General features: G+C 39.2%; 1 protein-coding gene and 1 long non-coding RNA gene across 4 annotated transcripts; one reads left to right on the forward strand and one right to left on the reverse strand.

The window, feature by feature from the left end:
* Positions 1–43,463: 43,463 nt before the first annotated feature.
* LOC113945602 lies at positions 43,464–46,414 on the reverse strand. Its single transcript, XR_003527135.1, has 3 exons — positions 46,164–46,414; positions 45,156–45,405; positions 43,464–43,695 (listed from the first exon to the last, which is right to left on the reverse strand). It is a non-coding gene; the product is annotated as an uncharacterized LOC113945602 (long non-coding RNA).
* A 1,287-nt stretch (positions 46,415–47,701) lies between these two features.
* Positions 47,702–114,191, forward strand: ORC5 (origin recognition complex subunit 5). Of its 3 annotated transcripts, none has more exons than XM_027639905.1 (15): positions 47,702–47,760; positions 50,921–51,105; positions 52,537–52,629; positions 56,028–56,225; positions 59,645–59,719; positions 62,037–62,148; positions 62,512–62,642; positions 64,388–64,436; positions 64,983–65,073; positions 67,265–67,317; positions 69,467–69,579; positions 72,833–72,880; positions 76,288–76,398; positions 109,982–110,094; positions 113,638–114,191. In XM_027639905.1, the coding sequence occupies exons 2-15, from the start codon at positions 50,995–50,997 to the stop codon at positions 113,681–113,683; spliced, it is 1,344 nt and encodes a 447-aa protein (XP_027495706.1). In that variant the 5' UTR covers positions 47,702–47,760; positions 50,921–50,994; the 3' UTR covers positions 113,684–114,191. The 3 variants fall into 3 exon arrangements, with proteins under 3 accessions (XP_027495706.1, XP_027495707.1, XP_027495708.1); XM_027639906.1 differs by lacking the exon at positions 47,702–47,760 and adding an exon at positions 47,872–48,091; XM_027639907.1 differs by lacking the exon at positions 47,702–47,760 and adding an exon at positions 49,023–49,060.
* The last annotated feature ends 24,730 nt before the right edge of the window (positions 114,192–138,921 follow it).

A 138,921-nucleotide genomic window follows, 5' to 3' on the forward strand; every position in this document is an offset into this window, starting at 1 on the left:
TGAAAATGTCGGAAGTCATCATCTGGGGAAAACCACAAATTAATACAACTGGTAAAAATAACAGTCTCCATAACAGAGGAGAAAACTGTGGAGAGCAGCGTATTAGAAGAAAGGCACTTATTTATACCAAATAGAGTTGTGAGAATAATTGATTTTTCTGTTTGGTGGCCAAACTGAAAATAAATTAGGGAAAACTAATACCCAGTCAGATACATTACTCGCTTTTCACACATTTTTACCATTTATTAACACTAAACATAGATCAATTTTTGAATGAAAAAGTATTAGATAACAAAACCAAGACCATTTAATTTTGAGAATATTGCAACAGAGCACTTCTGGTTTGTTTTTTTTCCCATGATACTATTACTCAAAATGAATTTCTCAACACGTGAATTGATTTTTGATTCATAACGTGTCTTTTTGAGAAATTACTACAATAGACTCATTTGCAAAACACAGGTTGTAACGATTCACCCAGAATGCCCTGCCTCCACACCAAAAACTTGGTCTTTATGATATGTGTTTAGGAAAACATCTCGCAGTTTGGAAGCTCCCCTTATCAAACTACAAATCCCATTTGGTCTTATGAAAGACCTGTAGAAGTCATCATGGGTTGGAGCCCCCTCATGACAACACTGCCTTGGTCCTTGCCAGACACCAGAAGGTGGGAGGAAGTGGTCAAGGGCCATCAGCATCATGCAGCTCTTCCCTGCTGTACCATGAAGATTTTTAGCACATGGCCAAGGAGGATGCCTCTTTGCAGAAGCCCGTGGTGGGCAGAGGCCAGAGATGATGCTGGCTTTCAGGCCCAAGCACCTCTGTCCCTCCCTTGCCACAGGAAATGCCATCCCCAAGGAGATGTAAAAGATTGGTGTACCTTGGCTGGGGAGACCCAGAAGAGAAAGGCTGCCTTCAGGCTTTGGCTGTGTCAAATGTTACAGCTCATAAATGAAAACAATTCTGAGTAAAAAAATAATGTGGTTGTTTCCTTTGTAGTGCTCCTTACTGTGCCTGCCCTGAGGGCCCCTAGAGCTAAGGACAGTAACTTGACAGAAGGTAAATGTGGGTCTTGAAATCAAGATGCTACATTGGAATGTTAGGTCTGTTTTGCAGATTTACTTGTCCAGAAAACTGTCTTGGGACAGCCTGTGACAAGACCGCAAAGAAGATTTAGAATATCATAGAATGGTAACTATCTGTCTACATTCAGCTCCCAGGTATTAGATTTTGTTGTACCTTTGTCTAATAAATGTGAGAGCTGCAATGTATCAGATGATATCTTCTCACGTAAAGACCTTGATCAAGTTACTTCTTGCTCTTTGAAAAAGATAAGCTGCCAGAGATGCCAAAGATACAGATCACTGTAATATGCACTTCCCAGATGTTGGATTACTCGCCTGTCTCACTTTTGAACCTTTGCCAATTTATAAATAGTACTTTGACTTTTGAAGTGGAAGAAACATCTAGGCTGGCTCACAGCATCATTAACTAGGAAATACAGAATGAATGACAAAAAGTGTGAAGCATCTGGCCTGGGACCAACTGAGCTTTTTGGTAACGTGGTGGATGCTCCAGGACCTGCTCAGGCCCAGGACTCCATTTCAGCAAGGCTAAAATGTTCTTCCTTCCCAGTCCAGCCCTGCAGCAGGAGTCTGATCATCAGTGCCTTTGTTCCACTGATTGACCTATCATGACCTATGAATATTTTCAGTCCTGTTTATCCTAATGCATTGCCCCAGTGTTCACAGGCACAACTGCAATCTCTGTACACAGATAGGTTAACCTTGGTCTGACTCTGTTAAAACAAGTCATGTAAAACCTCACCTCTGTCAAAAGCAGCCACAATCTTGTCATTGGCTGCAATAGGGTTGGTTTGTTTGTTATTGGTTTTGTTGGTTCCTCCTCCCCCACCAATATGTACTCAGTTTATAGAGCAGTCCAGAAATCTCATCATGATTTACTATTCTGCTACTGTGTGAATTCTTGCAGACTTTATTAAAAAAAAAAAAAAAGAAGACCCATACTGAGCCAAGCATTATCACTGCAGAACTTTTCAGAGATACCTTCTGTTAAATATTCTGCTTAAGAAATATCCCATAAAACATAACCGTTAATTTTTAATCCACTTAGTACTTACAATATTGATATTGGACAGTGTTAATTTTTAAATCAAAACATCACACAATAGGAGGTCAAATGCTGTCGGGAATTCTCACTCTGACACACTAATCTGACAAAACCCCATTTCCCATTCCTTTGCTAGGAATCACTGTAACATTGACTGACCCACAATTTGCTGGCCATCCATTTAGCATGATTAAAAAATGTCACAGCAGTTTTAAACAGCATTTCCACTTTTCCAGGGTCTATAAAGTTTGCAGTGTTTGCTGCTTTAAGTATGTGCTCAGTAATCTCAAGAATGTTGGGAAAGCTTTGCAACAAGTATAATTAAATCCCAACTACTCTATAAAAGAGACAGACTTAGAATTAAAGTTCTCACTACAAAATCACTGCCAATTATTTGTAGACAGCCTCTTTTGTACAGAACTCGCTTCGATTTTTGTCTCCTTCAGTCTGCTCCCAGGAATGCTGGATGCATGACAAGGAAAGAGGAACTGTGAAGTCCCACAGTAGGATCTCCTTCTGACTTTACTACATTCTCTGCTTATGCTTTGTGTTGCACAGTTGTGGATGCAGAGTGCAATCCACCACCACCAAGGTCAATGTTGGTGATGGGATTGATTTTTATGCCCAGGGGTAAAAAAAGTGAAAATGTTGAAATCACAGAATAGTTCAGTTCATAAATGCTGATATGACCTTTTTGAACTGCCTCATTTGCACAAAATGAATTAAGAAAAATAGTAAACATGTAGTATAAACATCTAAGTATATCAGCAGCAAAGATAATTGTAAGGAATTAAGCATAAGGAAGATTTCTTCTCAGCCTTGAATTTTTATGATTTTTTCTTTCAAATGTAATTGAAATTGATGACATCTTTCAACACATTTCAGCATAACTGCATTTGTAGAGAAAACAGCTTCTAACTTTTTATTCTTTTTCTGTAGGTCTCAGTCTGAGGAGACTGGAATGTTTGCTAAAGAGGATGAGTTATGAGATAGACCAAATTCCTCTCTCTCAGCAATTGTAAATTCAAAATTAAGGGGCTTTAATCGAGGAAGTGCAGAAAAAACCAGAAGAAATAACAACACTTTATTAAAAGATATATGTATGTTGGCAAAAAAACAGTAACAGAGCACAAAAAAAACCTAGACAGTAGTCCTAGAAAAAAAGTCTGAATGAATACTTCTCTGTCCTTTAGCGCAGTCCTAATCGTGGCCTGCAGGGGGCTCTGTTGGGCTCTGGCGGTCACCACACGGGGAGAGGGGTCTGGGGGTTGGTCTCGGGTCGAGGGAGGAGCCGAAAAGAAGATGAGGGACCCTTCCCCCAACGGAAGGAAGGGGTAAGGAAAGCAGTTCACCCCCCAATAGGACACACTGTGGTTCTCAGTTGATGGCGCCCCAAAAAGCTCCTCCTCTTCTCCCAGCGAGCACAGAGACTCTCCGATGAAGGCACAGCAGGTCCGGGCTGGAGACAGTAGACAACTCGCGGGCAAGTTGAGGTCAGCAGTCAGGGCTGACCAGGACAGGAAGCCAGACCAACAGGCTTCCAGGCCTTCTCTCCAAATGCCCCGAACACAGTCCCTGTCTCCGTCCTCGAAAGAGAACCCAGCAGTCTGAATCTCTCCCCTCCGAACAGAGCCAGCCCCCGCCCCTCCCAAAACTCCTCCCCTCTCCCCCAACTCCTCCTCTCTCCCCTCAGCCTCTCTGATGGCCCATTAGCCAGGAATTTGGCCAGATCTTTTGTAAAGCTAGTTGGCTCCCTTCCCCCCACTCACTCCGTTTTTCTTAGAGTGGAGCAGGGGAAGAAAAATTCTCCTGAATTTCTAACCTATAACACTGTACGTTCTACAAAATTGTAAACATATTATGTTGTTGTTAAAAGGAAGAGACATGTCACTGTCTGGTTTCCAATGTTCTCTGCAGAAGTTTAAATCCAACCATTTGCCCACTTCTCCTGTAGGAGTTTTAAAAAGGTTGTTTACTAACCTGTCAGCTACAAATCCTTTGCAAACCACATAAGCTACATAAAATATTGAATAAGGTGTGCCTTCCTTTCTCATGAGACATTTATGAATAATTAATTTTGCTTAAATTGGATGAAGACGTCTATCTAACGCATCCTGGCACCCCTGAGTTGGTTCAAAGGGCAGCAATGCTGAGCGCTGCCATGCTCTCAGCCCTGGCCCCACCTTGGGGGCTGATGACCTGCCTGGCAGCAGCAGTTCACCCTCCAGAGCTGCCAGACAGACAGACTCTCAGACCTGCCACAAAGATGCAGCCACCTTCATAAGCAGCTATAGATGTTTTTTTGCCCTAGGTAACACCTGGTCCCTTCTGTTTGGCAAACCTGACCCAGGTGACAGCCTCACTGGGCTGCTGGTCCCTTTTCTGTGTTCAGTGGTGTGCACTGTAGGGGAGCCAGACCTTGACCTGCTACTTTGGGGGTTGATTTTGTTTGTTTGTTTGCTTGCTTGCTTTTTTGAGGTTTTTTTTATTGTTTGTTATGGTTTTGTTTCTTATTTGGGAGGGTGGTAGGTTGGTTTGTTGGTTTTTTTAGGTTGATATCCTTCCCAGTACATTTGCTTTTCCTTATTCTAGGGTATTTTCATTCTTCTACAGGGCTGTGCTTTCTATATCCTTTTCCTGCTAGAAAACTTCCTCCCAGCCATCTGGGTGCTCAGTAAAATCATTTCCTGAAGAGTGGGTGTCCTCACCTCAGGACACAGTTGGTCTCAAATGCGCACCTTGGTGGCTTTTGATGCATAGTGGCACATCCTATGCTGCCTCTGTGGCAGCTAGTGTGACAGTGGCACCATCCTGGGAAAGAGCAGCTGGGAAGCTGGGGGAGGACAGGGAGGCTGGAGGCTCCTCATAATAAGCAGAACCTGAGCTATCCCTTAGGTCTGCAGGAGAAGGAGTAAGCTGTGCCTCTGAACCTGCCACCACTCAGTAATTACATATCACATTTTCTTTGCCACCTGGAGAACTGGCTGATTCCCTTCTCACTCTCACACATTTCTCTGCTGGTTCTCGAATTGCTGCATGCTGGAGAATCCATACTTGCTGCTGCCTGCCTGGGGTGAATGAAGCACAATCCTGAGATGGTTTTCTCAGTAGTCCTGCAGCAGAGCAGCCACCACGTTCCAAGCAGAGCCACACATAGAGCCACAGGCTTTTCCAGCTTGCAGACCCATAAGCATTTCCCAAGGAAGGTACAGAGCTGGTGTAGCAAGTTTTGGTAGACCAACAATAGACTCACTTTTCTCTGTCACTGAGGCAGACACCTCAGAAGCAGTTCATGGTCTGGTGGTTATCAGCAGACCACTGTCCAACCTGATCAGGTTGTGACTTACCTAGCATTTACCTTTCAGGAGAAAGCAGAAATCCTGAACCTCCACTGGTGGGTCCCAAAAACATCCTGCTTATGCATCCTAAGACACAGCTGCTACATCAAATGCGGGCCATTTGTCTTACCCAAAAGCCCAAATGTGGCATGTGGGTGGCTCATGACTGCAGAGGTCTGTGGCTCCAGGACCGAGCAGCTCACATGCTGTCAGCTCCAGGACCATGACACAGGCATATAGACTTAATGCTGATCACAGAAATTGCATTTAGGAGCAAGCTGAGTTGCCTTTCTACATAAATGAATCCTTGAATCCAAGAAAATTTATATGAGCAAAAACTTTTCTTCCCACACTTGGGAGCTTTTTTTAATCTGTTGGGGTTTTTTTTTGTTTGTTTTTTTTTTTTTGTGGTTTTTTTCTATTGTCCAGAGGAGAAGAGCAAGGAAGATCACACAGAAATCTGTCTGCAGAGAGATTGCCTTTGAGTCTTTTTGTCAACTGCATCTTTTACATGGACAGTGTATGGCATTATCTGGCCCTCAAGCAGAGGTTTAAATGCTTCCTACAGTAATTCAGTGGATAGATGGTCTTTTCTCAGTGTGAAGTATGTCCCTGTTCCTGGAATGATATGATGTTTAAGTATTTCATCTTGTCTGAAAAGGTTACTGAACCTCTTCTAGTTACTCCTTACTTTTGTTTTGTGCAGTGTGACTCCTGAAACAAAATTGTTACATATTTTTTATCTTATTTTTAATACATAACTATTTTTAATACATAACTATATCAAAGCAAAGTAAAACCCTAACAACTTCTCCTTTGTAAGAGTCCAAAAGAAGCAAAAATCCCTGCTGCAACTGTTCAGAGATAGACAAGTAATCAAAAAAAAAGAGACTGTTCTTAGTTCCTACCTATCACATGAAAGCAAAACATAATAATATTTGCTAGTCAGAAGTAATTTAAGTACACAGCAAGTCTACACTGAAAAAGCCTTTTTTTCCTAAGAAGCTGCTCATTTCTTTTTCTGTTTGGAAAGAAGACAATACCAGTGACTTGGACATTAGAGTAGGTTCTCAATGCTACTCTGGTACGACTCCAGCACAGTCACAGTGACTGCCCTGAACTTTGAAGCGTTATGAAACTCATCTGTAAGTTTTAAGACTCATTGATACAAAAGCAGAGAGCAGCTCCCAGGCAGGAGATTAGCTCATCCTCTGCAGCCATCTTAAATCTGCATCCCTGGGCGAATTTTCTCTGCTTTCCAGAACCCTCATGCATGGGAAATTAAAGTACCTCTGTTTCAGTGGCTGTCTAGATGCCTCCCTGAAACTTCTGCAAACATTATCTGTCTGTGAGGGGGCAGATAAACTGAGATGATTGTGGGGTGGTTATCATCTCCCAGAAGTTGTAGTCCCCCAGGACAGGGGGACAGGAGCTGCCATCCACTAGTAGAACGACTTCTCCTTGCTGAAGGACTTGCACATTCACTCTTAGTGCCTGCTTTTCATAATCTTTGCACATTACTGTATCACTGAACAGGCTTTGTTTAGTCCAATAATTATAAGTCTCATAAATACTACTGAAAGTAAAAAGAGACACCTTTTCACAGGCTGGGTCAGTCTCTAAACATTCCACTTTTTTTCATGACAAATATACACACAAGGATTAGCATTTTAATTTTGCAACTAAACCATCTGAGCATTTGATTTCTTATCTATTCTTGTTACATGCCTTAGCACCAGAGAGAAAAAATAAATGTGTGGTATCTCTTTTCCATGGATGCCATAAAATTTCATATCTGATCTCACAAATAAGAAATAGTATCATCCCAAGGTAAAACTGAATAAAAACCTTGAGGGCACTAAAATATGAAAGATGAAGGGTAATGTCATCCCATTTGATTTGTAGGACTAGCAGCATTAACTGCATTATGCCAACAAAAGAAACAGGAATCCTCCATAAAGCCATTATCCTAGGATCACTTCCAGAGATCTTTGAAAGCCCCACTCAGAGAATTATACACTCTAATAATGTAGTAGTTGGATATACTTGAGACAGACAAAGCATTAAGTCCAGATAACAATTTCTTATGGGAGCCGGAAAAACCTTCAACACACATCTGTAAAATAAAAAAGAGAACTTGTACTTGTATCTTTGCTTTTAAAGGAATATTAATGCTATTTACACAATATTACTTATTTAATTTAGTACTACATTTGATTTTACAAACTGAAGTTATAAATAATCTACATCACATATGAGTTATGGGAAACATCTCTATAAATGGGATTTGGGGATGCACACGCAGAAGAAAAACAAGTGAGAGTATTTGGCAGTCATTACACACTGCTATGTGTAATGCAGATTCCTCAGTCAATGAAGGATAAGTGGTTCACATAAAGATCAGAACAGCAGTGAAAGTAGAAGACATGCTTTAGCCTGGAAGGCCCCAACATCCCAAATCTATGTGATTAGCAATGATGAAGCTACAGAAGGACTTGATCAATCCACACTTATATTCACAAGAGAAACTTGGTAATAGATGTCTTCTTACCATTAGACAAACGGAAATGATGATTCACTGGCAAGAAATTGAACTCAAATTAATTCCAGCTACAGATGGGCTAAAGCAGTGGCAGGATTTGAGAGTTGCTGTTGTGATTCCTGCAAGCAGGAACCCTACAGGTAATGAATAGAGGTCTTTCTAGACAAATGTTTTCTCAAATGCAGTTCATTTAAAGAGATCTGGCTTGAACTATGCGGGTCAGGTAACTCTCATCCTGTTTCATGGTGGCTTGGAATTCACATATTCTTGCCCAAAGAATTAAGCCACTTTCAAAGACATTTTAATTTGCAGTGCCCACTTTATATGGGGTTGAACATTTGAAATTATATTGTTATATTTATGCGTATTAAATAATCTACAGGACCACAGTGTCGTGGCTTGCCCTCATATGCCTCATTGGTATCACCCTGCCAGTGGCACTTCTCTCCTTGTAGCACATGCTGCTTGAGGTTCCCAAACCCACACTTTCCAGATGGTGAGCAAAACATCCCATTTTCTGAATTTCCAGACCTGCTCCTCTTCAGTGAGTGCCTGCAAGCTACACTCGCCCTCGATTCATCGCCTCTGAAGCAACATGTGCACAGCTTTGCCAGGTTCATCTCAACTTCAGAAGCTCAGCAAATTTACTTATGAAACAAGCTATGAGGAAAAGAGAAGGTTAAATTCCTGATTACAAATCAAGTTCTGAGAGGGAAACAATAAACAACAAAAGCAACTTCCAGTGTACTTGTCATTGTGAGATTTCTCTGGGGCATAGAAGCTGAGGAAACAAATCAGCAGTGCTCTGCTCCATCAGTGTTATCTTAAGGAATCAGCATCTCTCTTGCATTTCTGTCCCCCCTCTGACAGTGACAGTTGTTGGGTTGCCTCTTGAGTGCAAATGAAGTACCAAATAATTTCCTGGGGACTTCAGTTCCCCTTCCTCCTTATCTTCTAATTTAGGGGAACTTAACCGTGTCACAGCTTTGATTAGCTCTTCTTTGTGAGAATGCAAACGTTGTCAGGCTCGTCTGGGACCAGGATGTGCTCTCTCTGTAGAGCCTCTATGCAACATTGACTTCTTATCTGTGCTTTACCCTCTCAGGCGGTTGAATGTGCAATGGATATATTTTCCTTTCTTTTAAAAGATCTTATAAATCACAGCTTATATAAAAAAATATTAATTGTGCAATGCCCTGGATGGGCTGGCAGGATATGATGCTTCACTGGCTTTTTGAAAAAATAACACCTAACATACCCATTGTAGTGGTAACCAAGTTCCAAGTTGCCATTTGCAACACCTTCTCCCCATCTCTCTGCCCTTCTTTGGCACTGTTCACTATTTTTAGAGTGTTTTACCACTGTAGGTGATCTCTGCAAAGTATCTCCACATGGTGCTAGGGCAGGCTTTGGTACATATCCCAAAGCTCTATTCAGGCCTCAGCTCAGTTGTCCATACCTGGCTGTTGTGGACTTTTTAAAATCACCTAGAGAATACGGTTACACCTCCCACTGCCATCTCAGAAGGGTCTCCCAAGAGTCTTGCCTATGTTTGCCCCCATGTTTCTGATACCATAGGATATTTTACAACCTATTTGTAGGAAACCAAATATAGACCCCTTAATGCTTATTGCTGCAAAACAAAACAAAGTAGATATGTCTTTCTGAAGATACATGGAAATCAAAGCACCTTTCTAAAGAAACTGAGGCTGACTAACATCAGCCTCCCAGAAACTTTATTGCTGTAGACTTGTATTCTGAACACATGTTATGAGTACTTTCAGTGACTTCTATACGTGAGCAGACAAGTGTTCATCTTGTAAGAAAAAGTATTTTTCCTATTCAGTAGGGTTTTTAAATTCAGTCAGAATGGTCAGCTTGTTCACTGGAACTGCCTCCACAGAAGCAGTAGTGAGGATGAGCAGCTGTGTTAGACAATGAATCTGAGCTTGAACATCAGTTGTTTCCAAAATTCCAACTTATTTCTGTTTACTGTGGGCCTGTAGTCTTTCAAAACAGAAAAAAAGTTACATTCTGATCCTGAACTTTTATTTACTGCTTCACCAGTGTTTCAGCTGGAGTAGCTCTGAGTCAGTTTTAAGGGCCCTGATTCAACAATTTTACATCAAAATAATCAAAAGACGTATTTTAAAACAAGGGCTTGATCTTAACAGCACCTAACTGCTTTACACCTTGAAGACAGTATAAAGTCGCCACCAATTCAGTCTTGGTAGGAGAAATCATTGGTAGTGTATAGGCACAAAGTGGGCTTTTGTGTTATCCCCCTCCTCTGGCACCATTTAGACCATGGCTATGAAACACCAATCCCCATGATTCTGTTGAATCCATTGATTTAAGTAACTGTAGCTGTGGGGATCAAATGGTGCCCGTACTCATTTCAGGCAGTTTTTAGGCTGCTCTGAGTTGTGCTAGGGGATGATACTATTACTTCTGGAGGTGACTTTATCTAACATCTGCTTAAACATGTGCTGTCACTGCCCACTTTAGTACTTAAGAGCTGAAGCCAAGTCCTCAGTCTACAAAGCGAGAGATGGTAAAGCTAGAAGCAGAGCAAACAATGAGGAATAATGCAATCTGCTTCCAGAGGACATGGATCATTAGGTGGATTAGACCAGCAGACGATAATGGAAGTTCAGTGTAGAATTCTGTAAAATAATTAGTCCCAGATCACGGAAACAGCCCAAGAAATAGGTGCTAAATGGAACAATCAAATAATACCAGGAGTTTGTATGAAAACAATAATTGGACTTTTCATGCCAACAAATGCCTCAGAAAGAAAAATACACCTAATGTTGTATCGACAAAAGACAAACTACAAAAAAAAAAGCAATTTTTTTTGTAGGAGACACTTGTCAAGCACTATTTCAAATACTGAGCACTACATCCGTCCCTGCACACATCAGTAGGTTGTTATTACCTTGGAGCAGGTACAGGCCAGGTCAACAAAGATTGCACTAGCTCTGCAAAATAGGCTATAAAGAAAAGTTAAAGGAGCTGTGTTTCTTTTTATTAAAGAGTCTTCCAGGGGACAGAGTGGAAGTTTTTCCAAGTTAAGAACTAGATCAATAAAGTCAGTGTAGATAGTGTTTCAAACCATTATGGGGTTAAGACTGTTTTTCAGTAGGAATGAAAAGGTAATGTACAAAATGAGTTATAGGAGAGGCTTGTTGGTTCTGAATTTTGACATCACCACATCCAAACAAAACAGAATTAATTGCCTGGTTTTGTAAATACTAGTTTATGAAAAAGCAACCAAGACTGGACATTTTTCTTCTCAATGTATGTGAAAGTCCACCTGACAGTTAATGCTTTTGTTAACTTATATTGCACTATTTTTACCCTGATGAATCTGAACTCCATAGGTTTGGAGTAGACCCCAGGGTCAGAATTACTGGGATCCTATCCCTGGCTTGCCCAGACTGATTGACCTTGTAACACTGAATATGAAGCAACTCAACTTCTTTGGCTGCTGATTCTGGTTTGCAAAGTGCTCCATGATAACTAAAGAAAATGCACCAAAAGAATGTAATGGTTAAGGTTTTTTTGCATTGTTTCTCTTACTAGTGAAAGACTAGTGAGCAGCTACCTAGTTTCACTGTTAAATCCTTGAACATTCCCATGTACTTTTCATAGGTACTTGTTTCTGCCTGTAATAAAGGAAACCATTCAAATTATATTCCCACTACTTTCAACATCTTTACTGAATATCACCTCAAGAAGGCTAAATCACCCAGAGTTCATAGCTGATGACATTTTCCCAAGCCAAAGAGTAACACCTGTGACTTACTTTTTAATAAGGAAACATAACACTTTAATGGTTTTTTTTCTTATTTTACCATTGGTTGAAATAGGACTGGCCCATGATATCTTTACACCCTATCAGCACTCCATGGGTGCATACCAGCACCTCCCCAAGTATTGCCACAGAACAATTACCTTTTTTTTTTTGCCTGTTAAAATTTGCATTCTGAAGCTTCAGATCTCCTGCCTCCTCTATATCACTGGAGATTGGATGCATTAATAAGTGATGGCCTATATATAAATCATTTCACTGTCAAGTTCCTAATCCAAACCCTAACTAGTGTTGAATATGGCCTGTGCAAGTATGGTCAGGAGGACAAGGGCTGTATGAGACCAAGAGCCATTGAAGATTTGGGACCCAGGTTAATAAAACTAGAAGCAGTGCTTGATATGATCTGGTCTAGAACTGATTCTGTTTTGAATAGTACCAGTAAGAGAATCAGATGCCTAGAAAAAAATATATGGGATGTACCTTGTGCTCATCTGACGCTCAGCGGATGTATAAAGAAAAGTGTCTTGTGTGCTGAAAGGATAGAATAATGCTGTGTCAGTGGAAATCTGGGCAGAGGATGTGCTTAATAAAGTAGACCCTTTGCAGCTTCACAGCAATGACCCAGAGCATCCTGGAGCATGAATTCATGCCTGGCAGAGGTACACTGCAACTGTAGGCAGCTATGAACAAGCAGTGATGGAAAGGGAAAGTTTCTTGCAAATTACTCTCCACTGATCATGATCTTGTCCTCATTTTGCAAAACTGGACTCCTGTTAAGGTTGTTGGAAGCTTTGCAGTGCCATTCAGGCAAGATACTTTTCAAAATATTCGTAGTTGAAACAAGAGCCAGGTAATGATGAAAAGGGCACAGCCAGATTTTTGATCCCATGGGCTGAGCTGCTGTGGCTCTGCCTTGATTAAAAATATCATGATGTAATTTATTCAAGAGGATACAGATTGACAGGAACAGGATTTAATTAAACTAAGTTTAAATCCGTTTTGTATTTCCAACTCACACCTACGTAGCACAAAACCGAGTCAGGAAGAAAAGGACACTGCTCAAGAATGGTAGACACATTCACCCCAGTAATATTTCAAGAGAGTTCCCTCCTTTCCCCTCTGTTTTGCACTTATTTCTCATAACATCCATTTCTTGGAAACCAGGTTATGTGCATAAGTGGATCTTCAAGGTTGCTTCTTCTCTCTCCAATTGTTGTTTGTCTGTCTCAATTTGCAGGTTAATGTAAAGTAGGCTTACTTACTTTGTTCTTTAAGTAGTTTTTTTCCATCCTCAATTCCTTTTGGAATTAACTTTGAAGTTATGGAAAATAATTTAATAAAAGCAGTATTACCAAAAATTAAATTAAGAACTTGAGGTCTGTTGAGAGGAAAATCCTTTCCATTTCTGCAGCATTTTTAATACTATCTGCACACCCTCAGTCGTGTTATTTGCAGCAGGCTTATCGCTGAGGACTGGGGAGGTTTAAGTAAAGAAACAACCTGCTTAAAGAAATAAATCACTTTACCCACACTTCTTATAAAAAATTGTGAAATCTTGTGGTAGCAGAGTTAGAATTTCTCCTGTTGAGTTTTTGCTTCTGTTGTGGGTTCCATGACAGTGAGATTTCATCCTTTAAGACTTTTATGCGATTTTGTTTTGCATAAGCATATTTCACTTTATATTTTGTGAACCAAATTCAGGCTTGGTGAGCTATATGTTGTTTCTTCTGAAGTAGCTGGGCTATTAACTCTCATGGAAATGAGTAGTAAAACTAGATTTTTGCCTTTATCTCTCTGAATGTGATCTCTGCATTGAAGAAAATAAATAATGAAGTACAGGCTCAAATAATAATGAAATCACGTGAGCAGTTAAAATTCTTTGAGTTATTCCTTGGACATTAAAAAGGTTCTAAACTCTGATTTTGGTGGTTCAGGTTTTCACAGGGTTTTGCATCAATCTCATTACTGAAGCTTTCTGCACTTGCAGCAGAATTTGTATCTTAAAGGTTCTGAACAGAAATGCAGATACCAATTTTTCCAGGTACTTGCAAGTATGGTCTTATGATCCCCAAAAGTCACCTTTTGTTACCTTTTGTACAGAGGATTTAACAAGAAAAATATCCTCTAGCAATAAAGCATCTCCTGTATTTCATGTAGATTTAGAAAAGCTAATAATTAAAAGAAAAATGTGTTTAATAATGTTACAGGCTGTAACCTTCAGAATTGTCCCTTCTGAAGAATTTCTCTCACTGCTTCAGTCCTGCTCCAGGTTAGGAAGGCTCCTTAAAACCAGTTACAGTTCCCAGAGGTGAGCAGCCCCCAGCACAGCCACAGTGTGCTCATCTGCAGCCTCCAGCAGCTGCCTGGGCTGTTCACCCAGGAACCCATGGCCATCTACTGATACATCCTCTCCTCTGCTTCTCGGCCTGAAGGACTGAGTGCCCCACAAAGAAAAGGGAATGAGGTGGGGGGGGAAGAGAGTCATCTCCTGAGTACCCAGATCCTCAAGTCTACACAGATGATCCCACATCTTTTGGGTGTGGTGGCATGATCCCCACATACTGTTTTCATGTTGATCAAAGTCTGCAGTGCTGATGGATAGATCTCCCCCTTGTAACTTCCAGAATTCTGCAGTGCTCCCAAAATGTTTTACTGGAGAAAGTGGAAGGAAATAAAGAACTATAGAAATAGTATTTCTAATAGTATTTAGCATAATTAAGTAATACAAGTAATCATTCTTGTTCAGATTGAATACAACCCAAACATTTTAATTCACCTGAAGATACTGAAATTTCTTTTCGTCCCAGAGCTCATAGTTTTCCTCCCTCAAAGCCCAGTCTGACTTTGGTGTACTACAGCCTCTGTAAAGCCAGACTGGGAAGGAATAAAAGTTGAAGGAATCTTCCAATTGGCCATGCATCATAATTACTTTTTGTACTGCCATCTTCTGTAATTAATACAAACTGCAAATGAAGTTGTGCACAATTCCTACTGTGAGAGAGGAGAGCAGCAACTGATGTAATGCCTCCTGGAAGGATTACATTATGAGCAACCGATGTGAAAAGATGTCATAAATAATTTGTTTTTCGAGAAATAAAATGCTGTAGGATTCAGAGTAAAAATTTTTGTAGGTTTGGCTATTAACTATCTTCATACTCTCCTGCATTCTTATGTAACTGCCCTTTGAAAATGTCTTTTTACACGTTTTGAGGACATCACCATAAAAGCAGAGTTTCTTTGGGTTGAGACATAGAGAGCAGAGGGGTTAGAGGTATGAGTGTGCCCTTGCTGTTTTTCTGATTCCTGAGGAAAAGGCAAGAGCACTACCCTTAGGCACTTCTTCTCTAACAATACCAAGCTGTCTGTTGTGTTTCACTGAGGAATAATTGCTTTGGGATGTTTCAAAACTAGTTTTTAAGTGAAGGATGCAAAATCGCTTCCTTCCAGAGGTGCAATGAATCTAGCTGACACTTTAATATGTGTATTAAAAGGCACGTGAGGCAGATGAAGCAGTAATAAATATCCATGCAGAGAGAGATCATGCATATCTGTGGGATGCTATCCAGTTAAAAGCATCTTTGAAAAATAAGTGAAGATTCATAGGTTTCTCCAAAGTTTTATTTTTGATTTATTATTGAGACATTTTTGAAAATTATTATATTTGATAAAGTGTCACAAACTGAAGGGAAATACATACAAACCAATTTTATTTCTAACTTTAATCTCCAAATGTCTGGAAAAGTGCTTGGAGAAACATTTTATCCTGTCTGCCTTTCAGCAAAGTGTAATCTGTTTTAGGTTTGAGGAGTTTTGACCTAGTGCTGGTGCCTTCTCCATACCCCTTTCCTCAAGCAAATGAATTACTTTCCCCTGTGGGTAGAAAACAGTAAAAAGAGCAGAGGTTCAATTTATTTTTATAAGGCATTGTACATACGAAAGCTTAGGAAGCACAATAATTGTATCAAGGGAAAACGTTGTAAAGTGTAGCAGTATAAAATCAGAGGAGATATGGGGCCATAAACTAGGGAATGCTTTGGTAGGAGTAAAGGCACAGCGTGGGGCACAGCCTGTGAGGCTGTAAGCTAAACAGACTGGAGCAATCCAGAGCTGTAATTTTGAAAGGGATGATGTGTTAATAGGGGAGATGTATAATAGCATAAAAAACAATCCTGTTTTTAGCTGGTGTGACAGCAGCAGTGAACCCTGTAATGGGAAAGAAGATCCTGGGTTATGGCTGAGGCTGGTCTGAGGTCTGAGAGCCATGGCGTGGAGATCTGTGGGAGTGACTACAGCAATGTGCACAGATACCACCATTAACCCCATTAAGGGACTTAGGGATGATCAGGGTGATTTTGTAGCTGGTAGGAAGCCAACAGAGGTCTTTCAAGCGAGGAATATAGACCTGAAACTATATTGTTAGGTCTTGCAATAGTCCAGGCAGAAGGAAAAAGCATGTGCATGTGCACAACCGGGGACAGACAGAAGTGGTTTATTAGGAGGTAGGTTAATGGGGAATCATGCAAAATGCAGCAACTAGGAGGGTAGAGACCATTTTCCAGGTGAGGGTGACTCCAGAATGGTAGGTTTTTCTTAAGATGGGGGAAGAAATTATTTGGAAAGGTGATGGATAAGGGTGTGATGGTGGGGATTTCTCTTGCCAAATGTAACGTTCCTTTCTGAGTGCTGAACTCAGGGAGATGAACCCATCGTAGCTCACAGTGAGCTTAGTGTGGGAGAGGGAACAGACTTATCTGAATAAGATTTCAAATTGGCTAGTGTCAGCAAGTGATAATGAGAAGTGGAGGTGATAGTAGATATCATGATAAGCAATCTGTCCAGATAGGAGATGAGGAAAAGACATTAGGACAAAGACTAAATTTTCTGATTTACTTCAGCCACTTTTTACCATGCTAATGCAAATGAAATGGAGAATTAAACCCCCACTGTATGAAGTAGTCATTCTCAGAGAAGACCAAAATTTCCTGAGGGACAAAAGCAGATCTGAATATGGAAGTAGATTCATCAGTATGGACTTCAGAATAATAGGAAACCAACCATATTACTGTACAAATGAAGACAAATGGTGCACTTCTGTCTGGAGCATTGCACAGTGCCAGGAAGGCCTGTTAGCTGGTGGAAATGTCCTTTGACTTGCCTGAGAAAAGTCTCACAGTGAAGTTCTTGTACCCAGAAGAGGATGTGTTGGGATGTGGTGCTACATCAAGAATCTGGAAGGATGTAAGAAGACTTCCTCTGTTGTCCTGTAGGTGCAGGATAATTTAGTTAGGATGTGGTGTTAACTCACTAGTCTCGTGGCTTGCTTGGACAGTGTGTTTTCACAGACCACTTTGTGGTGCTCTGCTGTATTTGACAGCAGCTAAAAATAGGTAAAAGCAGGTAAACTGGTCCCTCATTCCTTGATACAGGGGAGACCGGGTATGCAGGCAAACTAAGTGGCAACATGCTTCTGCAGATAAAGCTTATGTTGCTGCTGCAATTCCTCTATCAGCTGATAGCACCTGCTTCCACAGCAGACCTCCCAGTGCCAGAAATCTTTGGTAGCATTCATTGAGCTTACTCACCCAGTTAAGCTTTTCCATCCTCTGCTGGTTGAACAATTTTGCTTACCTTTGGCAGTTCCATTCCTTCTTTTGCTTTGGAGAAGACTGCAAGCAGCCAAACCAAAAAGCGATTCCAACAGCGAAACAAGTGATCATAAGCTATATTTGAGCTACAGATGGCAGACTTAGGTACTCCACACTACAGCTATAACTGCAGCAAGAAGCTGCCAATACTTTATGAAGTTGGTACCCACTGCAAACTGGGGAGATCTGGTGATGTGCTCTGCTTCTGTGGACCCTAATTTTTATTCTACATTCACATGGCCCTGCATACACAATGTGCACATTTGTCAAGTTCCATGGCAATTTCAAAATCAGATTTTCTTCTCAATTAAGGAGGCATATGTGCACTACCTTAAGTGAGTGAAAACTGGCAGGAATTCAAAGATACTGTCACTTTTCCCTGGAGATTCTCTTTAAATGTTTGTCTTGGTGATCCAGGCTGTAGCAGCTGTTATCCAGGGAAGGGGCACTCCAGATGGATTACCTCTGCAGACATCAGCAGTACAATTGGATTAGGTAAGCTGTCGGCATATCTGCTCATTTTACTAAACAGCTCCTAGAATTAAAGGACCCAGACATGTCCTAAAATGTTTTTCCTCACCATTAGACTCTGGTGCTGACTTGTGTTTCCAGGTGGAGAGGGCAGTGCCACCTGCAGCCCCCAGTGTGGAGGTCAGCAGAGGTGCACAGAGCAGGGAGGACTCATCTGGCACAATTCCTGACGTTCAAAACCAATATGCATAGAGTCTAGATCAAGAATGGCATCCAAAATATTTAACATCCCCTTTCACAAGGTGGGTGAATAACCTTCCTGTAAACAATTAACTGAGGATGTTTTATTTAAGACAAACAGGCCATTACTTCTTGTGCTTCTCTTCTGTAGCTTTTCTCTTTCTTTCATAGTGTTTCTAAAAATGCTTAGGTAACAGAAAATCTACAGCTCTCCTTTAACAGAAAGTACATCTCTAACACAGGTGGTACTCCTGGTTACTGGATTGATTTTTTTTCCCCACAAACCCTTCTTTCCCCCTGCTTCCCTTTTTTTTTGTGTCAGACTTACTGTAAGCTTTAGTGCTTTCTCTCTTTCTTGGGAACATATCTTTCTTCCTCCAGAAGGAAGATGTATCAGGGTGTCTAATTTATCTTTTATTCTACTAAACACTCTACCCACCTTTGCTACTCCCTTTTTCTCTTCCTAACCTCTATTTCTCTGTTAATTCTTCCTTCAACAGCTGATTTCAACTCTCTTTCAAACTAGCAAACAGACTTCTGTTTTTAATTCCTTACTGTCTAATCTCTTCTCCTTTATCCTCTTTCCTCTGTCCTTCATCAATGTCTAATGTCCTTCATTAGACATTAGGAGGAGATCTAGAAACATGGGGAAGACCATTATGTCCTTTTAAAGTGCAAAGTAGTGTCCATATAATAATATTGAGGAGAACCACTGCATAGTATGAGATAATCATGGTGCTGGGAGCAAAGAGACATGAAAAAAGTAATCAACTACATTGATGACTTTGTAACATTAGTAATAAAATTGGATGTTAAATGTTGGAAGACAATGTGCAGATTTAGTCTCAGTATACATGGATTAATCCACTTACATCCAGACAGAGTGTGTCTGGCAGTTGGATATTAACTGTGTTCAGCAGGAATATTTGCATCAAGCAAGCAGACAACAAGAGGTGTTGGCATCCTCTCAGAACTACTTCCCGGATTGGTAAGAAGCCCATACAGATCTGGGAAAGGACTTTCTCCAGACCGACATTATCAGAGTGATTGAGCCAGAATGGGGAGAGATCACGAAAGATCTTTGCCCAGGGACAAAAGTAGGCAGGAAGTTAGTGGAAGAGGGTAAAGGTGGAATCTGCAAGGAAGTGCATGTGATGCTTGAACTGGGATGAGTTTTCATGAATGGTGCAGAGGAGATGGAAGATGAGTCCACATCTTATCACACGTCCTACTGAAATTATCACATATGTTTATGATATTTTTTCTGGACCATAAATATAAAATCAATCAGACTGAGATGCCAGTATGGTAAATGCATACAGTCTTAAAACCAAATATAAAATTGGACTAAACTTTGCACTGAAAGGAATGGTAATGGCCATATGAGACAGCAAGTTGTGACAGCAGTAGGATTACTTGATGGATTCATGGCTATTTTTAATAGCCTTAGAAAAAGAACAGTATCGCATATATGGCAGAAAAATACCACAAATGCTTGGCAAAGGACAGATCCATGGTATTTTTAGAGACAAAATTATTTTGCCAGCTGCATTTGGCATTAAAAAGGGCAATGGTAGCTGGACATCATCATTTTATGGTTCTTTCTCAAAAGAAAATGGAAGTAATTGAAATCCAAGCTTCTATCTGGAAACCTGAGGTTCTACCTTATAACTTCAAGAGAGGAGGAACATAAAATAAATTTTACAAAGCCAATTAATAAAATAATACTTAGTCAAAACTCCACCTAAGTGGGTTGCATTTTGTCTGTGAGCAGCCTCCTTGTGTCTCCTCTCACACAGCTCAAGGATACTTCTTCCTTACCCACTCATGGTGACAGCAGTGACTTTCTGACCCTCTGAGACTTCAAACCAGCAGATATAGTGCTTCTCAGACTACTAAATGAAAGACCACCAAACTGAAAAGAATCCACAGACCGCCCTGTAGTATTGCTGCAATTGTAAACATTTCCAATCAAATGAAAACAATTTGCATTTTGAATGCCCAATCATTGCTTTTCTTCTAAGCCATTCTGTTCGCTTCCTTGCATGTACACCAATTTTGTTCTGGAGAGGTGGTTTTTGTAAGTCCACCTTCTGTTTTGACAAACAGATAAAGAAAAGTACACTGTGCTGCAAATAAAATTTTTCTTGGGCTGATGGTTTCAATGCCCCTGCAATCAGGAAGGGGCATGTGCCTGTTGAATAGGAGCTCAAGTTGTGTCCTAAGCTCTACTTTAGAGAGACAAATGAAAGAGTCAAGATTCAGGTTTTTGTTCATGGTCTGAAGTCAGTAGTCAAAACTCAAGAAATCAAGAAATAAGCCTCGGAAGCCATGAAAATTTTAAAAGACGAGTGTTTGGTTGGCTTTTTAATTATAATTTAGACATACATACTCTATGTGAAGCAACCAGATTTTCCCAGTCTCCTGAAATTATGCAGAAAGATAAACTGACCTTTTGCTGATGCAGAAATTCCTGTCATTACACACACTGGCCTTATCTTTCACTTTGGTATCAAACTCCTGTTTTCACCAGAAGTCTGCCAGTTTACCATCAGCCTACCAGTTTACGGGTACTCAGCATTTCAGGCAACCAACCACCTTGAAATCCTGGATGAGTAATTTGTGGAAGCCATCCCTGAGCCATTCTTCTGGCTGTGGGCACCAAACAGCTTCCTTAGCAGCTCTCACTGCCAGGTCCTCTCACAGAAAGCGGGCATTTTAGGCACACAAGGGACTTTTCCTCCAATACACAGTAAATGCTTGTGAGAGGGTTTGCAATTACTGTTTTACAACTAAACTGGTTCCAACTCCCGCTAAAATCCATTGCATGCAATAGGAATTACAAGAATCATTGTGTTGTTCTTAGAATATAATAAATAATTATCCTTGACTGTCATTCTTCTGGGGTTGTGCACTATCTGCACCATTGAACAAGTTTGGTGTAACAATTCAATGTCTGCACAGTACATTTTGTATGTGCATACATTTTCAGGTATTTCTGCTTACGTAAAGAATAGAAAATCAAAGTAGCACTTAATCCATCTCTATATTAGCTCCCACCAACTAATTCCATGTTTTCCGCCATTTTTGTTTTATTTTGTGCAACAGCCTGCACCATCTAGTTGCCGCTGATTTTGTGGGCTGTTGATGCCACAGATACTGTCAGTGCTGTGATGGATGTGAGCTATCTGTAGGCAAAGTGCGAGCATTGATTTGTGTGCAGATTAATGAGCTGTGCAGGGGGGCAGTTGCTGGCAGTGTGTCTGTACATGGTGGAGAGACCTTCCTGCGACAGCTTTCACACTGCACAGCAGTGCAGATCCCACCCAGAGAAAACTCCTGGGCAGACCTGATTGCTGTCTTCTACCCCACGGTTAGTGGGGCAGTTCTTCTTCTTTTTTCCTCTTTGCCTCTTCATATGACCCACATTTGAGGTGAAAACAGCTAACGAATCTGCTACATCACATCAAGGTCCCAACATACAAAGTCTGAATACAAGGTCAAGTCGGTATGCACACACAAAAAACCCAAGCTCTCCTATCCTTTCTGGACATACTCCTACTCAGGCTTTCCACCTCTCCTATCTTGAAATGCAGGGGTTTTATGTAGGTTTTTACTTGCCAAGCTCTTCTATATTACTTTCAGGTTGACCTAGCCAATCCCTAATCAAAGGGCTCCCTTCAGCAGCCAAAGATGAAATTATGCCCTGCAAGGACACCCTCTCTACAGTGAGGCTCTTATGGAGATGCATTTGCATTGTAGGTGTTCGTTAAGGACCATCAGATCTAGTGCACTCCAACATTCCATAATAAGTCCTTCTGGCAACAGTCCCCCTTTGTTTGCAGAGCGCTACAGAGCAACATTCTTCTGTTGAAAGCCTTAGTGGGTTCTGGAATAGGGGCAATTGCTTAATCATTCTCTTATGATGGGCTTAGGAGGGGTTGATTCTCATGGGCTGGGCTGTCTGAGTTCCTGTGATCACTGTCCCACGTTTATGTGTATTTGGGATAATCAGATATCTCAGTGGTGCTACCTGGGACTCATTGCCTAACAAAACCCCAGGCTTCCTCACCATCCTGAAAACACTAAACTGTTAGCTCTCCTTCTAGCCCAGTGCTGAAGAAAGCCAGCTTCACTAGCAGAAGTACGCTGATGTAAGGAAGGAAGTGGTCTAACCTCAGATCTTGGACCTCTAGATAGCATGTATATTACCAATACAGCCTGTAGCTGTTCTTCTCCCCGTGTTTTGAAAATATCTTAGCAGGTCTTATGGTCTTGTATATCTCTCTATTCCCTAATGCCAAGCTGCTCCATGGTAAGACAACCTCTCTTGAGAGGTTTCTGAGAAACGCTTTAGTGTGGAAGTAAGTGTTGCATGTACAAGAGATCCCTGAAGCTGTAAGACCAGAGTTTTGGTCAATATTAAGAAGTTTGCAAAGTTATATAGTAATGGAGTTAGCTAAGAAGAGAGGTTACCATACCCAGGCAGAACAGCCAGGCAATGCATCAAGAAAGGACTGTACTGGCCATCTCAGAACACAGCAGAAGTTAGGTCTGAGTTCCTGCTTGCAAGCAGAACATCTCAAGACCAGCTTAACAAAACCCCATTAGAGGCCTCCAAGAGCAACAGAAAACCCTGCCTGTCTGTACACGCTGTGTGTTGGAAATTGAACTGTCAGCCGCTCACAGAGACACTCTCTCAAAAGGTCTTTTCATCACCAACTGACTGATGGTCTTGCCTTCAGAAAGACTGCAGAAAACCTTTCCTTTAAACCCAAAGGAGCGTGCTTGGCTTTTACTGGTCCAGGAAATCATGTTTATTTCCTGGAACGCTGTTGTATGTAATGGCCAGAATTTACTGTTTTCACTGACTTTTCCTTGTTGTTCTTTGCTTTAGGTACAGTCAGCTGGACTCACATAGTTGTACATGTACAACATGAACATATCGGCAAATGACCCTACAGTTCTTTTAGTCAATAGAAATCTAGTCAATAAAGTCAATATCATGATTAGTTTCATCCTAAAGTAAAAGCTTACTTCTTATCAGACTAATTAGCCCCCTGCATTAATTAGTTGCCACTGACTACACTGACTAGACCATCATTGACTCTAGTGGGACCGTAGACAATTTGCAACAAGTGAACACGTATGAATCCCATTGAGATTTCCCTATTTTCATCATAGTTTTTTACTGTTGACAGTAGGGAACCTCTATTTCACTTGCTTGCAATGCACACTGTCTCTTATCTTTCCTTGACTTTCAAATCATCTTCACAGCACTTTGGCCTCCTGCCTGCAGGACTGGGCTGTCTTGGACTTGGTGAAGGTAGACCTCATTGTCTTGTCCATTGTGGCAGGACAATACAAGGTCCGTTGCAGTTTTTGAATTATGTCTTCTTTCTGTTCTTTTCCTCAGCCCCAGCTGACCTTCATGCTTCCTTTTCGTTCCTCACACTCCAGTCTTGACCCTACCTTAGCTCTGGAAGTAATTTCTGACCCAGCTGCATCTCTCAGTGTGCATGCACGTCAATGTCCATATGCATATCTGTTTTCCTCAAACAGCACAGGGTATTACTGTAAATCCTGACTGTGTTTCCTTGCATCTATTTTACCACGTTGATGTTATATGTGGGGTTCAACACTTCAACTTCAGTGGGGCCACAACTGCAGCTGAGAAACACATGCAGTGCAGCAGCCTCACACCTTGTGTGCTTCACTCCTGAGGCTGAGGGGACTATGAGGGAGATTTCAGTCCATACCATCAGTTCCCAGTCAGTGATCTGTGGACAGCAAGATCATCCAAGGAAATCTGTCTTATTTGCTGTGTTGAAAACCAAGGATTTGTCTATCTGGATTTTTGAGTTAATACAACAGCTTATGTTCCACTATTTGTGAACTGTTACTTTACTTGTATGGTATTGGCAAATAGAGACCCATCTTTTTAGCTGCCATGTAGAACAAGAAGGAATCAGGCAGGAAGTTCATTTTTCTCTCCTGACCCTTCATACTTGTTTCTGTTGACCCATCTTTCTCTGCTTTCCAGCAGTAATTCTTTGTCTTCTGACCATGTTTGATCATTCTTTTTTCAATACAGTTTCCCGTTTGATTTTCTTTTACAAAAACATGTGTATCCTGACATCGTAGATAACTACCACAGTCCCAGCTGTCTGAGCACTTATTTTTTTTTGTCTCTGAACTTGTGAACCATATTAAAAATTCAGGATTTATTGCAGTTGTTTCAAGAATTCCTGACAGACACATGAGGATGATTTCAGAAGAGATGACTCCTCTGTAGTCAGCCTGTCCTGTGTTCCCGTTGGCACTCCTAGGCTTGAGAATATTAAAAGTGAAAGAAAAATGGCTCACAGTTAAAGCAGATTAATGAGACTGCATGTCTTTTTTCAATACATGGAAACCACATGCAATTGAATACCAGTACCTTCTCATTAGTGCTAAGCAAATCTATTTTGGGATTATTCCTTTTGGAGGACCTATGTGAATTCCTCCTGTAACACTACAAACAGCCTCCAAAATACTAAATCACTTTGGATTGCCTCTGAAGAGTGTGGCACTGGGGCGTGTGCCTGAATCAAGGGGTGCACTCTGTGTGTGACTGTTGTATTGCAGCTGCCGCCTCAGCTGGGGAAGGTGACTGACACTTCACTAAACAACTCTCATGTAGGTGATCCTTCAGCAGGTAAGGGAGGATCATTTTCTCTCCTCTGTTGGCCTGGTCCCATGGGACACTGTTTCCCCCAGTCTCATAGAGAGGATCAAGGGTGCATCTCAGGGTGAAAGAAGCAGCATTCCATTCCCAAACTGTGTTCCCCTTTTTCCAGATGATCAGTGAGAAGGTATGAGAGCTCAAGTCTAACCAGAGCACTGACAAAGCCCATGTAAGCACCCAGGAGATGTGTTCAGGAGATTTTAGATGCTGGCTTGAGGTCTTGGGCTGGTTCTTTGATAGATCCGCCTGCAAGAGCTCTGAGCACATGAGTTCCAGATGTTATCATGGCTAGGCTTCGCGAACGAAGATTTGGGGGTCCCATATGTAGTCAGTCAATAACATACCTAATGTGCCAGTGTGCATGTGCTTGCACTGCCTTGTGATAATTTGCCGAGATTAGGGCTCTTCTCAGAGAATGATCACATGTTTTTAGGGCAATTCCAAATGAATAGTTCTGTGCCTTATCTCTAACAGTGCTGACTGAGGAACGAGCTCTTTTCTTTAAGTGTTTTCTAATGATGAGTCTAAATTAGTTCTCTCTGAGCCCTCTGTGGCTGTCACAGGACTGACAGCTGGCTGCAAGACTGGATCAAGCTTGATTTGGTTGAGGGGAGAGGGAAGGAGAAGTTGAACTGCACAGTTACGCTGCGTTGCGTGATACCTTACCTGACTGTGCTCTATTAATGGGTATGCCATCAACTGCACAGTCCCCTTTATCCCTGCTAGCTCAGAGTTAATGTGAACATTTATGTGCCATATAATCCCCCCAGTAACTGCAGCAGAGGCATTCCCTGGTCTGACTGTGCCAAGGAGATGATATTCAAATACAGGGTTAGGTGGGATCTCTCTGGTAGGAGAATTGCCAAGGGAATGCTCTTCAGTTTTGTCAACAAAAAAATTGGAGTTTACTGAAATGAATTTATTTCATCAGATTTGAAACTGTCACAAATAACCATTTGATCAGAAAAATCATCATCAATCAGAACTATGTCTAATTTCTGCATATGGTTTGTGTTAAGTGCTTGAAAAATGATTGCTTTTCAGCTGGAAATTAATTTGAGGCATGTGATAGATTTGAAATGTTGATTACTGCAAAGGTAGCAGGTGCTGCCTCTTTGCCCTTGCTGTACACTGCTTTCATAACTGCAATGGTTCAGGCTTTCTACAGACCAAATTAACACTGTCTTACCTCCCAGAGGCAGGATTTTCCGAAGAAGGAAGTGTGGAGAGCTGTGTTGCTCGTGGTGGGGGTGGACAAAGGCACTTGTGGCAGGTGGGAGTACAGGCAGTGCTGGGCAGATCTGGCTCTATTTCTTACACAAGAGAAGAAGGTATTTTAAACTCTCCTTCATCATTGCCCTGTCCCACTCCATGTTCACTATTGTAACTGCTGACAGGTAAATGGAGGAAAATAGTGATGAGTTTGAGTTTTCACTTTCTGGCTATATTGGCATCATCAGTACTATCAGTTAAACCTGTTTTGTCTGATGATTTCAGCTGCAGAGGCTTTAACAGTTTCTATTTAGATTTACCTTTAATGGGTATCTTGTCTGACAGGGGTTCTGGTAGCTGTGTATGACACGTTTGAGCTTTCTGTGTTAAAAAATATCAAAGAGAGAAAAGAAACAAACAGCAGGGACACAAACCCAGGACAGGGTAAAGAAGACAGCAGCAACTGTATTAGGCCAAGCTGTAAGGAGACATAAGAGGAGTTAGTCCCTGAACACTGCAATCACTGTGGAGTTGACTAAGGTTCATGCAGGAGACATTTGCTGAATGTGACTGCCATCCTGGGATTCACCTCATCTTGCACTTTTAAATCCATCTCCCAGAGTTAAGCTTCAGCACTGTCAGACTGATCAACAGATATGTGTGCATTGTATTACCAGGCTCTCTTTGTGCTGCCTCTGAAATAATAGCAGGCCGTGTCCCTTCCTGAGAGGAGAGGATTTTGAATTGGCTTGATTTCTCAGGGATGGATTATTGCAATTCTTTGTTTGCAGGAGTTACCAACTGTGTTATCTCTCAAATGCAGCTGATACAGGATGCAGCAGCTCACAGTCTTTTGGGTACTCAGTTGTTTCAACATAATATTCCAATTTTAAAATCTCTGTGCTGGCTTCTGGTGAAATTTTGTGACAGGATCAAAGTCCTGCTACTAGTATAGGGTATGTCAGATGTTACACCCCTTCCCTTTGCTCTCTGGTAGCATGTTCCTCACTGCTCAGCAAGATCATAATTATTATTGTAAAGGCATGCAGACGGAGAGAGCATCTGCTTTGTGAAGGGTGTCTGGTCAAGGACCTTCCTAACGCAAAAGGGGATAATAAGAAAAGGAGAAAATCACAAACAAGAGGGCACAAAGACCCAAACCTAAAAAACAACCAATACATGAGGTAGTGATAGGAGTCAGTCACATTGATTGATAAGGATATATGGATACAAAAAGTTTAATTTTGGTAAGATTATCTGATCTGATAAGGAAAAGGGGGAAGCCATAAACCAAACAGACAGAGACTCAAACCTGGCAGACAACTGCAGTGGAGAAAAAGACGAGAAACCAATCTTGATGTGAGCAGCCAGCAAGGCAGCCTGCTTAGAAAGGGAAAACTGTTAAACAGAAGAAATTGTCTGCTAAATATCTCTGACAGAGAAAGGTCTGCCAACCTGGAGCTGCGATTCTGGGAACCAGAAACAGCCTTGAAAAGTGCTGCTGGCCTCTTGGAAGTGCAGCCAGGTTACCTACAAACTGGGGGCATGGGAAGGAGCCAGTCGATCCGGTCATTTCAGACTCATGGTCCCTCCTCCCATCTGTGTGAGGCACTTATGCTCCCTGCATGTCACATCCATTTCTTGTGTTTGGTACTGATCCGACATCGAAAACCGCAACAGCATAAGTACTGTGGGGGTATTCATCCATCATTATCCCAAAACACTTCAGGACATCTCAGCTTGTTCTAACTTTCTGTCTTTCCTCCACTTTTTTTGTTTTGTTACTCTTCTGACACTTTAATGATATCAAAAGTTATCAAAAGGTAGCTCTGAAAGACACATTTAAAAGGGAAAGGTCAAAATTACTCTCCTGTCTTCCCTATCTCTATCAGTAATTAATTCAGCTTTTACAGTGTGCTGCCTGGTTTTGGCACAGCTCCTTCATCTGTGTCCATGGTACCCAATGTTTATGAGCAATGACACGGGCCTGTGACATTTAACTGCTGAAATCAGCCCAAATTCTGCATTCAGCCAAGTGCAGCAGAGGCTGAGACCCCATGGAAAGCTCAGAATGATGTGCTCAGAGCAGTTGTTCAGACTTTGCCATGCGTGAAATACCCTTTTATCAAAGAGACCTCCAGTGCCCTCCCCAAATCCTACCAAAATACCCGCAAATATTGAAGCAAATGGCAGGTGACCTCTGCACTCTGCAGAAACGATCCCCCCTCACCTTCAGTACCACATAGCTGATGACATGGGAGCTGAGCCTTTTCTTTCTAATCTGCATAATTTTTTCCTAAATTACTTCCTTCTCTTTGTGGGGGCAAGTATGAAAGTAATTTTGCACATTTGCAAATATTTCTAAGCAACATGGGGCTAATGCTCCTCAAAGTGTTGAGGCCTGCAAGCTTGAGCTGTCATTACCAGAGAAATAGCAAGAAAAGCTACACTAGGACTGTGTCTGAACACATGGGCACAGTGTCTTGCTAATGAACAAGCTATTTAATATTTAGAAAGATGTTGCCCTTCTGAGCACTTAGTTCTTCAGATTGCTATAGAAACACAATTTAACTTTTCAGAGCCCTGGTCTGAAAGAGGAAAGAGGGAAGGGGAAAGACATTGAAGTATAGGAAGGAAGAAAGAGATGAATGCTGCATATTGCCTTAAAAACTGGTCTACATATTTATTTCATTTCAGTTATCTTAAGATGATTCTTAATGCGCAGCAAGTTACTATCTCCAAGTCCTAGAGAGACAGTTACTCACTTTTTAGTTGCAGTTGTCTGAAATAGATTGACTTTGAATGATTATTTATTATATTTCAAAGTTATGTGGCTTTATATCCTATCCAGAACAGAAACCAGTATTCTACATTTGAATACGTATTGCTTCTATAAGAGATAGTAAGATTAGAAGCAGAAAGGTACAAACTTATGTCAATAGCCTGAGACAGAAGAGTAGGCACTGCCTTTGTTGCTTTGTTTGTTCGTTTTTCAACTGCCTGCTAAAAACTAGAAATTTGGTGTTGTATTCCTAAAGCCTACAATCCAGCCCTGCACAGCTGAGCATGGCAAGCCCTCTTCCCCCCATCTCCCACAAAGCTATTCGGGCTCTCCAGTCCCATTGTCAATATCAGTCAGTTCTTTCCAGAACCCCCCTACTAATTTGTGTTACTAAAGAAGTGAACTTTATTATTCCCTGTGAATTATAGAGCATGGACCAGGGCTGGATGCCTTGCAAGAAGATAGATTTTTTTGTGAAATAAGTTTTTGTGAAACTAAGTCCAATGCCAGTAAACTTCTATGGGTCAGTTCTAGAGAAGACCAGACCCATCAGCCACCTCCCCTCCATACTCTGGATTATCTCTCTCTTTTCCCTTGCATTCTCAAGTATTTTAAATTAATTTGGATTTTTTTTTTTTTTTAAATCTTTCTCTAAGTAGCTTGACACACTTTCCAGCTAACCTCTTTCTGTTCTCTGCTGGTGCTTTCCCATGTCTTGTTTTCTCCCATTAGGAGGTAAGAAGGAATTAAAAAGGAAGACTTAGAATTGTTTTCATTCAACTTTTAGCTGTATATTTATGCTTTTGCTAGATAAAATGATTTAGCTCAGAAATTAGTGTTCTACTTTACATTTAGGGGACATGCACTGTACCGTGTGATCACATATGCCTTGGAGATGATTTGCCAAATAAATTTAGATGACATAATTGCAAACACACACTGTTACCCAATCCAGCCACCACTATAACTTTATTCATTATTCTTTATTTAAGTCTCACTTTATGGACATATATGTCATTATCTCTGTATATAATGGCTGAAGGGAATCTAGAATTGATGCCCCAGAGCAGTAACTGCCCTTGGTCAGGTAGAGAAATCAGAACAAAGATCAGAGAGCAATGAGAAGCCACAGTGCCCTCTAAACTAAACTCGTATCTATGTATTATGTCTTGCCAAAACTTAGGCACAGCAGTATCATCCTCTTCATGCACAGATTGTTTTCAAAATTGTCAGGGAAATAGTGATTCTGGTAGAATAGGCACCCACACATCCAGAATATGCATCAATAGTAGGTTTCTAGTGATAAAACTTCATCAGTTTAAAAGAAAATCACACTGGTCCAGACCGAAGTCTTTTTGACGTAATTGCTTTGGAAACTGAAAGCAATGAAAGACAAACTACATCCTAAATATTTTCTGACAGAAAAGATTTCTAATCATTCAGGAGAAGAGACAGGCATCATGATCTCAGATTATGCAGTTTCCGAGTAATCACAACAACCCACCAGGGAAGAGAAGTCATTTTCCTGAGAAAGGCACCTGAACATCTTTTCATCATTTAGCTTGTACCACTACATTTCCAGATTCATCTGGTGGAGAATGCTAATGAACTCCCTGGACTACCTGTACCCTACAACCCTGACAACAGTTGGGTTTTTTTTAGTACTAAGTAATGTCGTATTTATCAATAATTTCCATAGGATCACCCTAAAGAAGTCATAGTTTAACTGCTAGAGCTGTTATAAGGTTCTGGATGCAAAAATTTCTGTTCCAATCTCCCTAAAATGTAAAATGACCATGCAGATAGTGAGATCTGGAAGCACAGACAACTCTTTGTGTGCTCTTGTGCAGGCAGAGGCAAACATATTTCTGCTCTGAGCCCAGAGCCAGCCCTGTGCTCTGCTAGCATGGCACTGAACCAGAGAAGGTGCAACTCTCTCAGCAGGATGTGTGAGGGCAGGTGACCCTTATCTTACCTGTAGCTGTGCAGCTTCTTCTTGGACATAGATCAGCACAGCCTGAAAAATTCTCACTCTATCTAAGTGGCAAAATCTCTGAGGGGCAGATGAGAAACAGACCGATTTCCTGACCTGTGATCCATACTCCAACTGACAAACCACACTGCCTCTTCTATGAGGACTTTGGTCATGCTGTGAAAAATCATAAAAATATCTGGGTTTTATTGTATTGGTTGTAGAAGGACAGTTCACTTTAACACTTGGGGACATTATCGGTAGGCAACCTGAGTATGGAGAAATGTGTTATTATTTAAATATTTCCAAGACACCTGGACTCAGATGATGAGAAAAATTCTGAGAAGAAAATCAAGTTACAATTTATAGCAATTCCACATCAGAGAATGTGAGGAGAGATAATATTTCTTACTATTAGAGACAAGGCCCACGGGAAGGTTACCTCTCCATTTCACTGCCTGATGGAGGCAAAAATAGAGAGAAAATCTTTCAGGCCAAAAACCCTTTGGGTAGGATGAAAAGCCTAAGAGTAGGATGCTAGTCTAATAAGATGTTACCACTTCATCAAAGGCCCACTTTGCTTATATTCTTAAATCATCACAGATGTGACTCCTATTTAAACAACCCTTTTCTTGAACGTTTTACATCAAAGTCTATTGAATGCAAGCAAGGCTTTCTTAAGCCTCAGACAATGTAGTCTCAGCTTCCCAGCAGTCTCAAAAACAAGTAGATTCATTCAGTATCAGGTCTTTGCACTGAAGAAAGATTGAACAGCCTTTTTTTTTATTCTACAGACAAAAAACCACAGCAAATGCTACTTCTTAAGAATCCAGTCTGGATTATAGGGAAACTCTCATATTCTGGCCTATGAGCAAAAAAAAAAAAAAAGAAAAAAAGGCCCAAAGAGTCCTACTTCTTTGACATCAGTAATCTGAAGATGGTCTTCCCTCCCTGGCTGCTGGCTGTGCTCTGTGAGTGCAAACCAGAGCTCTGCATCAATCGGACACAGCAAGAGACGTGCAAACTGGGGGGTGAGGACATTTACTAGACTGAAAGTTCAGTTAAATGAAGCAAAACTGCGGTAGTACTGAGTTTCTTGCATGTTCTTCAGTGGAAAATTAAGGTGAGGCTCAAAACATCCAATTCCAGCATTTGTGGATCAACAGCTGTAGGTTAAAATGCTATTGCACTGCTGCAGAAACGAACCAGTCTGCTGCAGCACAAGTGCCAGCCTGTACAACTAGGATGACCTTTTTCAGCTTTTTGTGTATATCTTAAGACTTCACCAGTCAAAATGCCTTTCTGATATGGGGAAATTCGGAAATTCCTTTGCAGATAGGATTGCAGCTACTTCCCTGCCAAAAAAAATCTCCAAAACACATTAATATAAAAAATAAGACAATGACCAAGTCCCACAGAAATGTTCAAAATGTTTCATGGATATATAGTAAACAATGAATACTTCCTCACAGTTGTAACATGTGTTACCGCTTTTAATTACCATTACATGGTAATTAAAATGGTAATGTGCTGCAGCACTGATCAAAAGCCTCCTCATTAATAACATCTAATGGACTACTCTTGTGCAGGTTTAGGAACATGTAGGCATGTACTCAGTGGGTCTGCTGTATCCCTGATGTATCAGAAATATGGTGCACAGAAATATCTAAGACCTAACTGAACTCTCCCATCTCACATCATGTAGTTGCACCACCCACCCTACAGCTGGATCACAGCTCTGTTGCTCATGATCAGTGCTATCTGTGCTCAAGTAAGAATGTAAAGTGCAGATGCATGGCCAAAACATGATACAAAATGTCTGGGGCAGACGCAAAATACCCCAGAACTCGCTGGGCTTCCTATCATGTCTTCTCCTCAAAACTCTTCTTAAAATCAAGCTTCAGTACACCCTTTTGGAATATAGGGACCACCAGCCTTCAAGCTGATCTAGTGCCCCGTCAGTGGCCAATCCATCTAAAAACACTGCCTTCCTGGCCTCATAGTGCAGGAAAGCAACAAGAAATACTATACTGAATGAGGTCCTGAGTGATCAGTTACTCAAATCCTGATAAAGGATGGACAATTCATGTGCACTTCATCTGCTCATTGTAAACACAGAGAAAAGTTGGGTTGGCTCCCCTTAACATTTTTAGTTGAAGCTCCAGAGCTGCAGTGGCACTGATATGGGGAAACTTGGAAATTTCTTTGATTCCAAAATTCAATTTAGAGAAACTTCATTAGGGTTTTTATATTTAACTGACAATAGACTGAAAGTGAGATGATGTTTATTGTTACAGAAACCAAAGTATCAGGAGTTAAGAGAATGGGAAGGCAGACTCAAGTAAGGGCTAATTCCTTGTGCTCAGACAAACATTACACATAGTACAGAACTAAGAAGAAATACAAAAAGCATACAGGCAGAAAGCATTCTGCTATCTTCCCTGCTACTAGTGGGGAACTTGAATTGCTTAAAAGTCGGTTGATGTTTTCTGAAGGTTTCTTCGGATTTTTTACACTTTTTAAAATCTAAGTGTATTGGGGCCCCTCCAGCAGTGTTGAAACAAAAACCTTGTAGCATGGATTCTGTAAATTTAAGCACAGAGATTGGATTAAGGAGGACTTAAAATGATCATTAAAATGTACTTATTATACTCAGCTGTTTCAGTCTCTGTTCATGCTCTTTGTGTTCTTTGCTCTGTGGTGCTAACAATATATTCAGAAGACCAGGTTACTGCTGATTTGTGGTTGTTGCAGAGATCAGTGAATTAAACACTGCTGAGCATAGTGGGGGTTTTGTGAGGATTCTTTTTGCTAAGAATAGAGTGAAAAGTGGTCACATTTTTTTTTACAGAGATGATCTGGATAAGACGGTCTCTGTAAAAAATTGCTGAAGATATACCTTATCCCTGTGGTGACAAGAGAGCATATCTGCTGTCAGGTTCACTTCCTTTTTTTGGACACTCAGAGAGAGCTTCCTGCAATTGCAGAGACACGTGGGTGAAGATAGTTTCATTTTGGCTAAGTTGCCATAGGGATTCTGCAGCTGGAGCTGCAGGAGAGCAAGTTGTCACTTGCCATTAGCTTTATTTTGATCCTGCAGGCCAGTATGCATCTTAGATACTGCCTGGTTAACTCCTCTGCTGCTGATGTGGGGAGAACAGCTGGAATACAGGCAGTCAGTTCCTGCCACTGTTGGAGCTCACCTGGTCATTTGTGCCTTACTGAAGACTCAAAGAAAGAAATGATAAAGCTGTAATAAGCATTAGTCACTCAGTTACTTGAAATTAGGAGTCTCTTGCAGCTGGGCTATGGCATCCCATTGCAGGACCCACTTTCATTTAAGGCCATGCAGTGCACTGGAGGAGCATGTTCTTAGCAAAGAGACCAAGGGATGATTAATGTACTGTACTTTCTGTCCACAGCTTGTAAGGGATGCTAGTATCTCTTTACATTATTCTAATAACTGCCCATTCTTAAGCTAGACTTGAAAAATTTTTCTTCCAGGTATGCTCCAAGGTATGTTTCCCTTTCCCATGACTGGTGAGAAGTATGGAGAAGTATGTCTACATAATCTAGGACACAGGCATATGAGCTGCTGAAAGAAACAGCTGCTGAAATTAAATTAGAATAGTTGGGCTTGCCTTTTGCCTTACTCATTTCAGTCCATTTCAATAATGTCTGACACTCAGTGCTTTGTGTGTTTCTCCAGAGACTAGAATGGCCATAACATAGACCACAAAAGCTGGAACTAAAGAATTGCCTGTGTGACAGAGAAATCCCAAAGAAGATGGATAATGTTGCAAGTATTTTGTCATCAAACTAATGCTTTATTAATTACTCTGCTTGGATGGACTTGGTGACCAGTCCAAGTCTATGTGGATAGACGAGTAAACCCAGGGAATGGTGTTAATTTTAGCATGTAGTGCACTGTTTTGAGTGATATAAACAACACTATTATTCGAGGCCCTTCCTATAGTAACACTAAACTGCTCTCTTGTGAAATAGTCCCCTCTTCTTCTGAGCCACTGTAAAAGGAGATAGAACAAGTGTAAGGCAGAAGCCCTGAGCAGATTCCAGCCTAAACAGAGGAGATGGGGAATCCAATCCAGGTCTTCGGCTGCCTGGAAGGAGAGGTCGCACTGACTGTTTTCAGACTCTTGCAGAATACATACTAAAACCACAAAGAGGGTAGTAATTTCTTTTTAAAGACAGTTTTAACACTTAATGGAAACAGTATGAATATTGAATTCTGGTGAACTCAATGATTCAGAAAGACAGAGTGAAGCAGCCCCTGTTTGTCTGTCTGCCCTAGGACAGACTGCCCCCCACACCCTCCATTTCAATTCTAATGAAGACTTGCATTTGCAAGGATGCTGGGTGGGAGTTCATATTTAAGGCTCCTATTTTTTCCATCAGTAAGGTGCTGTATGAGCTTCTTTCAGAGCCCTTGCCTTTGCAGGAATGGCTGATGTTAGTTCCAGCCTGAGAGATACAGGAGAAAATGTGAGCATTAGTCTTTCTACATCTATCTACACATACTTCATGCTGGCTTCCTTCACATGAGGTTTAGCAACTGATACTGTACATTAAAAAATCAGATGGTTTTCCCTGAGGCTATCACATCCAGTAATTAAATCAAACACGCACAAGAGTTATACAGGGAGTCTGACAATGCATTTAAAACCACTGTACTTCAAATACAGGCTGATGCACATCAGTTCAGGATGATAATATTTTTTTCCTGTAGAACTTTGTTCCAGGTATCCTGGTGGCATTTAAGCATATGTTTTACATTAAGTATGTTGGGTTCTGCTACAGGCCACCTGACCAGGAAGACACACTCACCCCCGACCAGGAACACCAAGTGGATGAGGCCCTCCGTACACAGACAGGAACAGCCTCACATCCACAAGTCCTTGTCCTCGTGGAGGACTTCAACGGCCCCAATAGCTGTTGGAGGGACAAAACAGCAGGGCTGTGCTCATTTGCTAGGCTGTAGCCAGCATTACTAGGATGAAGCTCTAGCATAAGGAGAAAGGAACAAGAAGGAGCTTTCACATGCCCTGAACAAGGTGAGCAGCATTCAAAGTGGAGGCAGATTTTTACCTTCTGTGCCCAGCTAGACCTCAGGTCAGGAGCAGGGCTCTGGTCATCACTAAGTGGTGTGGCAAGTGGCCTCCTGTCCTGTCTGGGTTTGTTAATGGAGACTACAGTGCAAGCCACAGAACAACCAATAGTTGGTAAGTGGTCTATCAAGAACCTGACTGCAATGTAAATGATACAATAAAAACACTGGAGAGGTTCTTTCCTCACCCCCCATAAATACAACTCAAGTGAAATATTATAGTTTTAAAAGCTGACTTGCAAATACCTTTCTGCTTCAATATAATGCTTTAGAAGTGAAACATATCTTTGGGGTAACAGTGGGAGCTCCCAAACAAATTTAATACCAAAGCAATATATCTGAATTTTGTGTTAGAGATACAGTAGAAAGCAGAAGTGCTTTCTTGAATGGAAATCTAGTTATGTGATAAAATTCAGTCTTATTCAGAAGAATACTCTAACAAAGCTGAGCAAAGTTCCTTCACATTTTCTGAGACGGTTACAGGTTCCTTGTGTTAGCAGTTAGACTAGATGGCAACACTACCCCACACAGCCTGGAAGTTATGAATTTTTCTTAGGTAAATAGTATGTGCTCGTTTCCAAAAAGCTCTTAGGCCTCTGAGGTTACTGAGGAAGGCACCAAACCGAAACCAACAGTCTCCATCACAGGAGAATGGGAAAACAGGTTACTGACATGAGAAAATTTCATTTTCCTTTTCTGTGACTGGAGTTTCCTTATGGTTCTGTGTAATGCTTGTCTGTGGGTGTTAGAATGAAGCTTAGCTGGGGGTGTGGCACAGGGATGTTTGGATGCACTTTAAACCTGTTTTGAATGATGCCGTTTCTATTCTCCACCGACACATCTTTGGCAGCTTGTAGACACTGCCAAGCTCTGCAAAGCACTGAAGTAGGGGTCAGTAGAAGGGGACTTACCTTTACTCTAAACATATAGATTCCCTAATTATTTCTGCTTGCTTCCTCATGGCTTCCTCAGTGCTTGTGGAGTTTCAGAATAGAGCCACTACTAAGAAATCAACTCCACTTGAATCAGCTGCTGGCTACCAATTTCACTCCTAGCTTATGACAAAATATGTTAATGTATATTTTGGCTAGCAGAAGCAGGCATGAAGCAGAGTATATTTTTCTTTTTAACCTCTTCCTATCTTCTTGGAATACGCAGCCATGCAAAATCCTGATTCAAGGATTGAATCCAGATGTTCCAAGCAGGCTTTCTTGCAGCATGTGTTCATCCTCCATCAATAACTTCGCATGCAGAGCGTGGGATCATCCCAGCAATATGTACCAAGTTTTCTTAATTCTTGAGTTATCTCTTACTGCCATGGAGTCAAGTGTGTTCTTTTAAGCCAGTGCTGCTCATGCAGTGACTGTGAAGGACAGAAGGTGGCTCAGGATCCCTCATGGAGTAGCCCATGGTGCCAGGAGTCTAAGCAGCTTCATTTTCACCACTGCAACACCAGTCCAGCTCCAAACAATGCTGAAGCACAAGCAGAAATTTCCTTTACTCTAACAGCATCATGTTCTCAGGCAGGAAGTCAGTGCCTTCTGCATTATTCTGTGAACATGTGACAATCCATCAGGACATACAGGACATCTGCAGCACTGAGCATTTCTTCCATGCCTGGACTCAAGAATCACTGATGCTGTTGGGTTTTATCTGCTATGGCAGTCTCAGTAACAATGACAATTTGAAAATGAACAACATTGACATATCAATTTCTGCATTAGGCTAGGTTGGAGTAGGGGTCATTCTCTTTTGAGCCATAGCTGTATTTTAATCATGACACTTTCAAAATCATGACTTGATTCATAAATAATTGATGTGGCTGTTACACCATTTGGCCTTTGATCTTTTCAGAATGAAACATAATTCAACATATGCAGTGTCTTGAGACATGTAAACAACTAAAACTGAGGTACCAGTGAATATATATTGACAGAAATGTGGAGTTTGGCAGTATCACTAGTTTCATGGAGAAAACAGTTACTGTAATCTGAGAGTTCGAAATCATTAGTTGAAATGTCCTCAAATGAAAGCTCTTTTTGCTCATAGTTGTGAGAATTCTCTTGATAGAGCATCAGCAGAACTTTTTTCTTTTAAATCTTCTCATCTTTACTACTGAATACAGATTTGGCTCCGACCTCTATTCTAGCTCAGCAACACTAAGTCAGTCCTCTTTTGTACGAAAGTAAAAATCACAGCCTCTCTCTCACATCAGTCCTCTGAGTCATGCTGAGCTAAAAGGGTCTAATCCAGAGTTCTTAGCCTGCCTGAACACTCTTCCTTGACTTCCTGTGGGCAACATTTCCATCCTCCTGGTCACTTGTAATCCAAGGACCGTCATGAAACTCTTTGTTCTGAAATGATGTCTCATTCAGCACAGGACTTTTGCATCTATAACCCATCACCACACAACATCTCACTCTAACAGGAAATGTTGCCTGCATCTCTGATCAGCTCATGGTCTCAATCGACATTGTCCTTCCAATCAACACCACCTGCACTTAAAAACATTCTTATACATCTTCTTAAATACCAGCAGAGCTCTCTCTTTCCAGTTCCTTCCTCAACACTGCCTTTGTTATGATATATACGAAGGAAAAGAAAAAAACCAATAATTAGATTTCTGCTATATTATGATTATGGTTTATTCTGGTGATCAACCTGATCTGTCTCCAGTCTATGTGTTTCTAGTTTTTTGAACTGCAATCTCATACATACATATCAGAACAGAATATATAGGTCATAACTGTGAAATATGCGATCATACCTTGGAATAAAATAATATTATACAAAGATCCTGGGGGATGATGGAGGAGAGTCATCAAAACAGTAGTCCCAGTAGTTGGGCAAAGTCTGTTTTACATCAAGGGGTGCTGACAGACTGAAATAACTTAGTAATTTTGACACAGGTGGACGAGCTACCTTCACTTAACCTGAAAAGGGCACAAATACTTGTCATCCAAATGGTCCAATAAATAGCCTGTTTATCACAAACTTCTCGCACAAAGAGGTAAACCAAGGGGCCAACAACTGCTGGACCTACAGATGGGGAATACAAAACAGAAGCTTGAGGGTGGAATATGATGCTCACTATGTGGTGTCAGTGAAATACTGCATGTGGTTTCAGGACTGATTTTTAAATATTCAGTTTTGACTATTAAAAGAATAACAAGCAAAAACACTGTTTGCATGTCACAAGCAGAGGGTATCACAGAATCACAGAATCAACTAGGTTGGAAAAGACCTCTGAGATCATTGAGTCCAACCTATAACAACACCATCTTGTGAACCAGACCATGGCACTAAGTGCCACATCCAGTCTTTTCTTAAACACCTCCAGGAATGGTGACTCGACCACCTCCCTGGACAGACCATTCCAATGCCCAATCACCCTTTCTGTGAAGGGCATGATCCCTTCATTGTCCTGTATGTGCTGTGCATGTGCATCATGATGATCTGTTCCATAACCTTAACAGGCACTAAGGTTAGGCTAACAGACCTGTAGTTCCCTGGATCCTCCTTCCACCCCTTCTTATGGATGGGTGTCACATTGGCCAACCTCCAGTCATCTGAGACCTTCCTGGTCAGCCAGGACCAATTATAAATGATGGAGAGTGGCTTAACAAGCTCTTCTGCCAACTCCCTCATCACCCTAGGATAGATCCCATCTGGTCCCATAGATTTGTGAGCATCTAGGTGGCTCAGCGGATCACTAACTGCTTTCTCCTGGGTTACAGGGGGCTTATTCTTCTCTCCATCCCTGTCTGCCAGCTCAGAAGGCCAGTTGTCCTGAGGATGACTCATCTTATTATTGAAAACTGATGCAAAGAATGCGTAAAGTACCTCAGCCTTTTCCTCATCTTTAGTAACTCCATTCCCCTCCACATCCAACAAAGAATGAAAGTTTTCCTTGCCCCTCCTTTTGCTATTAATGTATTTATAAAAACACCTTTTATTATCCTTTACAGAAGTGGCCAGAATAAATTCTAATTGAGCTTTCTCCTTTCTAATTTTGTTTCTGCATGACCTAACGACATCCTTAAACACTTCCTGAGTTGCCTGCTCATTTTTCCAAAGGTGAAAACCCCTCTTTTTTCCTCCTGAGTTCCTGCAAAAGCTCCCTGCCCAGCCATGCTGGTTGCCTTCCCTGCTGGCTCTTCTTTTGGCACATAGGGACAGCCTGCTCCTGTGCCTTCAAGATGTCCTTCTGGAATTATGTCAATCCTTCCTGGACCTCTTTGTTTTTAAGGGCTGTTTCCCAAGGTACTCTCCAAATCAGCATCTTGAGTAGGCTGCAGTCTGCCCTCCAAAAGTCCAGAGTAGAGGTTTTGTTGGTGCCTCTCCTTGTTTCAGCAAGTACTGAAAATTCTATCATTTCATGGCCACTCTACCCCAGATGGTCTGACTACCAGACCATACTAGTAAGTAAAGAGAAGAGAAAATATTTCTGAGTGCAGAAATTGTCAAAGGCAGCGCAGATTTTTCTATAGATAAAAGCTGAGTATAGGTTGGGTAGGTTAAGTGCTAGAATGCTTTGAGAAAAACTACAGTTGTTATAAATATTGACAAAGTAGCTGAAAGACACGAAGAAGAAAGAGGTCAGTCCTACGTGGTCATTTATTGCTACCCAAAAGGTACTGTAAGAAAAAATACTGTATCTACCAAGGTTTGTACAGCTTTTCTCTCCAAATCATCTATTTTTTACTGTAGTTGAAAGAAACCACAACACAGTGGTGATAAATGCAATGGAAGATATACCACCTAAAACTATCTTGCTTTCCTTTGCTTATTTAACAAACAGACACCTTTTCATTGATATAGTGAATTAGAAATGGGAGATTAATACATTATCACTGTTAGTCTTACTGGTTAATTGCTTTCATTTTACAAGTAAATTATTTCAGCTCAGTGCAAACAGCAAATCAATTTTTTTGCTACTGTCATTAGCACTAATCAATAATTAATTAGGAGCATTAAAAATTGTTAGTGTGAAATTTCTCTCCTCTGCACTTATCTAAATGCCAAATTTATTTTGCTGAGAGGTTGGCATAAGACTGGGACAGCTACATGGTCGTGGAAAATAAGCTGAAGGAAAAGTTCAAGCTGAGAAGTAGATAGGATTTCTTATTAATCTCAGTAAGTAGTCTATCTGATCAGGGCAAAATTTAGCTGCTTTTTTTACTTTTCTAGATTAAAAATTTGATATTAAAGTTTAGTCCACAAATGTGATGACTCAGTTGATGCTTTCCCTTGCAGACTCAATATTTCATTGATTTTCCTTTTAAATATTAAATTAATGTTCAGTTCTACACTGACAAAAAACTGTTGGGGTCTATCTCTCATAATTTACTGGAAGATAGCAAAAAATAAATCCCACAGGAATAATATTGCTGTGATTACAAAACAGCAACCCACTCAATCGCTTCCAAAATAATACCAAACTTACATGAAAGAAAATCACCTCTCAGTGAATGTTTCAGGAGTTATATGTTCAATTTAAGGAAAGCAAAACTCTCCCAACAGATTATGCTCCCTCAGAATGTGAGTCCTGCATCACAGACAATTTCATGAGAGATAAAAAAACACTTTAAAGTTTCTAGGATGTCATGTCCCAGCACAGGAGACTCTGTAAATGGGGTAAAGCTGTAAGCCAAGGCTGTCAGCAGGCTCTGTTCAGGGTACCTCAGGATATGGGCAAAGATAAATGCAGTGTGAGTTCCTTCTTGGCACTCCAGGGAGTTTAATATAAGTGAAAACAAGTTCAGGTTTACTTCAATTCACACTGGAATCTAGAAAGCTCTTGTATAAGCCTACCACTGAGGGAATGCAGTTACATAGAATTAATGATGGAATTATTGAAGGAGTTAAGGGGTGTAAGGACCAAAACTCAGCTGTCAGCAGGAAGGAGTTTGATGGGATTGAGCAGCAGGCCTTGGGCAATAGGGGCTGAGAGAAATCCCATCACCTGAGGACCGGACACTTCATCACAAGACCTATTAATATTTAGCTCTGTTGATTGTCCTCCAGACATGGAAAGATGTCTTTCAGCAGATATGGAAAGACTTTGTGATGATGTTATCAGACCATGTAGAAACCTCTTTGTTCTCTTACCCCCATGCGGTCCTAGCTAAGGGAAAATAGTAACCACTTCTGTAACTGTAGCAGAAAATTGTGTAATCCTCTAGTTAGCATAATCCATCCCCTAGTTAGCCTAACCTGTCCTCTTCGTTAACATGTCCTGCCCCCAAGAGCCTTATATTGTGAAGTGCGTATTCAGTAAAGATTCCAGTTTCTACCCCCGAATTGGGATCGATTAGTTATTGACCTCCTACAAAGGGGTCTCTAAAAAGTGCCTATGTACATGGCCCATGAGGGTACCCTGGTTAAAATCATGTCAATGTTGTGGAGCCCTTACCTCACCCCAGCACAGTTGCACTTATCTGGATTGGAGTAGTAAAGATCAGACGCCATGGGTTTGGTTCAGATGACCCAGGAGAAGTCTGGATTACAGATTTTGCATATTAGAAATGTATATATAGCAACATTAGTCATTAGCTACTCTCCCAACCTGGATCTGCATGTTTAGTTTAGGCTAATTTCTTCATCATTGAGGTGCCTTACCCTGCTGTCACTGCACTGAATAGCCACATCTTTTTCCATGGCACAGCTTAGAAGTGAGAGACTGGCAAGTCCTTTCTGAAGTAAAACACTTTTACCAAACATGTTTTGTAGAAGTGCCAGTGTCCTATTCTAATACTCTGCACTATCACAAGCATTAATGGGCAGAACAACTCCTCACTCATAAGCACATGCATACATGCTCACATACGTGTATATACTCATATGTTTATAGTATAGATACAGATAGCATAATAATTGCCTTTGATTAACACCTGAGACAGTGCTACATTGGGCTGCATGACAGGGAGAATTAAAATACTGGTCTACAACTGAAAATTAAGTTTTCACGGTTAAAAAGCGCATTGGCTGGCTGTAGGTCAATGCTTTGGCTCAGCACAGGACCCCATCAAACATCTTAAAAACTCTGCCTTTGTACATAACACATCACTCTGGCATTTTTCATGTTCCAGGAAACAGTGAAGTGAGCTAAGTTGCATCACAATGACTGGTTGCATCATCCCATTTTTATGGGTACATCAAGCATGCCACAAAACCTTCGCTTTTTACTGAATTCTGAAAGAGGAATGGTAAGTCACTAACAGGTTAGATGCAGTCTCAAAAACAGAAGTTCATTTTTTACAATGCAGACACAAATGCCAGTTAAAGAAATTCATTAAGTCCAAGCTCAGATGCCTAATCAATTCAATCTATGCTCGGGCATTTAAGGAAGTAAACCAAGAATTTCTGGATAGAACTAACTTCAGCTAGAAATGGCATCACTTTGGTATGACTTTCATAATCTGAATATATAATGATAAATAAAAGATTTTCGTTATGTATCTCTAGTGAAATTCATCTCCCTTGGCCTCCTGATTTAGAAAGAATATCAAGTAACTTATCAAAACTCAGCAGTTTTTTTTGCAAAAATGATACACCCTTTGTAAAATGTTCGCTGTGTGAATATATATGTTACTGCAATCTTCTACATATCTTCTTAGAGAAATAAGCATAGTAGTTAATATACTGATTTAACCGAGGATGTTGGTGGTAGGACATAATTTTCCCAGAAAAATAATCTGGAAAATAAACAGTGCCTAGAATTAATGGAAATGTAACTAAAAATTAAGATGTCTCCAGTATGAATTGACATTGTTTATTGGCAGCTTGAGGAAAGATATTTTCTATCCCTCACCTTTAACAGATTGCCTCCCTTGAGGCCTAAATTCTAAGTAAACTGTTCTGATACTGTGCAAGAGATTTGTCTGAGCAACCAGCTGAAATTCAGCAGTAATTGCCTATGGTGATATTTTTATCAAATCTCATTTGGAGATCTCAAACTCTGGATGGTTCATCATATATTTCTGTCTGCAAATTCTCTGCATTAGATACTATGGGAGTATTTAATCCATAGAAATACTGTTTTTCATATTAATGAGTTATAAATGAGAGCTTAATTACTACTAATTCCTTGAAAATCCACTGTTGGTGATTATAATCACTAACGATTAGATTGTTAAACATTCATCTTTGTCTATCTTTAGCAAACGTAATGAGAAGTTACAGATCAGATCCTCAGTTTCTGATTCTACTGTGAATTGCCAGTGGAAAAGAACATCTGCTGGCTGCAAGCAGTACCAGGTCACCCTTAGCACTGACACAGGGGCTGACTAGGAGACAGCAAAAGATGTGAAGGGAATATATTGCACTCCTGCAATCCACAGCCCACAGAATTGTCTCCAGGGACTAATTCTCCTCATGTAACTCAGAGTCCTTTCACCCAAATCTCCTATTACACAGCCAAACTACCCCAAACTTCCTTGTTTCGATAGCAGGAGAATGAGGAGGGAGGCTGATACCCTGAAGGCACCAAATAACTTTTTGCAGTTACAGCTGCAATGTGGGCTGGCACAGAGATTTATATACCCCTATATGACTTCAACTGACATTAAGTAATAATTGTTAGGCTTCTGATGGGCATTTAAAATGTGTTCAAACTGCTTCATCACCCATTTGACCACCTTTCTACAGCTGGTGCATAGAGCTACTTTCCCCAGAACATCCTGCAGCACAGAAGGTGTACTTCAGACAGAGCAAAGTTATCTAGTCCAGTATTCTTTTGCCCTTCAAATGTTCTTTTACTATTTATTTAATTATGCATTATTTTAACCAACAAACTTGCAAACCAATACCAATTGGAATGGCCAGTTTCCATCTGGATAAACATGAAGGAGTTTGCTGTTCCTCCTTATTGCATTATTGTACCTAAAATATTTATTTGCTCTGTTACAACACTGGTATTTAGTAAAACATCTTGGTGTCTATTCTTCAGCAAGGCTCAAATCCCATCCTTACTTAGGATGTGTCGGATAGCCATTAGCAGGTGAAGCTGAAACCATTTTAGAAGTTACTGCAGGTATCTTTCCTCTTTCATTATTTAGGGTTTGCGTATCTACCACTGTGTGCACAATAACCACTTGAGATCTTTCCATCCACTTGGAAGAAAAATCATCCCCTGTATATTTTAAATAATCCTTACCTGGGAATTTAAGTTAAAAGGATGACTTGTGTAAAGGTAGGTAATGACACTATCCTTTCCACTTGCTCTGCTGAAAGAGCTGTATCATCCAAGAAGGCTGGAAATACGGTGGCAGTCGTTTCTTAAATGTCCTCAGTGATGCTTTCAAGAGAACATCTTTCAAGAGCAATAATTTCTTCCTGCTCTTTGTCAGAGCCCTTTTCTGCACCTCTGTCAGCTGGAATTGACTTTTTGGAATAGGAAGAGACTGCTAAAAAATAGTACAGGTGCAGCCTCAATAGCATGCTGCACAATGGCATCACTGGTAAAATGTATCTTGAAAAGACTGAGAGAAATAAAAAAAATACTGCACATATTGCATATACATATTGTATATAGTTCTACATACATACAGAATCTGGATAAATACGTGCATGTTCTATCCATATATATATAGAACTACAAATACAAATTAAAGAACATAATCCTGTAATTCACTTAAACACATAAATTTAAGAAATGAGGAATCCCAGTGATTTGAATGAAATGACCATATATTTTATATTTAAGTTTGTTGCTGAACTGGAACTATGGATAAGAAAACTTATATGAAAATTATTCACTACCTGTACTGAAAATAAGTTTCATAGATAAAAAAGTATTAATACAAAATATCTGACCATAAACATAGTGAGAAAGGACTATCTCCTGCCCTGTTATATGCAGGTTTCAAACCTCATTTTATTATTTGCTTTCTTATTTTGAATATATTTGGTATCTGAGCAACTCACAGTCAGAATAAGATAAAAAGGCATGTGACAGCTTAATATAAATTAAGAAACAACTTAAAGCTCTGCATAAATGCATACTGAGTAACAATATCAATGAAAATTGTGGTCGATGAAAGATATAAACTAAAATTTATTACGCTACACATAACCAGCTACATATTTAGGCATGAATCCTATCTCTAGCAACTGCTACTAACCAGTTTTGGCCTCTTGAATGAAAATAAAAAGTCACACTTACTAAGTTTAAGCAGTTTTACTGGGAAGCAGAGACTTTCTGTAGGAATAGGCCTAAGTAACTGTCAGAACTGTTCAGCAGTCTTTTGTAATAGTTTTGCATTTGCAGATTTAAGAGTACAGAACTTTGGGTTACTTCAGGTCAGTTCTGTGAAAACATAGTTTTATAGTCCCACCATTTAAATCAATAATGATATTCTTAATAATTTTAGATTATTAAAGCTATACAGAAAAAATTTTTTCTTTTTTTTTTTAGTTTTACCTCATGATAATAATGGCGTCATTTTGGATTAATAAACAGAATTATTACTGGGTATTTTGTTTGAATTCCAGACTAGAAGCTAAACGAGACAGTGGTGATCCCACTCAGTTAATAAGCAGGCTTTTGGAAGCAAGGCTGCAGTTACTGAAGTAGCCTTCTTTTGGTTTGATTTCAGCTAGACTGGTTCCCTCAACAAGCTCTCTGTAACCACCCAAATCCCTGGGGCAGGCTGCCCTTGTGCACAAAAATCGGATTTGTTACCCAATGTGCAGCAAGCCAATAATTACACACTTGGGAGAGACACTGATTATTGATTTCAGAGTTACACAAAACCTGGGTGATTGGTGGAATTCCAGAAATCAAGCATCCCAACTATGAAAACTTTTTACTGTTTATACTTTATAGCAAACAAAGGAATTGTTTATTTGCTAAAGGTTACAGATTTCTCTTATTAATTAGCATTCTATCTTATACTGGTTAATGATTGTCTTGCTTCCAATGCTAATTAGTCCACATGCTGTGTCTTTCTTTTCTTTTGGGTCCGCGAGTTTCTTGGCTTGGTGGTCCGTCAGTCGGTGTTTGCGATCTGCCCTCGCTGGAATTACCTTTTACCCAGTTGGAGATGACTTCAGCACAGTTGCTGCATTGTCTTTATTAGTTTCTTCCTTATCTCAGAAGTTCTGCCAAATGTCCTTGCGGCCCACAAATTCTGCATTCTTTGTGCCCGCTACCAGTCGTCCATTCTTGTCCCGAAGCTTTGTTAACCTCCACCTCCGTCTGAGACCACTGAAACATGTCAAGGTCTAAACCTTAACAAGGGAATTCTACCCAGACATCCGGACATCACTTGTTAGCCGCTATCCGTTTCACGGATTAAATCTCCCTCCTAGGATTAAGCGAGAAAGTATATAACGATTAAAGAACATCCTTCCTCAAGAATATTTTACATATTCCACATTTTGCAACACCCTGACGGCTCTCCCGGTGCGATAAGAACCCGCCTCGACCCTGGAGCTCCCGGACGGGGTGGGGCAGTCCGGGAGCAGCGGACTCCCCTCACGGCTCTCACTGTAGGAGAAGACCCTGCCCCAGTCCTAGGGCTCCTAGACGACCCCCCTCCCGGAGCGGCGGACTCCCCTCACGGCTCTCCCTGCCGGATAAGACACGATATCCCGTGGGATGGCCCCGTAGGATAAGCAGCACACCCCCCTCACACCCGTCCCGCCCTCTCCGCCCTTTGCTGCACCGCCCCAGGCAGACCCGCGATCGCTGCGGCGCATGCGCGGGCCGGAGGGGGCGGTGCGCGCGGGCGGCGACGGCGGGAGCGTGTGAGGAGCCGGTGAGTGGAGCCGGGGCGGGCGGGCGGGAAGGAGAAGGAGCGGCCTTCCTCCTCCTGCTGCTGCTTTCCCCCTGGGAATCGGTGCGCGAGTGAGACCCGCCGCGGGCTGAACCGCCCCCTCGGCTGGGGGGACCGCCAGCCTCCCACACGCGCGGCGCAAGGAGCCCTTGAGCCGCGCTCCGTAATGGCCGGGGGTCGTCCTGCCCCCTCAGCCGGGGCACGGCTGTGCCGGAGGGGGGCCTTGTGGGGCCCTAGGGGACGTGGGGCCATGCTGATCTCTTTAAGGTCTTTCATCTTCCGTCCTAAAGCGCAGAAAGGCTGCCAAGCGCAGGTATTTTAGGACCAGTGAATTAAGAGGAGTCATCGTAAATTATGTAAACGAACCATTACGTAAAACAGCGCAAACATAACTTGTGCTCTTAGCATCCTTACTTGGTCTCAGCTGCAAACTAAGTGCCTTTTGCTCCTTGCTGGTCTTGGTGGAGTCACATGTACAACCTTCCCCGGGCAGAACACCCTCAATTCAAGCTTTGCCCGATGCTAGTCCTTGTGCTATCATTGCCAGTTAATCTAAATTAGTTGTTTTGTGAACGTGTTGCTCTAAACATAGTTTCCTTTGTGAGCTCTGGGATGGGATCCCGTTGAAGATTAAGACACAGATAGTCAGGAGCGACGTAGGTTTTCATCCAGTGGCTGAAATATGTTTAGTGTAGGTTGTCCTGTGCAGGGGTGTTTGAGAAACAACATTACTTTGATTTTCCATAATATGTGATTGACTTATAAATAAACTTATTTTTCAAGTTACTTCACACTTTTTTTTTTTTTTGATACCTAAGTGTAGTCCTTGTTAGGTGTGATGTGATTACTTACAAATAGGTATAATTTGAAGTACTGAATTTCATTACACGGGCATTACTTCTGTTATCAGAGATATTCTTGTTTCCTTTTCCTCATTAATGACACTTATTTTTCTGTTAATGATTCTACAGTCCCAACTTTTACTTAAGAAAACACTGAAGGCAAAATGTAAAAATAAAAGAAAAAATCTTTCCTCAAATGCATTTATGGAAATACTTAACAGAGATTGGCCCCAGAAGGAACTCTATTATTAAATACTTCCATAAATACATATGTCTTTATGAACCTTCTTGTATCCCAATAGCTCTCCTGTTGTTACAATCCACTATTTCTTTTTTCCTTCACAACAGTTTATTTTCCATTTCCCATGCTATTTCTGGTCTCCTGCTAACCTAATCTTTTTTCTGGTGTTGTACTTATACCCAGCATAACATATTTAGCTGTAAGTACTTATGTTTAGAAGTGTTTGGAGTGCTTTGTTTATTATCTTTGTCTTGGCAACATGCAGATATTCCTGTCAGCTGATGAAATACCTTTATTGCCTTACTGAAATTTCCAAACTTTCTGTTTGATTATCAAGTTATATTATGATTGACAAAGTCAGAATCCAGCTGTTGAGGTTACTGTTGAGGTTCTCTCTCTGCATGTTGTGTGTATCACTACAGATAAATGTACTGTCTTTCCAGCAGTTTTAGAAGTGCAGACAAAGTAGTGTCTTTGACTGAGGTGTTTTTCTATATTCAATCACTAAAGTCCAGCCTTCCCAGTGTTTCAGCAATCAAGACCTTTGTTTTTCATTGTCTAGATCTTGTCTAAAAGGTAGACTGTAATTAATGTTAGTCTTATGTAACTGGTTTGGGCTCCTACTTGTTTTAAGGAGTATTTCCAGTCTTTACCATCAGCTGGGTTTTCTTCATATTCCTCTGCTGCTTTTAAGCTGGGCAAATCAGCAAATTTGCAGATGACACTGAGCTGGGGGGTTGTGTTGATCTGCTGGAAGGCAGGAGGGCTCTGCAGAGGGACCTGGACAAGCTGGGAAGATGGTCTGATTCCAACGGGATGAGGTTCAACAAGGCCAAGTGCCGGGTCCTGCACTTTGGCCACAACAACCCCCTGCAGTGCTACAGGCTGGGGACAGAGTGGCTGGAGAGCAGCCAGGCAGAAAGGGACCTGGGAGTTTGGATCGACAGGAAGCTGAAGAGGAGGCAGCAGTGTGCCCAGGTGGCCAAGAAGGCCAATGGCATCCTGGCCTGGATCAGGAACAGTGTGGCCAACAGGTCCAGGAAAGTGATTCTTCCCCTGCACTCAGCACTGTGAGGCCACACCTCTTCCAGGCCCCTCAGTTCAGGAAGGATATTAAGGTGCTGGAGCAGGTCCAGAGAAGAGCAACGAGGCTGGTGAAGGGACTGAAGCACAAGTCCTATGAGGAGAGGCTGAGGGAGCTGGGATTGTTCATCCTGGAGAAGAGGAGGCTCAGGGGAGACCTCATCACTCTCTACAACTCCCTGAAAGGAGGTCGTAGCCAGGTGGGGGTTGGTCTCTTCTCCAAGGCAACCAGCAGTAGGACAAGAGGCCATGGTCTTAAGCTGTACCAGGGGAGGTTTAGGTTGAATATTAGGAAAGAATTTTTTACAGAGAGAGTAAGCAGACATTGGAATGAGTTGCCCAGGGAAGTGGTGGATTCATCTTCCCTGGAGGTTTTTAACATGAAACTGGATGTGGCACTTAGTGCCACGGTCTAGTAACCACGGCAGTGTTGGATCAGGGGTTGGACTTGATGATCTTGGAGATCTTTTCCAACCTGGTCGATTCTATGATTCTATTCTGAGTGTTCCTATTAGCAGCCAAAGAGCTATTATTTTGTCATCTTCATCTTTCCTTATGCCCTACCTCCTCCCTATTACTTGTAAATCCTAGTTTATTGCCTGTTCATGGAGGTGATGATCTGTGACTAATCTACTTTCCTCATTTTATTCCCTTGCTACTTTTAAATGCATATAAAATCAGAACTAAATATGTATTTCTCCAGTTAACTAAACTATGACAATTCCTTCTTATATTGATTTGGTCATATCCTGTATGCCTTTCCCTTTTTATTTGATTTTTTTTGATTCTGTCTGGTGTGAAAATGTCTGTGTAATGCCTTACACAGTTAAGTTCAATTTTTCTGAAGTCTTTTAAGTCTGTCATAATTATACCATTATCCTGAGCTAGTAGTGTGTTTAGATTATTTATCAATTCCTGTTCATTTTCTTTTTATGCATATGAAAGCAAATGATAATGAAAACTTTTTATTTTCCAGATCACTTTATTTCTTGTCTCTGAACCACAAAAGGGACCTGCATGTTCAGGTGACTTAGCTGCAGAAATATCAAAATGCCTAATCTTGAACACCCAGCATATCCAGCAGCTGCACTGCTTCACTTGGAAAGTTTGGTGCCTTGTCGAGAATCCCAGGTGTCCATGTTGCTGTCAATATTTGGAGAGGTAGTGTTTTTTGTACTGTATGTTTGACTAGAACAAAGACATTCTGCTGTTTCAGAGGGGAGAACAGAAATGTAGGGGCATTTTTGTGATGTCATTGTGAACATACTTTGGTTGTCTCTTCATTGTACTTTTATTTTTTGCTACTCATACTTAACATTGTTGTTTGGCAATTGGATTCTGGTCCTTTAGAAGGTTGAAAGCTGTTTTACAACTGGAAGGATCTAAAAAACCACACCTATTTGTGCCTTGCTCTCTCTAAAGCCTGATTTTGCCATGACTTTGTTCCATCTTTTCCAGTTAGTACCAGGGAGTCTCTTCTTGCCTAGTCTAAATTTTTTTTTTTTTTTACTGTCAGTGTAGAAATTCTGTTTGGTTTTGACCTGTTATTTTACTGTCTGAGTGCCTGAACTCTAAGTACATTAAGTTGGTCTGATTCTTAGTAGTTCTGCAGCTGGTCACAAGATTCAGAAATCACTGGCTTGTTAATTGATTCTGTTACTGCTTCACTAAGCTGTAGTAAAAATTAATGGGGATTTTTATCTGCAAACTTGAAAGCACTTGATATGTCTGTTTACATTCAGCTAACAAAATGGAAATTAATATCTGTTTCTGGTTCTGCCTTTAATTATGGATAATAATAATACCATCAAATTACAGCATTCAAGTTTTATATATATATATTACAAGCATAGTGGCAACAACTTTTCTTGAAAATAGATACTTAAATTCTTGATAAATATGCAGGTTAAAGTACCTGCATATATTGTGCAAGAGTGGCTTCATCTTGCATTAATTGAATATTATTGTTTTTCATAAAAGTATCCATTTTATTTTTGTATTCATTTTTAAGTCAGTATTTGAGATCCTTAGGAATGAGAAAAAGACAAAAATAAGTGCCTGTTCAGAATGAAACAAAAAGAACAATTATTTTCCTTGCATGTAAAAAAAAAAAATTACATGAAATATACAGCATCAGGACCATTAAATAACTAGATGTCTTATATCAAATATTGCCTCGTGAGAGAAGAGCCAGCTCCTTTACCACCTCCTCCACCATTTTTTTTCTTTTTGGTGCTAATGAAAAGAAAAGCAATTTGCATGAGTTAAGGTAATGTATGACTTGCAATTTGTACTTCCCAAGATTTCCTTTCAGTTGTGTAGTATGAGTTACTCTCTGTGTTTCTGTTGTTCATTACAGCAGTTTCACTGGCAGTTGTGTGATAGTTGATTTTTTTGAGTTATCCTCCCAGCATTTCAGTGAGGATGAAACATAAGACTTGATCTTTTGATTCCATAATAATTGCTGTATTTTATATTTAATGCCTTGGTTTAAAGGATAACTTTTCTTTTGGAGGGAAACTTCATTGATAAGTCTTTTATCTGTTGAATGAAAAAGAAGAATTGAAACAGTAACAATTTTTTTTCCCCTAGCGTCAGCAGTTTAGTTTTCCATCCATTTTTATCTATGGACATACATCTAGTGGCAAGACTTACGTGATGCAAACTCTTCTGAACACCTTACAGGTAAGAATGTTCACAATAGATATTGAATTTACTATTTATTTATAACAGATGATTTCTTGAAATGGCCTCTACTTTCTGAAAATGGCTTGTTTTCTCAGCTATTTCTGACTTCCTGATTCTTCTGCTCCACTTACTGTGTCATGAATGCATCACTCTTCTCACTAGTGCATTTAGGATAAAATGAAATTGGTGCTACTGAGATATAAATCATAATAACTTTTGTAAGAAAGTTTAAGAAATATAAAAAAACCAAATATTGTTCAGGTTGTTTGCATGACTTAGGCTGAAATAGCTCCAGTGACAAGTAAGTATTGATGGTTCCAGTTCAATCTGCAGTCACTTATACTACACCTTCTTTTGAATCTTCTTGTAGTATTCTCCTTTAAACTAATTTTATGTGTATACAAAAAAGAGTGAGAGAGTACTTGAAGAACAGTGAGAAGAATTAGCAGTAGAGGATTTTTTATTTGTTTTGTATTGGCAAACTCATTTTAATTAAATTCAGTTGGATGTGTACGATCCATTTAAATGTAAACCTCGGAGCTTAAGCTTAATGAAGTTGCTAAAAGCATTCAAAGCAAACATAGCAAGCTGTACATGTTCACTGAAAAAGAAAGTGAACCTGGAATGGTGAAAATCACTGTCTGAACACCACACAATTGCCATTGTTTCTGATATGGTTAGTTGGTTTTGCAGACTTGTGAATGTTGTATTCATTGCAGTAAATTTGGTTAGTTCTTGTAGAAGCAGGAAAATCTGAAACTTCAAAAAAGAAACAGTGCAGGAGTTCTAAAATGTTTAAGCAATGTTGCATAGGAACAATCTGTTTAATTCCTGAACAATAAATGACTATTCTTTTGCTTCAGCAAAGAATCAGCTCTAAATGGGAATAGTGTGCTGATAGCCCCTTTTATTATTATCTTTTCAGAACCTATTTGAAAATACAAATTTTGTGTACTTTACTTTATTCCAGATCCTTCAAAAACAGCTTGATATACATCATAAATTAAAACCCCTATGAAACAGGATGGCATTCACAGTTTTGAACGTAACAAAATCAATTCTCCAGGTGTGTTTGTGTTTACTAAGCTTGACATCACCAGGTCTTTTGCTGGCAGCATGGATCTTACTGTCCTATGTCAGTACTGTTGCTGCTTCCTCCGGGGTGAGCATTGCTTTCAGAAGTGCTGGGACTGTATGTTCTGTTTCAGCTTTGCCATCCAAGCCAAACTTCCTCTGGATTCTTGCCCTTAGGAAACAGTGTAGGAGTAAGTAAGATATAGGTCAAGGAGAACTCATAAAGCAGATGATGTTGAAGTATGTGAAGTGGAAATCACTGAGAATTCATTGTGCAGTTTTGAATTTGGAGCCTTATGTTCCTAGGAAGCTGGGACTATCAACTATCTTCCTCTCAGTTGTTAAGGAAGAAGGCTGCTTTAATGCTGGCCACTGGGGGATGAGTTATATCCTTGATCAATACTGGAGTTGTTGTGTGTTACTAACCTGAAGTAGAAAGTTTGTCATGAAAGGACTTATTTCAACTGCAAGGGCTGCAGACAGAGAAACCTACTCTTTTCTTTAAACACCATGTGAGAATCTGAACTACGTAGAAGTAGTGGGTCATTGTGGCTGAATGTATGTTTCTTGGAAAAATAGTTATCTTGAGGAATGATGTAGAGAGCCATGGCCATAAATCCACGTCAGTCCCTCTCTGGTCAGCGCTGGCTAAATACTTAAGCACTGGGTTCTTGCCACTTCAGTGGCCCTTCTTTTTCTGTTAGTGAATGTGTGTGTTCGTGCTAGTTTTGCCCTCTGTCGTAATGTTTCCCAAAACATGTTATAAAGTCCATCTAAGTTGAAGAATGTTATCACAGAAATTTCCATTTAAACCTGTTAGTGTTTTTGTCAGTCAAGAACTTCAGGGATTTTAAATCCAATGACAGGTGCCTACTTCATGCTTAAACCATGAATTTCCACTCGTGTGTTCTCATACCCCTGATACTTTTGGCTCATCTAGAGTGTGCTTATCTGCAGGACTGGATTTTATGCAAAAGCCCCCCTCATCAAAAATTCTGCAGAGGGAGAAGAGCAGAAGATGGGGGTTATTATCCTCTTCCATGCAGTATCCTTTCATGCAGTGCTCATAGCACTATGCTACCCACTTGCAGCATATCCAAAGATGTGGCCTGGCCCCGGCAAGCAGTAGGATTTAAGGAGCAACTCTCTCTACAGAACTTCCTTTTGCCAAGTATAGGTGTCTCCTATGTTATGTGGTGTTGTGAATCACATCTGAGACACTCAGCATTCCTTCTGCTATGGAGGTGCAGCACTTTGAATAGCTACTTTGGGACATGTAGCCCCTTTCTTTTAATGGTGTTCAAAGTCATAATAAAAAGCTTTTTATTGCATGCTGTGTGAGTGGATTGCCAGCATGTACCCACACTTCCCCACATCTGCTGAATCACATGCCATATATTGTATTTTACACAGAAAGACTGGATTGAAGTACTTGTGGTTGTTTTTTGGTTTTGGGTTTGTTTTTTTTTTGTTATAGACAAACACATTCCTGCATCCCAGCGACTAATGTTTTCCAGAGGTTTTAATGTTAAGTGTGAAAAAGACCATATGCCTTACCAGAGATTATGGAGCTATGCAGATAAACTATTTCTGAAAAACAGAGTTGCCAGAAAATTCTTTTTTTGCGTTATGTAGGTTTGAATACTGGTACTATTTTTTAGTTTGTAGTGTCTTCTATTTAAAGGCAAATGACAGTAGCTTTTCAATATTACTAAGTCAATACTTACAATGTATCTCCTACTCTGTTTTTTTCACATGCTCTTTGCTCTGCAAAGATCTGATTTTCTAAAAATGTTCTGCACAATCATGCTGAACATGAGTCTAATGTAGAAGCTCATAGTTTATATTTGTATGCATTGAATGCCAAAAACATTCAGAGTAATTCTAGGGAGTGTACTCCTAGATTACTCTCTTTGTAATATGTTTGAGACATCTGTGTTATCTAGACGTAATTTGTAGTGGACCATTTTACTGTAATGTGTTACAATTGTCTAAATTTCTTTGAACTAAATGCTATTTGGTTTTCTTTTTATGTGTTGCTCACAGTTTTTAAACATAGTTAAAAGATATAGGGTGTGTTTCAGTTTTTAAACATATTTAGAAGATACACTGTTCTATTTGAAGATACATCACATCTGTCTTCCCTTTGTGATAGGTAATATTTTGACTAGGTACATAATTGATTATGTCTTTTTTTACAAGTTTTTTTGGTTTACGCTTTATTTTCTGTTTCATTGATTGTATCATCTGGAAAAGTGATTCTGGAGTGTTTACAGTGAAAAAACCAAATAAAGTTGTATCCTTTTCTTTATCCTCCTCAGCTTCCTCATGTGTTTGTGAACTGTGTGGAATGCTTTACATCACGACTTCTTTTAGAAGAAATTCTCATCCAGTTGCAAAGCTGTTCTTCTGAAGCAGAGCCAGCCTCTCCTGTGCCTTGTGAGACTTTCAATGACTTCGTACGTCTGTTTAAACAGGCTCTTGTGAGTCGAGAGCTTCAAGATCAAACATTGTACATTGTAAGTAATTCAGTTTTGATGTCCAGTTTTGTTCCTGTTAAGAGGGAGTAAGTAATTGTTATTGATCATTTGTAAGTGAAATGTGTGCCTTATAGAACAGCTTTCACAAAATTTCTGCATAGACCTCATTCAGAATCTGTTGGTAGTGGTTGGACTCTTTCAGTTGGTTTACAGGCCTTAGGGGAGGTTCTTTGTTTTTCCTGCTTTCAGAATTTTTTATACACAATAACTCTGTAGCTTAACTAACAACATAAATTATACCTCACATTTAAATTGGGGATGTAATAGTGTTACAAAGTATTTAAATACAGAGAGCCTGAATTTGTTTTATTATTAGTAAGTCATGTATATCTGTTTCCTTGTGAAAACAGCTTCACAAATGAGAAAGCAAAGGTTGGGAATAGGGCAGAAGGGACTTATGGAGTATGCAAATGACAAGGCTTGGTTGGCTGGAATAGGTCCAAGTTAGAGCTTATATTAAGGAACTAAAATGTATAACTTCCTCTGTAAAAGTGCTTTTGAGATCTTACTTCTTTGACTACACTTGTGGCCCTCAGAGGCAAGAACTGTAGTTTTAAGGTTAAGATGGAAAAAAAGACTGCAATGAAAAAAAATGATGATATACTCAAAGGGAATAAACAGGCAGACTGTAGGAAAAATTATCAGATTTTAGATTGCAGGAATGATTGAATCAATGTAGTACTAGAAGTTAGGATTTGGTTTAAGTGGGTTTTTTTTAACTGTGATAATCTTAACTACATAAGGGAGTATAACAGCATTTATTGTGCCAGGAGGTGAACGTAGGAAAGACATTTCAGTCATACAAGAAGTCTGATGAAAGGACAATATGAAGGCCATAATATTAGTGATGTGTAAAGGAATGTATACATTGTGGACCTGCAGAAGATATGGACTGACATTTCAGGCCAGTTTTAAAAGAGGTGAAATTGATTATTTAAGAAAACATGAAAGTGGTTCAAGATAGAAAGCTTAATGACCCTGGTAATCACTCGCCATGTTTCTCACAGCAGTTGATGTGCCCATAATGCTTTGGGGTTTTTTTGCAGTCAGACAAGAAGTCCATAATTATACTGATCATGCTTCATTCTGTTTCACAGGTTACAGTTGAATAAGTTTCATTTCCATTTCAAAATACTTAACCACTGAGTGAAATAACGTCATATTCTGTTTAGTGGAAACAGTACTATCTCATAGTTTCCTACAGGTCACAAAGTTATTAAATTTGACATACTTCTTAGAAATTGAATGAGGGAAAAAATGTACCACCAACACTTAAAACAGATAAGTTATAAAAAGGCAATTTAATTTACCATCACAAAAGTGGTATTGACATTCTTCAGCAATTCCATAAGGACAAAATTTATCTTTATAATAACCTTTAGTGAGTTTCACAAAATACTTTTTATACTAAAATTTTACTTTCAAATTAGTATTTGGATTAAAAAAGTGTTCTACGTCAGTAAAGAATTCTTCATGTATACTGTATAAATTGGCATCACTCAAAATTAGAAAGTTCTTGAACAACTGGTTAAAGAAAACAAACCATTAAATAATTGTAAAGGTTCAGTTGTATCATGAAAATAGTTGTTGCATCAGAAGAATTAAGTATTAAATTAGTATTTCAGTTCCTTTCTGCATGGGAACAGACAGGAATGGGAGAAATCAATTCATGTTTATTAACCTACGTCATCTGGATTTATTGTAGAGTGTTTTAAACTGAGGCTGATGGAAGGACCAGCATGCTGGTAACATAAACTGACAATGCTAACTTACTCTAATTTCAGTTGTAAATATTGTACTATTTCAGCTCAATTAACTCAGAGTAAATTAAGATAAATGTTTACTTTCAAGCAAAGAATCCTTAATGTTTCTCTTAACCCAAGTATGGGTGCTGAATGCTTGTGATTACTTATGCAAAATGAATTTATTCATTTTAACTACCTGAAAAATTGGAGCAGATATAACTTGTAGTCATTCAGACATTTACAATATTTAGCACTTTACAGATGTAACAAACTACTGTTTTTAATGTAAATGAGCAGCCAGTTCTAAATGTATAGTTGTTTTAAAAAATTGAAGTGTGACAAGTCTGTATTGACACTAAAGCACAGACTCATAGGCCTGGGGGTAGACTGTTTCTGTGACCCATACTCCACAAGCCAGGGTCACAGTATATTTTCTGCTGTAGAAACTGGAGTTTGTTTCCCATTTAACTAGAAAGTATGATCTACTTAGGTCAAGACCTTAAAGCTTTGTGTTTGGTAACTGCATGTCACAGGGTCCAATAAGCAGTATTTTATTAGTAAAAATATGTAGCCTCTATTTGGTCAGTTGTGTAGTACAGTCTTCATTCCTGAAGTCATTTATTATATGAGCCAAATACAGATGTCAATATAAAGTCATATATTGTATTGTAGTTTTAAATAAATTCCCAGGAAGTGTGAGATATCATTGCAGAGATACTGCTCCTCCAGGTTGTATGGTGGGATTTTTAAATAATATTTTCATGAAATGCTTGGTTGTCCACATAAAATTCTTTTCCTTACTGTGGGCAACAGAATATGTAATAGGATAGAAAAATATAATTTTCTAGGGACCTAGAGTTTTTCTTTCAACAGCAGTAATTCAAAAGAAGTAATGAACTTCAGAAGTTAGATTTATAATGCAAGTAGTAAATAAACCACAGAAGATGTGTTTCTGTTCTCTTTTTTCATTCTTGTCAAGATTTTAAGTGTACTGAGAATACACATTTTTTTTGGCCAGAGGATAACCATGTATGTTTTCGTGCTTCTGTTTTTATTCTCCAGGCTCCAAAATGTTAATTTAGCTTCAAGTGTTTCCTGTTTAAGCTGTACATGTTACATATCTGCTGCTGCTATGTGAGGTTTGCATGCAGTAAATCCTCTAATTTTCTAGGCTGCAAACTATGACAAGAAAAGTTTCTCTCAAAATTCAGTTCAGTGAATTCCAGATGAGAGCTAATTTCTTCTAAAATATCAGCTCTTACTTGTTTGTGAAAAATAATTCTGTAGTGGGAAAAGATAACTCTCCTAGAGTGAGCTTGTAGTTACAGTGCTACAGTACTATGTGTAAGTTTGAAATAATAATAATAATTTTGGGCAAAAATTGAGCTTTCAATGGTTGATAATGATATCATGACTTTATCAGTGGTATTTCTGACTGGTATACTTAAGTATTAATTCTTACTGCCATAAGGCATGAGAATGTTGCTTTTCTGGGGATTGTATCTTTTTTTGGATGCAGAGCTGCTTGGGCTTCCTGGCAGCACATTTGAAGCAATAATCTCTCCAATTCAGTTTCCAGCAGCTAAGAATTAATTTTAAGTCCGTATGAGAGTGGAAGTCAACATTGTCTATATCATATTGTTTTGTTAAAAGGTACTGGATAGAGCAGAGCAGCTGAGGGAAATGGAAACAAACATCCTGCCAGCATTTCTTAGGCTTCAAGAGTTGGTAAGTATCTGGAAAAATATGTATGTGTCCTGTGTGTTGAAAGTAACTGAACATGTGGTATCTGTCCATCTAGGCTCACAGATAAAGATAGTGATTCCTTAGAGAAGAAAAGTTGCATAATTAACCCTTACCCCCCAAAAACAGTGATCAAAACTAGAAACCAAACCAGAATTTAAACACTGTCAGGTTTTTATTACACTTTTTCTTTAATTGGGTTTAATGGTATATTGTTTTACAGTATCTGATGTGTTGTAGATTCTTTTGAGGCTGGTGTCAAATACATGCTGGCTTTTCTACATTACTTTTTTATTTTTGAGAATGAGATTTTCAATAGACTACCAGTTACTTTGGGTGGAGCTGCACAGCTCAGCAGCTGTGAATGTGTTGGAAGAGAGTTTTTTACACCACTTCTGAAATTGCACTGCAGTGAGTTTCTGATTGGAGTAAACCATTGTGTGTCTCCCTTTCTCACTTCTGAAGCATCCAAACTTTTTACCTTGGAATAAGGAAAAATGGTACATTCTCTGAAAAGAAGCTGAAGACAAAACCAGAAGATGCTGTTACTTTGAAATGTCTGAACATCTAAATAGCTGAAATTATACTTGTCTCAAGACTTTTGTGTGGTGCTCTTAATCTTCTGGTGACACTGACTCTCTGTTTACTGAATGAAGACTGATTCACAACTGAGTTCTTAATCCTGGCAGCTGGTGCATTTTCTGGCTCCTTTTGTCTGTTCTGGCCATGTTCTGGACTTTACTGCTCTTGAAGCAGAAACAACCTGTTCTGCAGAGAAAGGAGGAAAGCTTGGGTCTATGATTGCTGTTCAGGGGCCAAAAAACCATAGACTAAGACTTAAATATGCCAGAGAAACACCCTCAAACTCAAAAGTAACCTCCAAATAAGTTTGTTTCCTGAATGCTGATATTCCAGTTGCTTAGATTCTGGACTGAGGCTTTCTAAAGCAGCTTATGTTGCAGAGCAATGTTGGAGGTGCAAATATACTCCATTGCTTCCTTTCCTGCAGTGAAAGGAGACAAGAAATTCCATTAATAGTGAGGGATTTCATGGGACTGGAGGATTGCTGATGAAGAATAGGTTATTGGATGCTTGATTTCTGTGAGGATTGTGGTGGGAATTACTAGAGTTTTTCATGTTGGAGGATCAGTCAGGAACTGAACTGAACATACCTTAGTACTTCTGTCAGCTAAAACACTAGATCTGGGAGAATAGCACCACTGAAAGAAATCCACAGAAAGATGCTTTTGTGTCAAAAGGAAAAAAAAGTTCCTTAAAAGCAGAGGAAAAAGGAACAGTAAAGAGTATGGCTGAGTGCCACTTGGACAAGAAGTGGGAAGGATAAGTAAAAGAAGATTCTCCCTTGGTTTCAGGGAAGGGAATAGCATTTAAACTTTTTTTTCAGGTAATTCACAGCTCATATTCACAGCACTGTCAATTTAGTCAGGTTCCTTCCTTTTGTTTTATTGAAGTGCCTCAATAGTTTTCAAATGTCTTTCTTGAAGAACCGTATTTAAGAGCATCTTTTGTTGTGCAGAATTTCTAGTGTGTTTGCAAAAACCTTGCAAAAAGGGAGAATGACACATCATCTTCGCAGACAGTTAGTTTCATACTAAATAGCTAAAATTTTGAAGGGTGACCAAAATAAGGAATATTATTTTAATATAAAACGTTTTGTTACCTACTGACCAAAACATCAAACTCGAGGTAAGTAGTTTTTCAATAAAAACTTGGTTAAAAAGAATGTGTTATTATGAACAGTTGCTGTTCGTAACACAGTTGGGAGAGTAAACAGGTAATACTACATTTTTGTTTTGGGATGTGTGTGTTTGTTTTTAAAGACCAGATTACCTCTAAAATAACATAGAAGAGAGAGCTTGGTTTCAGAAGTGCTGAGCTTTCTTTTGCTTCCTAACTTTTCCTGTTTGCTCTGAAAATCTGGGTTTAATTACCAAAGTAAAATGCTCTCTTAATTTTGGGAGTAAGGGGTGGAATATATTAGGTATTGTGTAGTACCAGAGCTGTACCACCCCACAGAGCTTCTATGTCAGTGAAATGGCAAAGGATGCAGAGAAATATCATATAATTATGAAAATTTGCAAATGTATGAGCTGCTTGATTAGGCCAGCTGAAGCTTTATTACTATGCTAGTAATTTGTATTAAACTGTAAATTTGATGATTTTTGTGGAACAGAAAAGTCACAATAATAATTTTTCTCATTGATGCTATGACATGCACTGTTATTTTGTTCTTTCTCTGCCTGTTGCTCTCTCTTTCATTTTTTTTCTCCTGCCTCTACAGACTGACAGTAATGTGACAGTTGTCCTGCTCAGTGAAATAGTGTGGGAACTGTTCCGTCCAAACGTGGGATGCTTTGATCCACTCACTTTGTATTTTCCTGATTACAGCATAGGTAAACTCGTTCTTAAATCAGTTTTTTGAGGATTGTATAACACTTGGTCAAAGAACATTCAAAAGTTTTTTCCATGTTTATCAGTGGGCCTTTTGCAGAATCCAGAATATGTAATAGCTACTGGAATGTAAAAGTCTATATTCGCACAACCTCCAAAAGAGTTGTCTATTTTCACTTGCCAGAACATCTCAAAGTAATGTTTTGGTTCCATTGTATTTGCTGGTTCTTTAAAGCAGTGTGATTTTTGGTGGGTTTTGTTGGGGTGTTTTTAAGTGATGATTATAGTTTGTTCTTCCGCTTTTAAGATGTGGTCAGTTTATTAAGTTGGCTTTAAATAAGCAAAATTTATTTTTGTTTAAACAGGACATCTGCAGAAGATCTTGTCTCAGAATCATCCCCCAGAATATACTGCAGATTTCTATGCTGCATATATCAATATTCTGCTTGGTGTCTTCTACATGGTTTGTAGGGACCTGAAAGAACTTCGGCATCTGGTGAGATGAGCTTCTTTAGAGTTGCTGTTTCGGTTTGGGGTGTCTTCTGCCAAGTGAACTCTGAAAGTCTAGATTTATTGTTAAATATGGACAAAAAGAAAATCAGAGAATCATAGAATGGGTTAGATTAGAAGGGGCTTTTAAAGGTTATCTAGTCCAGCCCCTCTGCCATGAACAGGGACACCTTACACTAGACCAGGTTGCTCAAAGCTCCATCCATCCCAGCCTTGAACACTTGCAGGGATGGGGCGTTCACAGTTTCTCTTGGCAACCTGTTTCAGTGTCTCACCACCCTCATTGTAAAAAATTTCTTCCTTATATGTAATGTAAATCTGCTCTCTAAGAATGTGTTAGCTCAAAATGCAGTTTCCCTAAAAATCCATAACAAAGGTTGCAGTTGTTTTGGTGGCTGTAAAGGGCTTCCAGTGCTGTGTGGTTTTCTGGTAATAGATTGATGGTATTTGGGAAAAGGAGTTTTAACCATATGTCAGTTGAATAATGTAATAGTAAACAAACTTAAGAGAAGAAGAATGACAGTTACTTGATGGTGGCCTTTGCATAAGAAAAGCTTAATAACAGTAACAAGTAATTAGCTCATCAGATTATTATTTAAGTAACTATACTCCATACAGGGAAATTTTACGAATGGCCAGTGAACAAATCAGTGCTAAAGAGATGATCTGAATGTTCTGCCTCCATTTCCCTTGGGAACATGTTGCTGCACTTCAGCTGAACTTACCTATTAACCATACAGGTTTTAAATTTAAATGAGGTTGCTGGAGACACAAGTAGAAACCAGGGTCACAGTTCTTGCAGACATGTACTTGAGTGGCTCTGCTTATGAGAATTTCATTAGCTTTAGATGCTCTGTTTGTGTGTTTGTGAAATACCAATATTATGAAAATACATACTTAATTGGACCCTAAATTCTTTTTGTGAGAGAGACAAGTCTCTTCTCTAGAAGATAGTGACAGACACGTTCAACTGACTGTAGGCTTCTGAACAACTCTTTGCTGTCTAGTAGAGACTCTAAATGTGTATGCCATTATGTGTGATTATTAATAATACATTCTGGAATTTTATTAGATTTATATGTGGAAGTTACTGCATTGAGTTTTGTATACTAGCACAGAGATTTATTAAAGTGTAGTGGGACAAAAGGAGAATGAAATCTGAGGATTGTTATTTTATGAAATTCTGTGTGATATTGATTTAAGCATTTTCTAGATTACAGTGTGGTCAAAAATTTCTCTTACCTTAGGCAAAAGGAGTTTGTTTGAATATGGAACATGTTAGCAGGTTTTTTTATGGTTGCTTGTTTTTTTCAAATAAATGATTTTTGCTTGGATGTCTGTGTGTGTGACCTACTGCAGAACATGCTGAACTGCTCCTGGAATAGAAAGTTTTTTCTGAAAATGAAGGGAGTAAAAAAAGTTTGAAAACGTTTTTATTGCATTTATAATGTTAAATAATTATGTTAGTTTAAAAAAAAATTAGCAGCCCCTGAGTAAACAGATTTTGCTGAGCTCAAGTAACCTGTGATAAATCATTTGTGTTTGTATTTTAAGGTATAGAAATGTTGCCATGTTTTACAGTATATTGTTTCTAAGCAAGTGGCATAATTATTGACTGAAAAAGAATTTGTTGGTTTTGCAAAGGAATGATTTACTCTGCTAGTTTTATTCTGTAGCTGGATCAGATATATAGTGCCTTTTTAATAAATTTAATTTTTTTTCTTTCTGTAGGCAACGCTCAACTTTTCTAAGTACTGTGAACCAGTGGTCAGAGGGGAAGGTAAGCCTCTGTCTTTTATTTGTGTGAGTGTATGAGAGAGCAGGTGCTGTTCTGTGGGTTTTGTGGAGGACTTTGCCTTGATCCTCACTGTGTCGTGACACAGTGGTTTCTTGGGTCACAACAGCATTGCTTATTCCAGTTGCACCCAGCCAGAAGCGTTTGCAGCAGAAGCAGTAGATGGTATTTGGTAGTGGTTTTTTTAGGAAACAGAAGTTGAAATACCATGAAAACTTTCCTCCCCCCCCGTAAATCCTTCTCCTCTCTCAACCACCAGGACTTCTGCAAAGTAATGAGGTAAGTAAATTCTCTGTCAAGGCTAAGAGGAGAAACTGGGAGGAGAGGTTCTGTCAGACTGACCCAGATTATCTTGGAAGAGCCACAGAGAAACAGCCTTGCATGGCAGCATATGCTTGCTGGATGGATGGTGATCATCCTAAAATGGAGTCAGCATATTTGTGTCATTCCTGTGACTGTTCAGGTGTCAGGGATGAGTTTTAGTGTTGTGTGAGTTAAGTGTTTAACAGAGTTGATTCTGGCTTGGTGCAGCAAATGAACGTGACACCCGCAAACTCTGGAAAAATATTGAACCTCATCTGAAGAAGGCGATGCAGACTGTTTATCTCCGGGAAATATCCAGGTAATCTGGGGGGCAAGGGCTTGTTTGCTTTGCTGAGGTTGCTGTTTTTAACAAGCTTCCTCTAAGTATTTCTCAGTTGTGTTTCGTGGCTAGTGTTTCTTTTTTGCTAGATATAATCTCTTTTCTTTAATGTGTATTTCTTTCTTGCCATCTACTGTTAGAAGTAGCGTATTTCGGGAGGAAGTTTAAACAACATGGCGTTTCTAGCATGTAATAGATTCAATAAGTAAAGCAGTGGCAGCAGGTTATGTTCTGCTTTTCACTGATGACCATACAGGTAGATCCATTTTCTGTAACATGTGAAACTGCCAAGCATGGGAATCCATTGCCACAATATACAGATGCAGTTTAAAACACGCTTGTAAAGTTGGCTCAGCAGATCCTCACTGTACCAAGGATGCACACGAGCCACAGAATTCTTGAATCATTACAGATTTTGAATATCTGTGTTTCTTAGCTTTGTGTAAGGAGCTAGGTTGATTTGTTTACTGTGCTTTCTTATTTTCTTTTCCAAAGGCAGCATTTTTCTTACATGGAGTTGCTGTTTTTGACAGCATTAAAAGCTGATATCCTACTAATGGGCTGTTTCTCTTGGTAGATTCCTTGTTTATTTTTGTAAGTTGACAGACTGCTAGAAAAAAAAGATGGTGGTGTCCATTTTTAGTGGTAATAATTGGCTTAGATTTAATTTTTTCTCCATCTGTAAGATGATGATTCTGATACACCATGTAAAGAGAGATAATTTAGTATTGCTTGATTTCTTTCCTTTGAATGTCGTTGAGGCCATAGAGTGTTCTGGTGACTGAACCTTAGTGTGTAGTAGAAGTCTTTGCTAATGTTTTAGAAAAGTGATCGTGCCTTCAGAAAGAGAAGTGATTTTACTTTGTACAAGCTTGACTTCACAGTACAACGAGGCACTTTTCTGTTTGCCTCAAATATTTATTTATATTCAATATTGATCTTCATTACACAGTCTACTCAGGATCTTCCTGACTTTTTGCACTGTGTAATTACTTACTCTAATTAGGGTGTAATAAAGGATTATGAAACAAAATAGCTTACGAATTGTTTCCAAATAACTAATTTCCCTCTTTACAGTTTTCTTTGATTATAAATTTGAGCTTAACTGGGTTTTTATTAGAAATTTCAGCTTTCTGTATAATAATTCTAGAATTTACCTCTGTGTATCAGTAAATGCTTGAGGAATTGAAATCACTGTATCAGTTTTTCTGGCCACAGAACTGTGATTACTCTGGACTTTTCTTGAAGCTGTAATTTATAGCAGCAGAACTTTGCTATCAGCTGTTGTGCTACATGAACTGAGATGAAAATGAACTTTTTTTTTTCTGCCAGTAAAACAGATGTTGGATAAAACCCCTATCTCATTGATAATTTGATTGGTCATTGATTATAATTTGAGTATTACCTGAGCTGTCATTACACTGTTTTCATAAGTCATATGGCTGATAAACTCTGTTCATAAAGAAGTTTAAAAAGCAAACCAAACCAGTACTGGTGCTCTAACAACTGTTTGGTTTTTTTAATTCCTTTGTGGTATACAAAATGATCCAAAATATGAAATTTTGACCAATGTTATTCCTTAAGGGAAGTTTTAAAGTAAAATTTTTCCCTATTGTTTAGTAAAACACCAAACTGCTTGCAGGCATTTTTCACTAACAGAATGATCCAGTTGGATGTCTTCAGAGTTTTTCAGAGAAGAATGAATATTGCTTTGGTTTTTACATAAACTTCAAAGTTACATTATGAAGTAATTATAGTATTGTTCTCACAAACATTAAACAGTTATTAAGCAGCTTAAAAAAATCAAAACTGTTGGTGTTTTTACTTTTTATCCAATTCTGCATTATTCTTGAAACTTGGAGTGTTATTGATACTTGCTCACTGGTGGTAGTTGGATGGAAAGAAGTTGGTATTTTACAACTAGCTTTTTGACTTTTGTACCTTAATGTAATGTTATTTTTTGCCTTTTTTTCTTTTCAAGCATGCATACTCTGCACATTATTGAAACCTATGTGTGAGGTAGTAAGACTTCATATTTTTAATTATTCTCTTACTAACTGTACCCTAGCCAGGGTCATGAAATTAAAATATACATATACCAAGCAGGTAGTTTTCTCTAAAAGACTAACAAATACTTAGTCTTTATTTCTTTGCATTGTCTGTGTTTTAGCTCACAGTGGGAGCGCTTGCAGCATGATGGTGGAGAGCCTGGGCAGTTGAAAGGTATCAAATACATTAATTCTGTGGGGCCTTGTAATGTGAAATGTGGGCTTTTCAATTTGTCTTGGTTGTTATTATCTGAGAACGTGTGAATGAAACGACAGAGATGAGGCCACCTGCCAGTACTCAGTTACAGTTCCAGGTGATCATGTTTTTTGAGAAGGTGTTCTACAAAGGACTATTGCTATTTTTTCCCTTGCCATAAATCCTGGGAGTAATCTTCCCTAAGATCCTTTGTGTGTAGAAGTAGACCTCGGATGTAAGAATGGATGAGGAACAGGCTGACCCCTGATGGTCAAACCCCCGTGTGCCAGCTGGAGGCACACGTGTGTCCAACTGGGGAGAAGAGAATGTCATATCTGGTGCCTTGCACAGGATTAACACATTCCTCAACAAAGCAGCTGCCCTGGGTCCTGATTTCTTGGCAAAGAGAAATGTTAACATCGCCAGCATTCTCTCTGTTCTTTCCTTGGATGTGTGCAGCTTTGCTGATTTTATGCATCAGGCAGGCTGGAAAGTCAAATCTCAATATATCTGTCAGCCTTCATTTACAATTTAGGAAGGAATACTAAAATATTTTCCTGGAGATGTCATTTAGTCATGGTCTTTTGATCAGTTTGTCATTTGGGAACACTTTTTATCATACTATTTTTCATCACATAATTTCTTCAATAGATACTAGGTAAAATAGCCACTTATTTTTTTAAATCATGTTACAGTAATTGCAGTCATCCAACTCTTTCCTGTATTTTCTTTATGATCAATGATTTTCGATGTTGTTACCCAAAGGAGTTTGATTTAAAGTGTTCTTATTAAACTCCCTCCTTCCATGTCCAAATGAGCATGACACACTTTACACCTGACAACCTCAGAAAGGGAGATTTTATTTAAAATACATTTTCTCAGACTTTTAGGTGTATGTAGTAGGTAAAATTGTCATGTTATTAAACAGCATTTGATAATAACATGCTTAAAAAGCAATTATAATAAATGCTACACTAAATAAGCAAATAGTTCAGTGTGTGATGCGGTATTGTCCAGAAGAATGGAGTAAAAATAGATATTTCTGTGTTAAACTAAATTATCTATGTGTAAGAGTTTATTTGGAGTTGCATTATATAATTAACACCCAATGCAAAAGAATCTCTTGTAAATTGTACAAAAATATTGTTCTTTTATGCCTAGATAAGAGGAAATTATTACTAACTGTCATCTAGGATGCTTCTTGTCACGCTGCAGGCTCTGAATCTTAAATTTTAGACATGTTTTATTCCTTGATCTTGATTTGCTGGTATTTGTGCATTAAAACAAAGGGGTACAGGTGCTTTACAGAAAAACAAACGGATGAAGTAGAAACCTGTGAGCAAAGAAGGCACAAAGAGACCCTTTAATGGTCTCCATAGTTAGACAGCTGATGAATAAGATGGTTTGATGATCCTATTCTTATGCATAAGCTGTATAAAACAAGAACAGGGGACTGTAAAGGTAAAAAATACAAAGTAAAAGTAAAGAAGAGGGAAGGCAAATACTCACTAGACTGCAGTTCTTGTGTGTTTAATGTGTGAAACTTTAATCTTAATTAAGTATACATGTAGCAGGCAAGGTCAACTGGATCAAGTTTAAAATTTTTAAGACATTTTCTGTAGGAAATAAAACAGTGGCTAAAAATTCTGAGATGAACTGTTTTTCAGAAGTGCAGCACTGCTGCATTCTTTACCATGCTAGCCCCATTCCTGGGTGAGCTGTTTGGCACAGTCTGGAGCAGTCTGAAGGCTGAATCTTGGAGAAAAGCTTTGAAATTATATTTAAATACATCTCTTCATCTGCCCTGTTTGCCAGAGAAATTACCTTAAATGAAAGTAGCCTGGAATTACTTATATTTTTTAGGAAGATTTATGAATCTCCAGTGCTTCAAATACAGTTACTGAGATGAGTCCAAAAAGGCTTCAGATTGTTAGTTTTGTTTAGCTTTGTGCCCTTCCCTGAATTTGTATCTGTGATAAAGGGGTTCAGAAAGTAGCCATACTCACTTAGTTACAGGAGTGGAGCAGGAGAGAAGGAGAAGAATAAGAATGCAGACATGTTTAATTTGAAGTTTGTGGGTGTTCAGACTGGGTTTTGATGACTCATAAATTGTTTGTTTATTTTATAGGACTTTCTGCACATACACATGTGGAACTTCCTTATTACTCCAAATTTCTTCTAATAGCTGCTTACCTTGCCTCCTACAATCCTGTTAGGACAGATAAGAGATTCTTTCTTAAGGTAATGAGATTTGTTACTTAGTGCTGCTTACTGGATTCCTTCATACTGAATTTCCTAGTTTAAAACTGCTCAGCAGTTCATTTTGAACTGTTTCTGTGTTGCTTCATTTGATTTGATCAGCAGCTTTTCTGTAGATCACATATTGTGATTGGTAATGATCACTTAGTGGTTGTAAGGTTGTAATAAACCCAACTTCCTCTTCATGTCAAAATATGTGTAACATAATTACAGCAGAAGTACTATGCTATTGTCAGTTCCTGTAGCTCTTTTTTGAAAATATTTTAGTGGAACATCTGCAGTGGCTTGAGGTATAAGCCACACTTAAATTTCCAGGATAAGGTCCAAGCCACAACTGCTGTGGCCTTTAATGAGATAAAATGACATAGTGCATTGCTGACTTATACAGCTTTGAGCTTCTGGAACAGAACCATACAAACAGTTGCTTTTGCAGAAGATATGGTGCCGTTAGCTGGTATGTGTTGAGTTGATACAGTGGTAATACCTGTTTTAGGATGAATGTAATGCAGTCAGGCTTTTATGCATTTTACCAGTTATTACAGTATATATTGATATATGCATTTTTGTGAATGTATGGTATTCATGTTGGATTGGTGTAAGCAATTGAAGAAAATGATGGCAAGACAAATTTGTAAACATACAATTGTTTGAAGAAAACAACATAAAATAAAACAAAAATAAACAACAACAACAAATAAAAAACCATAGATACATTTCGAGAACTTACTGCAGTTCCTAGTGATGATATATTAGTATGGTTTTAGTTTAAATTTAGTTTAGTAAGTTGGTTTTATGTTTCTGATATGATCTTACTGAAAACTGCAGGTGTTTCACCCTTGTAGTAAATGTAATTAGACAAGTTTTCTTTGTGGGCAAGCTTTGTACTTTTCACTTGGCTGAAGCATTTTCTTACTTAGAGATTTATTTTCTGAGAAAGTGTTTCTGCACAGATTTTTCCATATCAGTCTTGGAACTCAAAGAAACAGGAAATCTCACAAGAGTCAAGTCAGTAAAGCATGTTATCAAAGTGTGCCACATCTTTCTTGTTTGTGTTCACTGAACAACCTTCTCAATTTAATTTTTTTCCTTTTTTAGTATCTCCGAGTTAACTTCCACTCTTGCACATGAACCCAACTACACCCTTGTACAATAAACATGAGCTTCTAAGTTTTTTGAAGCAAGGACCTTAAAGGTATTTCGATCAGTGCTAGTAGGTATTTTCCCCAAGAATGGGTGAAGCAGAAGCTACCGTGTTTGCTACATGTGTCATCTGGTAGCAGTTAGCCCTTCAGCAGGTCTGAAGTTGAATTTCAGAAATAGCTGCATCTTAAGCCCCAACAAAATCAACACTTTTGGATGAGGTTTCAAGCCAAGTGTTTTTTATGTGTCATGAAAATAGAGTATGGTTTTTATCAGGTTTGTGATGAGATTCAGAGTAGCTTACAGAAAAGTATCTTCTGGAGTGATTTAACTAAGGATTAGTAGACAGCAAAAGGGATGCAAACAAAAAGATGTCCATTGAGCTGCTAATCTGTACTACTCTGTAGGTGCTAGTCTGTACTACAGCTAAAAATAAAGTAAGTCACAGTTTGTGGCAGCCTGGAGTGCTGACAGCCAGCAAAGCAGGGAAGTGATAATTGGCATCACTGCTATTATGTGAAAATTTGAGCTTTGCAGAAGATTGAGAGAAAAGTATGAAGCTGGAGGGTAGTCTAAAACAAGAAAGAATAGCAATAGGTATATATGAAGTCTTTAACAGAAAAGAACATTAAAAGCTAATTGAAAATTAGCTCTGAATTTCATGTTTCTTTGTGCTTGCACAGAAATAAGGCACCTGCTCGCTTGCTTTAAAACACTTTTGATATAACTTGAATACACCACGTGGAGATCCCAGTGTAACCTTTAAAATGCATGAATGGAGTTTGTTGTGATCCATCCCAAGCCTGCTGTGTAACCTTAGGCTTGATCACTTTCCCTTCTTGAAAGGTCACGGGTATCACTGCAGTCTTCTTTTCAAAAGCATGATAAAAAGATTCATTTGCTGTCTCCAAGCATGGGTGATACGTATTAACTGACTGAACCACTTTTTTTTAATCTGACAAATCACGTAAGGGAAATTAAGCCCTGTCTAATATTAAGCTCTTCAGAAGTCAGTCAAGGGAAGCCACATTTACTGAGATCATTTTGACTGAATATTGAGGGCCACAAGTACTAAGTACAAGATTTTAAACATTATAATGAACTAATAATTCCTTTATTTGAGTTATTTTTTTCCCTGAGTCATTGAGCATGTTTATAAGGTATACTTTATTAATAAAGCATACCTGTCAGGGCTGTGGAAAAACTCATCGGGTGATATTTTGAGAACTTAACTGTATTTAAAGAGTATTATACTTGTACCTCTCCACTAATTTTACATCACACTTGTCACCTTTCATGTCTCTCTTGGCCTTTTTCATTTCTTTTTTCAACCCATTCATTTGTAACATCTTGTTTACTATATTTCTGTCCTTGTCTTGCCCTCACATTTTCAGTTGAGATCCAGGAGCACTTGATTATTTTCTTTGGATAGTCCTTCCTTTCTTAAGACTGCTTTAAAGCTGCACCTTTCTAAATGATGTTCTTCTCTTCAACACCCACCCCCCAACCTGCCCTCCTTCTTCCTTTTGTTATTTAGCTCATGCACCTTGAACTATCTTTGTATTGTATTGATTAAATTCCTGGTTGTCATTCTGCCAACTTGTGTGCCATCCAAATTCTAAAACGGGGTCAATAAAAGGTGAAAATTCAGATGGATTTTATGCGTGGATAAATTTTAAAAATGAAGTAGCCATCATTTAAAATTTTCTGGAAAGAGAAAGAAGCGAAACATCTTTTTTTGCATTAGATGATAAAGGATATGAGCAGGATGGTGGTATGAAGTCATATTAAAAACGAATTTTTGCCGCCTTTTCTCATCAGTCCCTGATTACATGAGAAAAAAACCTTACGAATATCACCAAAAAATACTAGCATGTTGTGTTTTGGCTTTGCACCACTTGGGACATGATGAAACAAGAAGTAAGGCAAGTGTAATTTTAGGGCTTTATAGTAAGAACAGTTGGTAGTAACATCAGAGACAAATACTGGAGATGTAGTAAAGAAGTAGTCCTAGAGTAGAATACTGCCATTTGTACCATATATATTCTTTGTTGACTGTTTTGATTCCATCTTTGTTCTTGTCGGTTGTTTGCAGCATCATGGGAAAATTAAAAAGACCAATTTTATGAAGAAACATGAGAAGGTATGTATTTTATCTTTCTAAGCTGAGCTTGGCAGCAAGTATTTTCTTTCTGCTGTACTTGTGGTTTTGTATTTCATTTTGTGTCGTTGATTACTGTAGAAACAGCAGAATTGTGTAAATAACAATTATTGGTGTGTTTGTTTTGTGTGATACAAACTTCTCTGCCATACACACGTTTTTATTTTATTGAAACTAGCATAAAATTGTCTCCTGAAGCCACATTTTTGTGTGTAACAAACTGTGTTTAATAAAGGTAGTTAAAGACATCATAGGTGGAACAACCAAATTTCAGAATTCATCTGAAAAAAAAAAACACCTGTATTCTTTAAAGAATTATTAGAGAAAGAATTCTATAGTGAGGGAAACAGAAACATAAGGATAAAGTATTGCACTTGTAGTGTTATAACTCGTAGTGTTATAAATAAAGACTCATTTCCTTCAGTTGGTGTGACAGTTTATATCAGTATGTCTTCTAAAGACTGATTTACAGATCAGATTCACCCAACTCCAGTAGGTGCCTGCATCTAAAATAGTGTCTTTTTATAGTCAGTGCAGGGCCAGTTGATGCAGCCATTGGAGTGTAGGGTGTGATTTGGCTCATACTAAAGTAGGTTCTACGTTCAGTCAGATGAATTGCATCACAAATTGCATTGATTAGATTTCTACTGCCTATAATGGGAACTTAGGAAACTAGTTTGGCTGAACATACCAACTTGGCAGGAAGCTAACATTAGATGAAATAAATCCTTCCGTTAAAGTTTAGGTACAGCAAAACTAAATATATGTTTTGTGATTCTTAACTCTGTTCAGTCCAGAGACCATGAGGTTTTTTTAATTAGTAAAAAATGAATCTTGTGAATGAGGTGAAGAAATTGACTTTATCATTCTATTAATTGCTCTGTTGCTGATGACAGCAGAATTTGTTGGGTTTCTTTGCATGGTTGCCCTGGAACAGTGTTTTTCCAGTTTAGTGAAAAGTGAGAGATCTTCCTGGTAAAAGTGTTTTTGCAGGAATGGACTTTTTCAGATGTTAGTCCATCAGAAGATCAAATCTTTACTGTGTTTTTTATTGGAAATGAGTTTATCTTGTATATCTGCTTCAATTTCAGTCTAGGATTTGTTTTGTCTCAGAAATTTCTAGCTTACAACTGAACATGCTTCATGTGTATAGCAACCAGAGAAGTTTGGAAATGCTTTCTGCTAAAGAAAGAGGAGAAGTATACTTCTGTCTTTAAATAGATACTAAAAAGGTTGAAAATTCAGCCAGCTGAGGTTAAGGAGTTTCTCCCTTTTGTACAGATAATTTAGTTTGGGTTAAGCTTTTACTCTTTCAAGAGCACTCATGGTTCTCATTGTTGATGGTGAAATTTTGGAATGTGAATACATGGCTTGCAGTTTTGGGATGGTGCCAGGGGAGCAGTGGGAACGTGAACCTGACACTCCAGATAAAAAGCACAAGCACAGATAGTGACAACTGGGGAAAAATCTTTGTTGAACAATGAATGTATTACTGAGGTGGAAAGATGACAGAGGACACACAGAGTTAATTTGATGACTGTAAAACTTTTTGACTAGGTTTTCTTACTGTGGAAGGTATCTTTCTTTTTAAGAAAGATGTTGGGTCTGTTGTATTTTTATGAATACTATTCTGTGCAGTATTCTGCCTTATCTCCTTACAGAAGATTTGTAAAATTCTTTATCATGTTATGTTTGAAGGAATTTCTAAACCATTCTTATTCTTCCAAGAATTTATTTCTGTCAAAGAAATAAAAAAGAAGTGCTTCTCCTAGAAGTTAAACTCTCTTAGGGTTAACTCTTCTGGCTTTTTTAGAGGAAAGCATTTCTCTTAGATAATTTAAAAGCTCCAAACTGTGTTCTGTCTAAGCAGAGAGCTGATAATACTAAGAGCAAGAAATTTCTGAAGTAACTGTATATACTAAATAGAGCTTCAGAGATTACTGTATGCTAATTGGATTTGCTAGCTGCTTGGAGTGCACCCATTTTAATTATTCTGTTTGTTGACTTTTTCTGTTGATAACAATGACTATGCTTCATAGAACTGGCATGTTTAGAAGCAGAAGGACAGGCAGTTGTACAGTTCATAACTTACACCAGGTCTGCATTCTGACTGAGGGTGCCATGCTAAGGTTTTGACTACGTTTCCATGGTTTTTTACACTTCTTGCTTTGCTAGCCAAGAGATAGCTTTGGGGACACCTCCTGGGTTGGAAAAGTTAAAACGTGTATTGGAAATACCTTTTGGTTTTGCTGAAGAAGTGAGTGGTTGTGTTTCACTGATGACTAACGCCACAGAGATGCTGCTGGTGCATTTGAGATGTTCTTTCCCAGAAGCATTTTTGAACAAACTTTCCCTTGAAAAACCTCTTTGATCTTGGTTGTTCTGCTGGTAAGAATAAATCAATGTCCTGTACAAAAAAGGCAACTAGATGTCAAAGTAGAGAGAATTAAATACAAACTTAAAAGGAAACAAGTATTTCCCTTGTAAGAACTTTTGACAGTGATGGTATGAATCTGTGTTGTCCTAACTATACTGCCCGAGTTGTAATACTACCCAGATTTGCCTTATGAACTGTATTTCTTTTTTGTAAAATTAGTTATTTAAAAAATGCTCAACATTGAAAAATCAGGAACTTTTATTTGTTTGAATTCAAGTGAATGCAATGTTAGTACATACAATAATCTGTAATGTCTGAAATGTCCATTGGTGTCAGTTGAGGTCTGAGGTACGTAGGGTGCAAAAGAGCTCTGTAAAGGCAAAATTGAGTAAATATGCTGTGTTGTGATAAATTTGTCTGTAGCTGACCAGCAGCTTGTTATACAGCAGCTCTTAACAGCAAAGCAACTAACCTTGGGCTCAGCCATCTGAACTCTTTATTTTAGCCAAACCTGTGGGAGGCAGATGCACTCTGAGTCTTACACTCAGCACTCTTTGGGTTGCATCTGGAATATTCTGTCCAGTTTTGTCCCCCTTCTTTGGAAGGAATCCTCAAGCTCCCTTCCAACCTGAGCCATTCTCTGATTCTGTGAATGCCATAAAACATAATCTCTCGTCTTTAATCCTTAGATTGGGCAAGGTTATTTAATTGGACAAGTAAATGTGTAAATCTAGTGACAGGAAATTTGGCATCAGATCCTCTGTTATAGCTCAAAAATGTTCCTGTTTGTTGTGCAGTTTGAACATTTGCCACATTAAATAGATCTTTTTGTCTACATCTTTATCTTGATCAATAAGCATGTATTCAGTGTTTTCCATAACGTGCAAGTAGGCTGTATGAAAGATGACTGTGAATTATAGTGCCTTCTCAGAGACCAAAAAGATGTGAGAATAACATCTTGTGGTACTCCGGGAAAGATCTATTGGATTGAAAAGTCTTGTTTCTGTTGCAGACCAGCAATCACCTCCTTGGGCCAAAGCCATTTCCCCTGGACAGATTGTTAGCAATATTATATAGTATTGTGGACAAGAGAGTTGCTCCAACTGCAAATATATTTTCCCAGGTGAGTATGTACTTACTTTATTTACTTTTTAGTGTCTGGAATTCACAGAAAGGTTTTACATGTCTTTTGTAAGTCATGAGAAAACGAGAAAACAACCACAACAGTAATTTAGATACTGTTTAGATACTAGATTTAGACTCAGAGTAGTATTTCTCTGTATTACTAGCTATGAATTCAGTACCTTTATCTGTGTAATGGTCTGAAATCTACTAACAGCTAATTTTTCCTGGTCCTGGACTGTGATCCTTGATTAGTTCCTTGGTTTCTCATTGAAGTCTATAAGCCTATTTACATTTCAAGTTAAATGTATGAATGTTCACAGTCCAGTGGCCAGTATTAGCCACCTAAATAGTCACATGTAATGCATGTTACAAAAATGCAGTGGTGAAGAAGGAGCAAAGGGAATAAGGTATTTACAGGTGAAAGATGTTTGCTGTGGTAGATGTATCTAATGCTTTTCATTTGGACAGAATGTCAGTCTTGCAGAGAAGAGTGACTATCCCATTTCACTAGATGGCAGCATAACTATAGAGTTGAGTGGAATTAAGTAAATATAGTTTTCTCTAGACCTCTGTGTTTATCAAGAATATATTGACCTATTCTGTATAAGTAAAGATAGTTTTCTACTATCTTTATGGTTATTATTTATGATTCCTAGGTATTTCATTTCCACCTTAGAAATTCTCAATTTCATCCTGCTTTCCAGTTGTATGTAGCTTTTAGTTACTGAAATATTTTCTACCTTTCATTGTTAGGTATCAAATTTGGCCAAAGAATATTTGAGTTTGTTGTCTTTGTTTATGTAGAGTTCTAGGAGTATATTTGTGTGTAGGTTGTTAGCTGTGTATTCTCTTAGTCTGGGCTATCAAAAGTATCTTGGTATATATTAGATGTGAATGAATGTTTTACAGTGTATTTTACAGTGTATTTAACATATATGTATGTTAAATATGCATACAAATGCATATTTAACATACATTCCAGGTAAGAGAACAAATGTCTATTCCAACGCACAGTTAAGTAGTACTGAAGACATGGTTTGTAAGTAGAGTGTAGCTCCCCCTTAGACTACATTACAAAATGAAAAAATTGAAAGAAATGCTTCATTTTAATTCAGTGTGCACTAGATGGCAGTGTTATCAAAGAATAGCTGTAATTCTTTATTTTTCTGATGTCTGTAGATTAAGCTATAAAGATATAAAAAGATTGTATTTAACCTTAACCGATTTAGAGCATAGAAGTTGAAATTGTGTTTATACAAAAATAAAATTTTATAAATTTTTTTTAAAATATTTTTAATTATAAAGCAATTTCTGCATTAAATTTTAAAAACATTGAAATATCTAATGTTAAGTAATAAAAAGATTTTAAAATAGGTTTTGAAAGTAGTTTAAGCTAGGCATAATATTTAATTGCATTCTTTTCTTGAATAGTTTTAAACAATTTATATTCCACTGATTTTTGCCACTAGTTGTTCTGTAAATATATTTTTCAAACAAAGTAAATATTTAGGAGTTGGGTTATCCTTAGCAGTATTGATACATTTTACTGTTAGATAACACAAGCTTTTATTTTCTTGTTTGCGTGTGCACCATGGAAATAATTCTAGAATTGTACAGAAGTTTAAAATGTTTTAAGTCAAATATTTGGCTTCTTAACTGATTCAAGATTAATTTTATGTGCTCCTTAATTTGTAAACTGAAGGGCTGTACATGAACCAAATACATATTAATTCTTCCCTTGTACTGTCAGAAAATAGCATGCCTTGGCTTTAAAGTTGATCAACAATCGCAGGCAGGATTCAAGAAGGACTAGCAGCTGCTTTAAGATCTGTCATTTGCTGATTTTGTGATATTTCTTATTGCTTCTTGTTTCACTGCATAATTTCTATTCACATGAAAATTTTGGTTATTAGTTATTCAAAAGTGAAACTTTTATGCTAATAAGCAGCAAAATTTCATTTTTTCTTTTAATGCTAGGGTTTATTGAAAATGTTTCATTTTTGCTAAATAGAACTTCAACTTAAAATTTGAATTTTAATCTAACTTTTGCCCTTTAATGATATTAGTCCTTAAAATGACCTCATACTTTCTTTTCAAGCAAAAAATTAATGTGTTTCTGTTAGAAGCATGATTTTTGCAACTAATACAAGACTAAGGTTTTTTCCTGCTGTATCTTCTTGTTTTAATTGGATTACATGAGAAAGAATTGATCTCATTCATTTCTGGTTTTCCTCACTAATAGGAGAGTAGCACCAGGGGGAAAAAAATGCAAATTTCCACTTCTGCAAATGAAAATTGTTTCTGTTGCCACTTAAAAGTTGAAATGTCTCTTTTTAAACAAACTTTTCACACATCTGGTGAGGATTGTTTGAGAGGAAGTTAACGTAAGGTCTGGGGGGTTTAATTCTAGCCTATTGATCTCAGTACATACAAAAATGTCTGCTTTCACTTAGGAATTTTCTAGTGCTCATTTGTCTCCAGAATATTCACTGTTTTTTTTTTTAGTAGCTCTAATTTGTCATGATTCTGTTTTTTAACACATTGTCTGTTAGTGTAACATGTCACTGAATTTTTTTGTTTGAATTTATTTGCTTGATTTTTAAACCAAGAGATAACAGAGGTTAGAGCACTGTTGATTTCTGTGATCCATTTCAGAGGATGAGAATAAATATTTTTCTTCAGGTGCATTTTTGTGTAATAATTTAACAGATTGCTGTCACAACTGGGCACTACATCCTATGCCTGGGACAGAGGTCACACAATTGATGGTCTGGTCGGATATATGATTGGGTTGAGCATGTGGCTGAAGTATTTTAAAAGATAAAATATGGTGAAAGGATGCAAATGTACTTTCACACAGTGCTAAAAACAGTACAACTATGGGGTATGCAGTCTGCATAAGTCACAGAGTTTCCTTATTTTGGTACAGCAGTCGATGCTTTTTCAGGCATAGGGAACAACCAGAAGTATTATTTGTGTGCCCATGTGGACTCACTGTTCAGAATGGGAAATGTGCATTGTGACCAAGTGCAATTACTACAGAATGGAGGGATACAAAAAGACTTTACAATGCCTCCTGCAAGTGCATTCTGCAGAGGTTCTGAGAGTCCAGTCAGTTCTGGTTTGTAGAACAGTAGTATTTCATTTTAGCCTTCCCACAGAAAATACAAAGAAAAATAACATTATTCTCTTTATAAGAATGTGCCATAGTATAGGACACGAATGAATTTATGCACAAAGCATTGGGCAAGAATTATCAGCATGGATTTAATTTAAATGAACTCATTTTACATTGAAGGGGACAAGGGCTGGTAATTTTATATCACAACCACTAAACAAGTAGCTGTTGTTGTTATGGTTTACAAGCCCAAATTAACCAGTACTTTTTCCTCTACCAGAATAGTAATTGCTTCTTCAAATAAATTAAGTTCTCCTGGTGATTTTTCATTTCCTAGGCCTTTTATCTTACTTCTACTTTCTTGTGAAATATGCTTTTCATAAAGAGGATTGATTAGATCTACTTGTAGTTTTGAGCTATGATGTTATCTAAGGTAAACTGAAATGAAAACCTTTGCTTTGCATGTTTTTGCATATTTTATTCCTGTTAATACATCCCTGAATATTTGGGAAGACATCTCTGCAGAGAGGTTTGATAACTTCTCAGAGTATGCTAATAGCTGAAAATTACCAAATAGGTAACTTACTAATCAGTAACTTCAGTTCTGTTTGCATTTTTACTCTAATGCACTAAAGTTAGGTCATCCCAGGTTTGGGTTTGATGTTATTATATTTGGCAGGTATTTTCAGGTTAGAATTCACTTCTGACTATAGTGCATTTGGAAGCACAGATTTCTACAAAGGCTGTTTATCTCAGTGAGTATATGGAGACACATCATAGCCTATATTTCATTTATTAGACATTTCTTCTCTCTTTGATAATGGATTTAAGAAAAGTGTCTGAATGTTCCGAAGATCGCCACAAATTCATAAAACTAATGTAGTTATCAATGTGTAAGAATTTGGAATGAAGATTAACAAACTTGAACTGAATCTTGCCACCTCTGTGAAGGATAAGAAAAAGTCCTACAGATACATCAATAGCAAAAGGAGGGGCAAGGAAAACCTCCATTCTTTACTGGACATGGGTGGAAATATAGTTTTCAAAGATGAGGAAAAGGCTGAGGTATTTAACACCTTCTTTGTCTCAGTCTTCAACAGTAAGACAGGTTGTCCTGAGGACAGCTGGCTTCTGGAGCTTGTAGAAAGAGATAAGAATCTGAACAGCCCCCCTGTAATCCAGAAGGAAACAGTTAGGGACCTGCTGAGCTGCTTGGATCCCCACAAGTCTATGGGACCAGATGGGATTCATCCCAGGGTCATGAGGGAGCTGGTGGAAGAGCTCGCCAAGCCTCTCTCTATCATCTACGAACAGTTCTGGCTCAATGGGGAGGTCCCAGATGATTGGAAGTTGGCCAGTGTCACACCAATCCACAAAAAGGGCCGGAAGGAGGACCCAGGAAACTACAGGCCCGTCAGCCTGACCTCAGTGCCTGGCAGGGTTATGGAGCAGATCATCCTGGGTGCAATCACACAGCACCTTCAGGATGGACAAGAGATCAGACCCAGCCAACATGGGTTTAGGAGGGGCAGGTCCTGTCTGACCAACCTGATCTCCTTTCATGATCAGGTGACCCACCTGGTGGATGAGAGGAAGTCTGTGCATGTGTCTACCTGGACTTCAGCAAAGCCTTTGACACCGTCTCCCACAGCACTCTCCTGAAAAAGCTGGCAGCCCACGGCTTGGGCAGGGGCACTCTGTGCTGGGTTAGGAACTGGCTGGAGGGCCGGGCCCAGAGAGTGCTGGTGAACGGTGCTAAATCCAGTTGGTGGCCGGTCACCAGTGGTGTTCCCCAGGGGTCAGTGCTGGGCCCAGTTCTGTTTAATATCTTTATTGATGATTTAGATGAGAGGGTTGAGTGTACTATCAGGAAATTTGCAGATGACACTGAGCTGGGGGGGAGTGTCGATCAGCCAGAAGGCAGGAGGGCTCTGCAGAGGGACCTGGATAGGTTGGAGAGTTGGACTGATTCCAATGGGCTGAAGTTCAACAAGGCCAAGTGCCGGGTCCTGCCCTTTGGCCACAACAACCCCCTGCAGTGCTACAGGCTGGGGACAGAGTGGCTGGAGAGCAGCCAGGCAGAGAAGGACCTGGGAGTTTGGATTGACAGGAAGCTGAACATGAGCCAGCAGTGTGCCCAGGTGGCCAAGAAGGCCAATGGCATCCTGGCCTGGATCAGGAGCAGTGTGGCCAGCAGGTCCAAGGAAATGATTCTTCCCCTGTACTCAGTGCTGGTGAGGCCACACCTGGAGTGCTGTGTCCAGTCTGGGCCCCTCAGTTCAGGAAGGATATTGAGGTGCTGGAGCAGGTCCACAGAAGAGCAAAGAGGCTGGTGAAGGGACTGGAGCACAAGTTCTATGAGGAGAGGCTGAGGGAGCTGGGGCTGTTCAGCCTGGAGAAGAGGAGGGTCAGGGGAGACCTCATCACTCTCTACAACTCCCTGAAAGGAGGTTGTAGCCAGGTGGGGGTTGGTCTCTTTTCCCAGGCAACTATCAGCAAGACAAGAGGGCATGGTCTTAAACTGTGCCAGGGGAGGTTTAGGTTAGATATTAGAAAGAATTTCTTTACAGAGAGGGTGGTCAGGAAGTGGTGGATTCTCCATCCCTGGAGGTTTTTAACATGAGACTGGATGTGGCACTCAGTGCCATGACCTAGCAGCCGCAGTGGTAGTGGATCAAGGGTTGGACTTGATGATCTCGGAGGTCCCTTCCAACCCAGCTGATTCTGTGATTCTATGAAACTTAATTTTTTTCCAATCTGGCATAAAGAGAAATAGCATTGCAAATTGTTTTCCACAGAGTAAGAGCTTTTTATCTGAAGTTAGGATAAGTCTGCAGATATGAGATTGAGAGTAGTGTATTAAGTGCCAAATGTGATATGAGTCTATTAGAATTACACAAACCCACTGATGTACATAACATAATTCCAGCTGGAGGGAGCCAGAGGAACGTAATTTCCTTTAATTAAGGGGGGGGGGGAAGTGCCCTTTCTTGGAGTGTAAAAATCTGAGAGGTTTGTTTTCTTTTTGTCTTGCTTTTTGTCTGCCCTACATGAATAGAATAAGGAATAGCTGGTATTCTGTATGTGAACTGGAACAGTATGTGGCGATTTACCTGCAAGATTTCTTTGTCCCTGTTGTATTAGAAGCATGCTTTATATCTTGCTTTTTCAGATGATAATTTGATAATTAAACTGCCCTTTTTTTGTAAATTGCTGACTATGGTAAAACTCTGATTGCAATATTGGAAAGATGTTTGATTTTGTTATCTACTTCTTTGATTTGTAGTATATCTTGTGTTGTGTTGTAGCCTTTCTGGACACCAGATACCTGCATACTGATCATAGTTCTAACTCTGTTAGTGCATTATGTTAGATTCCCTTGATGTAGCAATTTCATAAAGAGGAATTCGATTCTTTCATTCTATAATTCTGTGGTTTGATCCTATGAATACGGTCAACTTAACATTTTTTTCCAAATGGAAAACATTCTAACTGCTTCTACAAGCTCAGATTGTATTAATGTTTGAAAATACTAAGTTTTTCATTCCACATTTGACAACTCTTGACAGAATAAGAGTAATTCAGTTTTGTTGGATCAGCTGTACTGTGTTCCAGCTTTCCTTGCTGCTTTTGGGGACTGCTCACGGGAACATTTTGCATCTTGCTTGACTAGAGCCATTAACACTTTTATTAACATTTTTTTAACACTAATAGAATACTCTCCATTTTAAAAGCGAGCAGGTAGGAGAATTCCCACAGAAAAAGGTGTGCTTTAAAATATGTTTTGTGCTACACTGTTCCTTAAGAGGCTTTATTATAAAGTAGAGCAAAGGTGAGTGGGGGCTATTTTTATTTTACAGTATGTGAGAAAGACAGAGCATGCTCTTATACTGGTTATATGTCCATAAACAGATTAATTTTTTTTGTTGTTAATTTTTTTGAAGATAAGCAAAATGCTGGAAAAATGAAAGTTCCTGCTGATTCTGTTTTTCCTTCTCTGAAGCCCCTTTACTGTAAAAGTTCCTAAGTGTTGTGCTTGTCCTTTTTCTGGATAAACGGATAGAGTCAGTGCTAAAATTTTACCTGAAATAATTGAGAAGTTCGTAGCTATGTAGGTGTGGGGGGCGACTGATGGGATATATTTCTGTCCTATTCTCAGTTAAGCTTAGCATTCAGAACTTCATGACTAAAGTTTATATTATAGTGAAATTTCTTGTTTTCTGGCTGATTGTTAAAAAAAAAAGTTTTTTGTCTCATAGGTAATATTATTGCAAGCTGACTCAAGACATAATTACAGTGTATTATGCATCTGATTTTGGAGACTGTCTTTGTTTTATACACCCATTAGGTGGTACTGCTGCTCAGTACCTCAAAATTAGGTAGAGATTTGAATAGTTGTGTGCAAAAATGTTGATCTATTTGAATAATTATTTTATATGTTGTTGAAAGGTGGAATTATTAAGTAGTGAATATTCAGTAGTGAGATGATTGTAAAAGCTACGTGTCTCTTAGGTTTGATTGTGCATGTAGATTTTTCTTAAATTTTGTTTCTGAGATATAAATAAATGTATTCTCATGTATTTTCCTATTTTTATAACTTCTTGAGTTCTATACTTAAATTACAAAGGACGATGTCATCAGCCTCTCTTTCTGTCCTATGGATTTAATTTGCAAATGACTGTTTGCATATTACTGTCCTCTTGCTTCAGAAGAAAATTGCACAGCTTAATCCATTCTGGCCACAGGAGTTGTCATCTCCAGAATGATCCTACTATAATGCCTTGCAGGGGGAAGCATTTACTTTTACCAAAAAAAAAAATCAAACTATATAGAAGAGGTCTTAAAAGCTTCTTTTTAAACTTTTTTTCTTTTTCTTCATGAGAACTATTAAGATGTATGGTATACCTCTCTATCTAGTTAGTCAGAAGATCTTTACTTCATAGCTTCCCAGTGACAGGAGTGATCAAATATAAACCACAGACTTTGGGCTTAACTCATTTGTGTTACTGGTCTAAATAAACTTCCCCTCCTTTCAGTGTGAGTGATACATAGACAGGGTTTGCCAGCACAGAGGATCTGTTAGTCTTCTGTAGTGTCCCATAATGTCTTACACAGCATTCATATATAATTTGTAAATCCCCTGCATGTTTACTGTCCAAGTGGGTTTGGAGTACAACCTTTTGATCCTATGACTTCATGATTGCCCATACAGGAGTTTTTTAAATTGTTAGAACAGCTTTCTTAGCAGTTGGCAATTTGTAGCTGCATTTTTAAAAATATATTATTACTGTGGTATTTGATCCTAATTGTTTTAGATCCTGTGTGCTTTTGTAGGTGTATTATGCATCCAACACACTTTATTTTCCTGGATCTGCCTATTGATTAGAAAGCACAGTAATGTATTGATCAGTACTCTGTTGATTTTCAATAGTTTAGGAAGATGGTGATAAAAGGTAATAAATAACTCTTATTTTCTCATTTTCTGTTATTGGTTACTGGACTAATCTGGCAGAAATTCATGAGCTGAAATGGGAACTTAATGTGATGCACAGCATGGTGACATAGTTAGCACTTTAACACTGACTATGGCAGCTTGAGAGAGCCTGCTGTTAAGCAAAAGGAAAGGAGAAAACATTACTTTTAACCAAATAGATGACTCTATTTTTTTTAGGTCTCAGCATGGCTGTGAATAAAAATAAAGGTGTTCTTAGTTCAAGTAGTACTTACTAATTAAAATTGTGAAGAGGCTAATATGCTTGATTCCCTCTACTTTTAGTTGATACAGAAAACACCTCTAAGAAAAACTAATAATATTTTAGCTATGTTATGTTGTTTGATCTAGTTGGATAATGTTTTCATTTTTTTGGGCATATTGTTAATACAGATTTACAATCTCTTGGGAGGGTTTTTAATCAAATTCTATTCTGTTCTATTTGAGTTCTTTCTTCACAGTAATTTCAAGTGGAAAATCTACCTTATTTCTGTGAAGATCTTCTGTTCCCAGTGTAGCACTTAATCTGTGTTTTAAAAACAGAGTATTTAAGGAGACAAATTGTTGTGAATTATTGAAAACTAGTTTTAAATTTTAGTTATGATAAGGAAAGACTATTGAGAGGGAAGGAGTGAGGATTTGAGATGAGATAGAGTTTATCAGGGAGATAAAAGGAATTCCGAGATTTGTTATGTCTTTTATCTACAAAAATGTCCTCATTTCAAAACTTTCTTGCTTTTTGATCTTAGTTTTTATTTGTGTAGCATGTCCCTAAGAATTTGCTGACCAGTAAGTAGCTATTTTTAAGGCTTAGTAAAATTGATTTAAAATAAATTTGTACTTTTCAATATATATTTAAATAAAAATTGTGATGGAAGTAGGTATGTAAATTTGCTATATAGTGATGAAGAGTTTTATGTACTCTGAATTTTTTAATAACTTTCACAAACTATTCTTGTGGCCCTGTGAACATAATGTTATATGTTCCTTGTGCCCTTCACGTCTTAGATTGCATGTTATATGACATAGGGAGTGTGTTGTATCATCCAACAGTTTTTTTACTTCTGTTTTCTCGGTGCATTATTTGTAAACAGCGTTTGAAGCGTCAAATTTTAACTTATCTATGAAAATGTGTTAGTGTAAGAAAGAAGTAAATATGAATACATGAAAGACAAAACAGAGTTTTCCTCTTTCCAAACTCTGTTCTTTCCATCCCTTTCTTTACACACTTACTTAGAAATTGGTTCCATGTACTTAGGAAGGAACATGGTTTAATACTCCAGGAACAAATTCACACTGTGTTTACATCAAGCAGTTGCAGCTGAAGCTTGTTAGTGATTGCCTCCCCGATTAAAAAAAAAAATTCTTCACTGTGCTACATGAACTCCTATTGTTTGGAGATAAATAATCGGCTCATCCCCTCTTTAGGGAAGAACAAAGAACATAATAGTACATCTGGTTCATCTGTTAAGACAGCAAAGATTAATTAAGCAAGTACTGCACAACCTCTCTTGATAACATATATATCCAAAACCAGCCTGTATATGATAAGTTTTTTAATCACTTTGCTTTAACCATTTAGTGTATGCACAAAATCTATTCCAGAATCAGCAGCTATTCACAGATGTAAGATAGGACACAATACTGAGATAAGGTAAATCAGAGAATCGGGGTAGAGTTCATTAGTTCTCTTGCAAATCTCTTGATTTAAGATATATGACTAGAAAGATACGATTAAAGACCGAAAAGAACTTCTTGAGCCCTCAGGTGACATCATTAACATTCTTTATAAATTTTATCTTTCTTAAAAATAACTTGTGTGTTTCTCTCACCACTTGGATTACAACCTATTTTGGAAAAAGAACCATCTCTTTGTTGAGCATTTATACAGAACCTGGTAATTGACATAAAATTTCAAAACTACAACCAACTCTTGTGGTTAAATAGTTACATGGAATGCCCTATTTCTTCACTTCCCTGGTGGCTAGAATGTCGAATGTCTAATTCCAGCTTTAAGACTACTAAAGGCAAATTTTTACCTGCTGTACTGTCTTTGTCATTCAACCTAAATAGCTTTACTTGCTCCTTGGTGTTTACTTCAGCAAAATTGTAAGTACATGGATGTCCAGTCAAGATACTAATTTGACAAGCCTTCACTTATTTAATATGTCTTCCACTTCTCTGCACATACGTTAATGAGTGCAATTGCAGCTTCAGTAATAGCAAGACAGATGGTTCAGAATCACTGGTCGAAGAGTTGGCTATAATGTTGTATTCTTTTTATTGATGTGCTCCTTGGACTGGTGCTCATATGATCCCTTGTCCTCCTCTCCCTGCCTGATGTGGTCTTACATCTCCCTACCTAGATTATGTTCTCTTTAGGTACTTATATCCCACCTGTCACATGGATACAAATGATTTTGCTGTATCACATGAAATAAATTCTTAGCATTGTATCTTTACCAGGGACCCCTTCCATTTTTTTATGAGGTTGAAAAGTACTGAAACCGTGCACAGGAAAAATGTTAGAGCGTAAGGCAGCAAAATGGTACATTAAAGAATATGTTGGATCACTTTGATGAATACTTGTACTGTTTCTGCCCTGCCAGCTGCAGTCAGTTCTAGCTACTGACTTTCTGCTTGACACCCCTCCTCCTCCAAAGACCCTCTGCTGCTTGCTGTGTTCCTTTGATAGCGGGTAGTGGGGCTTGCAACAGTATCTTGGACAAAAGAAGCAGCTGCATTACAGTTAATTTGAAAGAGAGGATTTCAAAATATGAAGCTTGTTGACAAAAGAATGCCTCTTGGTAGATGAGGAATAGTTAAGAATTTACATAATCTCTCTCTTCTCCATCTATGGAAATGAAAACTGGAAATTACTTGGGGGGAGCAGTGTGGAAACTTGATAGCAGGATATGAGTAAATCTCACTTATAAAAAGTTTATGTTCCTAGTAAATGCTGCGAATACTGTTCATTTAAAATATGAAAAATGACAAAATAAGCTGAAACAAATCCTACAGTAGCTCAGACTTGGAAGAGCTGTGATGATGATGATGATTATTATTATGGCTGGAAATGGTGCATCTGAAGGCACTTTACGTGCTGCAAAAGGTTTCTGTCCTTATCACTGTATGACTTCATTTCTCACATGAGGTGAAGGAGGATGCATGACAGAAGAAATAATGTGATTATTTTAGGTGAGATTGGTTCTACTATATATGTCTGCACAGTAAGAGTACATCTGAGGTTGTCACTTGGTGTGCTTTTCTACTTATTTGAGAGAAATAGATGTGCACCCTGAGGTAGACATGAGCATCTAAACCCACTTTGTGAATGAAAATCTGTACTAGGTTACAATGAACCTAGCCTCCTGATGTACTGATCTTGCTTCATCCTCTAGAAATGAAATCAAGACAGCTTCAGATACAAATACTTACATTGTAGCTATCTAAAGCTAGTCTGTCCTGAAGGACTAAAAAGTGTTTTCTCACAGAAAAACCAACTATCAAATATTCCTGCTTGGATGTCATATTCCTTGTCAAAACATTTGCAGACTAGGGGCAATGTTTGATTTGTACACCTTCCCACTCACTCCTCCTGCAGATTAACTTGGCCATTTACACTGCACTGGGTACTTGGGAAGATCACGCCCAGGTCTGCATTGCACGGCTGGCAAGTTGGTGTTGGCCTTCCCATCCCTTTTTGCTGGACTGCTTTGGACTTATTCCTCAGAACAGTTGCTGAAACCCTGACTCTCTGGTGACAAGGTTTTTCTGATAGAAAATTATTTTGCAGAATTCTGTGATGATGCTATGTCATTTAGATCCTTGGAATTGCAGTGTGAACCCTACAGCTTTGAACTGTATTTCAGTACCAGCAACTGCAGAATAGCTCAGTGTCTTGTGGAAAATGCTGAGTGCGATGTTTTTGCATGCCAAGAAGACCAAATATGTCAAGAAAGGTAGGATCTTCTACCTTTGTTTTTTGAAATATGAAACATGAAGATGCAAAGTGTAACCTCTGCAAGTGGAGTTCATAGAAGATATACCAAAAAAAATAAAAGGCTACTCAGTTATTTAAATTTCAGGAAGTGTTTTAGAGGTACAATTTAAAAAGATTACTGAGATTGGGTGTAGTTTTTTGAGGATAGCTTAACTAAAACTGAAACTGAAATATTTGAAGACAGATCTAATTCAGATGAGCAGATGCTGATCTGTAAGTGTGTTTCATTAACATGTAATGGTGTAACTTTAACTTCATTCAGATGAACATCCATTACGCTGATGTTATCCATGTAGAGAAAGGTCTTTAAAAACAAAATAAACAAATAAAACCCCACAACAAACCCCCAGGGAATTAAACAAAACAAAACCCCCAGTTTCAAAAATCTCGTATTTTCAAATTCTTCTCAAATTATTGTCTTGTTTTCTAACTAATAGTTATTTATGTATGCGATTATAAATTTATATATGTTGTCTTTTCTAAGAGGACCTGATGCTAGGTATTCATAACAATTCACACAGAACAGTGAGAGGTATCTTTCAGTGTACATGTTTTTACATACTTCTTTCTTGCCTGCTCATCTCCCATAAATGTTTCTTCAAATAGAATACAAATGAAGAGTGGGAGATTCATCTTCCTATTGTGAACGTATTATAATATTCCAATATAAGGAGTAGAATATACAGGAAGAACATCTAAGTCTTTATAAAAGTTCTGAATTCAGACTCTGGTTAGTGGTGAGTTTAAAAAAAATAGGAGAGGTGGTAGCCAGAATATTTATTGAAAGGCACAGGAAGGGAAGATGAAGACCCAGGTTGGACTAGTTTAATAATTGAAGAGTGCTATATATGTTGTTGACCATCTGTGACCTACTTAAAATGAGTAAGAGGGTGTTCCATGTTCTAGATACCTAGGCAAGAAATATGAAAGAAAATGTCAAAAGATGAACTAATGAACATATACATAAAAAAAAACTTTGCTGTAGTACAGAGAGTAAACAGATTGACTTAAGAGATTACCATGCAGACACGAGAAGAAAACTGAAGATTGTTGTTATAAAATTATCTTTTCCAGCTTTTTTTATTTATTACTAGCATATGGCCTAGAAGACTTTTTGCAACAGATATTTTCTAGTGTGGAATGGCCTCTAATGGATGTATGACACTGATGGTGTAGAGAAAAGCTTTTTAATAATTTGTGTAGCTGTAGTGCTTGTGAAGGATGCTAGACTGACAGTCTAGAAGACTGGGAGTCTGAAGTAATCTGTTCTGATTCGCTGGTCAGGTATAGCAGAGGCACCAATGGCACAAAATCTCTGTATTGCTTTTTAATTGTATCTTGAAAAAATCTTTTGTTTTGAGCTAGTTAATAGTGACAGAGACTTGCCATTTAAATTTACCCTGGTACTTAGCTTTTACAAATGAGGGTTTTTTTGTTTAAATCAACACCTTCTGTCATAAAACACGATGGCCTTCCAGTAGCAGTAGTAAAGGGGGCAGGGTAGCTAACTGGGAACACATGGGGACTGACTGACTGGAGCTGTTGCACAGTGGGCTGGTCTGCTGGTCAGCATGTCCTTGGCCTGCCTTTTTCCTTCCCTCCTAGACAAAGCTGTGAGACCACACTGGTTTAAACCTTGTGGTAGACATTTTGTGGGACTAGCCTGTGGAATGCATTTGACTGCTTAATTTCTGTGCACCTTTCACCAGAATCAGACCAGAACCAGGCCACCTCTTTTCTCTGGGAGAAATGAAGAGGTACAGGTGGAGACTTCAGCATGGCAGTATCTCCTTAGCAATAAAGAAATCAACTTTTATCACTTCCATGATTAGATTAACGCCTACTCTAACACTAATTCAGTGTCTGAAATTCACAATGAGAGCAAAGCCGTCTCCATCTGGCTCAGGTGAGGCTTTTGTAGTTTTACATTGTGCTCAGGCACAGGGGATAGCGTGTAGGAGGGATGAGGAAGAAAGGTGGCAAACATGATAGGGAGTCATCAGTATGATAGGAGATAAAAAATAGTGCTGGAAGTCCTCATTTGATTTTCTTTTGGGTGGAAGTGTTTATGCGGATACTAAAAAAGACAAATGCCAAGAAAAAGAGTTAATTATCTGTACCCTAAAAACCAAAGGTGTTTCAGACTGATTGCCCAAAATAGATGGTGCCTAAAACCTGGCAAAAGAGCCAAACATAAAATGAGTAATATAAACAATTCGAATTTATTAGCACTTAAATTTTTCATATTTTTAATAAGCTAAGATGCTGGTCTCTAGTGCAGCTAATTTTATTTCTTTCTGTGGTAGTTTGACATGAACAGAGAAGAGATTTGAGCCTGATGTTTTATTAAGAAACAAACAAAAGAAAAAAAACCCACAAAAACCTACACACATCAGTGAAAATTCAGGATAAAGTGGTAAATTCAAGCTAGCATGCATAAGTGGATATGACCTGAAATAAAGCTGTTCAGAGAAAGGAAAATAATTGCAAAGCAGTAACACTTAAAAGAAGATGTAGGCATGAAGAGTGGCAAAAATTAAAGGCTAGAAGGGAATGACTTGTGAAGAAAGATTAAAGGAAATGAACACATGTAATTATTACTTATAACTATCTGTGTGCTTGGTGATGTTCAGATGAAGAGAGATGATCCCTACACTAATTTGGCTAAATAGCTACCAGGGGATGATGAAAATGTCTGAAGGTATTTTTATAGACTTCAAGTGCCAAGAAAGGATTCATTTAGAGGAGTTCAAAAAAGGTCTAAGTAGGAGTAATGAAATAAGATGAGGGGAGTCTTAGCTTTGAATACTATAAAAAACCCTTCTTTTGGAGATGGTAAAGTGTGTGTTAGTCTGCCCTGAAGTTTTAGTGCAGTGCCCCACTGCTTGAGCTATTGCAAATGATAGTGGACAAAACGCTCAGATGTAAACATGAAAGAAGGAAAAAGAATTCTGTGTTGGATGGAGGGGAGTGAAGATGACTTAACAGATATTTTCCACCTTTAATTTCTATGGTCTCACATATAAATTGACAAAATAAGACTCATGGTACACTAGTGGAACATAATTTATGTAAATTTGCTTTAGAATAGGCATTAACCTTGATCCTTACTTCAATTCTGCATTAAGCCTTGCCTTTGATACAGTAATCTTAATTAAAACTGAATATTTCATGATTTAACTCCCTCTGCCTCATGAGCAGAACAATACTCTTATCTGTGTTACCTATAAAAGTGCAATCCATATAGAGTATCTATTGCATCAGATGATAGGCTTGCTTAAGGTCATTTTCATATGAATAAAAGTACTGACAAACAGCACTTTAATTTGTTTCAAATTATTAACTCTTATTTTGCAACCAAATGTTAAAAGGCTAGTTAAGCATTTTCCTGTGCATGTTAAATTAGGAAATGTTGACCTAATAAGTACCAAATTCTTTCAGGAAAAAAAGAACCTGCATGAATGAGGAAAAAATGTAAGTATTGGCAGATGTGATGTGTGTCAAGTGTGTCATCATGTAACTGTCAATCACTGTCATCTTCATAATACTTTTAACTGGATTTCATTAGGTAGTAAGGAAAAAAGCTGTTCGTTTTGATTTTAAATCTTAATGTATTTTAAAAGGAACAGGAAGGAATTTGAAACCAGCGTAGTTTCCCTATCTATTCCTTATTTTCTGGAGGGGCTTTTTTTTTGCTTGGTTTTAAATGTTTATTTGTTTTGTTGTGGGGTTAGAACAAATAAAGACTATTCTGGGGAAATGCAGAAGTTAGTCCTATGCTCTAGATCACGCACTTACATGCAATATAGGGGGACTTCCTAGTTGCAGTTACTGACACACGTTGCCTGCTGCTTATAAATGGAGACATTTATAAAGTGACATTTTTCCAGCTTGAAAAGATGTGCAGGTGTTTGTCTTAGTTATTTTGTAATGCCATAAAAAAAATTTAATTGTATCTGAAGATTGTTAAATTTGTAATCATAGTTCAGTACATTATATGAAAGGGCACACAGGCACTGACCTGACCAACTTTGATTGATTGGCCAGGACACTTTGATCACTGAAGGAATGCACAGTAAAAATTCAAGGAAAGAGGATGTGATATGAAGTAATGATACTTAATAAATAATATATTAAAAATATATAATTTAGTCTTCAACTGTAGAAGGTAAGCAAACATTTGGGTATCCATCTGTTTTGAAATAGACCATCTTTTTCTGAAATTCTTCAATTCTTTGTTGAATTTAAGGTGTCAGACTAAATGCTTCAGATAAAAATGCAGCGGATATCTGGACTGCTTCTTTACTGAGTAGCTGACTTTGGTGATAATTTCACGTGGGTCACTGGAATCTTTGGTTATGTTGGATATTGGTGAACCCAATGTAAGTCACCAGTGGTTTTTCTGCAAATATAAATCTAACCTCTTCGTTAAATAATATTTTATAGTCACTTTCATCAGTATTTGAGATATTTTTTCCTCATTGTCCCAGCTTTTTCTTTGTTGCTTCTAAATATGAAGTTGCAGCTGTGGTAAGCTGGACATCAGTAAGCATTACATATGTACTGATATCTTTACTTCCCATTCCGAGCACAAGAAACATAGCAGTGTATATTTATTGTGAATAATCATCATATAAATGAAATGGTAGTGTATTTTTGGGCACAGCTGCTTTCTCATCCGTTCATTACATTATTGGATTCTCCTCCTACAGAGAACCCAGCGAACAAATTTGGCAAGTTGAATACATTTATTTGTTGGAGGAAAAACCAGAAAGTGAATAGTTGTTAATATCATATTACATCTCTAGTCCTGCCATTGGATCTTTATAGTAGAATTGAACACCTGATCCCACTGAAGAAAATTAAACTCTTCTGTTTTGTAGCACCATTTCCCTCCTCTTTGCCTCTGTCATCTGTGTCATTCTCAAATGCAGCATTTAATAGTCACAAAGAACAGGGGAATTAACCATGTGGGTCCCTGGCACCAGAGGACGTCCTCTGGCTGGTTCCAGGGAGCCCAAAGGGTTAAATGCAGTTAAGCCTTTCCCTAGCTTTCTGGGAACCTGGCAGTGGCTTTCTTTCAGTTGCTTTGTAATGAGAGGAACAATACCTGAATTCAGCCTTGGGTTGTGTTGGGAGGGGGAAGGATTCAGGTTATAGTGTCAGAGGCAGCAGTTGCACTCGGGCAGTACCAGCAAGTGCTTCACCCTCTGACTGAAAAAAGTGGAATGTTAACAAGGCAAGTCTCAGATAAGACCATATGTATGTAGGGTTTTGTTGTTATTTAATCCATTTCTCTCTGCTTTTGGTTTTCTTTTTAGCTAAATTAATCATGCTGTTTTGAATAGGCTGCATTCTGCCACTGAGAACTGTAACTCACTCTCTGGCTGGTGATGAACCAGCCTAAAAGCAGGGAGACACAGTTTTTTGTGGCTTGCACTCAGGCAGGAGTTTGAGAGTCTTGTCACTTGAAGAAAATAAGCATTTAGAAACTAAAATTTAAGCCCTGAGCCTAGATAAGTGATACAGTAAGGTATCATTTTATTAGTCAACTGAATGGAAATTATGTTTCTGAATTAATCACTAACAGTTTATTTGTGAAAGAAATGGTCCTGAATGCATTTATAGCTATTGATTGTATTTCATCCTTGATTTCTTCAACAAGCTACTGGTATCAAAGACCACTAAGAAGGTTTAGTCAGAGGCTTCACGGAAATCTCATGCTTATTTCAGTTTTCTAGATTTTCTAATTTCTTTTAAAGAAGAATTTGTGTTATATCTTAAAAAATGAGACAAACAGAAAAGAAGAAAGTCTCACCACAAAACAAACTTGTCATAAATGATAAACATGTCTGTGTTTAGTTGCTGAGTTGTCCATTTGTCCACATCCAAACATTGTTTTGTCTGGAGCAGGGAAGTGCAGCATAAGTTGTTGAGGATAACTGTTAAGGCTGCCCCATCCAACTACTCAGTGTGTTTAAATGTGATGATCTTTAGCATGTATAAGGTATATTCATGTTAACTGCTTATCAGAATGTTACTTCATTTCCTGAGAGTCTCCTAGCTTGGTTTCCTAAGGAAATGGACTCAATCACACAACTGTCAGTTTTTTCACCTTGTTTATCTACTTAACACCTTTTTTTAGCTTATCTAGATCTGACTGAAATTGACAGAAAGGCACAAGTTTCAAATTTAAACAAAAAAAAAGTCTTATGAATCTAATGAAAATTGGTGTGCACATTCATACCCTCTGTTCAGGAGACTGTTTAGCAGGTGCACAGGTTTTTTCTTTGACCTGGTGCCGGCTGTTTAGCAAGGACCCAACCAGGACCCAGGCACACCCAGGGCGCATTTTGGGTTGAGAACTGGGGAAGCAGGAGGAGCAGAAGGTGTGCAGAGTATAAGGGGATGTAATGAACAACAGGAGTTCCTGCTCTACTCCAAGGCAACAGGCACAAACTGAAACACAGGAGGAATGTCAGGAAATACTTTCCTACTGTGAGGGTGACTGAGCGTGGGCACAGGTTTCCAAGAGTGGTGGTGGAATCTCCATCCTTGGAGATACTCGAGAGCTGTGTGGACACTATTCTGGGCAGCCTGGTCTAGATGGCTTTGCTTGAGCAGGGTGTTGGACCAGATGACCTCCAGAAATCCCTGCTACCTCAACCCTTCTGTGATTCTGAGTTGTGAGGGAGGTAGAAAAGCTGAAGTTGTAAGGGACATGGACAGAGGGATGTTTGAGATTTTTGCATTGGGAAAGGCTTATGGATAGAAATCTTCCTCACAAAACAATTTTATATTTGAGTCTATTTAAATATTAAATATTTTATCATGTATGTTTAATAATGGTAAACATTTTTAATGTACTGAACTTCTGTACCCCAAAATTTACAACTTTTATGTAAAGGAAGATTCAAGGAAACCTTTGAGGAGAACTTCTGACCAGAGAGGCAATTATGTCAGATACTGTCTCAGTTGATAGTGTGTATTTTTGGTAAATGCTTTTGCTTTTATGAATTTGTTTCAAGTCAGATTATAACGTTTTCAGAACACACCAATAGAAAAAAACATTGCTTTAGCAACGTATAGCAAAAACATTACACAATGGTTTTGCTTCTAATGGCTTTAGTTCTTTATGAAGTAGTAACTTAATCATCCATTTCAGGGAAGAAGTGATGTTATTGTTCCTGTCTTTGAGGATACAGTACTTGAATGGTCATTATTTATTTGAAATAAAACTAGCTTTAAATAAAACTTTTCAACTAGTATGTGGGCTAACCCTTCCTGTGAGCAACTACCTAACACATTCATATACAGGAAAAATAAACTGCAGCATGATGGCTTTTGTTGAGTGAATTTGTCCTTTTAGTGACTTGTTAAATACTTTATATGCCCAGCTAATTTTCAAATGGTCACTTACATTTTCTTCTTTAAAAAAACATATAAACAAAAATGTCTCCACTGCCTCTGTATGATTTATATAGTTACTAAACTGGAAAAAGAAGGTTTCCATACTGACAAATGCAAAACCTAAATTATTATAAAAGGGGACATTATTTGTAGCACTTCTGTGGTTGCAAGACTCTTGGGATTTAACTGTTCATCTGCTGTAGTGGTATTTGGTTTAAGAACTGAAACTCAGCTGATTGTTGAGAGCTTTAGGGGAAGGGAGAAGGCAGCTAAGAGTAGCCTTTTTGATATGGAATTATAAGTTTTACCACTTCAACTACTGGAATTGTAGTTTCATTTTCTGTAAGAGCTTCATAAGGAGTATTAAATATACTCAATAGTATGTTTCAGAAAGAATTCCGTACCAAGATAAGTTGTATTTGGATGATTTGGAGAGTTCCATTAAGACAACAACTTGGTGAATTAAGATTTCGCACAACCTTATTGTATGTGTGCATGAATGTGTGTACACACAAATTGTTTCTAGTACCTGAAGAAATCTCCTAAAAGATAGCCAAAATTAACTGCATTCTTTGTTGCTGAAATTGGTTGAGAGTAGTTTCTACTCTTTAAGTTGTTTAGGACCGTAAATAAACTAAAAAAAGTGAGAAAGGTCTGTTGCAAATAAGATCATCTCTCTAAACAGCACTTCTAAGTCACTTCTTTAAAGTGATCTTTTAAAAACATGAATTTTGTGCATCCCAAACACATCCTCCAACTGTGAACACTGGATTAAATTCATTCTTTAACATTTTATATCAGAGAGGCAGATGCACTGCAAATGAAGTAAAAAGATCAAAACTGGAGGTAAAATAAGAATAATTTATCCAACTAATATGTACATGTGATTAGTTTTATCTCATAGGCTGCAGGATAATACTGTTATTTTTTGTAAAACAGAGTTTTGTGGAAATCATTGCCTGCTTTGCTAAGAATGTGATTTTCTTGACAGAAATAAATGTTTGTTGATATCTGTAAGTATCTACATGCTATTTTATTTCTCTTTGAGAAAACTGAGTTTTGTATAATACATATTCAGTACTTGAAAAACCTCCCCCACTGCTTCTAAAATGTCAAAGCTGAGCATAGGGATTTAGCCATACAAGTTCTATTGAGATTAATTGGATTTGTATGGCTAAATCCATGCAGTTCTTCTGAAAATATTGCTGTCCCTTGTACGTAAATATATGTTCACAAACATAATATCACAAGGAATATTTGGACAGAACAGTAAAATCAGGTTTAATTTATGTTTGGAGATGAATAACTTTTGGTTTACTATAAACTAAGGGTTCCTGTTTAAGTATACTGAGTGAATACTAAGCATGTGCTGTGCTTGCCTTAGGGCTTCATTTTTTTTAAATGCGTGAAGCATTTACATAGGAGTCTTCTGTACTTAACTCAGGAGGGGGAAGAGCATTTCTGATTCATTAATCCCTTTTTCTTTTTCTAAGTAACTGGGTCCTTCACATCATGCACTCAAGAGGTGTAAAATATACAAAGAAGTGGGAGGGACAGGCAAAATGATGCCTGGCTTGCTATAAGGTATAAATTCAAAACCTATTTCTCTTTGCAAGAAGAAAAATAGCAAGGGGAAAAAAGGGCAGCACTAAATTTACTGCATGTGCTTGCATGATATGCAGGTTTGGGATAATTATTTTCTCTCTTGTTCAATAAAGTGAGTTGTTACCATGGTAGCATTTATATTGCACAGTTTCTCTATTATAAAATAAATGAGAAGAGTTTTAGAGTCAGAAAAGTCTTTGTATGAATATTTGTGGGGTTTTTTTGGGAGGGGAGTCTGTTTTTTTTTTTTTCTTTAAATGCAGAATTGTGTCTTAGAAATGCAGTTATAGGGTTAAAAGAGATTATGAAGTTTTGGTGCACTTTGCAGTTAAAATTGGTCAAGTTTTAACAGTATGTAGTGCTTTGGCAGGACAAGATGTGCAGGATCTGGTAGTTAAATTGAACACAGCCACGAAGAGGGTGCACAGTGCTAGGCAGCTCAAAGGAATAGTCTGTATGTCCTGATCCAATAACCAACTCCTGGCAGTAACCATCTTGCCTGTCTTAATGTGTGGTCTTGGATAAGATGTGTTGAGAACTTCTTAAAAAGCAAGTCTGAGTCTTCAGTGGCTGAGAGGGACTTCGCAGGGGAAGTGTTCACCACCAGAGCATACCCTACACAACGTTTTGGTCTCTGCTGCTTGCGCTGCTCTTACTGAGGAATAATATACTGATAGCAACACTTTCTGACCAGTTGGTTCTCTGATACCTTTTATTTAACATTTATTGACTGCAATGCAGATTATACTATGGACATTTTACAATATGCTTGAGCAATACTTCTGTTTCTGCTTACTGAAGAGATTCCAGAAGACAACCATGTGAGCTGCTTGCAGGTTATGTAAAGCTTATGTGAAAAGCCTCCAAGGAGGTGAAAAAATGTTTAGGATATAACACAGTTGATTAGAATGACAAGTAGCTTTTCATCAGCTGCTTCTCTCTCTTTGTTCAGTTTTGGTTTTCTCCTGTATTTTCTCACTACAGTAGGCAATAGCTGTATTAGTATGAAGTGACTGTTTTTCATCTGTTGAGATCAAAAACCTTCATTGGTGTTTGATTCTTTCTAGGTTTTTCATACCTTTCTATTGATCCTGTCTATGGATTTTTCAGAGTTTGGTAATCAGTACAGTACTTCTGGGGGATTAAGCCTTTTGCAGTGATTTAATTTTAATATTGAAAAAAATCAGATTTATAATTACTGAATATTACTGAAAAGTCTTGACACAATGATTATGCAAAAAATAGGGTGGCTATCACAACTGTTAAATGCAAAAATTAATAAGTTCATTAGCCACAGAAACCTGAGAAATTATGTTTCTTGATTGCACTGTATTCCATTGAAACTAAAATAGGACACTTTGTGGAGGTTCCTTTATGCTTTTAGAATCACTGAATCATTCAGGTTGGAAAAGACCTTCAAAATCATCAAGGCCAACCTTTGACTGAACATCACCATGGCAACTAAACCATAGCCCCAAGTGCCATGTCCAGTTGTTTCTTGAATGCTTACAGGGATGTTGATTCCTCCACCTCCATGGGCAGCCTGTTCCAGTGTTTAACCACCTTTTCAGTGAAGTTTTTCCTGATGTCCAGACTTATCCTCAGATGCTGTGAAGGCAGGAGAAATGCTAATTGGCTGTGTACCATTACTAAGAAATGCATCCCTTTTGCAGGTATTTGCTTCCCAGGTATTGTTTGTCTGATTCATTGGCCAGCAGTGTTGGTGGGTGTGGCAGCACACTGGTTCACTCGTTCATTGGCCACCTTAGTTGGCTGTAACTTTTTTACCCAACACAGGTGCTTGCCAAACACAAGTGTCAGAAACTGTTTTTTTCCACCTTAGAAAAGCAAGTGATACATGGCATAACTAGCAGAATTTCATGGTTGTGTTAAAGGGTGATGGAAACTGCATAAAAACCCCAAGTGTTGTGTTTGAAGAACGCAGTTTTTTGATTTACAGTTAATTGCTGACAGATGATGTTTCATGCTGACAGATGATATTTCATGCGCTTTGTCTGATAAAGCCAAGTATAACTGAATAAGAGATGGAAAACTGGTAGTTTTGACCATTTTGTAGAATATCTATGCAGAGATATAAAGATATCTATAAATAGCTTTTTCAGTTGCATCTAACGTATTTAACGGGTCATTGAATCTAAATTTTTAATATTTCATGACTTCTCATGGATGGCTGAAAGCTTTGCTTTCTGTAGAAAGACTAGCAAAAATGGGTGCTATAAATTTTTAGCCTCTATTGTAGCGTATCTAAACTCATAATATACATTTTTTTAATGAAAAGAACTTGTCTTACTGTAGATTACAACTGTCAACTTGTGCTATTACAGTAGTTTGTTTTATTTGTTTTCCAGAAGCTAGAGCAGTGACAGTCTTCATCCTGTCTTTCCCTTGCTTCTGGAATAAAATGCTGTAGATTTACTGATCCAGAACAGAATATTCTTCTTGAGTCTGATTTCCTGCCATGCTCAGGGAAGGGAGATTGCAGATCTACCCATTTCCTGCTGCTGAGGAGAGTGACTTTGCAGAGTCCTCTCTTCCCTTGTGCTGCATGGTGACAGTTGGCCAGCCTGGAACTGGAATTTGCATTCATCCTTGGTGTTTTGTCTGTTCTGCTCAAAGGTACCTCTAGACAAAGATATGGAAAGATGTTAAACTTAAATGTCCTGATTTTGTTAGGGAAGAGTTTGAACAGAAGTGTAACTCTTCCTCTCAGTTGCTGTTGTACAAGAGCTTTGTTTGTAGCTGTTGGTTTGTCCATCGCTTATCAAATAAAATTCTAATTACTGTCTTATATAAAAGTAAATCAGGTGTTTAGGGATTTTTTTATCTCCCCTGTTTGATGGCATAATGGTATGATGGCAACTGGTATGACTCAATGCTATATATACAACTCTTGCTGAGAGCTAGGCAGTGTTGTTTTTAATATCTTGGTGTGCAGCCACATAATAATAAACTTCTCCTCTGATGTGTTGATGGCTGCAGTAATGTCACAATTCAACAGTCTTTTTTAGTTCCAGTTTGACAGTACAGCAACAGCATGAAATGTATTGTTTCAACAGGTCAGAACCATATGTGTGAACAGTTTTATTAAGTCCCCGAAATTAAGATTACTAGGACCCAGTATTTTGGGAAATTTTTCTTCCTTACAATTTTATTATAACCTTTCCTAAGCATCCTTTGCCAGTCCTTTCAAGAGACAGGACATTGGGCTAGGAGGGATCTCTGTTTTGTACCAGTATGATCTACTTACATACTTTAATGATTGATACAAGTTGATTCTATTTTTGTATTTGTTACTCTTTATTTCTATTATAGAACCACTAAAATTTGCAGAGTTTATGTAGTCAGAGTGAATGTGGAGTTGATTGCAGTCTTCTGCAATGCATCTAGTGAGTAGTTGAGATGCAGCATGGTACTGTGGAGAATCTGTAAAGATTTGTTTTAACAATCTCAAGACACAAAATAAATGTATCTTTAAATTGTCATTTTTTGGGGCAGACTCCCACTTGGGACTACAGTGTATTTACCATTTGTCTATTCTTGTGGTTGAAATGTCTGAGTTTTGTATTTTGGAATTTTTTGGGTCAAATTTTCCTGGGGTGGTTATTTTAATTAGAAAAATCTTGATATCTTGGGCTTTTATATAAGAGTTGGATCAATACTCTTTAAATGCTTAATTATCATAATAATCCAAAAATAAACTGTAGTTAAGACACATTGAAAATCTGTTTCTTTCTTGGAGAAGCAAGGTAGTTTAGACTTAGAACATATTCCCAAACATCTGATTATGAGAAATCTCCTAATTTCATTATTTCTGCTCTTGCCATATACGAAGGACGGATTTTTTATCCTCAGGACAGGTTTGAAATCCTAATTGCTTTCATTATTTTTTAATGTAAAACTATATTTACAAACAGAACTCCATATAGCAGTAGAAGGCTGGTATGTACACCTTTCTATACTGGGATAGCATTAAAAATTTAGGGGCCTTCTTTAAATATATCAAGTCGTATCACTATCGCAGGTAGTGGGTAGTATTTCTAAGGTTACATTTTCTTCTGTTCTTAATAGAACTTGTCTTGCAATATCTAGAAATGGTGCCATTGTGGGACAGAAAGGTTATAAATGAAGGAGGGGGAAAACAGGTGAAAAATTTCTAGATTTGGGGAATTAAGGTTCTATGCTTGGTCAGTTGCACCAAGGTTTGCTTCTGGAAAACAGTCTTTGTGTTGCCTTCCTCATCTAAAAAAACCCTTTTGGAACCTGAGACCTCTGATGCAGAAATGAATGAGGGGATGGCAGAAGGATACTTGTGTTGGCTAGTGCCTGTGCCTTGAAAAATAGCCAGACTTTGTCTGGTGTCCACTTTATGAAGCTACCTGACTTAAGTAATCAAATTAGCTGTAAACATCATTCCCCAAGTGTTTCTTTGACCATCTGTTACCATCTCCAGTTGCTCAGATTTTGAAGTATGGACTAGAAAGGGCAGTACTTCTGAATTATCTGTCTATAACCTAAATCTGTAGTTCTCCTACTCAGGAGTTGTTGTGTTCCCAGGTTCTTATGGAGCACATTAGATACATCTTCAACATATTGTGAATACATTCAAACCTTCTTTAGTGTATCAAAATTAACTCCTGTCATCAGTTCCGGGGTCTTAACAAATTTCTGAAAATATTTCCAAAAAATCCTCAGGTACAGAAAATAATTTGATCCTTTCGGAAAACACCACATTCAGCAAATTTGTATCATGCCTTTCATACCTTTATGAAGTACTTCATTGATCCTCAAAGTGAGGGAATTGACTCAGAAGTACTGATTTATCCATGCATCACTCTCTATATAGAGTTTTTTATGGGTTTTTTTTAAAGTTGATGAGCAGAGCGAGACAGAGAGTAAAGTGTTGTGAATTGCCTTTTATTTTCCTTTTTCTTATTAGGCAAATTGATTAATGCTGAAGTAGATGTGCTGAGAGAAAAAAAAACTAGCTTTTTCCTAATTTCTATGTTGAATAAAAATAATGAAGAGAAAGCAAATTCATTAACACTTTGAAATATTCTTTAATAATAGTTCCCAAATGAATGTATTATTGAACTGCTTTTAAAAAGTGATGTTACTGTAACAATGAAGTGGGCAGGGGTAATCTGTGCATATACTTTTGAGATATCATGAAGCTTTTCAGAAGGATGGCGGGGGAAGCTGGATTTTCATCATGTGGGTTTTTGGTTTTTTTTAAAAAGACTTCAGAATATGGAGAGAATACAGTAATTAATAGAGAGCCTTTGCAGAAGCACAGGAGAAGGTTAAAGGAGAAATAAGAGTGCTGGGATGTAAAAGGTGCAGGTGATATACTTTTTTTTTTGATGAATGCATCACAACAACCTCATTAAGTCAGACCAAAAGTGGGTTTACCCACTGTTTTACTTCTTAGACAGTAAAACTGTCTGACTATTTCCAAGTAATACCAAACATGTAGGAAAACTATAAGACCAGAGAGCAGAGGATGAGCACAGTCTGATATATGTTACAACTTCTTTTTACCTGTGGCGAAATGCTTGTCAGGGAGATGATGTTCTTTGTGTTCAGCAGCCTATGGTTGTATTTCCTTCCATGAATGTGAGCAGTGGCTGTCTTAATTCCATAAAGCTGTGTACCACCACACTGAATTGTCAGTGGCAAAGTGTGTTGCAGATTAGGTACTAATTTGGATGAAGAATACTTCCTTCTGGGTTTCTTGTTTGCATTTTTAAATTGCCTTTTTAGTGTCCTGAGATGATTCCTGGATCTTGATTCAGTGTTCCCGTTTTAAAAAATTATGTTGTGATTTAGTTTGAGGGTTTTTTTGGAAAACCGTGGTTTTGGGAAGAGAAGATGTGAGGAGTAGGGATAATGAGAAAGTATAGAGGAAAAGGGAAAGGATGCTGTGCTGATGAGCCAAGATTTGCAGCTAGTCAGAGTCACTGAACAAAAAAACCCTCGAAGACAGGCAGCTAATTGAGAGAAGGTATTCTAAAATATGAATAGAGCAAGCTTAGGAATTGTCCCCTTGAAGTAGGGGAAATACATTTGCTTTATTGAGATTGAAGAGAAAAGCCACAAGGAAGCCAATTGCAGGAGAATATGCTATAAGTAAGGCAGCTTCTAGTGTGCAGAATGGTGTTCTGTGGTCTAAAAGACAGGAGAGTGGAGAGTGGTGCAGAAAAGGAGGAGGGGAAAAGGAAAAACCAAAGGTGCACATTTATCCTTGAACAAGGATATGAAATTGGCAGTGTTTCATGTCAAATATTATTTTGTGTAAATAGGACACAAAAAGTAAGACTAAGTAGAAAAAGCTGGAGGTGATGAACACTGATAATACAGTGGAGAAAATACCATATGAGAATGACTCTAATGACCTGTAGAGTAAAAACTGAAGGAATTTTATAGTAAAATTCAATGTTATATGCTTTGGGCTTAGTAAACTTTTCTGTTCTGAAGAGACACAAGAAGTATCTTGAAGGTGGTGAGAATGATACAAACTGAGTGGGTTTAACAGCATGAAATTCAAGGTGATGTACTTGAGGGTAAATAAACCTTTCTTCTTAATACAGAAGGATTGTCTTTTAGAGACCAAGGGAAGTTTTGGCTGTCTTAATAAATGCCTGAGCCACCACTATGATGAAGCTTTGAAAAAACCAATGTAGTCACTTGTTTAAATGTGTAAATCTCATAGGTTTGCCGTGAGTGAAATGAAATCAAGGTCCTGGAGAGTGAACACAAAATAATGAAATAATACTTATTTGACAGAAACATGGAAAACTAACTAATCTGGGACAGAGAAAGATACCAAATGCAAACATTCATAAAAGAAATTACTTGCAAAGCAAGCTGGGTCACTGCCCTGTAGCATCCTGTACAGCCACCTATGTGAGTGTTTCCAAAGTGGGGGGGCACAGAGTGCTGTCTGTGGAGCAGCGCTTGAGGCTGGGTCTGGGATACCCCACTCTGTGGGTGGCTCTGTTAAAAACATTTTGACTGCGTTCACAATATAGTTTAAAAAAAGAGTTAGATTACTTTAAGCTGAGAAAAAGGTAAAATATCTAGCTGAAGCATGTGGTGATGAATGCTTTAATTGCACACTGGAAGGCTATAGGTAATCTGGAGGGACATCCCTTCTGTTGTATTTTTTCATGATTAAAAGCCTTGTGCAAAATATAATTCAGTATCAAAACCTGATTTTTTGTACAAGCATTCAGAAAGGTGTTAATTTATTTTTAATAATTTTGATGAAAACAGTTGCTGGCTTAAACATATATAGTTGCAGTATTCTATGGCTACCTTTCTGTATGAGCTTTTGGAACGAGGCTGACATACTGAGCATACTCTAGCTATAATTTTGATTGAAATAATTTTGAGCAGGTTTTTTTTACACTCACGTAATTTGTACTAGGATCATTGAATTTAGCTCCAGGAGACTATTGCACAGTTATTTCAACTGAAATGTGTTTTGTAAGTGGCATCTGTTTTTCAAAGTGCCTTGTTGCATCGCAGTGGTTTTAGCATGTGCACGAATGTGACTCTTGGCAGTGGTAGGTTTCAAACAAGTGCAGTGAGCTGCACCTTTGCTCTGAGAGCCATGGGATGGTGGTGCTGCAAAGCACGAGGCTGTGCATAAAATTAATAGGACTGTGAAAAAATATAGTACCCTTGTCTGATGGTGCTGAATAAGGTAAGGTCTTAGTTTCTTGATACGTTTGAGGTTCAGAATCTGTGGGTGAAAGTAAGCCAGGCTAAAGAGTTAGAATTAATGCATCTTGGGCAAGATAATTCAAGATTATAGGCTGTGGAGATGAAAAATACCTTGCAGATCATCTAGTATATTTCTGCCAGTTTGAAATTGTTCCTCCTAGTGTCTTTCATTTATATTTTTCTAGTTCAGTTTAAAATGTACCGCTTGGTGAGTTTTCAGTCACATCTCTGAGGAATCACCTTCCCCCTCCACCCGAAATAGTCAGCATTATTTTCTCTGTTTAGTTTTATCTTACGGATTTGAGGTGTGTCCCACACTTTGTCCAGACTCTTTCCTGTAATAGTCTGTCATTACTCACCCAAACTAACCATGTGTTTCCCTGTATCTTGGGTTCTAATTCTGCACATGTTTTGCACCTCACTGAATGTTTTCTTGCTTCTTGTGATGTCCTCAGGAAGAGCATGGCCTTTCTCAATAGACAGACCCTGCTTCTGGAATCCTTCTCACTTCCATGCAGCCATGTGCTCACAAAGCAGGTCTTTGTGTCTGCTTGGGGAATGATGCAAGGCCCATCTGTTAGTCCAGGCTGATAGGGGAAAAAGCTGCCTTTAAGGATGGCTTGTGGGTTGCTTGTTTTTTTCCAGAGGTTTCAATGTCCATGTTTGACCAGTGCATCTCCAGAAGCAATCTGAGCAATTGTTGCCTCCTGGCAGCACCTCTCTACTGTGCTTTTATGATTATTCTCACCTTGGATCCAGATCTCAGCAGCAGGTTTCTCACTCAAATGTGTTTCAAACCAAGCTCTGCCATGACTTATTTTTAAACATAGTGGTGAAACCTGTTCCTTTATATCTTTCAGATCAGTAATATTTTTTTTTTCAGTTTTCTTGTTATTCCTCTAGAATATTTCATTTACTTACTAATTTTTGCTAATATTAAATCATTTCCAATTTAAGTAAATTCACAAGTAACTCTAGAATATCTCTTCCAACTGTAATTTCTTTTGTTCAAAAGATTCTCAATAAATATTCTTTTTTATGCCACACGGTTTTTCTGGCTTGTTTCTGGTCTGCTCTTGCCAGATGTTTTTTCCCAAGCTTTTGTGATCATGAAATGGAACCACTGTACCCATGGTATTAAAAAAAAAAAAGAAAAAGAAAGAAAGAAAAGAATAAAAAAAGATTTGAAAAGTAGAGGGGTATTTTTGGCTAAGACATGCAATTAGTTTGGCGTTGCAGTCATACTTTTCCCATCTGTGTTTCAAACTTTTGATGTGTCTTAATTTAAGAGCATATTGCCTCTGAAGTTCTACAACACTTGAACTTTTGAAGTAGTAAGGTTTTTCAATGCTTAAGTTATAGGTGAGCTTTATAATTTTGCTGGAAATACACTGTCTTAAACCCACTTCATTCCACTGTATCCTGCTTTGCCAGGTGAATGCCCTAAGTAGGAAGAGAGAGACTCTATGATTGCAATTTTATGCAAAATAGCTCAGCTTCAGAAGCAGTTAGAATGCAAGTTAGATCTGGTGATGATTTAATACCATACACAGCTTTTTCTTCTCCTTCCTCTGCCCCCCACCAAGATAACTGTCAGACATTCAGCAAAGAGGCGCTCAAACCTCTTGTATCAGGAGGGGTTTGAACCTTCTGTGTCCTAGAAGACTTCTTAACCATTTGATGAAGACAGTAATTTTTAATTTATTGGGTCTAGACAGATAGGTTCAGCACAAAATATTTGAGGAACTTAATACTCCCACATCTACCACAGTCGAATCTTTTCTTCTAACAAATCAATTTATTGCACAAAATAGGTGTCTTGTCCATTTCTGTGGCTGAATCAGCAGCAGGACAATCCTGCTATATTGTATAAAGCAGAAAAAAATGAAGAAGTCATTGTTTTGGGATGATAGAACTCCCTTGCTCTTTTTGATTCCTCCTGAACCCATTGACAGTGCTGTGCAGATGAAGCTCCAGGCTGCTGCTCCCTCAACAGGAAGGCTTTTGGACTTGTCCTTTGGCAATCTCTGCCTTTCTCCACGTATGGGCTAGACATCTGTAACTGTGTCTTGAATTCTACTCCAGAAACTAATGAGTTAGGTATTTTACCTTCTAACATTTGACTGTCTGTAAGAAAGCTGGTCCCTATTTACTCCCCTTAGATATAAAACTGGTTTTTGCCTGCAGGAATTGAAAACAACAATTCTCTCTACTGCTATCTTTTTAAGTGATCTCGGGGTCGGGACTTGCTGTTTCAGCACTTGCTTCTCTGTGATGGCATTTTATTAAGCAAAGTATTGTGAAAGAAATTAGTAAAAGGTTGCAGTTTGGTAAGTAAGTTTGTGTTACTTTGATGATCAATAGTCTCATTTGTCTTGTAATATTGTATACTGAGTCTTTTACATCCCACATAAAACTGAGATGGGTCCAGCTCCACAGTGTCCACACTTTTGCTGTGGTCATTGGCAGTTTTTAGGAGCCTGCTGCCATTCCTTCATTGTTGATCTCTGAAGGTGGAGTGAGCTGCAAGTATGTATTGGAGAAGTGATTTGCCAGTATTGGTGCACTAGGTTGTAAATCAGCAATTGTTACAGCAGATTACTTCATAATGCTTCTTCACTGACTGAATAAGGACTTCGTTGAATGAAGAATGTGCTCTCAAACTCATGAGTATTTTAAGAAAATAAACATGTAGTAAGTTTGAGGTTTATACCAATTCAGTGATACATTCAAAGTGATTAATGAACTGGATTTTGAGCCATTTACCATATACTGAGTTCAATTTTCTTAAATGCTTTCAATGCTAAAATTTCATAAATCATCTAAATTAAGTAAATGGAATTTGTCTTTGTGACTGTGTGTAGGCCAGCATTCCTTAACCAAACTGCAAAGACTTTGCAGAATGATGCCATCAAAGCTATTGTTGCCTTATGCCACATAAAAAAAAGTTAAACACAGGCTGTTACAAAAATTGCCTCTTTCTTGGTGACCGTATTTTTTTCTGTTCTCCTCAGGTAGGTGTCGATTCTTATATTATGTCCACTTAAGGAAAAACCTCAGTAATTATTCCTACCTCCTGCAAGTACTGTCACAAATTTGAAGACCAAGTATATTTTCAACAAAAGAGTGAGGTTACTACTGAGTTAGGATTATTTTTTTAATCGATACCGGTGAGAACTTGCTGATGCTTTTTATAGCAATATGCTTCCTTGAAGGTTTGAAGTGACACTCTCTTTCCTCATATATTTATTCTTGAGAAATTCCTTGCTGTGTTATTATCATTACACAGAAGTGGGTCATGGTTGGCTGGTTTTTTAAAAATGAGACCTGTGGTCAGACACCGGTTTGTCACAGATTGTAACCTTGTTGCCCTGAATTGTCAGTGCCATCTATTGCAAAGGCCAGGAAAAAATTTTCTGAGTTTTACCTCTTTCTTTCATCTGGGAACTGGGAGGAGGTAGGGAGACAATGGAATCACCACAACATTTCTTCCTGAGTCAGAGTGGGCTGGCTGTAGTCAGTGGTGACATCCCACAACTGCACTTCAGTGATATTGCAGTCATCATTTGGAAGAACAAAGGTAGGGAAAATTATGCTGGTACATTGCTATTTTGGTAAAATAATCAATGGCTCTGTCAAGAGACTCTATGTATGTTTGTAGGCAAATTTCTCCCAACTCAGGCCCTGCTCTTTTTAAGCACATAATCTTCCAGCCTTTCCTTTCCAACCTTCAAATTCTTTTTTGTCTGGAGTAGACTGATACATCCATCTGTTCAAAATGTGCTATGAGCTGGCACAGGAATATCCAGCTTTGATTGTGAAAGTTCAAGAGGAGGTCTTTGGGTATAAAGGAAAGAAAATCCAAGTCTCTCCTGGGTGTCAGGCAGAGACTTGAAAAACGTTCAGCTCATGCCTATAATTCCTGTTCCTCTGATCAGAATTCTTCTTGATACGAAGGATAAAGGGTTTAGACTGTGTCTCTCACTTCTTGTGCTGTAAATGTAATGGAAAAATTCATATACGTTCCTCGGTTTGCAAGCTGTAGAACTATGTGAAGATCAGTGAGCACCTAAGAACCAAAACCAAACAAAAAAACAAACAAACAAACAAAAACCAAACAAAACCCCCAACAACAAAAAAAACCAAGTTGACCACTGCTGTTCATGTTAACAAAATTGACTAATGTTACTAGTGTCTCTTGTTTGCAGATCACCTCTCTTGTGACTCTCCAGCTGTTATCCATGGTTGGCCAGAACGACCAGCTTGAAGGACCACGATACAAATGTACTGTGTCTCTGGACTTCATCAGAGCTGTTGCCCGGTGAGCCTATAACAGTTCATTTACTGTTGTATGTGCTGACGTGAATAGAGACTTCAAACCAATTATTTGCTCAGCCTCTAGCTCTTTGCAGACTAGAATAGAAATCTGTGGATGTTTTCTAAGAATTAATGACCGAGTTGTCTTATTTATGAGAAGTTGAGGTAAGTATAGTCCAATCCTATTTTGAAAAAGATTTGTGTTACAGTGGCAGTATCTGTTACAGTAACATACTGTCTTTGTACTTAATAAAGGTCAGGGACTTCATGTGAAAATACTGCTCTAAAATGTCAGTCCATTTTATTACCAAAAGGCACATTATGGTATTTGAATCTGAAATTATATTTCGTTCTTAACAATGTCTGTCGCACATATGATATAAAAATTACATAGATTATAAGAATTCTTCCACATAGTCTGTCTTGTGTGATCTGTAATTGATACAAGCCAATTCAGTAAATGAATGTAGGTACGTCAGTGGCTTTGTTAATTCAGAGTCTTCAGTCTTGAAGTCTGAGAACAGCTCCAGGTCCATCAGGAGAGATGTCAATAATCTGCAGACAGAAGTAGATGCAATACAAGGGCAACAATCAGGCCTATGTCTCATATTTATCAAATGCCACCAGCATTACCTCACACCTGTTGCTGCAGCCAGCTTGTTAGAAAGTGTTGGATAGACAGTCTAGCCAGAACAGAGCCCAGAAATGACATGTCAGAGGAGAAACGTTCTCAAGGCCAACTCTTCTCTGTAATGTGGGATTTCAGAGGAACCTGTGGTGTAGACCGTATGCTATAACCTCAGTGCACACGTTGCTCTCCTGAGCTATTAAATGTCCATAGCCTTGTCAGTAAATGCAACAGACACACTAATTTCAATTTTCAGTCGTACAGGCCATAGAAGGAAATTTTGTCTGGGTCAGGTCTGGGTGGACCACACTGCCAGGACCTCAGTGGCTTTGCTATGTCAGTTTGCTAGTCCCAGCAATAATGTTTCTTGTGAACAGTACCCTGGAAAAGCTCCCCCTGGTACCAAGTACAGCAGACCATCTGCTCAGCAACATGGATCATTGTGCATACAGTTATACATTGTAGGTATCCTTGAATAAAGATACTTGAAATGACAGCCCTCTCCTTGCGACTTTAACATCCTTAGAAGTTTCACTGACTCCATTAGAGTTGGTGAAAGGTAGAGATGGCCAGAAAACAGAACCAAAACTTGTGCTATGCCCCTCATGCTTTTGGGAGAAAGTAGTTGTCAGAGACACAATCATTTCAACCCTCTGTGCATGGTATAGTTCTTTGGCTTGCTTTCCTTTAGGTCAGATGTGTGTGTATGTGTATATATATGTATATACCCATATATATCCAAACTGACTTTTCCTACGTGTTATGAGGACAAAAGCAGTTCTGTTTTTCTCCTCCTCCAAGTAGTTTGCAGTGTTTCTGTGCTGCATAGATAGGGCCATTCAAATGGCCTCATGGATTTTGAAGTTGGCCTGTTGTGCTTTTCTCCTGTTTCCTCCCTTTTTTATCTCGCTTTATTCCTTTGTTACACGTTTTATATACGTTATACATTTTTCAGCCCACAGTATTTTTTAAATCTTTAAGGAGGATAATCTGTAAAAAGACAAGGTTTCTTGAACTCAGATAAATGGGCTTCCCTCTTCTCTCAGTGGAGCGAAGGCATGAGCTTCTAAGCTTTAAGAAATTTCTTTTTCTCTGTGTACTATAGTCTTGGAGCTGTGGATTAGACTGTAGATTTTAACCACCCATAGGAGACATTATATTTGTTGCAGAGAAGAACTACTTTGCACTTTCAACCAAAATACATATCAAGTAAGCAACCCATCTTCTGATTCTTCTTTCTCTGTTACTATAAGAACACTAAAATAAGTTTGTTAGTCAATAAAATCTTCAGATGCCTCAGCCTTGTTACCATCTCAGCCTTGCTACTCCAGCATATTTTCTAATGGAAGGCTGGAGAGTGCAAAGGGTGGGACAGAAAAGGATGCTCTTTCCCTCCCCACCCCCATTCAAGCTGTTCAGATTGTCATTTCATTTTCTGTATTTTATAAGCAAAAGTGAAGTTTGCATTAAAAAAAGCCACCTGTTTTTGGAAAAGAGTAAAAAACTTGTCTTTTGCTGGCGGCTTTTAGTGTGATAACTGCAGACAGGGTACAGTCTCTTCCTTCAGTACCACAGAACCTCATGTCTGGCTCTATTCTATTGCATATACTCTACCTTTGCGGACATATTTCCGTGCTTTCTACCACATAGAAGTTAAACATTTAACTGAAGGTAAAGTTGGACTTCTCTTTGTTAGAAATCTTTAATTTCTGTTTCAAGGATTTTAAACACAAGTTCATGGATTTTCACTAGCTGACGTAGGGCTCTCTTAGTGTTTGTTGAATGTAGTGGATCTTTTCAGAGAGTCTGTAATAAACCCAGTTGTTATGACAGGACAGTTGTGTTTCATTTAGTCAATAAGGTCAGCATTTGTTATGATTTGTATGATTTTGTTTCTGTGGAAAGCCTTGTAACTAAAGCACGTTTTTGAGTGACTCAATGACATGTGAGTCTAACAGTGGTCGTTTATTTCTTTAAATTTGTCACTGGATTATTAAATAGACTCCAACACAGTATTTCCTGTTATGTATCTTGAGGATTTCTAAACTTTTTCTCTGTCCAATATGATGTTTTACAAAAACTTTTTGAAAAGTGGGTTACAGGCTGATGCGTGAACAGAGAATATTAAATGATTGTAGTCTAACAAATAAGACATTCAGCTAGTTAATCTCACTTTGCATTGTTAGCTGTTATTTTTACATCATTGAATCCTTTAAAAAAAAAACTTTTATACTTGTCTTTATATGCAGTAATTTGCATTATTTATTCAAATAGTAAACCCCAAAGTCTGAGTGTTAGATTGTATAGAAGAATGAGTTTAGAGACAAAAAAAATAATTATATGTTTTATTCTACTGCTGTTTCATTTTGCCTGCCATTAAAGTACAAAAGTGTACATTAAAATCTTCTATTTCATTGAGTGACATTCTTGAATTTCTCAAATTTAGCTATGAACATGGGTCAACTACTGTCAAGACTGAAAGAACGTAGACTGCAAATGAGTACAGATGAAGGAGTTACATAGTAAATGCTAAAACAGGTGGTTTGGGAGATGAACAAAACATTCAGTAGCATAAAAGGTTGCTGCTTTGCATCACCAACTAGAGTATCAAGTATGAAAATATAATCTTACTAACTTAGATATATTTTTACTGCTAATGATTGAAATAAGAATCTTTCACTTTTTCCTAGGAAGTTGCTTTCTTTCCTTTTAAGAATATTACAAAGTTTAAATAATCAGAAGAGAAGTACTGTAAATGATGATAGAAGTTAAAAATTCATTAATCCTTGCTTGCATTTCTTTTGGGGATATTGCTTGGTTTTGATTGTGCAGAATGTCCCTCGTGTGCTGTCTCCAAACAGGTTAAAGTCTTAGCACGGTTAAGATGATTGCTCTAATATACTGTGTTTTTGTTTATAGGACCGTGAACTTCGACATAATAAAGTACTTGTACGATTTCTTGTGAAAACAAGCTTCACAGCCATATGGACACTGTGACAATGACTAAGGCAAGCTGTGTTCATCTCTCTACTTAGCTGGCCAGAAAGAAGAGTATTTTGGCTCTTTTGGATTTGTCCAAACAGGTGCTGGCCCAGCATGGAACCTGATGAAAATACTCTGATTGGTCTGGGTGGATCTGAGCAGAGGACTATTTACCAGGGACCCTGGAGTATTTGGAAGCAATGTGTTAATTATAAACAGCAGGGTTTGAGCACAATCTGTTCTACTCTTAATGATGTTATCTTAACACTGAAATTGCCTGAAACCCATTTACTTAGGACTGCATTTTGCTCTATGAACTCTCCCCAGTGCTTTGAACATGGCAGCAGCCGTTGTTTGTATGCCCAGTCTTTTCACTTCCTCTCCACAGGAATCTTTGCAATTGCCTGCCAAAGCAGCTTTTCCTGAGGCCACCATTTTAGGAGAGTGGAGTAGCAAAGTATAATAAACATAAGAACATATTTAAAAATCAAGCTGGTACAAATTCTTCTTTCTCTTCAGTAGTATGTAGGCAGACTGTTACACTGTTACATGGAGATCACGATGATAGGAAACTCCCAATTAGACACCATACTGTCTTTTTTCAGACCATTCATAAATGTTGACTATGAATCTATTTTTAAAAAGCTCTATTTAAAAAAAATCCTTGATTCTTAAAGTTCTATCCCTATGTCAAACTTGAAATGTTTTATTTTTGCTTCAGCATTTTATAGTCCTTTTATGCTCATCCAGTTATATAAAGTGCTAATTATAGTGCTGTTTGGAATGAACGTACTTTGATACACACTCTGTAATGGCTTTTGTAACAATCTCTGCCCTGTAAAGGAGGATGGCACAGCTGCCTTTTCATCAGAAAGGGAGAAATTCAACAGGTGACAGAGTATTTCTGCAGCAGTTCCCCAAAAGAGGTGGAACAGTAAATAATCAATGTGGTATTATAACATAAAACTTTAGTTTTGGAAATACGTGATGGAATACACCACAATTACAGGTTACAAGTAAAAGAGTCCCAACTTACAGAGCATTAAAATCCCCTAGTCCAGTTGAGGATTATGGTCTTCATGAGTCTGAAGACTTGTGTCACCCTCTTGAAAACTCCAGGTCCCCCAGACTGTTACTCAGATGTTTTACTCTTGAATGCTCACCTTTCAGTGTTTGACAGCAGAAGACTGTGCCAGGTCCTATGTTGAATATTATGGTTTTTTCCAAGGAAAAGTCATCAATATTTCTGCCTCTTTGCTCTGATATTGGCGATGATCAAATACTCTGAACATGTGTAGCCTTTTCTCTTTCTTGTTTATTTTCCTTTGGGTTTTTTGGTTGGTGTGTTTTTTTGCTTGTGGGTTTTTGAGGGGGGGTGGTGGTGGTTAGTTTTTTGTTTATTTTTGGGGTTTTGTTGTTTGTTTGGGGGGTATACTTATTTTTTTTCTCTATTGTGGATGTGTAGCCATACTTCTGGATTCAGACCCAAATGAATGAGTTCCAGGTGAATCTAAGTGACAAAAGCATCCTTCTGGCCAAGTGACTTCCTCCCTCAGGAGAGTGTGAAAGGGCAGCGATGAGTCATCTCCGTGATCTGTTTTCCTTCCTACCGCTGAGCTGAATCAAACCCTGCACCTGTCCATGAGGTGGCAACATTTGTCACACTTACTGAAGTGCTGAGATACAAATACATAACCTGGTTCAAAAACGTTTACTACCTGCTTTTGTTTTTACTTATTAAAATGTCCATAAGGTGAACTTTGGGCTAAACTTCACAGTCTTTTTTCGTTTTGGAGGTAGTGTTGGGCTCAGCTCTTGTGAACCTCCTATATGACTACCTAGGGCTGCAAGTTGGAGAGGAAGGAAGTTTTGAAGTGTTCATATGTAAACTAGTCCATGAAAAACAACAGCAATACTTCCTAGGATTTTGTAATTTCTGATCTGGATTAGAATTTGATATATGAAACATGATGGGACTGATACCAATTTGTTAAGTGCTACAAAACTTGAGTCACTAAAATTTCTTTTTCAGTAAACACCAGTCACTCCCACAAAGCAGACCAGACCTCAAAACTCCTTAGCTCCAGGTTTGAAGCACAAATTAAAGACATGAAATAAGGGTCTTAGAAAATAAGCAGTGAGAAAACTTGTTTCTGCTGCTGTTTTTTCAATCTGGTGTCTCCTATGCGAACCTGATGAGTATTGATGATTATTTCCAGTGTAAATCCAAAGGATGAGGATACTAATTTTTGTGGAATGTAGTTAATTTGACTGAAATGACATTAACTAGAGAAGGAGTAGTAACTGAGGAGCCATTAGACAGAACCACTCTCCTTACACTGAAGGCACTTTTGTGACCTTTGTGAAAGACTCATATGAGTGACATAAAATTAAAGCTGAATCAGCAGAGTATGAGAATGAACAAGGTGACTGAAGTGCAGATGATTGATGTAGGCTATAACTATGCTGATGATGAATAGTAGGATTTATTCTGACAAACTAGAATATTTCTATATAGCCATGTCAATGAGTTTATAAATTACTGCTGAGTTTCTTACTAGATACCCTAGCAATACTCTGTTCCGAGATCCCACTTTCATGGATGAGGTGTGCCCCGCTTTAGCCTCTCCTGGGCCAGGATTTCATCCCTCCTACAGGTGGTTTTAAGAACTGGGCAAATGATGCAGAGCAAGACAGTTGTTGAGCTAACCAGAAATCCTTCACTGCTTTAGTGCTGCAGTATGTGTTTTAAAATACCTGAGAATTTTTTTATTATTTGTGAATTGCAAAGCTTTATAATACTGTAAAAATTACAGACTTATATTACTTAGTGCCTGTCTCCAGTGGCTGATCCAAACATCAGCAGGAGCAGGGGCTTGTTCTTACAAGGAGAAAGTAATGGAGAAAGTGCAGCTATCATCAGTTGCAAAGAAATTAGTGCCCTTGAATAGCTCTGACTTCATCAACAGCTGCATTTTCATACACAAGATGGAGATTTTATATTTTAAAAAGGCTTGCAAGGCTGCATCCACATGTAGTACAGCAGGAGATTTACTCTTTTTGACAGTGATTTGTCTTTCTCTGGTTCTCCCCAAACCTGCTGCTTCTACCATAACAATCCCTGTAACTATTGGGTCTGTTTTGGAGTGATTTAAAGAAATAAATTGGTTGAGTACCTTCTGAGTTCTGATGCTTTTATACACCTCGTGAGAATACATTCGTTTTTACCATTGGTTAAATTTTTCCAGTACTTTTGCCAAGACCATTCAGGTGCTTTGCTTTTCTCTCATAACTGGAACAGCCAGCCATGCCTGGAGAATAGTGTGAAGGGCAGGATTCCTGGCAGGAACATAGGAGATACTTACATGTTTGTGACCTATGAGCAAAATGTACACAGCTGAGTATCTCAGGATTAGATATTCCCTCTGCACTTGTATTGACAGAGATGGCAGGGAAGAGAGAAACAGCAGATTCTTCAGGGTTGCCTGGAGTTGGCATACTGTGTGTTCTAGTCAGACCAGATAGCTGTGGAACAGAACACTTATTCCATCCAGGAGTAAATGCTACCTGAGGTGAAGTAACTTCTCTGGTTTTCCCAATGACAGAATGGCATAACTTACAAAAGTGCCTTATCATTGCTGGTAAATATGCATTGGGATAAAGGTACAGCTTGATTAGCAAGTCTAATCATAGACAATACAAAATTTTTATGTGTTTGTAGATACTGGAATGGCTCCACTAGAAAATTGAATGGGAGATTAATAACAAAAAACGTGCTTTTTATCTCAGCATGTGATGTCTTTTGCTCTGAACAGGCAGATTCATATGAATAGTACAACACTCAGATAAAGGTAACATGGAATGAGCTCAATTTTACTTTTTGATTTTTTTTTGGTTTTGTGCATGTGTATTGAAACCATTTAAAAAAATAAATCTGAAAACAATACAGAAATTTTTTGTGTGAGCCAGCAGAGTTGAAACTGCAGAAGTACAACCCTTATCATGACATTTGCCTGAAAACTGGATTTGGGGTTGTCTTTAAAAAGCAACTGCTCAATGGCAATGTCTTTGCTAGAACAGAAAGTTGAAAAACATCATACTGCTTGTTATTGGACATTAGCAATGTATCAGCCATATATTTGAATAACCAAGTACCCAGGTGTCTGATATCAAGAAGCTTAGAAGTAAGGTATTAAAGTAAGATAAAGACTGTCAAGCAGCCTGTGGCCAGTGATATTTCCATGCTGTTTTAAGTTGAACAAGTGAATGCCAATACCCCATTTTTCCAAAGCAGCAGAACTATCCCTAACTCTTCCTTTCATTTCGTTCAAACACTGGTTTTGAACAGACAGGTACTTTGTTTGGTTACAGATCATTTCCACTGGTGTGTTGCAGTTGCCGAAAAGGATTTGTCATACAACTCTTCCAAGGGAGTTACCACCACCAGGCAGCAAAGTATTGGAAGAAAATACATGTTCACTGCCTACTGTTTGGGTAGACAGCTGAGCAACTCCATCAAACTCTTTGATGTTTTGAAGTATCGTATCCAGAACTCTACCAGACTTCTGTATTCTGTTTTTTCCTGTACCCTCCTGCTACAATTCTGCGTTATTTTTTGAAATAATTCTTGCAGAGAACTGTGCCACAAGCACAGCCAGCTCCAGGGCCGGACACCTCCTAAGGGATCTCCCACAAGCAAGCAGAGCAGGAAGGCTGCTGTGGGCTGCCTATCCCCCCATGGTGCACATGTGCATTGTTCAAGTAACCTGTTGGCACCTACTGTCCTCTGTCCTGCCATCGCCTGTTTGAATATTCGCAGAGGGATCCGTTGGGTACTTGGGGGCAGGTGTTCAGTTTCAGCAAGGTCCTTTTCCACATCCTGGTGAAGTATGTTGAACCATTAATGCTGTATTGTTGTATTGTTCTTGGTGTTCTTCATATTTGTTTGATTTTGATGAAATGCTGATGAAAAGCTCATGTCAGTGTCAGACTGGTGTAGTAAATGTGATTTTTCATAAGCAGCACATTGAAGGTGCAGCTTTGCCTAAATTCATTCAGCACATATGTTCCGTTTTCCTGGCACATACAGATTTTCTACGGAACAGGATTTCTAATATGCAAATAGTTTCTTTTCTGCATTCAGTTCTTGCTCAGGGAAATATGTGCTGCTCATTATTTCATGTACTTTGTTCAGATAGTTGAGTTCAGAGGAATAAAATAGGACTTGTAGAGCTTTGCTATCAGGCTTTCCTGGAGCCGGTATATTGGTAGTTCAGCAGCTGAGCACTTCCTATGTCTTCACGTAGGTAATGAGGACTTTCACACAGGCACTTCCTAAATCCTGGGAGTCAGAGAATAGTTGGAAGAATAGCCAAGAGTAAGGTGCGTAACCTCTTGTTAAGGCAACCTTGCTAGATGAGGGAGCATGTTTCTACAAAATTCAGCAAAAGAAGAACGTACCCAAGAGACAGTGGTTGAGAGAAAGTTCTTTACCACTCTGGTGGCAAAAGCCTTGATTATATTCTTGCTGTTTTCATTGTTTCTCTTAAGTCAAGGAGTTTTTACAATATTTATAGGTGCTGTTTTTCCTTTTCCCCCATTTCCATCAGTACAGTCCCAGCTCCTGTTTTTTCTTCCTCCCCCATTGCATCCAGTGCACTGAGAGTTCCCACCTGGCCCAGCAGTTTGCATGGGGAAGCAAGTGCCCTGCTCTGTCTGTGATGCTGCCCTGGATGCCAGCCCTGGTGTAGCCATCTCCGAGCAAACTCAATATCCCAGGCCTGACATCAACAGCAGAGAGCAGTTGTTTCATTTTGCAGGGTGGAGGAACTTCAGCAACAACCAGCCCTGAAAAAGAAAGACGTGATGTGAATAAGCAAAATATCTACAAGGGAGGCAAATGATGTAACTCGCGTGCAATTACAGCAGTTCCTGAATTCCAGCTGCATGGCTGAATGAATACCCATCCCATTTCCTCACATTTACATTTTCTGTGCCATTTTTGATTATTTCTTAAGGATGCAAATCATTAGAAACAACAAATAGCTGGGAGTCCTGTTCAAACTTCTGAGAACAGCGTCATGTTGAGATTTGGGAATTTCAGGGAAAATGAGAAGAACGACTGAAGACAAGTACATGGTTTCTCCAGTGATGTAAACAAACCTGTAGCTCCTGCCTCCCGGGGAGAGGAGCTTCCTCTTCTGTCAGCATGGGCTCTTTCACTTGACTGAGCCTGGGGTTGGGGCATGTACAGGAACCTTAAATGGCTTCTTCCATGCTGCTCTTCACTTCAGGCAAGACAGAATGTATCTGGAGCTCTCATTTGAGTCGTGTTTATCTATACTGAGCATGTTGCTTTCTAGTGGCTTAGAATCCTTTAAACAAAATCTCATCTAATTTCAGGAGTTCGTCTGATTCTAGGAAAAGCAAATATGACGGTTGTGCAAATAGTCCCTTTCTGCAAAGTTTTGTCCTCAGCAATACCTCTGTTTTTCACCATCCACACCTTCTTCTTTGAAAGTCAGACCCCTGAGTAGACTGATGCTGATCCCTCTGATTCATTTGAGGTGTATTTGCAAAAATAAATTAATCTTTTTGCTAAAATAAAAAATGGGGAAGCAGGGGATTAGACTGGAAATTGAAACTGCTTTGTATTGGGTAGTGTGTGACAGCTATAAGCTTTTACATGACTTGGAAGCCTTCACGCTATAGGAGTCAAAAATCCCAATTTCAGAGTGATACATAAATATGTGGCTGGTTTATATTTTTCTCGGAGGGTACAACATGAATTTTTGGTGTGGAAGGCAGTTAAGTGTGTGACCATGGGCAGCTGTTCTCCGTCACTAGCTGAAGAATAGCTCATCCATCAGAAAAGACAGCACTATCTCTTCATGTTCACAGCCAAAGAGATATGGAGATAGTGGAGGATGTCAGGTGGTACTGAGTTTGGTCTGCTGTTTCCTTCTCAATTTCCTTTCCTGAGAAAGTGAGGATTGTGATAGAGCACAGTAAGATCATGAATATCAATTGACACTCTTCAGTAGGACATGGATCACCACAGGTTTCTGATGATCCAAGGTCTGTGCCTGCAGGCTGCCTTGAGAGCTGTTGGGAGTCTCCTTTGGGGATGTTATCTTTGATGCTCCTCAAAATATTGAACCAGTCAGAGGGGAGAGAGAGAGAGGACACTTTTTCCTGCCCTTGTGCCAAGTTGCTGCTGTTGTGCTTTCAGCTAAGAAGGACAAGAATTTTGGAGCAGAAGACCTGGGCGTACAGATTTGGTCGCAGAGATCTAGAGTGGTTACACGGATTACTGTGTGGAACAGATCTACTCTTCATTCAGCTTGTTTAAATCACAGAAGAGAACCAGTCTCAACAGGGATCAGGCTAATCCTTTTTACTGTTTGTGTCAAACAGTCCTCGCTCATTAAAAACTGGAATTTCTTTTTGCATGAAACGGGTAAGTCAGCGTAGGCTGCTTACCCAGTTCCAACTCCGGCTGCTGAGAAAGTCATTCTTTTATTTTTAGTAGGTTAAGGAACATCATTTTTATGCTAACCTTTTTTTTCTTCTGAATTCTTTTCTACAGATGCCTTCCAGAAATCTTTGGATGTTCGATATGTTACTATAGATATATAGTAAAATTTTGACAGCTTTCTTATTGCTCAAAACCTGCGGTTCCCTGCAGAGACCTTTTCTTCACTGCAGCCTTATTGCCAAGTTGTCAGAGCATTAATTAAACTAGAAGAATAAGGCATTGCATGTCATTTCCTATACTGGATGCCTTCATGTCAGGGACATATCTCCATGGCAAGAACCTGTATATAAACAAAAAATAAGCCTGGCAACAGTACAAAAGCTCATGCAGGCTTTTAAGAGAGAAATGTGGCAAAAGAAAATATGGAATTTAAAGCAAAGTATTTCTAGGGAAAACATAGAGTTTGCTGAATGCTGCAGTTGTTAAGCACAAATGTGATGATTTTGTTTGGCTACTACGTGTATTCCAATGCTGGTTTTAATCTCCATATTTTAGGTATTTATTGGCTTAAAAGGTTTCTCATGCTAAAACACCCTCACTTATTATAGGTAGAGTGAATGTTCCTTAGTAGGATTACAGATTCTCTGTACAAGCACATAAAATTATGTATGGTAAAACTTTATTCCATATAAACTGCTAATAATTTGCATAGTTTTCATTTTGCTGCACGGAACAAAATGTCTTTTCATATATTATACAACACCTCTCAATTTGATGTACATTTACTTTGCTGTTTAGAAGCCAAAAAAATACAGCACACATGCTGATGTTTTTCCTGCAATAAAATAAATAGATGCTCAAACTATAATTGCAATCCACTGCTTGCTAACCCTGCAGGCAGAGTCACAGCATTACAGAAACAGGAATATTTTTCATTTTTTCTCACATTTTCAGGGCTGTAGTTTTTTGTGACTCTTCACAAAACAAATTTGATCATTCGCTGCCAAATTGAAAGGAAAACAAATATTTTCAAGAGCTGAAAGGAAAAAAAATTGTGTTATAAGGACTACAAGATGAAGAGGTGATATCTGGATGCTAAAACTGTCATGGGCATACAGTGGTTTTCCCTTTCTTCTTTCCATATGCAGAGCAGTTCCTGATGGGTTGCATACAAAGACTGGATGAAGGGGGAACACTGCAACTGTTTGTGCCTGGTTGTGCCACTGAGGCTTGGGAAAAGCAGAGGACATCCATCACTAGAGACTTGGTTACAGTCCTGGCAAGAGCACATGAGTGTAAACTTCTGTGCCACTGAAAAGGGACCTGGAGGGCACTGGTTGTATCTTCGCTCTTAGTCAAACAGAAGAGCAGCAGCAGCCTCTCAGCATGTCATTTGAAACATTTTCAAGCTTAAAAAGTCCGTGCTGTTGTGAGGAAGCCAGATTAACTCCATGCATATGCTTCTGGGCTGGAGCTGCATAGCTGCTCTCCACGAGCAACCTTCAGTCCTTCCCCAGGAGCTTCATGTCCAAGGTGGCTGATGTGGCCACAGGTTTTGGTGTCTGGTGTGACTCAGTTGTTGTAGACAAGCAGGAACAATGGCTGTGCTGCCAGGAGCTGCCAGTGGCAGCATATGCAGTGTGTTCCCCTTCTCTTGGTGTCTTCATAGAATCATAGAATATGCTGAGTTGGAAGGGTCCCATCAGGATTGAGTCCAATTCCTGGCCCTGCACAGGACACCTGAAGAGTCACACCATGTGCCTGAGAGCATGGTCCAAATGCTTCTTGAACTCAGACAGGCTTGGTGCTGTGAGCATTTCCCTGGGGAGCCTATTTCAGTGCTCAGCCACCCTCTGGATGATAAATGTTTACTGATATGCAACCTAAACCTCCCCTGACTCACCTTCCTGCTATTTCCTTGAGTCCTGTCACTTGTCATGAGAGTAAACAGATTTGTACCTGCCCCTCTGCTTCCCCTCATGAGGATGTTGAAGGCTGCAATGAGGTCTCCCTTCAGTCTCCTTCAGGCTGAACAAAGTGACCCCAGCCACTCCTCATATAGCTTCCCCTTCTTGACTTACTGTACTGGTATTTCAGATGCAAGAGCAGCAGCACTGTGGGTGCCAGTCTCAGTTACACTACAAGAGTGGTTTCACACTTGTGCTGCTTCTGATCCTGCACAAACCCTTCCCCAATAAATCCTGTAAGACACCCGGCTGGCTGTTTGCTGAGGAGTCAGTGCCCAGGTATTTTGCATCTCAGGCAGCCTCTGAGGCTGTACTGGGGAGCAGTGACTCGTGCATGTCCCCAGGGCTGTAGGTGTGGATGAGAGGTCTTCTCCTTCAGCTTGAAGTGTCATCCCTTCAGACACTGCAGGGAGGCAGGAGCTTGATTTATTGCTGTGCACCCCAGGTGAGAGAGGGAAAGTTGAAGTGCTGCAGTGCTGGGCCATGGTCACAACCTCCTCTTAAGTGTCAGAGTGGCACCATGAGCCTCCTGCTTAGAAGAGGCCACATTTTCAGCACAGCTTCTGCCACAGGGTGAGTTTCCCTGGCTGTGTCTCCCACCAGGATGCATGGGGAGCTTGTGGTGTTTCACCACAGAGAGCTGCTTCTGCCTGAAGGAAGGGACAGCACTGAGATGTCTCCCATGACCACGGTGAGACTCAATGTCCTCCCTAGCTCCCTCTCCAGCTCCCTCCCCTTCTGCTAAAGCATCCTCAGCATTACTCAAGCGCTTGGATTCCTCTTCTTAAAAAAAAAAAAAGTCTTTAAAAATTATTCTTTAAAATTTTCTGATGAATAGAGTTAATCCCCTAAGAGAGGAACACTCTAGACTGCTTAGCTGCACACATCTTTTATTCATGAGCAGCATACGCCATACATTCACCCCCTCACTCAAGTCTCAGGCATTATTTCAGGCAGAAGAAAGCACATCTTTAGCATCGTAGGCTTTTGAACAATACAAAAATATCTAATGAAGTGGCAACACCTCTCAGAGGCAATAACCCCCTGAAACATTACAAGCCTTTATAGTCAGTGGGCATTTTAAAGCCTTAACTTGTAACCAACAGAACTTTGTTATTAAATGATTACATTTTTGTACAGAGAACTTTTCCCTCTATGTGTACTGACTGAACCCTAAATGCTAAACTGCATCAGTCTGCTTTTTCTCATAAACTGCTTGGTTTTTAACTTACAAGGTTCTTCACATCATTTTTCCCAGTACATCCAGCAACTTCCTTTCCCTTTGTTTTCTGGATGTCCGAAGGAGAGGCATACAAGAGTTTTAAGTCTGGTGCAAGCTTAAAACCTGCTGCTTCTCCTCTCAGGTCTGTTTTTTAAAACACAGGTGAAATAGCCTGGGGAGTGCAAAAGTTGATTTCTTCAATTAATTTAACACATTTCTTTGTGAAAAAAAATTAAGCAACAGCAGAGATGAAAAGTCTGTAGAAAAACCTGCTGCTTTAGTCTAACTTCCTGGTGTTGGCTACTAAGCATATTTGGGCTTCAGGAGAATTAGTTCATTGTTGCTGAAATTTTAGCTTTGATCTCTCGTTATAAGTTTTTTAAATTCTCAGGATTAATAGCATTTGAGGGGAAGATCCAAAGACTTTTTCTGACTCCAGTGGGAGGGGGCTCTAGATAGGAGAGCCCACCTCTGCATTTTGATCCCTGGAAATGGAATTGACCTTTTCACAGCTCAATTAGGGATCAGTTTATGTGAATAGATCTTAATGTTTGACCCCAATCTCCTTTGCATGCCCTGGTGCAGTTGGCCTGTGAATACTATGGCCTCCTGTCAGCAAAAGGAGACAAGATGTTTGCTCAGATGTTCATAGTCAGCAACCCAGCAGAGATGGCTCCAGCTGAAGCTCCAGCTGGGGCAGGTTGGAAAACTGGGAGCGGCTGTGCAGAGCTGAGCAAAGCTTTCTGCTTTTCATCTTGGGTGAAAATCCATACTGCTGCCATTTTTCACAGCTGGATGGATTTTGAAGGTGGTATTTCTCTTCCAGGTATAGTTTCTCTGTGAAGGATAAGTCAACCTCCTGTGCCCAACAAATGCAGTTTTCACTCCTGCTGGGGAAGGAACATAAGAGAAGGGCTCAGATGAGAGCTGTGCTACTAAATACGCAGTGCCTGGGGGAATATCAGCTCCTATGGGCACCCACAGACTCAGCAGTCCCGATCCTCATGGGCTGTGTAAGGCTGGAAAGCAAAGGCCCAGCTGAGCATCTCAAAGACTTCCCCTATTCGCCACCATAAAAGGACTCATTCTCACAAGACTTCGTGAGTTATCTCCCCTGCCCAAGGGGTCCAGTCCTGTCTCCCCCAGCCCTGTGCCTCATGCTCCTGCTGTTTGCTTTGTGCCAGTTCTGGAGCTGGCCTCACCCTGCTGTGAGCCTAAAACTAACTCAGCCAAAAACTGGAGAGCTTTTTGCCAGGTCTCCAGGATGGCTGGGGAGGGACAGGGAAGGGTGTGGTTTGGTAGCCACAAGCCATTAGGATCTGCTCAGCTGCCCCCCAAACTGAACCTTAAATATATGCAGCACCTACTGTTTCCCTGTGCATTGATGTTCCTTGCCCTTGGTCAGTGGCATAGCTTGGGCTCTTCTGTAGAAGGCCCTGTGTCTGTAGATGGAAATGCTGTTTGAGAAAACTGTTTAAAATTAATTATCCTCTTAGTTTTCCGAAGGAGAGATTCTGTAGTCAGGTTTGGGTATCTTCTTAGGGACCACAAGCTTGTGCTGTCCACATGCTGTACATATGAGACTGCTAAACAAAGAACACCAAAGCTATTAAACCTGCCCTTTTCATGAGCTATAAATTCATTGGCAACTTTTTTTTTTTTAAATCACACTCTAATCTTTCAGAGAACAGAGCCTCTGCCTAGAGATGCTATTCCAAGGAGAATCAGCCACCATACAAGGTGTCCTCTTGATTTATAGCTGCAGCAGTCTGAATTTCATATAACATGATAATATCCTATAAAATCTCAGAGCTGTACACCAAGTCCTGCACAGATAACTGGTTGAGCAGTATGTAAAGACAGGATGTGATAATAACATCTTTCCTTCAACATGAAACGATGCTATTTGGAATGCCATAGTTCTTGGATGTGGGAGCAGTAATCCTATTATCAGTCATCAACAATAAACGACACCATTGTAGATATCCGTTTGCTGGGGATGATACAGGGAAGCTATTAGGAAGCATGCTGATGTTTCACCTGCTATTCCCTTGCAGATTTTTTCTGCAGATTTCTGCCCATCTGCAGATTTACTTTTTTTCACTGTAAGTAAGAGGACTTTTGCTTCACTTGATTATTATTTCAAGCCACCAGTTGTATGTCAGCACTGATTTAGGGAATCCTCTTCCAAGTCTTAGGGCTGTCTTCCAGAGGATCCTGAGCCATGGCATTCTCTCTGAGAGACACTCCAGGTGAAGAAAAGCAGGATGGTTTGTGGATATATTAATGGATGCACCTATGGGGATGTGTAGCAAGGAATAGCAGCAAAATCTGCCATAAATTACCTGAGAGATCTCAAGGAAACTAGACAAGTAACACCCAAATGACAGTGCTAAGCAAACAGATGAGTTTTCATCATCCTCACACCTAGTCCATCCTTTCCATCTATGGCATACTTTTTGATTACACCATGTTATTTTACAGCTAGTATAAAATATTTAGGGCTTTAAATTTACATAGTCATAAGACACATCACTGTACAGTATGTAATACAATTCAAATACAGGAGCTGTATAATTACATACTTACACAAAATTTTATTAGTGGAGGAAACATAATTTTGTTCCAGCACATTGTTGGAAATTATTTCTATAATGAAATCATAGGAAGAATTTCTTTAATTAAGTAGAAGTGTAAATGAATGAATTAGGTTATCCCTCTTTACGCTTCATGTGCTGGGTTTGCAGCTGTTCTTAGACTGGCCATTTTGTTCTAAGCAATCCAGTACAATGAAGCAGACTAAGAAGGAAAATGTCAATGCTGCTGCTCACTGCTCTGCCCATCCATACCTCATATTGCTGCATACCCACTCTCTTTGGTCTCTTATTAGCAACCTTAAGGACTGCCAAGATAGAGCTGTACATTGCCCTCACAGCGTTCTTGACCAACTACAGGGCTCTGAATTGTTCTTAGATCCAAGGCACAAGTAAGCACTTCATAGGCACAGACTCACCCTGTGAGTAGGGTGGTTACCAAAGTGTCCCATCTACTCTTCTCTTGGTGATGAGTTATTACACTGCAGGCATGAGCTTTCCAAATGAGAGATGGGCTGGTGCACCTCTGCAGCGGGGTCCCTTCCCATCAACCCATTTGACCCTCTGATGCTGGGTGCTTTGGACTCCCATTTGCAATCAGAGGTTCAACTGAATTCACCCAGATTCACTTCTTCTCCTATATTTCCTTTCTTTCCCTAACTTTGCTTATTTTCCCCAAATTTCCCTACCTTCACACATGTATAAACACAAATCTTCAGCACCCAACTCTGATCACAGACAATGTTTTGGGATCAGTGCCTAAGAGATGTGCTAGTGCCCATCCCACAGGTGCCCACCTCTTTCACTGGGCACTTAGCACCTTTCTCATGCAGGAAGGGGCATAGCAAAGGAAGGTGGACAGTGTTAGTCCAATATGAAGCTGACCTTGGAGAAGACCACAGAGGGAAGATGCTTAGTCAGTCTTCCCATGACTAAAGGGAGAGATGGAAACAATATTTTAATATTTTCAATGAGAAAGAGATCCAGCTGCATTTTTACGATGCACATTTTTATCCTTTTACATGTCCCCTCTTTCCCTGTCCAGGGTCACCTTTTTTCACTAGTTGGTGATGTCAGTGAATTGGTTTCTCCTTTGGGACATGAACATTTCACGCTCCTCTTGGCTGGGAATCACAGGAGGCCCAGCAGATCCTCACACAGCACCCCACACCAGCACCTTGGCTATGGGATACTTTACTTTGCTAAACCTTGCACTGGACACCTTACATGTTGACACAATGAATTCCTGTGGAGAATGGCTTTTCAAAATGGCGTTTTGTAAAATCGACTGGTGCCAATCATTTAAAAATACACATGGGATCAAAGTTCTGTTTGTCCCAGGTTTAATAATTACCTTAGCAATGCAAAACTGAGCCCAGTGGCACAATAAACCTTCCTGTCAAGTTTGACATCTTGTATGTTGATGTTGACTCATGATTTCAGTCACTGTTTACAAATATTGGCCTGGGAGATCCTTATAGATCAAAATAAATGATGTTATCAGGAATGCAAAGATGGAGGAAACCTACAAAATTGACCCTAATCTGATGAAAATATCCTCTAAATTAAACAGATGGTGGAGCTAAACATCTTCTCCAAGCTTTTGCTCCTCTGTGATCTATTGAGGGACAGATTTACATTTATCAGAGCCTAAGGATTCATTTCGTTACAGTTTTTAAATGCAACCTCCAGAGCACTAGCAAGAGGTGAAACCAGGGTCACTCTTTAACTCATGGATCAATAAATCTTTTCCATCCTTGAACTGTGATGTCAAATGCTGTTGCCTAAAAATTCCTCACTCAACACACCAATATATATCCATTACAGTTATATTTTCATCTCAGGGTACAAATAGCAGGCACATAATCTTGGCTACGCTTCCCAGCTGTATATGCAATTTCTTTTACATTCAGGTAAAAGCATACTCTAATTTCAACATCTATAAATAAATAAATGTTTTGATTAATTTTAAACATCTATAAATTTCACACTGCCAATGCAGTAACTATTCTCCAACTCTTCTGTTTCTTAATCAGAATAAAATCTTTGCCTAAACGCCATATTCACAGTGACAACACAACGTTAACATCTTTGTAATTCAGATAAGCAAGATTTTTCTCTAAGAAATTCAGGGGGAAAATATGCAACCTGACAGAACAGCATGAAGCTCCCACATGAGAATCCTGGAAGGAAGTGTCTACATATTTCAGAGTAAAATCAAAGGAAGCCATTAAAAAGGAGCACATTGTCTAAAATGTGTTGAAATGAGACGTGTATTTATTCTCTCCCTGAGGTAAAAACCTGTACAACTTTGGGTTAACAACCCATAAATTATCAAGTCATTTCTCACTCATGGAATAAATAGCATCTCAGAGTGTCTGCATCCACACATCAGCTGAAGCTGGAGAGAGCTACAAATATACAAAACATTGAATCAGTAGGTACGTGAGACTCAGTAAACAGCACAAAATTGAGTGACTACAATAAGGAATATTACAGCTAATCAGCAGGTTTTCAACTTTTCAAGAAGTTTCTGCTGGAGCTCAGGGGGTGCTCAGGGCCCCTCTGCAGAGCTTGGAATAAAAGTGAGCGCAGAACAAGGAGGTAGGTGGGTGTAGAGGATGGATGAACCAAGCAGACTGACAAGACCCAGCTTGGACAGCAGCTCTCGGTTTGAATATTCTTAATGATGGAGTTTTGAGGCCACTGAGTGAAGATGGAGGGTCACAGGTGGTTGACGTTATCTGAATTCCTAGCTGAGCTGTGCCTTTCCTCTGCACTCCCTTCCTAAAGCCTACCCACCCATCCTGGTGGCCATCCTATGTGGATGTAGGTCATGTTCAGAAAAATTCAGCAAAGCTGGTGTTCTCTTGCTTGCTCCACAGTTCAGTGGTGAGGAGGGTGCCCACTTTCTGTAGAGTCCTAGACTTAAAAGGGTTTTAGCACAGGGTGTCCAGGAGCCTCAGCCCACGTCCCTTCCAGATACTACCGCCTCTGGATACATTTCTTCTTGAGTAAAGACGTCTGTGTTGGAACGAGCACCCCTGCCACCCAGCCTGCAGAGGGTGGAGGAAAGGGCTTGTGACTCACCACAGTGCTGGAGTCCTTATTCAAATGGCAGGTCAGATCCAAGAGCCAGAGATGATGAGAGCACCTCACAGGGGGCTTCTGGCTCCTGCAGAAGCCTGGCCCAGTCTGGTGCTGGTGCACAGTGATGCTTCACCCTGGAGCAGGACTGAGATGCTGCCAGGATAGACCTCAGACCTGGGAGTGCTCTGACCCCACAGTGAGGCACAACTGGAACTTCATGTGTGGATTTGCCCTGAACTTCAGAGCGTGTCAGCAATTACCTGATGCCTTCTGATTAACGAACTCCTGGTCTCACTACATATTTTTAAGGGCAGGTATCCAGAGGCTGGACCACTGGTGTGTCTTCCCGGTGCTGAAGATGCACCTGTGCTGACAGACTGTGGGAACCACAAGTGGTTTTCCCTGTGGAGGATTAAGCTGGACCTCATCCTGCAGCACTCACAGGGTCAATGCTGGACCTCTGAGGAGGCATGAACTGGGCCAAGAGCATCAACCCTATAGATTAAACACAGGCAAACAAATTACAGAGGGGAAAAAGAAACCGACAAAGATGAATGTGGCAGATGAAATGTAACCAAGTGTGTTAATGCAGGTCAGACAAAGACTTAAAAAATCTTGTACTCAGGATATTAAAATTGCACTCCCTGTTGTGTACCTACCTGCACCTCTTTTCTAAACATTATTTCTGCTACATTTGCCTTGAATTAAGGAAGAGGTTTTTCATCTTCGAAGCAGTCAGACCTGCAATTACACCAACCCAAGTTTTGCATGAAGTAATATTTTTTCCTGCCTTAAACACAATTTGTGCTCAAAATGAACTTGTTAAATAGTCTGTCATCTCGCGTTTCCTTCTGTAAAGAGCGGACAACACCTGCATAGTTAATGAACTGCAGTGCAGTTTAATCAGAGTGGGAAAAGTACTATTTCAAACAAAGAACAAAGTCTTCCCCCCCCAGTTTCTCCCACTGCCTCCAGCTTCCTGCACTGGTCACTGGGTTGCCGTGTTACCCTGCACATGGTGTCCTTTGAGCATGTCCTGAACCAATCTACCTGACCCCAAAGGCTGCACGCACATTTTGGGAGCTGCTGCTCCCCATCACCTTGCTTTGCAAGCAGCTATTTAGGCCAGTGTGAGGTGGGAAAGCCGAGGCAGTGTACTGCCCCAAGTCATGGACCAGAAACTGCAGCCGTGTTCAGGCTGTGCAGTCCCAGCATTTCAGTCTATGTAGGGGCTTGCAAGGGCTCGATGCCTTATTTACCCAATAAGTAATTTACGAGGACATGTTTGTACCAGTATACAAGAACATTGATGTGCTTCCAGTCGTAGTGCTGAGCCCAGAAATTGCGCTCAAAGGAGTCATCACTTGCAGCAGCAAACAGCTCTGGAGCTGTACACTGGAGTGCGTGGTGCAGAGCTGTGCCAAATGTGACATTATCAAAATAGCTTTTGTTCAAATACATTGAGCACATAGAACAAAAAATATTACCTATTGTCTGGTCTGTAAGTTCCCTTTTGTATAAAATATGAATAACATTTCTTACCTGCATTTGTGAAATGCTTTGTCCCTGGGTACAGAGTCTATACACAGCCACAGCATTGCCATTATTTATTACTTTCCTTAAGCACCGGGAGTTATGAAAATGTACTTTTACTTTGATCCTTCACAGACCCAGTAGCCTGCAGGAAGAGTACAATTCATCAATGGTTTTGTTATGTGTGTCACTGTAAGGGAGGGCAGGAGTGAGATACAGCATTCCTCTGCCACCTGGGACCATCCGTTACCCAGCAGCGTGAAGGCAGATGGGTAACATCCTCCCAGCAGGTGAAGTGCGTGAAAACATGAAGAAATAAAGTGGTGATAGTGGCTGGGAAGTAGCCATTAAGGAAACTTAACTCAGCTGACTGTGATGAGTAAAGATGCCATCAATAGTTCCTGCTACTGGCCAGTGAGTTATTGGAGACGTGATTTCCACAATCTAACTCCCTTAGCACGCTGCTATATTAAATCTTTTGTTGGTTTGTTGTTTTATCCCTAAAGAATATGAGAAAGGTGAATTGCTGACTTTCCACAGCTTGCTTCGGCTGCAAATGGAGCTTCAGCTCCTCAGGGCTTCAGCTCATGGGCAATGAAGCAAACAGCAACGGCGGGTGAAGATGGAGCTGTCTCCCACCTGCCTGCCAGAGGTTACTGCTGCTCTAATGGTGTCAGCAGCAGAAAATATCTGCCCAAGTCAGCTCAAGCTGTAGCACAGGGGTGGAGCAGCAGAGATGTAGGTGCTGAATCAGCTCTGTTTTGGAGCTTAGAGGGATGTAACCAACAGCACAGGGGCAGGGAAGGGCAGGGGCCACGGCAGGACTTGCTTAAGCAGCTATGCCAAAGCCCACAAGCACATTTTGTCCTTCTTTCCCTGGGATTATATTTTGTTGGCCAATAATCTTCAAAAGAGAGAGAAACCGAATATTGTAACCTCGCTATTACCCAAATGAAAGGTCAAATCTTTCTGAGCCTGATGTTAATTTCATTAGTGATGGGGCTGGGCTTTAGTAAACACAAACTAATGCTAAATCAAACAGGGGCATGTTGCTTAAAACCCACTATTATGCTCAAAAGAACTAAAATTGCAAAAACTGAGTGAAAATAACATAAGGAGTACAAGGAGCCAACTGCAGTCCCTGTGGTTCAGTCGATGCTGTATGTGTCAGGAAGTGTATACTTGAAAGTCTGCATTTTTGGTGTGGGGAGAAGAAAATACAATAGACAATAGGGTGCCATAGGACAGAATAACACAGCCAGGCAGGGTCCCCATGACTCATACCCAGAAGATCTTTCCTCAGGAGTGGGAGTCATAATGATCCACAACAAACTATTGTAACCCGCTAAATATCACAAGTGTCTCTGAAGCTACATTAACTTCCCACAGTGATGATTTTTCTCAATACGTGACATCGTGCTTTGTTTTGCTCTGTGCCAAACACATTTAAAGGCACTACCTTGACTTCCCTTTGAGAGGTTTGTCTGAACCACTTGTTTCTCTTTCTCTCTCCCTCATCCCCCTCCCCAGTACTGGGCGATGCTCTCTTCACTTCCAGGAGAAATGACAGCAGCATTCTGCTTCTTGGAACAATGTTCTGGTTTATCTCCAGGAGTCAACAGTAGGTGGTTTACTTTCTGGCATTTCTGTCTCTTTTTTTTTGTTACTTTTCTAGGCCATTTGCCAAAGGAAAGAAAAAAAAAAAAAGGAATACTAGGCTTTGCATTTCTATATCTTCTTCCATTCAAGGCTTCTTGAATATTACAAACATCTTTTAATTTTGAGCCAGGCTGCTCGCAGGTGGATGCAGCTGCTCTGGCCCCACCAAGGAAATGCTCCCCTGCCCACTCCCTGGGCCACTGGGTGGTGGTACATGGGTGTTCAGCTGCAGGAAAGCTGCAGATGTGCAGCTGTAACAGGGCAAAGGCAAAGGCAGCTACAGGCTGAGATGAATTTTCCCACTGGGAGTCCCCAAGTGAGATGGCTGTTGCTGTCTCACCCAGCCCCAGGTGCTGTGGCTTGCCACTCAGCCAGAGGGATGGCCTGGTGGACAGGCAGAGCTGGTCACAGAGCAGAGCCCACTGGCAGCTCTGGGACAGGGATGCTCCTGCAGCTGCACCTGCAGCAGCATGGGAGTGGCACCCATGCCTGGAAACATAGGATTTTCAGATCTGCAGTGAGGAATTAAGGCTGTGTGTACAGCTAATAAAGATAACTCCTTTTATCTTACTGGAAGGAGGAGCAAGGGAAAGGCCAAGAAATTAGCCAGATAGTGTTGCCAGGAGCAGTGCCCTGAGCCCCTTGTGATGGCTGATAAAGCCCTGTTATGACCATGAAGCAGCAGAGACAATGCTGTGCCCCCAACCCTGCCTGAGAGCAGGAGGGGAAGGATACGTAAGTTACCAAGTCTCCCCAGGTCACTTTGGAGACATTGTCTGCCTCCTCTTTAGGGACACAAGCCGGTGTCATGTGCTTTTGTGTCACGCATCCTTTCAGAAAGGATTTTGGAGACAAAAGAGTCCCAGCTCCTGAGAATTTCTTCCAAATAATGGAAGTGTCTCAGGGAGAAGATCATGGCATGGCAGCCACTGTGACAGTACAATCATATGGACCAGAGGCAGGACAGGGCCTGCAGGAAAATACAGGCACTCAGGCTGATCATGTATTTTTTATTGTAGAAGGAGCTACTATTGACTGGTAGAAGTTCATATGTGGATACGTGAAGTTGAGCAATGGGGTTGCACTGGAGCTACTGGGGTCCCCTATGTGGGGCTGGGGCATCCAGGGGGACTTCAGACAAACTTTGAGAAAATAGAATAAATTCAAAAAGGAGCGGGGATTTACAGGTGCACTCTAGGATTTGTTCCAACTCCATAAACACCCATCAGAAATCTTTAAGCCTGTTATGAGTCAACACATGATGACCCAGCAGTGTATTTTAAGACACCGTTTTCACAGGTTCATCCCTTCCCCTCCATGGCAGCTCTCCAAAAGCCTGTTCAGTTTTATGAGAGTGGTGTCTTCACACTGTTGTGCACCATGTCATACAAGAAATGGGAGGACCCACATCTGCTGGGATGCTGCTCTCTGAGGAGTGCTTCTTGAGGAGATACCAATGTATACAATACTGAGCAGGGAGCTCACTGGGACTTAGAGAGGTTGATCTGCTCAGCTTATTGAAGAGATGGATAAGAAGAGATCTCTTCACAGCTGATGTGCCTTCACCTCTGCTGTGACTCAGCTCTGATACCTAGCACTGCTGGAGCAAAGTCCAATATGGGGAATGGAAAAACAATTGTCTTAAAAATTAAAATATTTGAAACAGGTCAAATAGTTAAGAAAGCACCCTCACATCTTAAAGAGAGAGCAATAGAATTTCTAGCACTGGAAATCTTTAAGATCTCATAAAATGAGGTTGTAACTTGGCCAGAAAGCCCTGATTTGGATATCAGCATCCCTGGTGGAGCCCTTTGATCCATCTCAATGGGTGTTGGAATGATGTCAGAAGCACCTTTGCACTTAAAAGTTGTTGAAGCAGACTCCTTTTTTTTTTACTCAGACCACTTCATATCAGTAGTGTAAAGGAAGCTTGGTAGCACTGCAATCAGTATCTAAGCTAGTACAGTCACACCCTGAGCCTGCTGCCTGTCCTGGGCCAGTTGATATGGTCTCGTGTCAAAACTGATGACTCTGAGACATGGAGGAACAGATTTCCCCAAAATAAGTCCAGGGCAGAGATGGTAGCCTGGTAGTTTTCTCACAATAGCTGGATCACTCCTTAGCAGTATAACCATGATTCCTCTTGGGGATAAAAGTGCTGTGGTCTCATTTATACTTTTTATTATACAAGATATTTTCATTGACAACCATTCTCAGCAGCTTCTCAGTGACCTTCTTAAAGGAAGCTAGGAGGAATATTTGACTCAGAAGTGATGAATTTTAGACTTCTGGTGGAGGATTTGGAATAATGAAAAATATCTGCTTATTCTATGAGATTCTGACTTATCTTAATACTTTGCTTTGCTGCTAATAAGAATTAAGATTATTTTAAATTAATCTATGAGTCTAATTTTCCAATGAGTCTTATTTTGGTTGAAAAAGTCATCTTGCAGCTCAAAACTGAAATGGAGTTTCCATTCCTAACTTCCATACTGCATACACAAGGTCACTGATTGCTGGCCCTGTGTTCTATTGTCCTGAAATATCTCTTGGATAGTGTTTGCTCTGAAAAACAACTAATTGTACAATCTACCAGCAGATAAAATTAAATAAAAGTAGTATGACTGTGCAGTTCTGGGGATCAAGACTCTGACGAGATATTTTCAATAAATAAAGAGTGCTGGGAAGAAGAAAGAAGTTACCCTCTGTTTGTTTTCTGTTCCCATTTTTTCATCACAGCATCGTCCGTTTCACATCACCTGTATCATTACACCCATGTGTTGTTATCTTCAGGCTTGGGGCCACATGTATCTGGCTTTAAGGGTTCCTGAAGCTGTGACAGAGGTGGATTTTTGCCCAGTGTGCACCTCCACGGGTCAGGCTTGCTGCTGGTGATGCCCAGCTGTCCCTTGCCTGTGCCAAGGCACTTGCAGACCTCCAGGACCCACAAGAGCACACACACACACACACACACACACACACACACACACACATACACACACACACACACGGTCCCTTTGCACTCCCCAACCATCTCACAGGGCTGTGCAGAGCACCCTTACCTTCATCCCCTGCCTGCCTCTGTCTTGGCACTCAGCCAGCCCCTGCTGCTGGGCCACTATGGGGACCCTGCTCATGTCAAAAGCCAGAGCCAGGCTCCCAGTCCCACTTCAAAAGACCCTCTTTAACCACAGAAAAAAAAAAAAGACAAAAAAAAAAAGACAAAAAAAAAGACATTTAGTTTAGTGCATAAATGTGGCGACTCAGTCACTGAGGGTGGGCAACACATTAACCCCTGTGTCGATGGGCTGAAAAACAAACCTGAGAATTTGGTGGCCCCTGTGACCGGGTCTCACATAAGTTATGAGCTTTGACACCCCCGTGTATGTCCCACACTCAGCTGTGTGTCAGGGAGTGTAGGGGTGGTGGGACAGATGCTGCAGCCTCGTCTCTGCCCAGGGACACCACCCTCCTGCATGCCACAGCCCATCAGTGGGGCTCCCACTTATCCTCAGGGTTTGCATAAATTTGTGGGTATTTTAAATAGCTTTTATGCAACTATCATTCAGCTTTTGCTCAGATTGTATTTGCAGCCACAGCTGAGGAGCTTTTGCGGCAGACAGTAGGCAAACAAAATGTATCCTGCAAAATGCTCCTGGCCCTGCAGGCTGAAGTTGTGTGCCCTAGATAAAAGTGTTGAATCTTGGATCTCCATGCTCAGGTCCACTGATATGCACACAAATTGTATATTTTAGATGCATTTTAAATACAGATATGATAAAGGAAAGCCCTCTAAAGCTCCAGTAAAATGTATTTTCAGCTCTCTGAAAGTTTAGTGATTGTTAAATGAAAGAGAAGGAATATCTTTTATAGACTTCCTCAGGATTTACATCCCACTTTTCTTCACAAAGTAATCTGTTAAAACTGTCCTGGCCTGTTAGCCCTGTGTACCTTGGGTCCTTGGGGTTATTCAAATTAGAATAGCGAAGGGGAGAGATAAATTAGGCAGTAAAATGGATTAAGAGTTTCTTTTGTGGCCACTGACATTTAAAAAATTCTTCAGATAAAGGCTACCCACGATAAATATTTGCAAGTAAATGAAAGCCTTAGAAACTTCAGTATGCAGATGTAACATGGGTAAATACCCATCATTTCTTCGTGGAAAGCCAGAGAGGCAAATGGATAGTAGGACAGAGTAGTCATGGACATGAATACTTGTTGTGGGAGATGCCTCTCTATATAAGATGTGTTTATTTAAAGTACACTGAAAATCAGATTTGCAACACAAGATTGAATATGAGAACTGTAAATAACCAGAGTCAAGTGGAATTCCCTTAAATATACTTAGGTACCCTCATCACACAGTGCTAATAGGGCACAGCAGCACCAAAGATCAGAAACAGAATAAAGTACATTCTTATGCCTGTATTGCATCCAAAAGAGTACATTAAAGGAAAGATTAACCAAATTAGGAATATATAAAAGCAACAACCATAATGACTGTTGTAGATTTTTCTTCGGTAATTTATTTTTTATTCATAATAGATAATCAAAATGGTTTTAAGCTCAAAGTGTCTCCCATTACCTACTTTTCTAAGTATGAGCATAAAGTTAAATCTCTAGGTGATTTACATCTTTAAAGCAATCCCATAAAAATAAAATATATAAGACATTGAAGCATAAAAACTTTCTACCCTTTGAAAGTATTCACCCTTAAATATGATTATTAAGCCAGAAAATATAGAGTTTTCAATATTGGTTCTCTGTTTTGGAGGTTTTTTTAAAGTTTATATTCTTTTTAGTGGCTACAAGATCAATAACAAATTTAAGGATTTAGGCATACCTATTTGATAGCATCAGCAGTGTTTGTAACGAAATGCCTTTCTGAAAAAGGAAATACTTTTAATATTCTCTTTTATATTCATACCTCATTAAAGCTAATAAGCGATAAAGAAATACAAGTTTAAACTCACTGGAATGAAATGCAGTTAAAGAGAGAAAAAAACGCGTACGGTTAAATACTCTATTTTCAGATGAAATCATGAGATGTCAGTTTACAGACGATGCATATTGTACCAGCCCACTGGAAAATGGAGCAGCCAAACAGCTGCTATTGTTCCTACCCTAGAAAAAATTAAAATCTCGTAATAACATAGGCATGGAAGTTGCCTATAATTTCACATTTAGGCCTTTGTTTAGAAATTACTTGGGCTCTGCTTAAGAGCAAAGTTCATGTAACTGGCAAGGCAAGACCGCTTTATTATCTGACTGTGACAAGTCCTGTGCACAAAAAAGGGATTCATCCCAAAGGGTTATTTGGCATGGCCAAGGCAACTCCGGAGTGCCAGGCCTCTTTGGTAAGTCCCTGCATAAATAGGAGAAGAAAACAAGGAGGCTTCATGAACAGAAGACTTTGTTTTGGAAGAAAAAGTTAGATCAATTAGCTATTAATTACTTCGACTTTCCTGTCCAGCAGTCACAGGTCAGATGCTTCAACTTCACTGAAGCCAAACTTTACTGACACTGAAGCTTCAACTTCACTGATGGACTCAAGAGACATAGGGTTCATCTCACTTTAGCATGGTCAGACCCATCCTCCCCACTCCTTTCCCTGACTGGGATTATGAAAAGACCCCATACACCTTGGGATAACTGAGGGAGGGCTTTCCAGTCTGCAGT

The sequence above is a fragment of the Corapipo altera genome, unplaced genomic scaffold (assembly GCF_003945725.1).
Source record: "Corapipo altera isolate COAL_440 unplaced genomic scaffold, ASM394572v1 1b, whole genome shotgun sequence".
NCBI classification, from domain to species: domain Eukaryota; kingdom Metazoa; phylum Chordata; class Aves; order Passeriformes; family Pipridae; genus Corapipo; species Corapipo altera.

What these genes read in the sequence shown, in the direction of transcription:
- ORC5 (XM_027639905.1), top strand. Translation starts at nt 50,995, where the DNA reads ATGCCTAATCTTGAACACCCAGCATATCCAGCAGCTGCACTGCTTCAC. An exon ending in TTATGAAGAAACATGAGAAG is followed by an intron (nt 72,881 to 76,287) that starts GTATGTATTTTA and finishes TTTCTGTTGCAG; the next exon opens with ACCAGCAATCACCTCCTTGG. An exon ending in TTCATCAGAGCTGTTGCCCG is followed by an intron (nt 110,095 to 113,637) that starts GTGAGCCTATAA and finishes TTTTGTTTATAG; the next exon opens with GACCGTGAACTTCGACATAA.